We start from the raw sequence: 128,458 nt of genomic DNA, 5'->3' as shown, positions 1-128,458 counted from the left end.
TATAGATAAATAAATAAACAAAGTATTTTATGAAACATGAAACAATTTTTAATAAATATTAAATAAAATAAAAACCTAAAATATAAAACGCAAAAAAGAGGATTAATTCTATTTTATTGTAGTTAATCTTATATTATTATGAACAATTCAATTCAATATTCTATATTCCAATATTCGATTTATTTTATTTCAATTATATAAATGATAATGATAACTCTAAACAATGATGATGATAACCAATGAGTAGCCTTTACAATCTCAGGGGGCTCAAAAAATTTTAAATTATTTTTAAAATCTCCCCCCCCCCCCCTAATGCTAAATTATCCAAAATTACTTAATTTTTTAGTGGTATAAATTTAATTTTGAGGGGGTTCTTCAAATTTTTCAGGGGGCTCGAGTCCCTGCGCTTCCCCCCTAGTGACGCTATTGTCTGAGAGTAACAAACAAGCTATATTTTCAAATAATGTCGTTTTCAAAATAAATTATCATGAGCCGGGAAATTTGCTCAACTATGTTCATTCTATAAAAAAATTCCATCGGTTCAAGAATAAATTTATGTTGTTTTCAAAATTAAAATATTACAAGCCGGGAAATTTGTTAAAATCAGTATGTTTTCTATAAAAAATTTCCGTCGGTTTGGATTAACCTGTGGCGACTTCTAATAAGTATAAGTTATATTGTTAAATAGCTCAGGCGAGTCGGCTTAGTCGGAACTCAAGTCAAGTTTTGGGACTAGTCGACTCAATTTTAATACTCAAGTCGTGACACGACTTCTGAACTTGAGTCTTGGACTCACGTTTTATTATTGTTTTTTATGGCTCACTCATTTATATATTATTTAAAATTATTAAACAAATTTTTTACTAGTTTTGTATTCAACTTTTTTTTAAAAAATATAGAATTTCTAAATCTCATACAAAAATTATAAAAGATATTTCTTATTATATAGGTTTATGACATAATATAATTGTATCCAAATTTTTCTTAAGTGGCGAAGTGTTTTATAAGCAAAATTGATTACAGGACTTTTTCACTTTTTATAAACCTTTGACCAGGTTATATTTGAAAAAATTATTATATTACGTGCATTCATTTTTGGGAAGAAAGGAGCGGGGATTCAGGAATTTCAGTTTTATTTGCGAATTTTCAAGTAATACGAAATGATTATAGATAAAACCAATTTACGTTTTGCCCATTTCGTTAAAAAAATAAGTCAATAATTACTTAAAATAAAACTACTAGTAAGACTAAAATTAATTTTGCACACAAAAATAAAAATGTATTTTTATAACTTTTAACAACGAAGATATTTTTTTATAAAAAAATTAACATAAATAAAATTGAAATATCAATATGGTAATTTAAAAAATAAATTTTAAATTTCAATATCTATATCTATATTAAAATTTTTTGCATATATCATGTCATTGCTATGCCATATATTCCCTATGTGGTGTCATCGGTACATATTTATTTAGGTAATAGGGAAAAAAACCCCGGAAAATAAACCCCCGGAAAAAACCCCCTGGAAAATTCCCATTCAAAAAAGGGAAATCGTTATTTTTAAAAAAAATTTTCTTGTCAATTTTTCTTAATTTTTTTCTCAATTTATATTGTTCTTCCTATTTTTGCTTTAAGTCATTTTAAATCTTTATTTTTATTTAATATCAAATACAACAGCATGGTATATGGATGGAAATTTTGCCATGTCCCCCAAATATTTTCTACAATTATATATCATAGTATCAATAAACAATATTTTTATCACCGCTGTTTATTGTGTACTCAAAAAAAAACAATATACTTATGAAAAAATATTCGAAATATTACTGTCTAAATGTCAAGAAAGGGATTTATTTCCTGATCCATTATATATATATACATGGATTTCGAATAGTCTGCTATGAGCGCGGTTAAAACCGTCATTGGTGATGTGTATTAAATTGTTGTTTTTTGTAATTTTTTGTAAAATGTTTATTTTATTATTATTATATATTTGGAGATTAATTTGAATAATAAAAGATGAATTCGAAAATAAAAGAATAAGAAAAATACATTACAAATGGCGCAGTCTATAAAAAGTCGAACGGATTCAAATCTGTGTTACAAAGATTGTTGCAACTTATTTCAAGAATTTAAAAACACACAACCTAGTTTAACATCATCACAAGAAAAATCTCTGTTATTAACAACAATAGGGTGTGATACTTACAAAATACTGGTAAATTTATGTGCACCTGATAGTCCAGGAAACAAAGAGGTATTAGAAATACATAATATTTTAATCAAGCATTTTCATTCTAAACCTAATATAATAGTAGAGAGATATAATTTTTATCAATATAATCAACAAAATGATGAAAAACTAATAGACTATATACAAAATCTACGAAAACTAGCAACGACTTGTGATTTTGGGGAATATTTAAATACTGCATTAAGAGATAAATTTATATTCGGAATAAAAAATCCAAATATTTTGCAAAGATTACTATCCGAAGACGATATAGACATAAATAAAGCTATTCAGATAGCTACTGCAGTAGAAACAGCAATAAAAAATACAAAATTAATACAAAATGATGAAACTTAAATCGATCATTGAAGAGGAACCTAATGATAATATAAATAAAATTAAAAAAGTTAATAATGATAATGATAAACAATCAAAATCATATAATAATTATAATTCGAGCTACAAAAAACCAAATCCATGCCACTCCTGCGGCGGAAACCACAGAAGGAAAAATTGTCTTTTCAAGAATGCCACTTGTTATAAATACAACAAAATTGGGCACATTGCTCGAGTCTGTAGAAAAGAAATAGTAAATTTTATTAATAATAAAACAAACGAATATAATCCAGAATTTTGGGTGGATGTCAAAATAAACAACAGCGATATAAGAATGGAATTGAATACTGGAGATGGGGTCAGTATAATTAACGAAATAGATTGGAAAAATAAACTTAATCATCCTGATTAACAAATTGCATGTTAAAACTTAAAAGTTATACAGGAACCAATATACCACTATTAGGTCAGACTGTAGTAAAAGTACAATATAAAGGGCGAACATTAGAACTACCTCTCATAATTACAAAAGGATATACCAAAAATCTAATGGGAAGAAATTGGATAATTAAATTTCCAAAAATGACTGAATTACCTGAAAGGACCATACAAATAAATAATATTAATATACAAAATGAATTTCCTCAATTATTTACCAAAGAATTAGGCTGCTTGAAAGATTATAAGGCACAAATATATATATGAAAAACGAGAAACCAATTTTCTGTAAATCACGTCCCGTACCATACGCATTAAAAGATAAAGTTGAAGAAGATTTAGTAGATTACAAAAAATAGGAGTACTAGAAAAAATTAATCATTCACTTTATGCATCACCCATAGTAATTGTTCAAAAGAAAGATAAAACATTAAGAATTTGCGGGTATTTTAAAAGAACTATAAATCAAAATATCAATATTTATTCATATCCAATACCAAGAATCCAAGATTTATTAGTCAATTTGGGAAAAGGAGAGGAATTTTCAATATTGGATCTCTCAGATGCCTATTTTCATATTAAAGTGGGGAAGAGTCTCAAAAATATCTTGTAATCAATATGCATAGAGGATTATTTAAATATACAAGACTACCTTTTGGTATATCGTCCTCTCCAGCAATATTTCAAAGAGCCATCGAGAATTTATTAAAAGGTTTTGAAGGAGTAGCTTGTTATTTAGATGATATTATATTAACCGGGAAAAATAGAGAGAAACACGAAACAAATTTAAAAAAGGTACTAAAATGTCTAGATGAAAATGGAATCAAGCTAAAAATAGAAAAATGTAAATTTTTTAAACAAAATGGCGAATACTTAGGACACAATATTTCAAGAAACGGAATTACAACTACCGAAAAAAATACTGAGGCAGTAAAAAATGCACCAGAACCAACAAATTTGAAACAATTACAGTCATTTCTAGGGTCAGGAACATACTATTCAAAATTTATTTCGAATTTTGCAGCCAAAGCCAAACCATTATACAAATTATTAGGAAAAGCAGTTGTTTTTTGCAGCCAAAGCCAAACCATTATACAAATTATTAGGAAAAGCAGTTGTTTGGAAATGGACTAATGAATGCAAAGACACGTATATAAAAATAAAGCAAGAAATAAGTAGTACTCCCTACAACATTATGATCCAAAATTACCCATTATATTAGCAACAGATGCGTCACCCATAGGAATTGGGGCAGTAATATCACATATAGAAGGGGGTAAGGAGAAAACACTAAATGCAGCTGAAAAAAATTATAGCCAAATTGAAAGAGAAGCACTTGCCATCATATTCGGGGTTACAAAATTCAAAGAATTTATATATGGAAAAAAGTTCACATTACAAACAGATCACAATCCATTAATGAGTTTATTTCATCTAAGAAAAGATATACCAACAACATCTAGTGCCAGAATACAAAGATGGGCTTTATTATTAGCAGGTTACCAATATGAAATAGATTTCAAAAGTAGTCGACAACTAGCAAATGTTGACATGCTATCTAGATTACATATAAAGGGAACCCCAATACGCTAGATCAAATATAGGTGGGAGAAACACCTTTAAATGCAAGCGAAATTGAAAGAAAAACAATGCGAGATGATATAATTTCTAAAGTATACAGATATACAATAGATGGATGGCCAATAAGCTATGATGCATGTTTAAAGGAGTATAGCCAAAGGAGAGAGGAAATTACAACAGAGAGAGGTTGTTTATTATGGAGAACTAAAATGATAATACCACAACAAAACCGAAACAACGTGTTGGACTTGATACATCAAGGACATATCGAAATGGTAAAAATGAAGATGAGAACACTACAATACGCGTGGTAGCCTAATATAAACCAAGACATAGAAACATAGGTCGAAAATGTAGAGAATGCCAGGAACAACACGATATGCCTCAAAAGACAGCAATTCAAAATTGGCCAAAACCACCAAAAGCATGGCACCGAGTACATATTGATCATGCTGGACCATTTCAAAATCATTATTAGTTGGTAGTGATAGATGCTAGCAGTCGCTGGCCAAAAATAATTCCCATGACTAGCACAGCACGATAAAAATATTAAGAAATATTTTTGCAAGATTCGGATTTCCCAAAATAATCGTTTCAGAACGGATCCCAATTCAGCAGCATAGATTTAAAAAGGATTCAATTAGTGCACGGAAGTCCTTACCATCCTCAGACAAACGGTATGACCGAACGTTTAGTTCGAACTTTTAAACAGAGTATGAAAATAAAAGAAACGAGATGGATTTAGAAACCAGCCTAGCTATTTTTCTCTACAATTACAGAAATACACCAGGGACTTAAACTGAACAAAGTCTCGCTAAAATACCACTAAAATTTAAACCTAGATGATTGCTAGATCAAATTTTTGAACGGGGAAACAAAAAGAAAAAGTATGAATACCACAATCAAAAATTCCAGATAAATGAAAAAGTTTGGTCGCGCCTTTACAATAATAAAGAAAAAAAATGGGAAGAAGCTATTATTAAAGGCATACTCGGATCACAACGTTATGAAGTAAGTATAGCCGGTAATACGATTATACGTCATACGGACCATTTAAGGAAAAGAATTGAAAATGTATTAATTGAAGAATACGAATTAGAAGAGAGTACTGAAGTAGAAGAGAAAACCGAAGAGATAGCAAACAAAGAGATAGTAAACAAAGAGGATGTAATAAAAAATAACGATGAAATGAATTAAAAGGAGAGGGAGGAAGAAACAAGTCAAGATCGATATCCCAAAAGGATACGATCGAAACCAGATCGACTGGGGATAAATGATGTGTATTAAATTGTTGTTTTTTGTTATTTTTTGTAAAATGTTATTTTATTATTATTATATATTTAGAGATTAATTTGAATAATAAAAGATGAATTCGAAAATAAAAGAATAAGAAAAATACATTACAATTGGTATGATTATATGTTAAATTATTTATATCTATTTTTTCAATTACATAGGAAAATACAAAAGCTAGGTCTGGAAAGTTAATACAGAACCGATGAAGCCCTAAGCTTCTTTTGTGACATGATGGACGGCTTAGCTTTTGTTCCTTTATGTGGTATGGGCAATGCAATGGCATTCCTGAGATCAGTTACTCCGACCAATGGTAAAGATATTCTTGAATATTTCGATAAAAATTACATCAATAGAGTATCAAGAAATTCTCAATACCAGACACGTCGAACTGGGCCTCGATTTACTTCAGAAACTTGGAATGTGAATGAGAGCACTCTATCCGACGAAGAACGCACAAATAATCAATGCGAAGGTTGGAATCATCGATTTTCTAATCTGGTTGGGAACAAACACCAATCAATCTGGTATTGATTAAAAAAATGAAAGGCTAGGTGGCTGCCGATTAAACCAAACTTGAACGATGGCGTGTAGGTAGTTGTACACCGAAAACAAAATCGCAGAGTTACAATACACAGATTCGGTTAAAGAAAATTTGCTAGGAATACCGTGATGGGGTGCTTAGTCTTCCAGATTTTATGATGGCGATTTCCTTCAATATTCGATGTCAACTGATATAATTATTATTTTAAATTATTAAATTTGTATATACATAATAATGATATTTTAATAAAATAAACAGATCGTATTGCAAATTTTGTCAAATTCAGTCTACTCAATATAGTAATTAAGGATGGATATTGTATTTATTACTATAGCAAATAATTTTTACGAAAATAAGTAATTCATGGGTTATTTTCGTATTTTTTTGTCCCAGTACCAATTTGAACATCGGCATTTTTTATGGAGGGTATATGAGTAATCTTTAAGTAATGAATTGGGGCCTAAAAAAATTTATTATTAAATTATATTTCTATAATATTTTTTTCTAAAACACTAATTTGTCTACACCTTATTAAATCCAAATAAAAATATACCGATATTATTAGATCTTAAGTGTATTCGAAAAAAAAAATTCGGGGTTTTTTTCCTGGGGGTTTTTTTTCCTGGGGGTTTTTTTCCGGGATTTATTTTTTCTTTATTATATTTTTTTACATTTTAGATGACATTTTTATAGATTGCCAATATTTGATGATAGCCCTATTAGATATTAACTCCTTGGCAGATTCAGTGCATTATTATTTTATTTTAGGCGCCATGTCTTCACCCCCTCTTAATGATTTTGCATAAATATTTATCCAACTAATAATTTCCTTAAAATATTTTTTCGTTCCTATAAGTTGTTTCAAGGTATTTTTTTTTATCACTTTTTTTTCAATGTTGTTTTCGAGATCTTGTTTTTATATATCGCCTTTTTTATAAAACGAATTGTTTACATGTTTTTTTTTATCTTGTGAAAGATGTATTGTTTATTACATCATTTTATTTTTCTCACGACATTTATCATTTACAGTGTTGTGATGATTTGAAACACATTGACGATTAAATTCAAACCCATTCATATAAAATTATAATATTTGCAAAAATAATTAGAAATTTCTTTTATTATTCCTTTAGTTATTTTAATTATTTTTGCAAATATTATAATTTTATATGAATGGGTTTGAACCAGTGTTGTTAAAATAGCGCGCTACTTTTTTTAAAAAATAGCGATAGCGGTAGCTCGCTACTAATTTAGAAAGTAGCGAAGTAGCTTTCAATTTTACATAATAAATACATCTAAAAATTATTAAAATATATTTTTTATAAAATCTAAAATTATAATCCTTTTATTTAATTTAATTTTGAAATTTAAATTTATATTTATATTTAAAAATATACATTATTGTTATATATTAGATATAAACAGTTGTTAAATAGCAATCTGTATTTAATTTATATTTCGCGCATTCATTAAATTATATATTTTTGAAATTTCGTTATTGGTATGTCCTTGCTTTTATCTTATTTTATATTTCATTACATTTTATATTAAGCCTGATAAATCTTGTTATGTGTGAGATTGTTGAAGATATTGAAATTTCTTTGGAAAATGAGCAAAATATAGATGATCCTTTCCCAAAATTCAAGAAATACTTTAACCTTGAAGAAAAATTAATACTGGATATCGGTTTCGGTGCAAGATGTGCCGCAAAATTATCTCTTCAAATCATACGAGCAGCTTTAATTTGAAAAAACATTTAAAGGTAATATATTAAACAAATTTAATATCAATGTATAGGCTAATCTTTAATTTTTAAAATAAATTAAAATCAAAAACCAATCATTTTTTTTATATATTCATAAATTTTATCTAAATTATTTAAAACATTTTAAAATAGTTATTTCAATCATTTTTATGTACTTATCTCCTACATAATTTTTATTCTAAGTATTTTATAATTTTAGACTGTGCACACTTCAAATTATAAAGAGATTGAAAACTATCTCAAAAGTTTTGGGGTAATGGAAGAAGATAAACCCACTTCCAAATCAAATTTAATACAAACAAAATTAACCAATTTGGATTCATCAACACCTGGTGTATCCCAAAAATTGGCTGACAACGTCATTATGAACTTTATAATAGATAGAGTTCAACCATTATCCTTGGTGGATAATGATTCTTTTATAAAGATGATAAACACTTTTTATCCACGGACCAAGATATTTTGCCGGCAGACATTGATGGCAAGAATTTTGGAGAGCTTTAAGGAAATTAAAGAATCTTTGATATTAAATCTATCAGATGTCTCCTACGTCTGTACAACGGCAGATTGCTGGACTCACAATAGAAGGTAAAAATGTTTATTTTCTGATTTATAATATGTCATATTTTTAGAGCTTATTTAGGAGTAACTGCACATTGGATTGATCCTAAAAATCTTAAACGAAAATCTGTATATCTCTAAAGAGAATAATTGGCTGTCAGACTTATGACATTCTAGCCAATATTATTGCAGAAATCCATAGGTCTTACAAAATTCAAAACAAGGTTTGTAAGATGATTACGGATAATGGGTCTAATTTCCTGAAGGCCTTCAGGTTTTAAATTTAATATAATTTTTTTATAATATGATATAAATAATATAGAATATTTGGGGAAGATAATAATAATAACAATACTAGTAATATTCCTGACAAAAATATTGAAGATGGAGAACAGGAAGAGGATGATATAAATTAGATTTCCAGATCTGTATGATGATGATAATGTAATAGCTGCTATCGTTCATCCTAGTTTCAAGTTAAATTGGCCATACATTAATTTGACTGAATCTAAAGGGCAACTTGATAGGCTGATGGTAACGTTAAAAAATGGCATGCCTAACCACGATACTATAGCAAGATCGAAACCGCAGCCTTCCATAGGCGATTTTTTTGAAATAAATAATAATAATATTATTGAACCTCTAGATGTTTTTTTTAAATCTAAAAATACTAATTTAAATATTTTTGATGATTTTTTTCATATAAAAAGTTTGTTTATTAAATTTAATACTGCCTCAAGTGCTAGTGCTGAACGATTATTTAGTATGGCAAAGCTTATACTTTCTGATCGTCGCTCTAGACTTGGGGATGACAGTACCGAAATGTTATTATTATTAAAGTGCAATAATAAATAAATTAGCTAATAGCGCGCTACTCATTTGAAAACGATAGCGGTAGCGATAGCGCGCTACTTTTTTTATAAAATAGCGGTAGCGATAGCGCGCTACTTTTAAAAGTAGCGTTTAACAACACTGGTTTGAATTTAATCGTCAATATGTTTCATTAAATCATCCCAACACTGTAAATGGTTTATAATGCATTTTATATTATTTTTCTCAAGAAAATAGCCTTTATAAACTGGTCCTAACCAGATTAGAAATTGTGTAAAAGTTGTTTTCGACCAAAATATGTATAAATACAAGGATAAAATATTGTATATTTCTTTTTTTGGATTTTACGGAAGATGTTTTTAATTTTACTTAATTCTGATATCTTTTTTGTGATTGCGATTTTTTTCATGCTGAAAATTTAATAAATACGAATTTGATTAATAGAAAGAAATTTATTTTGATAATTAAAAAATAATCTATATATCCTTTGCTAAAATAACGAAAAACCACCAGTTCCTCCGTGGTGCAGCTCAGGCCACTCTTTGCAACTAACCTTTGAATTCCCCTTTGATTAATCCCCTTTTAATTTTCATATAATGTTTAATTCTGGAAAAACCACGGGTTGCTTTGTGGTGCTGAGAATTATTTTAGTAATTATTGTACAAGCTTAACATTTTGATCCGAGTTCAATCCTGGTTTATTACAAAGTTTTTTAGTTAAGAACTGATGTGGGCTCAGTTTAATTCTAATTGCATGAATTTTTTTTAGTAATTATTGCAGCAAGCTAGCAAATTTAACCTGAGAAGTATGTGGATTGTAATAGCAGTTGTGATTAATATTAGATTACAATATTTTAATAGTCACTAAACCTATTACATTTGGTAACATAGTTAGCGGTTAGTTTAGGTCCATGCTATAAAGATAAGAGTTAAGGTTTATATAATATTATAAGAAATTTAATAATTTATTAGATACTAAACCCAATATATTCGGTAAAACCTAAAAGGAATTTATTACTGAGTAGCATGTAGTAGCCATTAAGTATCTTTTAGTTTTTATCGAACTACGCGTTTCAGTTTAAGTCCTAATATACCAAGCTCGTGAACTTATATTTGTTAGCTTATAAATATGCTGCAAAGATAATGGCTAGGGTTTATATTAGATTATGAGAAATATATTGGATACCAAACCCATTATATTCGGTAAAATTTAAAAGACACTTAGAGCTACTGAGCATCGAGGTAGCCAATATGAATCTTTTCGTTTTTACCGAACTACGCTGTGAGTTACGCTGTAAAACCAAGCTTGTGAATCGTGTTAGCTTATAGTCATGCTACAAGGATAAGGGTTAGAGTTTATATTAGGTTATGAGAAATACTGCATTTTATTAGAAACCAAACCTACTATATTTGACAATCTAAAAGACTTTAAAAAAAATTTCAATATGCATGATATTACTCGTAAATCAATTTAGGCTTTGAAATGATTTTAACCGATAGCCTTTTATTGCATTGAAATGTTTATATAGAGTGTCACACTTTTTATATATTATTAGCAATAATTTATAAAATAATTACCCAATAAATTATTTAAAAAAATAGTAAATGAATAAAACAAAAAAAAATTTGAAAAAAAAATAAAGTTTATGAATACTTCGAAATTTAATTTTAAATTTTTTAATATTTAAAAAAAAATTTAATATTGATGATTTCCCACTAAATATCATTAATTAATTTAGTTATTAATATTAGATTCATATTCAAAATAATATAGTTTTTAATATATAACTATTTAACATCAGTAAAAGTTTAAAATAAGCTTCGTACCTATAATTCTCATTATCTCAGATAATATAATTGCTAATAAGCTATAATTTCTTTTCAGCTATTACTAGAACATATATAACGTACTGGGATTTAAATCTGCGTGCCTCATTTTTTTGTTTCAATCAACAATAGAACGGAGTCCATCAACAAAAAATTAAAAATGGTTTTTTTAAATTCTCTATACTTAGTAGTTTTTCTATCGATGTAACTGCTATGGCGTTCAAAAGAAATTTTAAAACAATGAATTAAAAATATCATTATTTTCATATGTGAAAGTATCATGCAAACTCACAAGTATTTCTGGCTCATAAGGCTCCTGTTAATATCAGTCATAACCTAAGATCCTAATACATTCGTTTCCTAACGCCAAAAGAGTTAGAAAATGACTTACATTATATAAAAAAACGCAATATACGAATACATTCTTTTTTTAAAGCTAGACCGGCACTATCTGGCTCAATGTAAAATATTATAATATATATTTCGATTATTTATGTAAAACTTAGTTGTCCTTAGAATTAAAAACATAATTTAACTTTAATTTAAAAAATAATATCTTAACTTCTGTCATATAATTTTTATTTAAATTAAACGATTAATCTAAACAATCAAATGTTAAAGATCATTATATTTGTTTTAATTTTTACCAAACATTGAAACTTATAAAGATTTATGGGAATTTTTTTTAAGTTTCTTTTATTAATATATGATATTTACTATGTAAATATGTTACACAAGCATTGTGATAAAACACCTCCAAGAAACGGTGCACTTATATGCGATTTCCAATATCATGGTTTAAAAATTTAAAATTTAAATTATATATTATTTTAAAGGTCAATTTTGCATGGCAATGTGTAATTCCAACTATGATTTTGAATGGGCTCCAAAAGTTTCATTGTACATATGCATATTCGATACTGGTAAATGGGTGACTGATCCTAGAGACGAGGAATTGCAAAATTTAAACAAATCTGTAATATGGCCTGACTGTTCGGAAAAAAGTAATACTCTTATTTTTGTTAACTAAAAATAAATTTTTTATACAAGTCACCGCAGAGACACGCAAAGGAACGGTATTTCAATATTTTGAGGGAGAATGCTTAAAAGCCCGTGTTAGAAGTGAAATGCATTCTAACTTTCTGGAACAATTTCAAACAGCGGCTTTAGGTAGATACATAGGTTGCAATCCACATACTCCTGAAAGATGTACTCCTAAAAATGTGTCAATAATTTGTTATTCTAATGATGATACCGCGTTTAATGAAAGCAGTAATGAATTTAACAAAATTCGTAATACAATAACGCCATGCACTGTTGGCACAATGTGGTATGCATTAGCAGATAATTCCGGGTACTCGATTTCAATGAGTGATAAGGTTATGTTAATGAAAATGAAAGAAGAGATATATGATCCACAAGAACAAAACAACCAAAATTTCTCAAATAATTTATGCAAAAGATGCGTTTGCACAAATAACGGCAAACCTATGTGTTCGACATGTAAAAATGAATATTTTGAATGTAATGACGTGATAAGGAGTCAATGCTACCCTGGTGTTTCTTTGCAAATAGGTGTCCAAACTTCTGAACAGTTATATCAATCGAAAGAAGTTATTAGTAAATTATGTGAATGCGCATTTTGTAAATCGGACATGGTATCAAAAGATTTCATAGATTCAAATCCTGAATCTTCTGCCAATTTGAATTTCGGATTTTCTTGGGAACTTTATAGCAAATATGTCGAACTTACTTGTTCTAATGAACGTGCAAGAAATATCGCACTTTATCATCAGCATGAAGCAAATCATGTATTTCCAAATAATTTAATAAAGTCATTCAATAGCAATCAATCAGCATCTGAAAAATTAGATCAATACCAATATTTAAAACCTAATATATTGGCTTTGTGGAATATAATTTTAAAGCATCCTTCCCATTTTGCCAATGCTCACTATCCTAAATATGTTGAATCACCGAATATTGTTAAAGTTGATTTATCTTCTAATAACAATGATTCATCACTCCAAACGATATAATAACGAAATAAAAATTGTATATTGTAGTATAGTTTAAAATGATCAATTAATAGATAATAAAGAATGTTTCCACAATAATATAAAATCTTTATTAAAGTAAATTAGTTATTCTCCCATAAACTTTATGTATACTATTTTAACTTTTATTAATAAATGTAGCCTATTATGATAATTTCGTTTCTAACAAGAATTTATAACGATTAACATTTTTCATAAAAATGTTTAACCCAATCTATATTAAAAAATTTAATAAATTTAAACTATCTATACTATATTTTATATTGAAATAATTACATTATATATTTCAAGAAAAAATTTTAAATTTTATATAAAAAATCAGCATTTATGATTTGATTCGTACGAAAAGCCATCTATTCTGTCAAATCGATTAAAATAATAAAAAAAATTATTACAAATAACTCCGTCATTTAATCAAACAATTCCTAGTTTTACTAATCAAATAAATTTTTTAATAATTTTGAATTTCCCCCAAGAATTTAAATTAATTGAGAATATCATCGTCCTCAAATAACAGAAGATGAAAAAATCATTTAAGGATAATTATCATACTAAACTTTACTCATGAATCCACAATCCACCAAGATAATGGCGATTAGGGATTTTTTTTATAGAAAAATCAAAATTATAAATCGCTATTCCTAGTGGAATACTATATTTTACATAGCATTATTTTGTGTAAATATGAACTAAGAGCGTGGTAGTTTTACTTGAATTTTATTATTTTTTATATAAATAGTGGAAATTATATTTTACAATTATTTTTGTTCAATTGAATCTGCATAATTATCTGAATTATTTTTGGCTAATCAATTTATCACATTATATAAGAAAAAAATTATAAATAACCTTATGGCAAATTATAAATATGAATAAAAAAACATTATAGCCATAAATAAGAATATATACGTAAATAGATCATTCCTGGAACAATTAAATTTGCCCATTTAGAACAAATTATACTCTGTATCCGTTTTTAGCCACTTTTCTACTATTATTCATTAGGCTGCACAAATACATTTATTTTATTTTATAAATTTTAATAACTTATTTTTTATAGGACGATACGGTTACTTTCGGAAAATTTTATTTTGCCTATTACGGAAAGGTTATGAAGTATAGGAAGAGGAATAACAGAATTTGGATTAAATCTATATGATCTGGATGTGTTATAATTTGAGTGGTTCTTTATATTGTTATCATGGTTGAATAGTAATAGATTATCGACATAAGCTAAATTAGATGCGTCATCAGTTATTTTGGATGTTGGATCCACTCCTCTGGGCCATATCATCATTGAGGATAACATAAAAACTTATATCTATAGAATTGCAGTCTATAAAAAAATAGATACGATTGCAATTTAACAATATTTATTAGTGACATGGGCAGTCTCGAAACTGTGCAGCCATTTTTAAGGAAAAAGTGGGAAGATACTAAATCTGATTACCGGTTATAACAAGATGTAAACTCCTTTTATAACTCCGTGACTTGCAGCCATCTTTAAGAAAAAATGCGAAGATAAGCCGGTTATAACAGGATAGAACTCTTTTTATAACTCAGTGAAATTAATAGTCTTATTAAGGAGAATAACAAATTTGATGAATCTTGTGATAAATCTGAATTGCAGAGATTTTCAGATAATGAGAAGTCGTTCATATATACTTTGTATGGTTAGTGTTAATTATAAAAAATATATATAATTTAATGTTCCGCGATAATGACTTCGGGCAGATACATTCGCGACAAAAAGCTCGCAAATGGTTCGCCATTAAAGTTTCGCTAAAGTGTTCCGCGCTTCAGATTTCGCAGAAATAAATTCACGATTTTGTCTTCGCTATAAATGTTTCATGAAAAAAAAATATGCGGAATTGGTTTCGCGATATCACCTTAAAATTCTTTCGCGATAAACGTTTCGCTAAAAAGTGTTTCGCGATAAAAGTTTCCCTGAATCGATTTGATATGGTAAATTATCGTATAAATTTAGATTGGGCTTATATCAATAAAATTTAATCATCAAATGATGGTATTATATATGAAATAAATTGTAAGAAAAACCAAATTTACAAAAATGTTCCATAAGTTAAATTATCAATACGATATTAATTTCGCGTAAATTTTTTAAAATGTAATTAATTTTGCAATATATAACTAATATGTGAATTCAGATGAATTACATTTTACACAATTAAAATTTCATGTAATATTTAAAAAAGTGTTTTTTCTGACAATGTGATATTTTTCCAACTAATCATTTTTTGAGCACCTTTTTTTTAAATTTAAAAATCTGATCTTAATACCTACCCAAATGAATTTCAGACAATTTTGCCATGAACTTTTGAATTTAATATAATTTATATTATTTTTCCATATATTTTTTATATAAATTATAAATGAGTCAAAGCTAAACGGGAAATTTGCCTATAATTTATAAGATAGATATTCTAATCATGCTGGAATACATTTCTGGTAAATTAGTAAATTTTAAAAAATCGAATTCAAAAAATGATTTAAAGTTAAAAAAAATAACACATTGCCGGAAAATTATTACTAAAATATATAATTTTAAAAATTTGATTTAATCGAAAATGTATTTGAGCTGGAATGAATACCTAATTTTGTCTTTCATTCATCAAGTATGGTTCTATACACAAGCTGAAATACATTTCCGGTTAAATTTAATTAAAAATTTTCAAATCGACCCCGGCAAATAATTTAAAATTGAGATATTCTAACTCCCCATGAATTACATATACCAATGCGATATATAATAAAAATAATGAGCCATTATAACTTACACGGACCCCAAAAATACACAACTAACTTCAGATGATATTTTTCAATTTAATCCAAGAATTAATAATTATTTTATAAAAAAAATAAATTAAAAATAATACAAAAAATGTATTGATTGACTACACTAAAAAAGAAATATTATTCTTTGCAGCATTTTATTGAACTGTGACACGCCCACCACACATAAGCCGGGTGTCCATCTACTCTATGAAGTTCGATCTTCATATTCATCCATTATTGGTCATTTATCGAATCGCACCTTTGAATTGTATCGACCTTTGAATTGTTCTATCGAATTGAACATAGGTACGCAAAATAAATACATAATTTCACATTTTAAATAAACCTATTTAAAATTTAAACAATTAATGACAAAATAATTAAAATTTTGTTCTTATAAAAAACAATGATTCACTCTATTGCATCTTTATATTTTTCTTTTTAAAAAAATATTTTCATCAATAATGCAATTAATATGTAGAAGTGAATATCTATATTATTTAAGCAAAGACATCTTATATGTATCGTATAAAGCCAGGTTATTTAACATACAGTTAAATTTTCTGTTGTTAGAATATAATTTTTAAAATGATTTTGTGGTAAATTGGTGAATGATCAATAATAATGTCCATTCAAAGAAAGTAAACATATATAAACGAAATTCTATAAACTGAATTTGGATTTTAAAAAAATTGAAATAAATTGTACCAGGCTAAGTTAATTTTACATTAACCAATTAAGAACCAAGTCACAGTCAGGCCTGGTAAACTGCTTAATTTTGGTGAATTTCATAAATATGATATTCATGACCCGATAAGCGTTTCTTTTTTTATTTTAATTGAAGAGGTCAATACAATAAAAATATACATATTAAGCAAAATAATATAAGTAAGAGAAAAAAATATTTTCATTCAATTATCTATTTAAAAATATAAGTAATATAAAGAATATAGTCCAATTCCATACCGAACATGTGCATTCCCTTATTCAATTATTCCTCCTCCCGAGAATAAATTAAATAATAAACACCTAACGATACTTTCGTTTTCTTTTCTTTTTTTCTTCTGCTGCGGTTTAATTTACAATTTTTTAAAAAAAATTACATGAGGAAAAAAAAAAGACGGGGAGGGGAGGGAAAAAAAATAAATTTTCAGCTCAATGTATACTTTGTTAAAAATAAATAAATACATGTCACTAAACTCTTTTACTCCTGACCTCTTTAATTAAAATATGTAGTTAACAGATACTTAAAATGAAATCCTGCCGAAATTGGACAGATTGTAAATAAAATTTATATATGTGGTTAACACAAAACCTGCCGAAATTAGACAGAAATATTTAATGCATTGTAAAAAAATTTAATATATTACAATAAAAACCTGCCAAAATAAGATAGAAATATTTAATGAATTGTAAAAGAAAAAAAAACCCTCCCCACATTCCATAATATCGCACAAATTATCCGACACCACAGTGTCTTCTTTCCAATTACTATATACCTTGGTCACTACCTCGGTACATTTCTTTATCAGAATTTTACATATAATGAATAACCCATATATTACTCCAAATAATATCGTAAGTACACAATCAATTATATCCCAAACTTATGACCAAAAACTCTTTATAAATCAAAAGTATTATGTTCATTTCCAAATTAACATAAAAGACCCTTTCTCTTAACCTTCTAAGTTACCAAATTGATATATATCATATAAATCTAACTCGCTCTTTAAATTTAAATTTCTTTATTTTTAGTTCATTTGTAAGATATTAAAATTCACTAAAATAAGTTTAAAATTCAATTGATAAATTCATGAATCAAACTCGCTTAAATTTCTTTATTTTATTTCATTTGTAAGATACTAAAATTCACTTACCTACAACCTCACTTAAAATTCATATTACAATAATAATTGTGTTTTAGATTAATTTAATAATATATATACCCACATTCTTAATTCCTTTATATTACCTCAATAACCGGTAAAAAAAAATATTAGCATATATTACAATAATTGTATTTTAGATTAATTTAATAATAAATATATATACCCACATTCTTAATTGCTTTATGTTACCTCAATAACCGGTAAAAAAAATATTATCATTTCCAAATTGCCACCAAATTATTCCTTTTAAGGTTAAAAAGTAACAATAAAAAAAATGTTCCCTTTTAAATAGGGTATAAAAATTTATTTACTAACTTTATCATTACTTTAAAAATAGTAATAATTAATATAAAATCATACAAAAGTTCTTATTTTAAAAATAAAATCCTAGCTTCAACCAGTACATTGCGTTATAATTTACTATTAATTTTAATTCAAAAAAATTAAATTAATATGTATGTAAAATATTTATGTTAAGTAAATCAATATCTACCAGAATTCAACATCCCAGGTCACGTGCAAAACCAGGCGTGTAATTGGAGGGGAAATTTCACCCCCCCCTCCCCCATCGCAAATTTGACTGTTTTCTTAAATATAAAAGCTAATAAAAATTTTACTCCCCATGTCCCGTCAAAATTTCTCAATATCAAGCAGTTTATCCTAACTGCTAGCTGCATTAATAAATTATTTTACTATAGCTCACTACTATGTAGAAATTTACAAAAACCAAATTTCGATTTGAAGGAAAATGTGAACAGGAAGAATGAATGTAGATGAATGTTTCATAATATTTATATAGACGTTGAATCAAAAACTAAATCTTATAGAATATTAATAATATCCAATTTCATCCCATTCTTAGATACTTTTTATCGCAAATTAAAGTACGGTTTTTAGATAAAAAACAAGTCTTTGGTAATCTTCAAATTTTATTACCTAAATACCCTTCGTTTTCTGATGCCATTATTGGTAAAATTAAATATTTAGCAAAATTTTATTCCTATGATAATACTGAAATCAATTTAATCAGTGAATTCGAATTGTGGTAAAAATATTTACTACGTGTATTATTTTACCTGAGCATGATATTTATGCGCTCAATCGGTATAAGGAAACCTTGGATTAATTTCCAAATATTTTGAAGGTATTTAATATTCTTGCATGTTTACCTATTATAACATTTACGGATGAAAGGACCTTTTTCAAATTGAGAAGGTTGAAAACTTATTTACAAAATACTACTTCCGAATCTAGACTTGGGTTAGCTCTGTTAAATATTCACAGAGATTTGATTCCAACGACAAACAAAATTCTTGATGAATTGGCAAATTTCCCATGAAAATTAAAAATCTCATTATAATTCTAGTATTTAATAAATTTTTTGTATAATATTGTATTTGATAATAAGTTATAAAAACTTGTTCTTTAAAAAATGTTCTAGTCAATATTACACACTACAATTAGCATTTTTAATAAAATTTTTTTTATTCTATTTATATTATATGAGAATTTAAGTTGAAACTAGTTTTTAAGCCAATTTTATAAAAAAAAAATTGACACTAAACTTTATTTCAATTTTATATTTTTTAAAAAAACTTATTTATAATATACCTAAATTAAAATAAAAATTAGGTTATAACCTTTATTTCTTCTTTAAATATTCATAAGCGCGAATTAGTAAATAAAAGCTAAAAATATTATTATAAGTATTAATGAATTATGAATAATTTAAAAGAATAGCTCAAAGATTGACCAGGCTGAAGGTGGGGAAAAAGCTGGCTGAAGGCCAGCATTAGTTTTTTTCCCCCTATAGGAAAATCCTGTATACGCCACTGTGCAAAACTTATACGGACCCCCAAAATACACAACTAACTTCAGATGATATTTTTATTTTTCAATTCCAAGAATAATATAATATATTTATTTTATAAAAAAATAGATTAAAAATAATACAAAAAATGTATTGATTGACGTTTATTAAAAAAGAAATATTATTCTTCGCAGTATTTTATTGTATAACTGCGACAATAACTAAGTTAAAAATTTTTTAAATACTAAATAGAACTATAAAGTCGATTGGATCCACATATTTCTATCCTTATGCTTAGTTTCAAATATAAATATTCCTTTAGGTCACCAGAAAATTTGTAAACGAATATAATAATTTTTTAAAAGATTGTATTATTTCCTTTGCGAGATCTTACCCTGAACGCTAGTGAATAAATCGAGGTTTTCGATAATTAAAAACTAACATTATTTATACTGGTAAATTAAATAATGACAATTTTGCTATTATAGAGAAATAAATATGAACCAAAATATAATAGCTTTTTTAAAATAATTTTTTTATGCAAAAAGTATGTGAAATAAAATGAGATATTATTTATTTAGATTTATCGAGTAGTTTATGATTTAATGTTGTTTCCATTGAGCGGATCCCAGGTCTTCTTTATATAATTAAATAAAATAATAATCTTATCTTGATAAGTTATCGATATATATGAATATATATCCTCTAAAAATATATTTTGAATTTATTCTATCATGATAAAACTATAATACAAAAATAAGGTAAAACACACATAAACAAATATGTGAATATTGGAAATAATTAACATCATATGCTAATGCTAGCATATCAATCCTCCTCTTATTCTTCTGGATGCAGCTTGTTTGTCTTGAAGGCAGTTGAATTTGTTAACGAACTATAACCAAAATTTTTGAAATAATTATTTAAAAAAATATGCTACCTGATTTATAGTATCACATGTTTTAGTCATTTCTCCAAGATAAGTTAACAAGGCCACATCGTTATTTTCCTTAAAATAATATTTAACTATATATATATTATAAAGTTTTAAATAAATAAAATTAGTTATAATTTAAACGAGAAGATATAACCAAAAAATTCAACTCTCTCTCTTTCTCTTTTTGATTAGGAATCTTTTTCTTATTTTATGAAACTTTTTGCTTACTCACAGATCAAATAATTCTATCGATCATTAAATTATTCAATTCTCATATCAAATATACCTTAAAAAATGAAATATTACATTAAGGTATTCCTTATCATAATTTGGATCTTTATATATAGGTAACCGATTCAATAAGCTGCTAGCTTCCCGTAGTAATTCATATTTTTTTGGAAACTTGTCTAGAGCAAAATATATAATTTAAACTATAGCATTCAAACCATTTTGCACATCTTTCAAATAATTGATGACCACAAGTAATCTGGAATTAAGCATTTTAATCGCGTTTTGCTGCGCAATCAACTGATTGTTTACTATATATAGAAGATAAGTGTTAATTAATTAAATTAAAACAATCGGAATTAGGAAAATAGTCAGATTCAATGAATATAAAAGAGAAAAAAAAATAATGATGTAAAATCACTGCTAAAGAAAATTAAAACGTTATAGTAACACAGACAGAACTTGATTGCATTTCTTAACATAATATAAAGTTTATAATAATTTTATATAAAAATGTCTTATGATATTATATAATTTACATCAAAAGAGTAAAACTTTTTTATTTTTCAAAAATAAAAAAAATTATAATAAAGTAGGGGAGACCGGGGATATAATGAACCCGGGGTTTAGCGAGACGTGACTTTATTTTCTAGAGTATTAACCTCTAAGGGATAATTTTTTAATTAAAACTATATAATTATATACATATGCGGCTATAATTTTTAATTCTATCAGAGAGCTTGATGAATTTTTATAATGCATTATATGATTAGTACCTGTAAAAGTAATTTTTTAAACCTTTACTATTTTTCAAAAATAAAGATTAACCCTTCACTACAAAGGTGGGGAAATAATACCCCACGGTTTTATAATCATGGTAATTAAAAATCCTGAAGATAATATGACCTGGTTTTTATAGTAGTTTAATATTTTGTTATAAGGAACATATCTACCAAATTTCAAGATAATTGATATGATATTTTTTAAAATATTTGCAATTTGTTGAGCTTGGGGTAGTATAGGTCCCACCTTTGTACTTACGAATTTTTTTTAAAATTTTTCATTGTTATATTGTGACCCAAAATTTTAAATTTTATACTATTTTTTTTTCTTGTGGAGCTAAATACTATAAAACGAGCATATGGATAATTTAATATCATCAAGTTCTGGAAGTATTTTCTATTTAATATTTATATCATTTTATATAGGTGAAGTAGATTCTGAGTCAAGTGATGATTATTTATATAACAGCAATCACAACTCAGACACAGAGGAAGATGATATAGATAGTGATGAGTGTGAAGATAATTATAAACATTGTTACAGTAAAATATGCTATCTTTTAATATGTTATATAAAAAAATTAAGGTAAAGATGGCAAAATCAAGTGGAATAAAGAATGCCTGCCTCAAAAAAGAACTAGATCCCATAATATAATTTCTTGTTTGCCATGGGTTAAATCACATGCAATAAATGCAAAATCCCCCCTAGAAAGCTTTAAACTATTCATTTCAACAATTATTACAGATTTAATTTTAAAATACACAAATCAAAAGTTGAGTCTCTTCAAAAAAATGACTCTATTTATCAAACTAAAATGAATGAAAATGAATTTAATGCTCTGGTTGGTTTACTAATAATCAAACCATCTTTATGGAATAAGGATGGATTTGGTGTAAATATATTTAGATATACAATGAATATAAATAGATTCCAATTTCTATTGAAAGTTCTAAGATTTGATGATATGAATACAAGGGATATGATAAAGCAACACATATTAGAGAAATTTTTAATATTTTTAATGATAATTGCAATAATTCTTATTCTTTTGGACAATATGTTACTATTGATAAATTCCTGCATTTAAAGGCAAGTGTCCATTCAGGCAATATATGCCAAATAAACTATCAAAATATGGTCTTAAAATCTATGCTCTAGTGGGTTCCAGGACTTTTTATACATTAAAAACAGAATTATATACTGGTAATCAGCCAGAAGGACCTTACAAATTTTCAAATAAACCATTTGATGTAGTTGAAAGACTTATTCAACCAATTTCAAGGACTAATAGAAATATTACAACTGACAATTGGTTTACAAGCTATGAATTAGCTAATCATTTGTTAAATTCTCATTCTTTAACCTTAGTTGGAACTATAAAAAAAAATTAAACAGATACCTGCTTTATTTTTTGATAAAAAAAGAAATATAAACTCAAGTTTATTTGTATTTAGAGAAAATACAACTCTAATTTCATATATAACTAAAAGGTATAAAAATGTAGTGCTGCTTTCTACACTACATTATGATAAAAAAATTGATTCATCAACTGGTGATATGAAAAAAAGAAATTATAACATTTTATAATTTAACAAAAACTGGAGTTGATGTAGTTGATCAACTATACTCCATATATTCTATATCAAGAAAATCGAATAGATGGCCCTTGAGCATTTTTTATACAATGGTAAATATATACATAATTTATACTCATCGTTTATAAAGCTAATAATAAATTGAACATAAAAAGATCTAAATTTATAAAATTATTAGCAATGGAGCTCATTACTCTATATATGATCAAAAGATATGAGAACATGTAGATTATTACATAATAACATTGGGGATGTTCTCAATATTATTGATGAAAAACCTACTTCTTCAAAAAAAAGGAAGATGCTATGATTGCCCAGACAAAAAAACAACCATTATTTGTTTAAATTGTTCTAAATTTATATGTAAAGATCATATGAATACTTTTTGTGGTGAATGTTTTTATAAAAATTTACATGATGTTTGATGATTAATATTTTTTTTTATATTTGATATTTTTTTATAAAATTTATGAAATTATCATTATTCAACATTGAATAAATAAAATATATAATAAAATTTGCATTTTTTGAATTTTTTTTGGTGATAATACTATGAATAAAGGAAAGTCTCAAAAAAAAACAGCAACTTTAGGAAAATTTGCAAAACTTTTTTTTAGAAGTAACTATTAATCTAAGATTTTTTATTTATTATCTCCAATAATTTCTTAATATATATTCAAAATTTTAGATCTCAAACTTTAATATGTTCTGAGATATAGCTCAAAATCTAGGGTAAAATAGACCCCACCTTTGTAGTTAAGGGAGTTTTTTCCACCTCTGTAGTAAAGGGTTAATATACATTTTTACCACCCAAAAATCATATTTTATAAAAGAAAAAACAATTTTATAGAATATCAATTTACCCGAACAAAATTGATATTAGAAATACTTCAAAATATGATCTAATCAAAATAGTGGCATTGAGGCTATTTTTATGAGGTTAGAACGAGCTTTTCTCCCCATTTTTTTTAAATTTAACATGGGGGCATGGAGAGAGGTAATAAAAGAAAAAATTATAAAATGTTAAAGTTGATATAGTAAAAGCAAAACATTTAACCATATGTTTTTTTATTTTTGCATAATACTCAAAAAATAAATGACGATCAAAAATATAATATATAATATGTATTAATTGTGTTACTAGGTAAAATTTGTCGTATATTAAACAGTTGAAAAAAATATTATAGTACGCACAAATTGAGCGTTGCAACGCTCCGTTTTAAAAGAATGCATTTTAAATGGCATTGTGCAAATTGGATTTTTTTACGGCAAGCGTTAAAAAAAGCAAACTGGTTTAATTTTTTTAAGCTTTTTTAATTTTGAGCTAAAATTTGAAAATGGATACAAAATTGTAAGTATAATTTATCTCATATATTAATTGATATTTATATAATTTTAGAATATATTAATTGATATTATTATTAGAATAAGTTTTAGATGGTTTATCAACCATTAGTTTAAGGTAAATATATATAAACAGTGATAAATTATATTTTTATTAGCATGGAGATGGAGTTTCCACAGCATGATACAACTGTATCATGCTTAAAGAAGAAGTTGAATATGAATATATAAAATTCATGAAGCCAATGATAAAGGACAGAAAAACTACTGATAATTTTAGTCCTAAAGAAACTACACCAAAGGCTACTGATTCAAAAATAAATGCACTCATGGGTGAAAGACTTTTGGCTCTTTTGGAAAGGGTGCCACCTGAAAGCCGGTAAAATATATATTTTTATCTATAAATTTAATATTATTTTAGATTGTATCTACAATCAATGGCAGAAGGCTTGGAAAGTATGAGCCATTCAAATAAATACTTTTTAAATGTGAAGTATCAAGATTGTATCATACTTTGATGGAGCAATCAAAGGATCAAAATACTATTGAATTATCACTAACAAGTTCAACAGAAACAACTTTAAATCAAACATTAAATAAATTTTATCTTAGTGTGTTTATTTTGTAAATATGTTTATTTATATATATAATAAAGTAATATTCCATATTATAGTGTCCATTTTTAAAAAATATATATAAATAAGCAAACTATTCAAAATTTATTTAGCATCTTTATTAAAATATATAGATTATTATAAATATATTAAGGTAGGATAAACAAATCAATATTATAATAATCAAATTATGAAAGAATAAGATTGAGTAAACAGTTATGAAAATCCAATAAATAAAAATATCAGGAGTAACATGATTGGAAGAAGTTACAATTAAGATCTAATAGTGTATATATATTATAAATTTTGACACAATAATTAATTATTGAGATCAAAATTTGAAGCCTTTCTAGGATTTTAATTCATTGACATATAATTTAGTCAATATTATCATAAGAAATAAAATAAAGTATTATGTATATAAAAAGAATAATAGTGTTTGATTTTTTAAGATATTGACTATTTATATAGAAAACTTACTATGTTTTATTGAGCTAACAATATTTTATTTTGACATCACCTTATGTGAAAAAAAATTCAAAGACCAATTAAATAAAATTGGGTAAGATGGTATGATTATATTATTTTAATAAGATATTTAATATTCCTTACATGTTCTAGTGTACATTTTTATTATTAAAGAATTGAAAATGTAATTAAATTATTATTTGCATTATTTGTAAATTATAATGTTCACCTCATACTTGTATAATTAAAATAAGCAATTGGTTGTTTATCTTAAATAGTTGTTTATCTTGTAAACTAAGGAAATCCATATTGTTTAATAAAAATTAAATCACGTTCAATTTTAAATAAAGGAAAAATCGTACTGCTTTCAATTTAAACAAAGATGCGTTGCATTAAAAAAAATACTGCAAACGCAAATGCTCAATTTGTGCGCACTATTATACCGGTTTTAGTTCTAGTGCAGGAAATATATTTAGCTATTTTCAAATCAGGAAATATATATTTAAAATGTTTGCAGCTATAATCTGTTGATTTAAAATTGAAATGGTGGTTGTAATAATTAGAATGTTATTTGTATTTGCAATTAATTAAATAGTGGTTTATATAAATTTGAATCGTTATGGAAAATAGTTTTTTTTATATATAGTTAAATATTAAAATTTGAATATGAATATGACGAGTTATATGATGTAAATTTTAGTAGTATAAATATAGCGATAAAAAAATGTAATATTGAGAAATTTTTTTTATAAATTTTAGTAGACTTTAATTTTTATTTTGCTTTTTAATTTATAATTTATTTATTTACAATTAATATTATTTAATAAAGTAATTAGTATTTAATTTTATTTATTCTATTTTATTTGTATCCTCTAAATTAACATTTCAAACATTGGTGCCGAAACCCATATGTACTATGATGCGCCTAAACCTTCAGTCTAATGAACTCTGAAAAGAAATTCTAAATAAAGGGGGAAGGGGATGTATGAAATGACCATCTACACGAAAGAATGAGAGCAAAGAAACAATGGTATCAATAACCAGGCAAATGGTCGTAGTTCGAAAAAGTATAGAAGTAATGGTTTTAGTCTCAAGAGATCGTGATAATTAAAAGGAATTCGTCACAGGAGATCGTTATATGTACAAGTGATCGTTTTAGCTAAAAAAAATTCGTTATTTTTATTAAAGATATACGTTTAACGGTGAATTAAGTTGATAATATTCAGCAAAATATTAGTTGATTAACCAAAATCTTCATAAAGAGAAACGGCTTTCATCATTAGAAAATTCATGCTGCAATCGAGCTCATTTAGAGATCGGATTTTTATTTGGGATCATTTAAGATACAAGAAATCGTTATTGTATAAGATATATTTATTACAAGAAATGGTTATTGTTATAAGAGATTGGTATCGGTAGGATCATGACAAGAGGCACTATCGTTACAAAAGATCGTTATAAGCAATCTTTATCATAGACATTATGAGACAAAAGAGATGCCCACGAAAGATGGGAATAACTCAATGTTCAAGCTGTAATCGGACACGAACGGTTGTTAGAAACTAAGAATACTAGGCAAAGGACAGCTGTAGTTATAAATTAGAATACATTAAAGATTAAGAAGAATAGATTTGGTGGAGATACAAGGCTAAGTCGAAATCGAAAGAAAGTTGTTCATTGACAGAATGGTGGATCCAACGTAAGTGGAAAGGTGTTGTAATAATTAGAATGTTATTATTTGTATTTTAATTTAATTAAATAGTGGTTTATATAAATTTGAATAGTTAAGGAAAATAGTTTTTTTTTATATATAAAGTTAAATATTAAAATTTGAATATGACGAAATTATATGATGTAAATTTTAGTAGTATAAATATAGCGATAAAAAAATGTAATATTAAGAAGAAATTTTTATAAATTTTTGTAGACTTTAATTTATGTTATGTTAATTTATAATTTATTTAATTACAATTAATATTATTTAATAAAGTAATATTAGTATTTAATTTCATTTATTCTATTTTATTCGTATTTTCTAAATTAACATTTCAAACAATTAAAAATGTGAAAAAAAATATAAACAAAAAGACTTATTATGATGTAATTATAAAAATATTTTCCCCATATGTAAAAAATCTTATATATTTTTGAAAAGGACAAATTAATAGAAAATAAAAATAGATACCAAAATATCCTCTTAAAATAAATAGGGTGTCTGGTAACCCTAAACCTGGTCTTAGCTAAATGCAAAATAAATATTATTTGTCTGCCTGGCCGAAATTTATTTAAATATAGAATTTAATATTTTTTAATTGTAAAAAAATATTCCAACAAATTAAAAATATTGGTGCCTTGTTACTTGCAAGAATTTTAAATATATCAATTTATTTAAAAAATTGAATATCATATATTAAGATTATGCCCTACACAGTCTAGACCAATATTATTTATAGGCTAGGATTTGCATATCCTTAACTGATACCATATTGGTATCACTATTGGCAAAAAAAATGGTAATAGCGTTCTGAACTAAGGATAAGGTTTAACTCTCAAGGATATTAAAATAAAATGTAAAATATTTATAGGAAGGAGGCCAAAGCATATTTTAAATTAAATTATAATGAAATATTACACAATTTACATATAATGATTTAGTGATCAGTAAAGGCCCATGATAGGTTATAGATTTTTAATATTGTTTACATTACATTTTATAATTAACCATATATATATATATAATACCTAGTGAATCTTGTGAAATTTCTCCAAAACATAAATTTGTATTTGCAATATGTTCAAGACCAACTCTTTCAGCTTCTTCAGTGGCTAATGAATATGATAACTCTCTAAAAATCATTTGTGCCTATTTCACATGTTAAAATTATTGTAAAAAAAATTACCTTGCCATTTTCAAAATCAATTATTGATTCATACATAGTTATTGGTAGCTATAAATTATGTAATATTTTTGAATAAAATTATACATATATACATCATTAATTTTTGTATCAATAATCATTTTCATCATTATAGGGTTTTCATATAAATCACATATCTAAAATATTTAATAACAATATTATTACATCTTAATCCTACTTGTCTATGAATTGAAATATCAGTTATTAATGTCTCATTTCCCACAGTATACCATCCTAAAAATTCTAATTCAGAAAAAACTTCTTTAACTATTAAATCATATAATAATAATAAGCAAAAGAAAATACAATGAGATTCTTTAAATTTTAGATAATCTTTATCAACCACAATACCATTAATCAAATCATATCTAATTTCGAAGGAATTAAGTATGCAAATATTTCTTTCGATTTGTTTGCCAATTATTGCACCAATGACTATTTTAAATTATATTGTAAGGTAAAAATAATATTACCTTGTAAAGGATTATTTTCTTGCGCTTTAATTCGTGTCCAATGTTCTGATATGTTCATTATTACTAACGGGTGCAAGGCTATTATAAGCCCGGTGCTGGGATTTACATGATTTATTTTGATCTCCAGCCGTGAATTCATTCTACTTTGATAATAAAATATACTGAAAATTTGCTTTTTAATCAAAAGATTGACAACTATAATTATTCACGTGCTGACATGGGCATTTATTACTTATTGAATGATCAATATATTCCTTTCATGTAAAGTATAAAAAAAATCAAAATCAGGGATGATTTTCAAAGACGCTAATTCTTTTGGGATAAGCTAGTGCCTTCAATACCGAAAGAGAGAGGGGGGGGGGCAAATACCTTCAACATATATTGAGATAGATATTGATTTTTTTTGGGGGGGGGGATGTAGTAGGCATTTCTTTTTTTGTATGTTATAGAATATTATTTCTGCCACATTTGCTATACACCATCATTTTTAATTTGTTTGTAACTCAGTAACGTTTGATTTCGTTTGCATAGCTTATAAAAATATTTATAAATCGGTTAACCAAGTCAACATCGGAATTTAAATTAACTATTTAATTACTAAATCATGGTAAAAATAGGATGTTTGTCGCTGCTCTAGTTTTGTTTTTTGTGTGCGGCCATTTTTTTGTTCATTTCGTTAATACTTTTTTAATTTCGTCTATTAAACTGATTAAGGACAAACCTCTACTAACGGAGCACTAAAGAATGATATAAGTTTCATTTCATCGTTAGTGAATCATTTCTCTAGTCAAAATTGACCTCACAACATTTCCTTAGAGTATAATTATTTTTTCATATAGCGGTTATTAACCAAAGTAATTATGGAATTTGAATTTACAAACCAGATGTTAAGTCATAGACGTAGCCAGTATTTTCATAAGGGGGGGGGAATTAAAAAATTACTGGGTTCTTCGCCCCCAGAACCCCTTTTGGGAGGTCTTCGGCGCTTTTCCCCGGCCTTCGGCCGGGTTACTTTTGTCTATATATAGTCATAAAATATTTTTACAAATTTTAATAAAAAAAATAAGCCTAAAACAAATATGAAATATATTTTTATTAGTTTATATAAAATAAAAATATAATAAATTACTTGTATTGTATATACCTTAATATAAAAGTATGGTAATAATTTATTCCAAACAATTATAAGAAATTTATTTATAAAAAGTAAGTAGACATATAGTTGATTTTACTCTATTTTATAGAATTAGTTATAAAATACTAGGTAAAATTCCACTTTTACAGACATATTTGACAGTTAGAGAATATATTACAGTTAAAAATTTAACAAATTTTATTAATCAATGCTCTTGATATTAAATATAGCAATAATTTGCATTCAATTATTTAATGCCATCTATTTATTTTAAGTAAAAATGATATTTAAATTTAATCTTCATATTATTCATCCCACAATGTCTTTAAAAGATATTTTCTGATGTCCTTATCAATATTTTATAATTTTCTGTAAAATATATAATTCGCTTTGATTGTTATTTGATATTTAGATATACTGTAAATTACGACATATAATATTCCACTGTTTGTATCGTGCTTTAATATTTTTTTAATTTATGATTTGATTTTATCAATAGTTTTATAATTATATTTTACTTTTATTAAGATAAATAAATTAAAATTACTCACTTTATAAAAAATTATATTTGATATATTATATTATTTAGTAATTTTATGGATCTATTATTAATAATTATAATACATTTCACTTCTGTCTTAAGACTTATCTTAGGCTTATATTCCATTTATTAAAAAGCATTTTTGATTCATTTTATATATTTATAAATTTATTTTCCCAAAAATCTATAAATTATGATGAATAGTTTTATAAAAAAATATCAACTTTTACATTCTTTCTTTTAAAAAATTATTATTTAAGATATATGCATACATATTTGAGGGTCAGGGAGTGGGGGGAGGATTAAGGGGGATATTTTTTATTAGCCAAAAATGATATTTACAAAAAGTGATAAATTTCTGAGAGGGGAGGGAATTTTCCCTTGTCCCCCCTTCTGGCTACGTCTACGTGTTTAGTACAATGACATATAATAATACCTAGACTGACGATTCATTCATTAAAATGCATTTTTAAGCGTCGTTAAAAGCAAATCAGCTGGACCCGCCATTTTGGTAAAAGAAATTATTATTAAAATTTTAAACGAGAGCCTAATTTATTACTATATCTGAAATTTTTCCTATGATACTTAACAAAGAATTTAAATCCACATCCATCTGCATTAATGGTACCATCAAGGATCCTATTCCACAATATTCCAAGGCTATTCTTCCAAGAAGATATATATTTAGCAGACCAAATTCAAATAATTTAAAATTATATGACTAAATTATTAAAATTTATATTTTAAACATTTTTTTATACATAGAATATAAAGTATCTAATAAAGTTCCCTTACTTATCATTTGTTTTTCTTAAGACACAATATAATTGTTTTTAGTTTCTATTCTATTCTTAAAATATCTAATAAGGTAGATATATTTAAATCATTGCTTAAATTTATGTTTATCTTAATATGAGACTTTACTTGCCCTTTTAATATTTCGAATCATACAAGGTGATAAACTGAATCATCAGGATTTTTATTATAAATATTCATATTGTTTGGCTTAAACATCTAAACATAAGTTAATTTTTAAAGAATTCTAGCTAAAAATTTACATTATAATATTAATAAAAAAGTAAAATATAACTTAGAAATCCAGAATATTAGGCATCCTCTTCAATATTTTTCTTAAATAATAAATGTAAAGTTCTCTCAATTTTAAAGTTGTGATCCTGAATCTTAAAAATAGAGGTATTTCTTTTTTTTAAATATAAAGTAAATGTTTAATCTTCAGATTCTCAATAATATATATATTATAAAAAATATGTTATATTATTAAATAAATATAATATGAATTTAATATTTAATCAGTTGTGCTAATTGGATCATATTGATTTAATAGATATATCTTAGGATAAATTATGTATTGCAAATAAAAAATTATTTTTCCTTATATTATATTATCCAGTTTATTTTATCAATAAAAAAAATATAGATTATATAAATTAAAACATTTCTAAGACTTCAGATAAATTTAGCTTACTCTTACCTTTTTATTTTTTGAAGTTCATAACTTAATATTATGAGATTATTAATCTTATGATGAAAATCAATAATTGTTTATTATAATAGAAATAATATTCATGAATTACAAAAAGGATTTATAGATATTATTTATAATTAAAAATATATAGTTACAATATATATCTAATATCATTTAAAGATTATATAGATATATTTATTGTCCTTTAAATTTATCTGCAAAATGATAAAATCTTATGTTTATGTAACGTTCAACTATTAATCTAATTAATTTTTGATAATGGCTGATGTTTCTTCTTGATCTAGCATGTGATCAACCAGATTATCAAAAATATTTGTTTCTACTTTTGAAATCACAAAAGATACTATTCGTTTAAATATACAAGGCCTTTTAATTTGATTATTATGTTCAAATGTACGGAAACCACTTTCAGCATATTGGCATAATCTAGATACATCTCTGGAAGGAATTATTAATCCCTGATTGTTTTTAATTTTAATTAAATTATAGCTCTCTTGATCTTTACAATTTTTAACAATCATTGCAGAAATACATATATAACACTTTACCTTATTTTCAGATATAAGTTTACGTGTTATATATCCTGATATATAAATTGCGATGTTATCAACGAATGGTGATAATTTTTGGATATCTGGAACATCTATAAAAGAAAAATCTATAGCTTGTATATTGTCATCATCATTATCTTGATAATCTCCACAAAAAAGATTTGTATTATCGAGTGGAATACAATTACCTGTGCATAAGGCTCCCATCTTTGCTATCATAATGCCTCTTATAGCTGATCGTAATTGATAGGCAGAAGGGTTATTATTAAAACCTCCTCTGCTTCGTAAACAGCTAAAGAAGAGCTCTAGATGATCTTGAGATGTTTTGTAGGTTAAAAGATATCTAAAATATGAAAAGCAATAAATATACAAAATATATATAATGCTAAATAAAATACTTGAGTTTGGGGTTAGGTCCTAATAATAATTCCCTCCCAATTCCCAAAATGCTTTTCATTGACAAGATTAAGCCTATAATGCAGACTTTTTTTTTGATCTATAAACGTATTTTCCACTTTCAAACTTTAAGGATTTTAAAGTTGTAATGCACATCTCAAAAAAAATTTCATAATAAGAAAGTGAATTTGTAGTTAGTGGTTTTTTAAACCCTTTAGCAACTATGTTCCGTGTATTTAAAAAGTCAAACATTCTTATAAAAATATGTTTTATAATATTAATATTGTAATAAATATTAAAATATAGACAAATAATAAATCTCACAAGAATTTTAATGAATAGGGCTTACATGACTAGCAGGTTTCTCCAAATCTACATCTTCAAGAATATTAATAGTGTCAATTGTTTTTGAAACATTCTTATAAAAATATGTTTTATAATATAAATATTGTAATAAATATTAAAATATAGACAAATAATAAATCTCACAAGAATTTTAATAAATAGGGCTTACATGACTAGCAGGTTTCTCCAAATCTACATCTTCAAGAATATTAATAGTGTCAATTGTTTTTGAAACATTCTTATAAAAATATGTTTTATAATATAAATATTGTAATAAATATTAAAATATAGACAAATAATAAATCTCACAAGAATTTTAATAAATAGGGCTTACATGACTAGCAGGTTTCTCCAAATCTATATCTTCAAGAATATTTAAAGTGTCAATTGTTTTTGAAACATCTTTTTAAAATAACATATTTACAAATAACATCAATCTTAATCATAAAATTAGGATAATATATATTTGTTTTTTTAATTCCATTAGAAAATATATAGCAGCTTTTTACATGAGAATAATTACTTTAAAGGTTACCAAAATGGCGTCCCCAGCTGATTTGTATTGACGTACACTTTTAATGAATGAATCGTCAGTTCAGGTATTATTATATGTCATTGGTTTAGTATAGTACTACTATAGTTTTGGTTGGCCGCCATTATGTTTATTTTATTTGTAAATAACTTTCTATTCTTAATTTCGGATACAAAAGTGATTGAAGCACTAACTTTTACTGACACAAACCACCAAAGAATTATATAAGTTTCATCATTAGTGCTACTTCTAAGCGTGAAGTTGAACAAAGTTTATATTTTTGCTTATAATATTTTCTCTAATTTCGACTACTACACGGATTGAAGCACTAACGAAGCATTAAAAAAATGGCATATCATTCATTGTCAGTGCTTTCAATAGTTCGACCAATTTTAAGGAGCTTTTGATATGATCTTTTTATTTTTGATTTTGGCAAGAGCCAAAACTATTTTATTTTATTTATAACTTATTAATGGTAAATTCTGCCGGTGATTTGTATGAAAATCAATTAGAATTAGTGCTGTAAATATTACTACAAAAAAGAAACGCGTTACCGTTACTCGTTACATCTGAAAAATGGAACGCGTTACCGTTACTCGTTACCATTTTACAAAAGGAACGCGCGTTACAGACTTTTCAAAAAAGTAACGGGCTATTCGTTACTTAAAAAAAAAATTAAGTGTTATATATAATGCAAAAAAATATTTATTTTTTTCCGACAATATATAATAAAATAAAACTATACAAAAAGAACATATAAGATAATCTTTTTATAATAAAATTTTCATATATAATTATAATATAAATAAAATTATACAAAAATAATATATCATAAGATAACATCTTTATGTAACAATTTTTTATTTATTTTTAACAACAATTGATTTTCAAAATTTGGATCAGATAAACATGAGCGCTTAGTACTCAACACAGCTTTCGCCGTGCTAAACACACGTTTAATTGGCGCAGAGGATGGGAGAGTGGTGTTATATTTAATAAACAAAAATTTCAATTAGGGGAATTTATTAAAAATATTTAAGGAAATATCTTTATTTTGAAAAAAACTTGAAAGATCATCTTTACAGAGATCTTCATTCATTTCCTTATCAAAAAAAATTTTATCTTTGAAAATATTCTAGTGTGTGTGTTGGATAAAGGAATCAAGCTTGTTCTTTCTTTATCAATATCTTTTCTCAAACTGGAAATAAGTTCCAGCATTCTTCCTTTATTGACCTCTAATTTTATCCAGGGCCAATCCGATTTAAATAGTGGGTGAATTATTGCCGATAGTATATATTCATCATCATAGATGTGTTTGAATCTATTGAAAAATGATAGTCAAAAAATAAATTATAAGCAATATTTGAACTGTATACCTTTTATCTATGGCTTCCAGGATTGAATCAATAAACAGCTTACAAAACTTAAAATTATTTAAAGCCAATTTTATAAGTTTTGATATTATAATGATTATAGTGGGAGTGAGATATCCCAAATGCATATTTTCTTCGCTCTCTAAAATTGAAAGAGCCGTAGCTATTGAATACATGGTTAAATAATAAGATGCTATATATATAGTATTTAATAATAAAATCTATAATGAAATTTTAATAAATTTTTTTAAAATCATTTCATGATTACATTTTTATATGTTTAAAATAATTATATATTAATTCATTCTTTACCTTCAAATGTTTTTTTAAGTTTGAGCTACTTGACACTGACGTTGAAATATTTGCGTTGGGACGTAATTTACATTTTCAAAGTGTAGACTTGGTACAATTGGTTTAAAATATAATTCAAATTGTGGCCAGGGAAGGGTTAAATCTTCTTCAACTGAAGAAGTAAGTACTATGGACATAATATTCTTTTAAAATAAATTATAAATTAATTAATAATATCATTTTATTTACTTTGAATTTTGATTGAATATTAATTTCGACTGATAACTTAACAACGAAAATTTAAAAAAAAATGTTGGAAGTGGTTGATATGAATTAAAACTCGGCTTAAATATTAAGAATTCAAAAATAAATAGTAATTTTATAATACAATAAAATATGTTTTTCTTTTTATTGATATTTTTTAAGAAAAAATATAGTAATGAGTAAAGTAACGTTTTGCGTTACCGTTACTCAAAAAAAGAAACGCATTGCCGTTACTCGTTACCTTTAGATGAAGGTAACAAATGGCGTTCCTTTTTTGACGTTACTTCGCAGCACTAATTAGGATCAATTAAAGGGCTACACAATGGAATGGGTTTCAGTAATTGATTCTCAAGTCGCTCGGCTATATTAAAAATTTATGATTTATTTATATTGTTGATAACTCACTTCCATTAATTTTTTGACATTCCGTTTGAAGAATACGGAGGATCAATTAAAGCACAAATATTGGCCTTAACTAAGAAAGAATCTTATAATTTTAGAATTTGGCAAAATGCGAAAACTTTTCTATTTTGTCTATAACTCATGAGGAATTCATTCCGCTGGTATATGGTTTAAAATTCTGGAGGATCAATTAACGTATTGATATAAGTTTCGGTAATTGATCCTCACTTTCTGTAAATAATTCGGCCAACTTTACTCTTTTAAATTCATATAACGGCTATGGTTAATTATACGGATATCCGGTTCAAAGAATATTAAAGCACAAATTAAATATTTGCCAAATTTCAGGACATGATCTTTCTTATTTTCGATTTTGGCAAAGTGACAACACTTTCTTATTTTGCGTATAACCCAGTAACGTTTGATTCCGTTGTTGTCAGGATTGAAGATCAATTAGGATCAATTAACTGGCTACACAATGTTATAAGTTTTGGTAATTATCGTCAACAAAATTACACAATTTCCTTAATTTGCTTATAACTCATTAAGATTTGATTCCGCCGGTGTCTGGTCTAAAGATTAATTAAGATCAATTGAGACTCTAAATATTGGCATAGATTTTGTTAAGAACAATTAAACTATATCAGCGTTATTATATAATATTTGTAAAATAATAAAATCAACTTATTTCTTTCCAGCTATAAGTCAATTCTTATCCCTAATTCCAACTAATATTATAAACATGTTTGATTCTTGATATTTTTATATGATCAATTTTGTGTTCAAATAAATTAGATATTCGCTCTATGGTGGTGAAATTTTTTTTAAACTTCCTCCAAAACATTTGTCTGCCCCCCCCCACCCTAAACGGATGCTGCTAGAATCGTGCCTGATTAATATTACATTACTAATCAATTGTTCAAACTTAGCACTTATGGTTGTGGGCAATCTACCTATTATTGAAGATACCCGAAAATATTTTTATGTAAACGGAAATACCATTCAGTAGAGTTAATTAAAAAAGGCCCTGAGAAAAGTGTTGATCAGATGTATAAACCAGTTTTACCAAAAGATTTAAAAAAAATAAGTATCTTAAAATGGATACTCAATATTTCTATCCTAGACTAGACGGATTGGTTAAATTAACAAAGAAGGCATAACTAAAAAGGCTTAGAATATCTTCTATAATAAAAGTCAATACTAGAAACTACGAAAAGAACTAATTTTATTTTCGAGAATATATGGCAATTCACTTGCTATTCATAGTAATGGTGCATATTAGAAATGAGTGAAAATAATAGAAATTCATGGGATATATGAAAGAAAGTTGAAGTGGAGTATCGTTAGTTAAAAACAAAATGTAAGAATACATACATTCCACAAACCATATTGTATAAGAATATTTTCTTACATTATCTTTTACACAAGTGAGTTGTGAACGAAATTTTTAAAACAAACTAAAAGACAGCTAGCCAATATAAGCCAAATAATCTAGGTAGGTGGCTTATTGATGGCAGTTGAACTTGAAGGTGAATTAGTAGAGCAGATTGAATTTAGTGAAATTCTTGATTATTTGTGCAAAATCTCATTATTAATGTGGTGATTAGTAAGCTGAGACAATCGAAAATATGGATCAAATTAGTAAATTTTTTGTTAGATTTAACATTATTGTAAAAAAATATATAAATTAAAACAAAAGAAATTTGAATACATTGTAAGATTCAAACTTAATTTCAATGGTTTGCCTGTATTATTTTTTTATATTCAAAATTTATTTAAAACTTTATTAATTCTACCTTTTTCTATTGATTGATTGCAATATAAATTTATATAATGACAAAACGTTTAATTATATGCAATGTTATATATAAATCAAAGACCTGCAGAGGTACCATTTACACGGTCCGGCACGGATTTTTTTAAGATATATAATCTTTATTTTTGATTTTTATGGCTAATGGCTATTTCAAATTTTGGTTTTAAAATATACGGCACAGCCCTGATATCTTTTCTAAAAATATTTTCAGGCCCGGCGCCCGGCCCGGGTATTTTTTAAAAAAAATTGGCCCGGCTCGGGTATATTTAAAGAATTAAAATACGGGGCTTGCAGGTCTCTGATATAAATATATTGATTTGAACTTATTTTGTCAATTAATTAGATTTAATATTTTTTAAATAAATATAAATAATCTTAATTTGTTCAAATTATTTTAAAACAGGAGTTAAGCAAAAAATAATGAAAGCCTAGTAAAATAACGATAGCAAAAAATTTCAAATGATAATTAGCAAAATATTTCAATGGCTACATATGATAATAATCAGCTTCACAAATAAGATATTACCGAGTGATAATCGATAATCAAAAAGTGTTGTGATTGTATCAGTGCCTCGTTCTGACTTGCTTTGAACACTGTATATTTTTTTAGCCCTATTAAAATAAACATGAACCCTGTAAGATCCCTAAGTCATTTCTGCCCTTATAGGTTGACATAATTGAACAATTATTAAATTATCGATAACAATAGCACCAAATTAAAGCCACCCTTGGGACGTCAGCTTACATCAAAGCCTAAACTCCTTCTATCCTTCTACTCATATTTAAGACACTATCATAGCTTCGGCCAACTAGAATTTTAGTAGTAAATTTATTGAATTAATTTTGTAAATGTTTTTTTAATATATCAACAGTTGTGTAACCAATGCAATATATATCTATGAGTCTTTGAAACGGCTTTTGTTTTTCACCATATTTTTCATAAAAGAATATTGCAAAAATTTTTCAAAAAATTTAAATTAGATGTTTTTAAATAAAAATACCCCCATCATGGTGTACAAAATTCCTATTAAAGAAATAACTTTAAAGGTTTGATCACCATCTAAATTTTATGAAGTCGTTGCTTCGTATTCCCGCCGTTGTAGGAGCCACTGGCAGTTCAGCAGTAGTGCCAAGATAGACATCGGGCTAGAAGGAAAATTACAGAAAGACTGAACATATTTGTGAGAAAATATGTAATGCCTGTTTGTTACTATTCTTCAATCAGTTTTTTTCAGTCAATAAATAAAAACGTGTTATAAGCGAAATAAGATTCAAAAATAGGTTTATTTTTCTCTAATATTTCAAAATATTTTTATATATTATGTTCTATGATCTATATAAATATTAATTGTTCTATGAAGTTTGCCATAATTCTAAAGGCACTACTAATTAAATAAGGGGTTTTAATTCATATTAATTTTTTTCTAATTTGAGCTGCTATATTATGATAGTTTTCGATGACTTTTTAACTGACAAAAAATAACTTAAAAGGCTAAATAAGTAGTATTACTTAACTTTAGCAATAAGCAGGACTCAGCATGCATATTTAAGAAAAATTGCCAGCATATCAGTGTATAATTATTGGTGGTGATATCTAATGACATTTTTAAATTCTAATACTATAATTATTTTTGGACCTATGGTTATTTTAAAATTGCATCGATTACCCCGGACTTCTTCATGCTACTAGAATTATCTCTTTTTATTTGATTATCACATGAGATATTTAAAATGCATAAAAAATGTAAATTTTTTTTTATTCACTAAGAATTATTTATACATGGACCACTCACTTCAAGATGCCCAGGTAATAATAAACCTCCAGCCTGCCAGTTTGAACCTTCATCACTTAGCATCTCACTAGATATTACACCCCCACCTTTAATCTCCAAAATGACTATCAATTATTTTATCCACCAAATGAAAATCCAACACAGGAAAAGACCTTTATAAAAAATTATCCAATTCCTGATTTGGAAACCCAAAATTTTTAACAAGCTATTTTAGCCCTACCATATCACGAACCCCAAAAGCAGCCCTTAAATTAATTTATACTTTTTATATCAAAATCATTAATAATATTTTACAAAACCCAGAAGATCTAAATTGGAGAAAATTGATATATTTCCCAACATTAATATTAAATCCACCAAAAGATAATCTAACCCCACTATGCCAAACCATCAAAGAAAGAATTGAAAATTTCTATTTTAATTTTGAAAAATTAACACCAAATATCAACAATCCTGCTAAAAAGACTTTAAGTAACACCTCATACAAACTAATATATAATAAGATTAATATTTTCAATCTAAAAGAATCTCTCCGAGCTCTTTCTAACGCAAACACTTTGGCACCCGATAATATCACCACAAGAAATCAACTTTTTAAAAAACATCCGAGCCCCAAATACATTCCTCAAATATTGCCTATAATAAATTCAAAGATAAATATCATTCCCGGAGAAGCCTTAACCGCTATTAAATCTTTTCCAAACGATTCTGCTCCAGGACTGGATTACCTTCGACCCTCATTTATTATCGACCTCTTGGGTTTATACATTCCGAATTTCTACTTAATTCTTTAACTAAAATTCGGGAAATTACCACATAAACTAACACCAATAATCTTTGGTGCTCGACTAATTGCGCTTGAAAAAGCTGAAAATCAAGTGAGCCCAATAGCTATTGGAATTTTCTACCGACGAACCATTTCAAAAATTATTTGTAATCGACTCAAATCTACAATAACCTTAAGCTTAGCTCCTTATCAAGTGGGATTTGGAGAAAAGGAGGCTGTAAAGCCGCAATCTATTGCAGTCAACTAGTTTTATCCAACTTCAAACCTGAAGATTATATAGCAGAACCATATCCTAGCCATTAATTCAATTAATAGGAATAAATTGATCGATACTTTTTTGGAAACTTTCCCTGACTACCATAATTACATCCATCTTAGCTATGGCATTCCTTCCTTACTCAAATTTACTGATTATATTATTAATTCTGCAGAAGGCCTCCAACAGAGTGACCCATTAGGACCACTACTTTTTTCCTATACCTTAAAACACCTAATAAGTGATATTGCTCTCTCATGCAAACTCAATCTACAGTAGAGGTCTGCATTGGGCGGGTTTCGGCCCGTCCGCCGGCCCGCCGTCCATCTAAGTGGGCGTTTCGAGAATGGGCAGGCGGGCGGGTTAAAAAATTTTGAAACAATGGGCGGGCGGGTGGGTGGGTTAAGAAATTTAAACAATGGGCGGGAGGGTTAAGGAAATTTAAAATTTTTGTTCAAAAACAAACTAAAGAAAAATCATAATTAATTAAATGATCAATAATAATATTTCTTTTTTTATAGTACCAATCGAACACTTTACTAGTTTTTCTACATCTTTATCTAATTGTTCCCACCATATATAATGTCTCGTAATGGATTTCATTGATGTAATACCCGGATGTCCCGTATGCAATATATGTAAAACTCTTTTTTGAAGTGAGTACGGAATGATTAATCTGCCATTCCAAAATAAAATACAGTCATCATTTTCTATTTCATCTATTCTTGTTCTAAAAGCTTGTAATTCTGGTGCTTGATTTTGTATATTTGTAACATTTATTAATCTTTTTACTTTCTTAAAATTGGATCTTTTGCGGTTTCCTCTCTAAGTTCTTTTCTTGATAGAGTTAATGTGTCATAAATAAGATTTCTAATATATTTCACTGTTTTATTTTCGCTTGTTAATTCTTGAGGTGTAAGCTATTGGAAATTCGTTACCATTATCATATCTTTGCATGAGTACAGCTCCAAATCCTTAGTTAGATGCATCTGTTTCTAATATTAACTCGAGGTCCGGTTTATAAAACTGTATAGTTTTTGTTCTGTTACTATTCCGAATAGCATGAAAACGATTACAAAAATAGCATGGTATTTTATTTTGGAATGGCAGATTAATCATTCCGTACTCACTTCAAAAAAGAGTTTTACATATATTGCATACGGGACATCCGGATCTCACTTGAGGAAGAAAATATACTTTAAACGGATATCCTACTTTGGTGGAAACGAAATGAGATTTGCCAAAGCTATCAAGATTAGGAAGAAAAATATTGGCGATTCCTGCAACTAGTGCTTCTTCTGAACAAGGATTTAGCATTGCTGGAAGGTTTTCAAAACAAAGAAGAACGTGTTTGAATCCAGAAAATGTCGATTCATTATTATTTTTGCATTATAATTACATATAATATCAATTTTATATTTATATTTTTTTCATAAATATTCTATTTGATCAAATAAATTGTCCATAATTTAAATTGATTATTTTCTTTATTAAATTTATTTTCTAAATTATAAATAATGCTGAAATATTTTTATTAAATGCTTAAAAAATTGAAAGAATGGCCATAATTAAATTTTATAATCGGGCTTGGGTTAAATTTTTTATAAATAATGGGCGGGCGGGTAAAAAGTTTTAGACCAATGGGCGGGTAAGAAATTTTAGATAAATGGGCGGGGCGGGCGGGTATATATTTTTTTTAAAACTATGGGCGGGCTGGGCGAGCGGGTTATTTTATTTTAAACATTGGGTGGGTGGGCTTTTGGTCCAAAAACCCGCCCAATGCAGACCTCTAATCTACACGTTTGGCACCTTGACGATTGTACTATATCGGGGATCATTTTTTCAATCCAGAATTGTCTAGATATAATCAACAAACACTTTGATGAACTTAATTTACCTTAAATATAAATAAATGTGAAATTTACCCTTCTCCGCCTCCAACATACACCATGTTAGATAATTTTAGACGGACACCCTTACAAGATTTCAATATATTAGGAGCCCCATTGGGAGGTGCAGAGGGAGTTTTTAATTTTTTAAATAATCACCTTCAATCACGATACCCCAAACTATCAATCTTTAAAAAATACCCATCTATCAAGCATAAATCCAGTATTGTTTAAAAACTTCTGGTGTCTTCTCTTTTGAAATTCTTTTAAAAGAATACGAACAAAAGATACTAATGATTACAGGTGATCATATTGCTTTTTAACATAAAAAATAAAAATTTAATAACCATCCATGGACCACTCACTTCAAGATGCCCCGGTAGTAATAAGTCTATAGCCTCCAAGCTTGAACCTTCATCACTTAGCATCTCACCAGATATTCCACCACCACCTTTAATCTCAACCCCAAATGATTATCAATTATTTAATCCACCATAGCTAAGATTTATTATTATTTATATCCTTTTTTAAAATATCTATAATCACATTATAAACACGTGAAGGTGCGTTTTCTCCCCAGATAAAGTCTAAATGGTTATACGAAGGATAGTTATATTGTTTGAAATTTTTTAATTTTGCTTTCATAATATTGACGTCTATCATAGTTGATAACCAATCTTCCGAGCCTGTAAATAGATGAACGGGTACTTCACTCATTTTGGATATATCATATTGAGGTGGCTTGAACTATGATTAATTTACAAAAATATAAATAATATTTGACTAATATTATTTCTCTAGAATAAAACTGGATCAGAATTTTATTCCTTAATTGCAAATTACTTAAGCTAAGAATTTTTACTGAATTATTTATCTTAAAATTTAAGCCGATTCGGGATAAGTAAAATTTGATTTTCACAGAATTTGTTTATTGAATTGCTTTGAAAATACATTAAATCGCTCTGAAATTATTTCAATTTTAAATTTTTTTATTGACATATTATTTAGCACAGAATAAAAACTGAAACCCTATAAAAAATAATTAATGCTAAGGATTTATAGTGAATTTCACAGATATTTAAAATCTATGACAATTTTGCAAAGTAAAATTATGATTTTCTCAGAATTTCTCTATTGAATTTCTCAGAAAAAATACTAAATCGCTCAAAAATTTTTGCTATTATAGTATTTTATTTTCAAATTAAATTTAATCAAATAAATTGAGTTTTATTAATCTATGCATTGGTGGGGGGTTACTTTCTTTTAATAACATGAGTATCAAATGAAAGCTAATAAAAAGATAAATTGATTACATGATGCTCAACCCTATGAGGGTAGATGTTGAGGGGGGGGGTGGTAGAAAATGTCCACATAATATGTCAATGGGTAGCAAATGAAAGCTAATACAAAAATAGATTTATTATATTGATGATAATTAATCTATGTGTTCATAAGCATTAAGGGGGGGGGGTGTAAAAGGTGCATAGTAAAGTATCTCAACATGGGTATCAAATGAAATCTAATAAGATTAATTGATTACATAATATTCATCCTTACAGAGTGGATTGAGGGGAGGGGTTATTTTTCTAACACTATATCGAGATGGGTATGAAATGACTAATAAGGAAATTAATTGATTCTCATCACTCTATGTCTTCAAAGTAGGTAAAGAGGGGTGGGGGATAAAAAAGCTTTTAGTGTAATATCTCAACATGGGTAACAAGTAAAACCTAATAAAAAGATCAATTTATTACTTTCTCTTAGATGGGTAAATCACTCTAGGTCTTCGAAGTAGATTAGTCTGCGGGAGAGATGAGGGACTTCTTCACTCATTAGGTCAATGCCAATATTACCCCTACAAAAATTCGAGACCCCTATTCCTTTATATGTTTGCCCCTTATTTCCTCTAAAAATCACCGCCTTTAAATTTACTTTCCCACTCCCTCCATTAGCAAAAACGGAAATTTAAATCAAAACTATTCTTCTACCCTCCCTCCTCCTTCAATTTTATTTAATAACGATACTGCCATAAATCCCAACCCCTCTCCCCTTCAATTTTATTCACATTAACAATACTGCCATATCTTCCTACCCCCCTCCAATTTCAATAACGTTTTTATCATACTCTCCCTCCCCATAATAAAGCTCCTGAGTGTGAGAAGGGGGGGGGGTGTTATAATATAATATCCTGAGATGGGTTTAATTTCACTAATATAAAAAAAATAGCCCCAAAAAAATATATATAAATTCTATATCTAGATTTTGAATTCATTTATCTTTTATATGAATAATGAGCATATATATCTAGAAATTAATAATAAAATTAGAGAAAAAAATGATGGATTTATTTGATTTAAAATTTTTTTTTATAACATTAAATAAAACCGAAACGAAGATTATGTATAAGATTCATATATCTCAAAACGTTTTTCAAATGTTTAATTGTTTTCCAAATTTCATCTATCCATTACCATGTTTATAAAACAAATAATTCAGTTTTGAAAATAGGTTCTTGTAGCCAGTATTTACTACTTAGGGGACTTGAAGGGGCCACTATTTTTTGAAAATTTATAAACATATACATATTCCGAAAATCAATAGTTTAACTAAGGAAAAATATTTCTTAGCAATTAAGCGACTAATTCTAAGCAATTCATTTTTTAATCTGAACATTTCAGTTTTCTATAGGAGCAATTATTATTTTTTCTAGGCAATTCCCTTTTTTATCTGAGCCTATTAGGAAATAATTTTAAGAACTTGGTATTTTTTCTGAGCGTTACGCATTAATCTGGGCGAAATATTTTTTGTTTTAATACTGAGCGATTAAATATGAACTATAATAATTTCTATAATGGCAAGACAATATAATTTTAATTCATAATTTTTTAATATTATTTAAAATCTCAGTTTTTTTAATAATAATTGTTGCTTATTTATTTTCATCATTTTTAAAACGATAATTTAATGTGAATTGGTTATTGTGATTATGAATCAAATTTATGTGAGGTCAAATGGCCCCTTCCAATGTTATAAATATCGAATGTAATGAATTATAGATTATAGTGATTAGTGAACATAATAGTCATATTATCCTTATTGTTAAAGTGTGTTTCATTTACACTATCTTTTTTTAAATGTTTAAACATTTTCAAAATACATAAAATTTTCAAAAAATATCTCAAATATAAAATCGAAGGCTCGGGTTTACAACTATGGCACTAACAATAAGGATGCTTTGTTAATTTTAGGCACGTCAGGCTTACAAATTGAAAATTGTATGGATAAAAAAAGATGAGTTTAAGGTGGCAAAATATGGCATGTTTTCGTTAAAATTTATATCCAACTTTTTGTTAGGTTATTGAGGTCCATGCTAGTTTCCGATTTAAAAAGAGACTATATTTTTGAATAAATGAGATATTATGAATATATATTGGACCAAATTTTATTTTATATACACATTCATTAATTTAATATCAATTTAAGGGTAATTTTTATAAATAATATAATACTGTAAATGTGCAATTAGAATCAGAGACCTTCATGGGCCGGGTATGGGCCTAATATTATTTTTGTTAATGGGCTTGGGTCTAAAATTATTAAATTTAAATTTAGATTATTTAAAACAGTTGCTAATTTAATGAAATATTGCCTTTTTTTCTTCTAATAATAATAAATTTCAGTATTGTAAACAAAATGATTGCCTAAATATATTTAAATATTGTTAATTTTCATTAAATTAAAAAAATTAAATTTTTGTATATGAGCTTGGGCCGGACTTGGGAATTTTTTTAACATTAAATATGGGCCGGGCTTGGGCCAAAATTTTTTTTACTGCGGGCCTGGGCCGGGCTTGGTCAAAAATTAAGGCCCAGTTGGTCTCTGATTAGAATGTTATTACAATAATGTTTTATTTTTAAACATGGTTATAAAATTATAGAATTTAAGGCCTTGTGTATTTGTCCAAGATTTGTAAATATAATTCAATGATTTAAGGGTATGAGAAAATTAAACAGATAAAAATTTTGACATAACCTTTGTTTTCGATCATAGTCAATTCTTTTGTGCTAGATAACATATTTTGGGTGTTGAGAATAAATGATGCTTCATGTAAATGGCAAGGTTAGCTGCATAAAGATTATATATATGCAGGATACTTTAAAATTTTCAAAAATATCTTGTTTAAAGCCAATTCTTAGTCCAAAATTGATATGGCGACTTTTTCCATAATCATTTTTCTTCATATTGAAATTAATGGGAGAAGAGAATTATAATTTGAGTTGGGTATAGAGAGATAATTAGTGTTATTAAAATAACTAGTGGTATGTAAAATTCTTTGCCAAAAACGGTAACTGGTAATTTTAGAGGAATGTGAAGACAAATTAACTAGTTACTTTTTAAAATATCTTAAATATCTCAATATATGTTTCATTCATTATTTTTATATGATGATTTCGCAAATTACTGTTGATTATAATGTCTCACTTACACCAATGGCTCCTGTAAATCGTTTGTTTTTCTAGGAAATCTTAAAAGTCTATTGTCAAAGCCAAATAAAAATTTATTAAATTTTTGAAATAAATATTATATTGTGTTATTTATATATTTTTCGATGCAAATAAACATTATATTGTCATATCTTTTTTTTCTGTGCAAATAAATATCACATTATCGTCAGTAAAATTATTTCTTTATTTAATTGCATCTTTTTAAAATCCTTTGTAAAATTGGTGAATCACAAAATTAGCTATAGCTCACTTATAGTGATCGGAAGTAAGCTCTCTTAGCCATACATTGGCGTATATCCAGGATTTTCCTATAGGGGGGAAATTTACACCATTTGGCTGGCCTTCGGCCAGCTTTTCCTTCACCTTCGGCCGGGTCATATCTTTGAGCTATTCTTTTAAATTATTCATAATTCAATAATAATTATATTAATATTTTTAGCTTTTATTTACTAATTCGCGCTTATGAATATTTAAAGAAGAAATAAAGGTTATAACCCAATTTTTATTTTAAGTTAGGTATATTATAAATAATTTTTTTTTAAAAATATAAAATTGAAATAAAGTTTAGTGTCAATTTTTTTTATAAAATTGGCTTAAAAACTAGTTTCAACTTAAATTCTCATATATAAATAGAATAAAAATTTTTTTATTGAAAATACTAATTGAGTGTGTATAAAATATTGACTAGAAAATTTTTTAAAGAACAAGTTTTTATAACTTATTATCAAATACAATATTATACAAAAAATTTATTAATTAATAGAATTATAATACGATTTTAACTTTCGTAAGAAATTTGCCAATTCATCAAGAATTTCGTTTGTCGTTGAAATCAAATCTCTGTGGATATTTAACAGAGCTACCCCATTTAGCCGAGATTCGGAAGTAGTATTTTGTAAATAAGTTTTCAACCTTCTCAATTTGAAAAAGGTCCTTTCTTCGTATATGGTAATAGGCAAACATGCAAGAATATTAAATACCTTCAAAATATTTGGAAATTAAGCCAAGGTTTCCTTATACCGATTGAGCGCATCAATAGCATGCTCAGGTAAAATAATAAACGTAGTAAATATTTATCCCACAATTCGAATTCACTAATTAAATTGATTTCAGTATCAATATCATAGAAATGAAATTTTGCTAGATATTTAAATTTACCAATAATAGCTTCAGAAAACGAAGAAGGGTCTTTAGGTAATAAAATTTGAAGATTACCAAAGACTTGTTTTTCATCTAAAAACCGTACTTTAATTTGCGATAAAAAGTATCTAAGAATGGGATAAAATTGGATATTCTATAATATTCTATAAGATTTCGTTTTTGCTTCAACGTCTATATAAATATTAGAAATATTCATCTACATTCATTCTTCCTGTTCACATTTTCCTACAATAACTTGAACCAAATCGAAATTTGGTTTTTGTAAATTTCTACATAGTAATGAGCTATAGGAAAATAATTTATTAATGCAACTAGCAGTAAGGATAAACTCTCTTGATATTGAAGAATTTTGACGGGGCAGGAGGGGGGTAGGGGGGGGGGGGTAAAATTTTTATTAGCATAAAATAATATTTAGGAAAATAGTCAAATTTGCTATGGGGGGTAAAATTTCCCCCCCTTCATTGGTTACGTACCTGTAGCCATATAACTATCTAAAGGTTTTTTCAGGTCAGCACTTTGTTTCAGGTTAATGATAATTACTACCAAAGGCATTTTTGTACCAATCGGTATTTTATTAATTTTTTATTTGGATCGAGACTGCCACATTTGGTTATTATATTATGTATTCAAAAAATCGTGATTTTTGGAGAACGTCTGTGGCTTGCCAATCTTATCAATTTGTAGTTCCGTCCTAAGGGGATGATATATTGAATGCGTATAAAACCTTCCATCAGCCGTATTAATAGCCCGGGGCATAATCTCCTTCATTATCGTAAAAGCAGATTTTCTAAAACACTTTGTCATTAATTCAATAATATTAGAACCTTGAGGGCCAAATATTTTATCCACTTTTGAATCCTCTGACTTTAGCCCCACTAACCAAACTAGACCAGATGGAATTACTCTCATCCTGAAAAAAGTATACCCCTTTATTGGGACAGGCGGATAACCAATGAGGGGGAGGGTTTAACGCACCATCGCAAATTTGATTGGTTTCTTAAATATCATTTTAAGCTAATAAAAATTTTATTCCCCCCTTACCCCGTCAAAATTTTGCAGTATCAATCATAGTTTATCCTTGCTGCTAGTTGCATTAATAAATTATTTTCCTATAGCTCACTACTTTGTAGAAATTTACAAAAACTAAATTTAGATTTGGTATTGATTTGGAGGAAAATGTATATGAACAGGTAAATAAGAGTGAATGTAGATGAATATTTTCATAATATTTATACAGACGTTGAATCGAAAGCTAAATCTTATGATATAACACTAATTAAACCTCGTCTAGCACCTAGGCAATTGATGTAATATAAATGTTGACTCAACTGAAGAATAAAAATATCCAATTTCATTCAATTCTTAAATACTTTTTTTATCGCAAATTAAAGTACTGTTTTATTATATTTGATAAGAAGTTATTTTTTAAAAATTTTTTTAGTCAATATTTTATACCCACTAAAATTAGTATTTTCAATAAAAAATTTTTATTCTAGTATGAGAATTTAAGCTGAGGCTAGTTTTTAAGCCAATTTTATACTAAACTTTATTTCAATTTTATATTTAAAAAAAATTTATTTAATATAATATACCTTAAAATAATAAAAAAATTGGGTTATAACCATTATTTAATTTAAAAGAATAGCTCAAATATGACCCGGCTGAACGTCGGGAGGCTAGTAAAATCGCCGAGAAGGAATTCTAGCTGATTTTAAGGCACAATATATAGTGTCATTGAATTTGGTATGTCTTAGAAATCTGTCTATACATTTTTTGCAATGCAGGGAGTGGCAACCTTTCTAGTCAACGAGTTTGATATATAGTGCCCATGAGCATGGTATACCATATCGCAATTAAATCTGAGTCTAAAGGCTTGAAGTAGCTCATTATTTGTAATAAATAATCGTCAAGATTACTAGAAAGAATGGCTTCTAGGAACTCATAAATATTTTCAGAGGTGAAAAGAGAAGAGAATGCTCCCCAGATTGGCTTCCCGGTTTAAGAAATGCGACGGAGTTGCCAATCAAGGGCAAATCCCTATCACTTTACAATGAAGTTGAATTAAGGTCGACTTAGAAAGAGAATTATCAAAGGTCAATGACCGGATGAAGTAAAGAATTTGGGCGTATCGGGTTGGGCCAAAAAACTAAAAATCTTCACAGGCCAAACTTATCTAATATGCCTAGTACATTGCAAAAAAATAACAGTTGGTAAAGAAAATAATGGTTCAATTTTTTATCTGATATTTAGATTTGCACAATTTAGGAGCTAATCACCCATTTAATCGATGAAAATTTTAATAATGCAATATTTAAAAAAGTGTCAATATATTTATGAATTATTTTATAATATTTAAAAACGAATTATTTGAATAATTAGAATTGAATATGAATAGTAAAATTTATTGCCCGTATCAATAAGAATATAATTATTCGAATACGAACAATGTAATAATCAATTCATATATGCAGCCCTGTAGCCATGGGGGAAATTTTTCTCGCCTCAAAACCTGATTTTCAAAAAGGATTGTAATTGTGTATTAAAAAAACCAAAATATTGACCTTCAAATAAACTTTTAGCCACCCACCACCCCTCAGCTGTAGCTTCATGACAGACCTGCATATTTATTTTTGAATAGGCCTTGTAGAACAACATATAAAAACAAACATTTATTTAAAAACAACAAGAATATTTTTTAGATAGTTGATTGTTTCTTTATACTTAATTAAAGAGTAATAAATATAGATATTCTTACTATTTGGGTAAATACATTAAAAGTATGATTAAAATTTAAAAAGTGTCTTAAAAAATCTCGGATATCATATTAATTGAAATCAAAATTTCTAATTATTTTACCATATTACAATTAGCAAAATTGTTTTAATTAAAAAAAAATTGATTCAACTAGTTAATAAAAAATATAAATTACTAACCTGATTATATATTTCTTTGTTTTTAAATATGCCATAATCGAATTTTTGATACTTTTTACTTTTAACAGCTTGAATATAATGTATCATATTTTGTACTGATGTCCCAGCAGGGTAATGAGCAAAATACACAGGTATTCTTGACTAAAATAGAGATTTTATTTTAAAATTAATCTAACATAAATGTCTCTACATAAACTCAATTTATTCTCTATTGTTTATAATAATAATATGTTATCAATAGATCAAAATTCTGTATTGATTTAAAAAATATTATATGCGGCTATCAATCAAGGGTGGTCTTAATGTACTTGTCTTAATATTTAGGTAGGCAAGAGAAACTGGAAATATCATCCCTCGATAATTTTGCAATTAAAAAAAAAAATTATTTTAAACAAATAATAAGAAATTATGGAGGATAATTTTTATATTTAATAAATATTTATAGGGGTAAGATATTTTGGAATAACTACTAGACTTATCCGGAAACTCATATGAGGATTAGTAATTTCCTACTTTTAAACCAACTGTAAGGGTAATTTAAATTTAAAAGATTGGATTTTATCAAAAATGTATTCAACATGTAGAGAGTAATCACCCTAATAATTTCAGTTGCCGTGAATTGATTACTATTAATGTTACATTATGACATTTTTTATTTTGATAATTGATTCATTCTAAAAATTATAATTAAGATAGAAATATTTTTGTATTATTAAATGATTATATTTTTTCTGAATAATAAAGATAAATTGAAAACACCTTAGTAATTAGTTAAAATAATTAATAAATATTAAGAAAGTAAAAGTACAGTTAGGAAAATTATAACATATATAAGGATAAAATTAATTTAGAGGGAACTGTAGTAGATTTATTCACCAATATATATTGCATCAGATGTGAAGCCCATACTCTCCATTAGCTATTAATGATATCCTTAAAAATAATGGCGTTAAAACTATTATTTTCTTTATATTTCGACCCTCGTTATCTATGTTGAATGAGCAAAAACAGATGGCTAAAAACCATCTTAAAGAATTTTGAGATAAACAACATTAATTCTTCATAAAATATAGGAGACTACCGCATCTTCTTATTCGATAACTGGTTGTGATAATATTGATAAAGATACAGTTGATATTGAAAATTTACATTTAGAAAGAGAAAATAAATAAAAATTATCAGAAAATAAAAATGGGGAGAACAAATTTATATCGCATCTTTGATTGAAAGTTCCCACCAGATAAATAGAGAAGTATTTTAAAATTCTGGGAATAAAATTCTTCCATGTATACAGAATTAGATACCCAATCTATGGTTTTGGGTGCCACAACGACTAATTTCTAAAGAAGAACATGAACTTGGAAGAGCTAATAAGATATTTGCTACTTCCCTTAAAGGGCAAGGTTGACAAAGTCCCTTCCACCAGCTTGATATAAAATTTGATTGATTATGGTTACTACCGTATTCCAGATATTTTGTTTGTCAAAGATACCACTTTTACAGCGAAAATTTATTATATCATCTAAGATGGCTTGATTATCATCACCTTTCAGAATTCCTAGTTCTTTTTACCATTAGAAGATTCATTGAATTCAATATGAGATGGTGTCCTTGATATTGGGGATCTATAAATAGGCAACATTTTGAGGTTGTATTTAGATTATTTTTTATTATTTCAAACATATCTATAAAAAATATTTCTTCTAATGGAGAAAATACTTGGTCTTGGCATGATTGAATAATATGCCATTCTAAAGATAACATCTCATTTTTAAAATAGGGCAGAGATATTTAAAAACTTAAAATTTTTTTATCCAAAATTGTTCCTCTAATATATGATCACTTAAATCTCTTGGGTTTAAACTAATTGTAATGTTGATTTCTGTAGAGGGAAAATACTGGACTTGGTGTGTTTATTTTTTAAAAAAAATTAAACAATTGTTGTCATAATGGATACATGTGAATTAAATAACAATACTCGTTTGAAATTCCAAAAAAAAAACAATATGTGTGGCAAATCCATAAAATTGAATATGGCTAAGAGTTGATTTGGATTTTAAAATTTTCGAAACTGCTTTCATATTAGCGGCATTATCCGTAACAAGAATGTACTTATATTTATTATGCAATTAAATTGATAGGTTCATTTAAAAAGTATATAATAATTTATAATATATTTAATCAAAAATATTAAAAATAACATTTTAGAATATTTGACCATATTTGACCATATTTGACCGGTCAAATATACTTTCGGTCAATTGCCCGGCTTGCTAACCATGGTTACAGTACTAAAAAATATACTTGTGATGTCTCCCCCAAAATTTCGGCGATGCACTGTCATAAACACTAGTGTGTCCATACAGCTATAAGTATAACATATTTTTAAAATTATTTTTATACATATTTGAGCTAATTTAGAAAGACATATAATTTTAAATTAACTTACAATAAAATAGATCATTAAAAATAATTATACTTTTAATAAATTGAATAGTCCCCATTTCGAAGATATATTTTATTTTTACAAAAATGAAAAATTGTGGTGCCGGAAGCGGGTGATAAGTATTTCCAAAATTTATATAATAGTTTTAAATATAAACTCTTTAAAAAACTTACAAATGTACTGTAAACCTAAAAATATGTCTAATTACGGACATTTGGACAGGAATAAATTCATTGTCTCTTTGTTATAACAATTCATTACCTTTGTTCGTTAACAATTAATTACATAGATAAGGGGTGGAAAATGATAAGTTCCGTCCTTGATTTAATAGAGCTACTCCATCCTTATATGGGGCAGAAAATTTCTGAAAATATCTTAGCCTCTCTTCAATCTTTCGAGATTCGAGATAAAAATATGATATCGGGATACAAAATTATGAATCAATTTCATATAGAATTAGCCTAATTAAATAAAAACTAAAAAAAATAATAAATGGTAAAGCTCAGCCCTAGCCAATCAAAAATAGTTAAGACTTAGCGAAAAAAAATAGCTATAATATCTAGCATCCAGCTATATAGTGGGCTTAAAAAATCAATTTAGCCAACTAAATGGGTAGGCTTAGTAGACTAAATGAATCAACTTAGCCGAATAGATGTATTTCGCATAATTAAAATTAACCTTGTTAAGATTGGTGATATCCGGTCCACATATCAGAAATAAAATATTAGAACACATAACTTCGAATCTTTTTTTGTCACAGAACATCTTGTTTAACCACTTTAGAATATTATTTTGAGGAAGAAAATCTTTGTCTTTACCTAAAAAAAATTCTAATATTTCTTGAGATACGGGTAACTTTGCGATAGCTTTTAAAGGGCCATGAATATGTCCTAAATATGCCACCGGTGATAGCGCTATAAAGAGTTTTATATTTTTGAATATTTTTAAATTTTTAAATTCCCTTGTATAGTTAGAACCATTATAGTAATTACGGGAGCTTAAAGCGGAGAAAGCAATCAAAGTTCCTTGAGAATGGCCGATATAATAGAGAGAAATTTGTTTGGTTACGGTTAATATGTATGATAAAACAGCCGGAAAGTCGTATTGGGCCATGTGATCCCAGCTATTATTATTTTTTGTATAAATTATATATTTAATAAACTATGTTTTCTTTTCATTTTAACTACATCAAAGAATAACTGGTTAAAAAAAATCTAGCAACTCCACTAGAAACAGTATTAAAAATAAAAGCTCCCATCTTTTACCAAGACGACCCATAGAGAGATATTGTGTATACAACTCAATAAAAAATTTGCTAAAAATATTGTAGATTAAATATTATCAAGAATGAGTATCATATCAATATACCAACCATGCATAGCAGACCTGGAAAAATCAATTGTTAAGATAACCGTAAATAATTTTAATAAAAAAGAAATTTCAATGGGATAAAGTCTTTAAAATATAAATATTATAAAAAATATATATCCTTATATCAAAAAAGAAAGGAGTTCGATTAAAAAGGAAAAGTGTCAATCAAAAAAGGAAAAAGTCCCGATCAAAAAAGAAAATGAACAGATCAAAAAAGGAAAGTGTCAATCAAATTAATCAAAAAAGAAAAAAATCGGATCAAAAAAAAATATTTATTATATTTTTTGCATATTTAAAAAAAAACATTTTTGTTGTCTTTTTAATAATCCTAAAATGTCATTTTTTTTTAATTTTTGGTTATTTTTAATTATATTTCTCAGTTTTTTCTAATTTTTTAAGATCTCACTTTTATTTTATGTCATTTTCAATCTTTTTTTGTCATCTTTTTTCAATTTTATTTATTTTTTTTCTTCTCACTTTTTTATTATTTATATTTTGTCTTTTTAAAAATTATTTATTTTCCCCGTTATCTCTCTTAAATTATCTATTTTTTGTATTATCTTTCCCTTTTATTTAAATAACTTTTATCTTATTACTATTAAAGGAAATAAAATATTTGTTTAATAATATGTTGCACCATTTTTAAATTAAATAAGTTTTAACTGCAATACCAAACAATAAGTGAATTATTATCAGAACTGGCCAAATTTTTAAAAAATACGGGTTTAATTTAAAAATACTCATTTTTACAACATGAGCAATTAAGTCTAGAAAAATGACGAAAGTGTAAATAAAAAAATTGTTTAAAAAAATATGACAAGAAAGAGAAATCAAAAATGAAAAAAAATAAGCAAATTGAGAAAAAGTGACAAAAATAGATTAAAGATGACGTCAAATTAAATATAGATCGGAAAAAGTCATTAAAACTAAGAAAGATAAAAACGACAGAAAATATAATAAAACGATTTTTGAATGAGAATTTTCCAAATTTGATTAAACCTTTCCCTGTTTTCATTGGATTTTTATTATTTCAACAGGACTTTTCCAAAGTCATTGGTACTTATCCTTTTTTTTTATCAGACTTTTCATAATTTGATCGGAATATTTTCCATTTGGATCAAGACTTTTCCTCTTTTAAATGGGAAACCTTGTATCTTAGTTAGTTTTCAGAATTAAACTAAACGAAACCAATTTTATTTTGTTCACTTTTTTCTTATAAATAAAAGCAGTGGCGTAGCTACGGGGGTGGTTTTCGGGTTTGGACCCCTCCCAGAGCAAATTTTTTTTTGAGATTATACGTTCAAAAGACTTAAAAGTGATTTTATATGAATTATATTTTTCTGGTTTTGATGTTTGTGGAAGGATATTATATTACTATTGAAATTATTCTGGATCGTATTATTATAAAGTCATTGAGAATAATCTACTAAATTATAATAACATATTATTGATGCATTTAAAAAATATATTTATTATATATTATCGAAGATATGGTTATGATTTATAAGATAAACCCGGCCAAAGGCCGGGCAAAAGGGCCGAAGGCCCGTTAAAAAGGGTCTGGGGGGGGGCGAAGCCCCCCAGCTTTTAATGTATGGACCCCCTCTAAGGAAAATTCCTAGCTACGCCACTGAATAAAAGTATTATTTTTTACTTTGATAAGAGATTCAACGTAAGTGGGTACAGAATCTACATGATAGAAAATTTATTAGATGCATACCTTATTGGTGCCGACCTAGTGGGAGCAGCGGAACTTTAGCCCCCAAAAAATTTCTATGGGGACTGTGCCCTCATAAAACAATATTAATTAATCAAAGAATATTACTTAAAAATTTTTTAACAGCAAAAAATGTAAAGTTCAATGTTATTTATGATGGTGCCGTTAGAAGATATCTGGTTTAGAAATGTGGTACATTTTGCAGATCATACATTAAATCTTGTGGTACAAGATACATTTACTATTGCGAAATTCACGATTTTATAATATATTTATGAAAAATTTATTATTATGAGATTCTCACAAATAATGGAGATATTTGTATAAGGCTTTTTGAAAATTTTTATTTCTTAAAATGATGATAATATATTTGAGAGAGTAGAGTTTTAAAGAAGAAATCCAAAGTTTTTCATTACATTTGCAAAATGTTAAATATAAAAGAAATCCTGATCAAAATTTAGCGATACGACAAGATGAGAGTTTCGAAAAGTTTAGAGAGAAATTAATTTAAAGGCAAACGAAATAAATTTATAGGACCCTTCTAAAGCATGATAAAAAAAGAAGCCTTTTCGATTCGAAGAAGGCTCGAATTTATCATACCATCATTTTGGGTGAGTTAATTAATAATAAATAATATAGACAAATTTATTATGAAAAAATCATTTCGACAAACCAATAATGTGTTATTTAATTAAGATAGAGTAATTTGCGATTCAAAAACTTTATCAAAATCATGTTTCAATTCCATGGAGATGATTTTGAAATAGATCGTTTAATTCTATACATTAAACAAGGCGTGTACGCAGGAATTTGGTCTGGGAGGGGGGGGGGGATAAAATTTTTTAAGAAATATTATTATTAATTAAAAATACTAAGCATAAATTTATTAGGACTAATAACTTTTCTAATACCCAATTTTTAACTAATGTAAATTACAAAAAGATTATATATATAAACCGACATTGAAAAACTATAAAATAAATGTGAATTATAAAATATAAAGTAATTATAACCACGATATGAATCACTTAAATGACCCAAAATTGAAATTGAAATTTTTTGAGCCTTTAAAATATATAAAGTATAAAAAATTTAAATGTTGAAATATAAATTAATACACAAAAAGTTTCTTAGGAATAATTGTATTTTGTATGTTTTGAGCTAATTTTTCAATTATCTATCCTTGCTTGGCGTTAAATGCCTATGAATATTCAAAAGATCCAAATCATTCAATCTACTTTCAGAAGTTGTATTTCATAGGTATATATTTCAGAGACTTGCAGACTCGGCCCCCGAGCCGGACCGTATTTAATTTTTTTTTTAACATACCCGGGCTGGGCCTGAAAATTTTTTTAAAAAAATATCCGGGCCAAGCTGTATTTAACCAAATATTTGAAATCGCCATTATTAGCTATAAAAATCAAAAATAAATATAATTTATTTTCAAAAAATGCGGGCTGGGACTAAAAATTTTATTTTCAAAAAAGCCGGGCCGGGCCGAAAATTTTTTTTCAAAAAAGCCGGGCCGGGCCGATAATTTTTTTTCAAAAAAGCCGGGCCGGGCCGATAATTTTTTTTCAAAAAAGCCGGGCCGGGCCGATAATTTTTTTTCAAAAAAGCCGGGCCGGGCCGAAAATTTTTTTTCAAAAAATCTGGGCCATGCCTAGCAAATGGTACCTCTGCAGGGCTCTGTTATTCTTCTTAAAAAAGAGAATGTTCTCTCATTAGTTTACTAATGGGAAGAGTTGCTTATATATATAACCATTTTAATACATTGGGAATATAATCTAAAATGTGTTTGAAATAATGCAAAGCATTCATAGCATTTTTTGGGACTAACCATAGTTAATCTTTTAATCATATTTATTCAGCTAATAAGGCATCATAAGATATTTTAACATCTTCATGATAAAAATCTAACAAATATTTTTTTTTTCTCTCACCATCTGAAAAAGTTGGAAAGGCTTTTGTGGAAGTAATACCTGTGGATTTGTAGGTGCTGCATGATGAATTAAAAACCATTCATTTATTGTTATAAATGTATCTAAGAGAGGGGACATTTGTTTAATAATACTCTTCTACTAATCCTATATTGATGTTTTGACGATGAGCTTGCTTCCTGCAAGTCGATTAAACACGTATAGCTCTGCTTTTGACTCAACAATATAAAATATGAAATTCTTCATCAACATTAGCTCTAATTTCCTTGAGTTCTAATAAAATGCACTCCGCTATTCTCATCTTCTTAATCAAGTCAATGTCATGGTTTTGAAAAGTATTACATAAAATAGTTGTATAATTAAATAACACATTCTAATGAGAAAAAAAATTTGGAATAAGTATTGAATCCAATAATTTTCTTGCTTCTGAGGAAATATTTCTTTCAAGCCATTGTGATATTTCAGTAATATCATTAATAATCGGCTCTTCTAACTCCATAAAAGCTGTTACTGCTTGATGGCGGAGACTCGATATCGTTGGACAAACTTGCAATTTCTTTCTCCCTGTTGGACAAGGAGTTTCAGAGATAATTATTATTTGACTAGATAGATAAATATTACGCCACTAAAATTTGAAAATAATAGGTAAATTACGCCAAGGAAAACTTGAAATCGAAATTAATTGATAAAATAACTTAGTAGCTGAATGTGATAAATAAATGTAATTAAATATATACATGAGATAGGAATAAATATTAACAAATATAAATTAATATTAACAATAATATTTTTGTAAAATATAATCCGGCCTGCATTTTTTGGCTTTGGGGGAGGATTTGTCCCCCTGTCAACCCCCTCTCCCCCCTTACCGCTGCGTACGCGCCTGCATTAAACTCTTTAGAAGATGTCATAAAATGATAACCATATTAAAAGAACAAAGTAAGAAAATATTTTCAATTTTTTCAGAGTATGAAAAATATTAAAATACTATTGACGATTCCCGTAAGTGCTTGTTCTGCAGAACGATCGTTTTCAGACCAACCTGCCTTATCTAATTTACATTCTACGATGAAACAGAAATGATGAAATCATACCGCAATCTTAATTGTTAATAAAGAGGAAGCAAAAAAAAACTTCAATTGCAATGACATCATATTGCGCGCTCTCAAATCCGCAGGCATTCCATCAAGACTTGAACCGACCGGCATTTTTAGATCCGACGGAAAACGTCCTGATGGAATGTCCTTGATTCCTTGGTCAAGGGGCCAGCTACTAGTCTGGGACTTCACCTGCATTGACCCAAATGCACCATCCAACCACAACGTCGATGCCCTCGCTCTAGCAGAAACTCGTAAAACTATCAAATATAGTTCCATAGACCTCTCTTTCTTATTCATACCTATCGCCTGCTCTACTCTTACCACCTTCGGTAGCAAAGTTCTAAGTTTTTTTAAAGAATTAGGCAAACGGATTCGGGAAAAAACCGATCAGCCTAAAGAGTCCCTTTTCTTACGACAAAGACTTGCTACCGCCATCATTCGCTCTAACTACCTAAGTTTCATCTCTTCCATTGAATAATCTCCTATGTCTATACTCTCTCTCACCCTTCTCTTTCCTAGTTTCCATTCTTTTATCCCTTACCCTCTTTCGCAAATTATATTTTTATATTTTTTTTACCTTTATTAATTTTACCATATAAAAAAATTTATTATTTGCTATAAACTTTTGATAACATATTATATTTAAATGTGATAATGAATATTTTTTTAGAATAAATTGAACTAAGAAGAAACACATTTTACCTTAGGAAATATTAACATTTATATTATATCATTCACAAAATAAAAAAATGTTATTATTTAGTCATTTATATTATAAAAAACTTTAAGAGAAATAAACATAATATTTTCTATACAAAATAAAATTACTAGCTTTTTTTGCTATTTTTTTTTACAATTAATTAAAATTTGATTAAATTTTCAAGTGTTAAATATATCTTTAAAAAATTTCAGATCCCATAGACATTTTTAGCTCCCTTTATTTCTTATATTTTAGGAATAATATGTTTATTAATACTCTACTACAAACTATCAAAAAATTGTGAATGTTAAATAATTATTATTTTTTAATATGAATTAAACTAGAAACAATCCCTTTTATTCATTCACGATGAATGTATTATTGATTGGTTGTCTTAAATTTATAATAAACACCTTATAAATTACATTAAAAATATAGGAGAAAATTGTCAGAAACAAGTATTTTGTAAAATTACTAGATAAATATGATTGTATTTAATGCAATATATACATTGTTGTCCCAATTGAATTGATACCATTTTTGTTTGGCAATAAATCTTCAATTCTAAGTGCAAATCAATAAAATCTATTAATTGAGGGAGAGATAATAAAAATGTTTTCTACAAATTTTATCAAATTCTATCAACAGGGTCCAAAGTTATTCACAAGCTGGACAAACAAAATTCGAACTTTCCAACATATAAAGATAAAAATTATTTTTTTGCAAACTATACCTTACTTGCTATAAAATATGACGTCATAATAATGTCATTTCCATTTAAGCAAACGGTAATAGAACAAAATAGTTTTCAGTAAAAAGACTTGAGTTTATTTAAAATTTTAAGACAAGAAAAGCATAAAGGAGCCAAAAGGTTTTAAAAAAAATTCCCAACAGAAACTGGTTTATTGCTGACTTGAATTGATTGCAAAGATTGATACCAGATCAGCAGAAAAACAATATAGTAGTGGTAGACCACGCACAACTCGTACCATGGAAAATGTTGATTCTGTTGAAACACTCGTATTGAGCCAAGAAGACCGATCTGGAGACCATAGGACAATTTGTCAAGTATCCAGAGAAACTGATAATTCGCGAACTTCATTAAAGCGTATTATCCATAAAGAGCTGCAATTGAAATGTTTAAAGAAGAAACAAGTCCAGGACCTACCGATGTGAATAGGATTTACCGTTTGGTACGTATCAAACAACTTCTACAAAAATACCCTCAAAGGTTAGTTCATTTCATGTGGCTCAATGGTGAAAAGATGTTTATGGTAACTCCACCGGTAAATCTAAAAATTGGTAGGATGTACGTTGCAATTCCAATAAGAAAAAAAGGTTGCCGTCAATTGATTTCTTCGCACTCGTTTAAATTTCTCTAGATTCGTGATGGTTTCAGTGGCCCCTACTTTTGAGCGAATGAAGCAGAATACCCCCATGAAAAGTACCCCCTTGAAAAGTATCCCCCCCCCTTCGAAAAAATGATAATTATGACACCCATAAATTTCAAAAATAATTTTTATTGCATCAATTTTTAATATATAATATAAATAAAATGCAAAAAATATAACTTTATAAATATTATTTTTAAAATTAATAATTTAGATAAATTAGGGGAAGAGAAAGCGAAAGAATTTATAATTTCATCAGTATTTAATTGTTTAAATAAAATTTTTTCCATTGATAATATGGTTAAATTATTGAGAAAAGAATCTTTCATGGTACTGCGCAGTCTTGTTTTAATTAATTTAATTTTACTCATGACTCTTTCAGCAGTACATGAGGTTGTGGGAATGGTTAATAGATATTTATATAAAATTCTTAAATTAGGGAAAGCAGAAAAATTTAGAAGTAAACGATAAGGTAAAATAAATGAATAGTTTTTCCAATCTGAATCGTAAGTCCCTGAATTATCATCATCAGAAGAAGCTAAATAATGTATTGGTAAAAATATTTTAATTAAATAAATTTACAATTCTCAGAATCTGACAAATCTTTAGATTCTTGAACCTCTAGGTCATGAGTATTACTTACATTCCCCATTTTGGCCATCTTATAAATATTTCTAAACTTCAACATTTCTTCGAAAATTTGACTTGAATTTAAATTGTAAAATTCACAGATATCCTCGATATCTTCTTTAATAATTGATTTTTCTGTCATTCCCTTTGGCGTAAAAAATGATGTTTGATGTAAATATTTCATGGAATCATCATTAAATCTTTCGTTAAACTGCATAATAATTAAATCGAGTGCAGCATAAAACACACCTATTTTAAAGCTAAAAAAAATTCCTATATTTAATGATGAAAGTATATATACCTCTCCTTTTTGGATTGTAATGTTTGAAGTCTAGAACTTTCAAAATCAAAATGTAGATTTCTCTCCTTCATAAAATCTTGCGCCTTTGAAAAAACATCCAAAAATTCAGTGTTATTATCTATTAGATTAAAAAATAATTAAGACAATAATTTATATTATACTTCTCAAATTAATCAAGCAATCTTTTGTCAATTGAATTTGATTTATTGCATACCCTATATCCTTCGAAATGGTTTGCAATTTTGTACAAGCCAAACTTGTTATCAACAATATTTTATCCAAAACACAAAGTGATAAGATAAAATCAAATTTTTATATTCTAAAGACTATAGCACTAGCCATAGTGGAAGTGGCAGGATCTTCAGAATCCTTTAAATTTGTCAAAGCTGCCCTAAAGGCATCATAAAGTTGAAAAAAATTTACAATAGCTTTATATGACGATAGCCAGCTTCTAATTAAAAAAACATTTAAAATTTAAATAAATAAGGAACTATTACCGAGTTGTATTCTTGACGCGTAAAAATCGTTGCGATTTTTTCAGATCATTACACTGAAATTTTTTGAGTACCTTATATCTTTTTGCACCATTAAAATAGACATAAATCTCATCTAGTATTCCTAGAACATTTCGAAGTTCTTTAATTGATTGACATAATTGAACAACGATTAAATTTAATCGATGACAATAACACCAAATAAAAGCTGCTTTTGGCGCCTCTGCTCTAAACAAGGCTTGCACACCATTGATTCTTCCACTCATGTTTGAGGCGCCATCATAACTTTGCCCAACTAGATATTCAAGGGGTAAATTCATCGAGCCAAGTTTGGATATTATATTATGCTTTATATCGAGACCTGTGGTATTTCCCGTACAATATATGTCAATCAGTCTTTCAACAGGCTTCGGCGTCTCACTATTTTCAACATATCTTACTATCAAAGCTATTGCTTCTGATTTCGAAACATCGTATGTGCCATCAACTATGATTGAAAAGCACCTGTTAAATGTAATCTCATTTTGAATTTTTTTATAACCATATTTTTCATGGTAATATAATTTCGTTTTTAATCCCTTATTTTTTTTTATCCTTTTTTCTTTCTTCATTTTGCTGTATATACATTTTTAGTAAAGGTTCAGAATCGCAATAAGCTTAATAAGGGCCATCATATTGCCTTCTTGTTGCCTGTTCCCCCAGTGGGCTTGGTTTCGAGATATTAAATAATCTAAACATCTTATTATAATTCTTATAATAGAACGGTTATTATCTACACATTCATTCTGAGGTGTTATAAATTTTAATATCGAATTTTTATTATGAGAAAGCCTTCCATAATAGGCCATCATATGTGCCTGTGAAGATTCATGCAGAATAATATCACGATTAATATTTTGTCATTTATCTAGACCTTCACATGTCCATTTTGAATTTGCGTGTGGACCACCAAATAAGAGACATGTTAAGCAAAAAACTTTATACATTTTAATACTATAAGTAATCCAATTTCTAGGAATTTTGCTATTGTCAATATTGGTTAATATTTTTAGGCATATTTTAAAATTGGAAAAATAATTTATAACAAGAAATTTCGGATAAAAAATTTACTAAACATCGACCAAAATTTCAGTCAATATATTAAATTAAATATCAAGTGGGGGGGGGGTCTTATTGTTACATTTATAAACCAGAAATCACATGATCCCATTCAAATTTACTGAAGCAGTTGCTTCGGACCCCCCCCCCCCCGTTGTAGGGGCCCCTGGATGGTTTTAGTCGGGATATCAAGTCTTGGCCGTACAGAATCTTTATTTATCCATAAGTCAAAATTAATGATGCACACTATCGTGACGTTTTACTCGGCAGCACTTCCTGCTATCAAAGAATTGTTGGGCAGTGAATTTTTTATGTTCAAGAAGGACAGTGCTCTAGCACACCTGGCCAAAGAAACTGTGGATCTATTTTTAAGAGAAACTCAAGATTTTATATCTCCCACTCTTTGCCTCACACCCCTTCCCAATAGCCATGATCTCCATCCAGTCGTCTACTATATATAAAGCGTCCTTCAGGAATGTGTTTGTCAATCCCATATACGTGATATTGGCATTCTCACTTGTGGAGAAATGGAATCGTTTTGATCAAGGAAATCTTGGGCGTAATCAATGAATCGCGAGATCGCCTTAGAACCTATTCGAGATAATGTAGAAAATTTTGAACATCAGCTTTGAAGAACAAAATCAAATTAATTTTAAATGCTGATGCTTTCATGTTCTTGTCGAATTGTAAAGTTTAATAATAAAAAAAAATGAAATTTTACATTCGGAAAGTTCGAATTTTGTTTGTCCAACTTTGAATGTGCATAACTTTGGAACCTCTTGATAGAATTTGATGTAAATTACAGAAAACATTGATAATTTAGCCCTCTCTCAATCTTACAATTTATATTGAATTATAATTAAAATTGAAAGATTTACTACTAAACAAAAAGGGTATCGGTTCACAGTGTAGATTTGGTTGATGTTTAACAATCTATGTATGTATATTAAATAGGACTATAATATATATTAAATAAATTTTTACCGCAATATATTTTGCCTTATTTCATCTGAAAATACTACTATCTCCTTCAAAAAATTTGGAAGCAAACTGCTCATGCTCCCCCTCCCCCACTCATGTGGACGCTAAGTTGGTAGCAAGAAGGGCTTAAAATTTTGTGAGTTAGAAATGCAGGCAGAGAAAGTATGACGCAAAATCGTCATTGAAATTGGAGGGAGTAGAAGTTATAGCATTATCGTTATTAAATAAAATTGAATGGGGAACGGGGGATAGGAGAGTAGTTTTCCTTCAAATTCCTCTATTTACTAAGTGGAGTGGGGGGAGAGGGGTGTAAAAATTAAGAAAGAATAAGGGTAAAATATTTTGGGGTAATATCGGGTTGGCCTAAAGGGTGTAGAAGTCTCTCACCCCATCCCCAGACAAATCTTTTTTTAAAACCTAGAGTGATTTTTAACAATTAGTTTGATAAATCTCACTTGAAATTCATATATAAAATAAAAAGGTTTTCACACCCCACCCCGTTCTTGTATAACTTAGATCTGAAGATTAAAAATGACGATTACAATAGTAATAAAAAGAATTTTTATTTTAAGTTAAGATGCATACCAAGATATTTTGTTTAAAATGTATTTAAAAATCTTAACCCTCTCCCATCCCTCGTGATTTATTATAGCGATGCGGATGATAAACAAAAGAGTAAAAAGATCTTTTTATTTTGAGAACCATATAGAGATATTATGTTAGAATTTCTATCCTCACCTTTTCCCCATACCTACCCTTAAAACATAGAGATAAGTAACATTGTAAATAGATCCCTTTGTTAGTTTTTTCATTTGATATCCCTATCAAAATATTCAGTTAAAATACCCCTCCCACTCCCCTTGGTAAGATTTACTATTGGGACATGAGTGATGGCAACGATGAATGCAATATTTTTCAAATATACTATTACCTATATTATAAAAAGAATATAAATGTATCTGATCGCCAATTAAATTCAGAATTTAAATCTTGGTATGAAAGATTCACCATGAAACGAAATGGAAGCATTGCTTGCTTTAAAATATATTGATAGTTTTATGAAAAAATATTAAAATTGCTAAATATTTTGGCAACAATACCAATTAGTACAAGCACAGATGAGGGGATCTTTAATTCACCCGGACAATAAGAACTTATCTCAAAAGTGCTACATCTTAAAATCGAGTGAATAGACTAGCTTTACTTAATATCCCTCTAGATTTAATCTGCATTCTGAACAAATTATTCAAAAATTGACGCATTCGTAAAGATGATTAAATTATTTATGAACGATATTTTGATTAACTTGAAATCATCAAATAATGTTTAATTATATTTTACTGTGATTTACATACCGGTTATAACTATAATATTTTTTAGCAATTTATATTCGCTCTTAAAGTTTTGTATTTTCAAATATTTCTATTATTTTTGTTCGAAATTGTCATTTTTAATAAGAATTAGTTCTAGTATGTTTTTAATGTTCCAAAAAAAATTATTTTAACATAAAAAAATTATCTCCACCTATAGAAAATTCCTGGCTACGTGCCTGATTGAGATAAATATTTAATATATAAAAATATATTTAAATAAGTATGTCTATAAAAATGGTATACTTTTCATAAAAATAAAAAGTAGCTGCCTGTAATTTTTAGCTGAGTATAAGCTAAAGCTATTAAAATAAGTAATTAAGCTAAAGCTAACTAATTTTAGAAAAATGTGGTTAAGCTGCATCTATATCTAAGAAGAAGCTGTAGCTTAGCTACATTTCTCCTTAGCTATTGCCTAATCTGAATTGAGAAGAGCTAACAAATAATATTATTTTTGTATGATATCACTAATCTCTATACAAGGCATTTAATATTGTATTCTATATAAACGCATATATTTATACAGGGCCGTAGCCAGAAATTTTCAGAGAGGGGGGCAGCTGCTTACTAGAGGGTGCCACTATTTTTTTAAAATAAAACAAATAATTATGCATTCAATGAAATTTTTTGCTATTTTTATTAAAAATTTATTAATGTAATATGAATTTGAATACAAAATAATACTATAATATTAATATACAAAATAATGCTATAATATAATACGACGATCTTTATTTTTAAATTTTAACATAAATGAATTAAAGGATAAATTTTATGTTAATTTTTTTTCATAAGCCATCAATACTAAATTTTGCTTACGTTGATCTTTCATCGGCACTTTAGTGCTCGATAGAACTCTCTTTATTGTAGAGAAAGAGGTCACACAAGAAGCCGTTGGTACCTTAGTGATGATAGCTACTGAGTTTTATACAATTCTTTAAATGCATGATGATAGTTTTTTATACATAATATATAGGATATTTTCAAAATTATGTGTTTCTTTAACTTTTGCAGCTAATAATTCTTTAGCTAATTTCATTTCATGATGTAATGTTTCCATATTTAAGTTTAATAATGATTCTAATCGGGACATTTTATCCGATATAAAATAATCAGGGTCAAAGGGGGACAATATATTAAAACATGATAGAAGATTATAGTCATCTTGTGTAAATCTATCTAAAAAATGATGATAAACACAAAGTAATCATTAATTTAATAATAGTTCCTTTTTAAAGAACTCCAAAATTTGGTCTTGACTAAAAAATCTCGAAAATTTATAGGCGTTTTACGTACCCTTGATGATTTGTGGGGAGTGAGATTAAATTTTGCTAAAAGTTTTTCAGCCTTAATTCTAATCAAATCAAAAGAATTATCGCTTCTTTTATTTTTTAATATATTGATAGTGGAATCAATACAATTTTTGGCATCCAATAGATTAGTACCAACTGACTGTAGATAAGATACTTATTTTAGTGGATCTATTGTTATTATATCTCATAAATTATAATGGCTAATATAACATAATTTATATTAACGCATTGAGATAAAAGACCAGAGGCTTCGACTGAATCATGAATGGAAACCTCTGAATTAAGAGTTCTATTAGAAAAGTAAAATAATACTTCACCAAAAGCCTCAAAATTCTCATAAATGATGCGAGATGTTTCTAAATGACCAGTCTACCTATGGTCTAAATTCTCTTAAGAGTATGGTCTGCATATTTACAGAACACGTTAAAATGCCTGAAAAATTATAAAACTCATTGGTTACATTAAAAAAATTTAGAAATGATAACAACATTATTATACCAATTTTGAACCAGAGATGCAACATATGGTTGTAGGAATGTATAAAAGGAACATTAATTTTTTTGAAGTGTTTGCACTCCTTCATTTTGGCCAGAATTAACGTTTGCCCCATCATATGCCTGGCTTATTATATTCGCTGAATTAATATTTAACTCATTAAGTTGCTTTAAAATTCAATTAGTAATCTTTCAGCAGAAAGACAGTGTAAATAATTCCTATTAAATTTTCATGGACTTCTTCAGAAATAATATAGCGAAATTATGCTCAGGTTTTCACAACCTTATGCATCTTTTGTCTCATCAGCCTTAAGACAAGTAAAAGACATCTCACTTTTGTTATAATTACCTGAAATATATTCAAGCACCATATCTGCCAGTAATAGATATTACTTCGTTTTGAATCTAGGGTTATATTGGGGATTTTTGAGTATAAATTTCATAATATATTTAATTCAGGATCTTTTTGGATAGTGTATGGAAGCATTGCTATAAATAGTCCAGAAGAATAAATTATGTTTTCATCAGTTGCATCATCCCTAATTTTTGTTGTACCAATCCCACGAAAAGGTAGCTCCTGTATGCTAAGAAATAGCATCAAATCAAATATTGTTTTTAAGATAGTAAAGATTATATTATCACTTTTATTTTTAAAAAACTTCAATGCACAGTTATAAAAATAAAACAAAACTGATGAAAATAATATTTAAAATATGTTAAAAATATAATTGACATACTATATCTATATTCTATATAAAAAACATATAATTTAAAGAAAAGAAATTAAAAGAAATAATTTTAAATAATATATTTAGGTATGTTCGGTGGGCTTAATGACCCATGTATGGATATGCAGTTGGATCGACAAATTTCAATTGATATTCTTTGTCAAAGATAAAAGCCTACTTTTGGATCACCTGTGATTAAACGTAACCTTATTAGATTAATTTGTTGGCTTACCATAAATTGTTGTTATCTCAGTATTTTCTTCATAATTCTAAATTATTCACAGCTGTTTTAAATAACTGGTTATATTATAATAATAATATTGTGATTAAATCATAATAAATAAAAATAATTATCATTGGTACAATTTGAACGTGATTAAGCGCCTATATACTAATGTTATACTTAAACACAAATGAAATGATAAAATATGAATGAATGATGATTTATTATTGGATAAAAATAAAACAGGATAGAAAGAAATTTACAAACTAGACATGTTTTTTGAACGAAAAAATTTATGGGGGCCAAAGATGGAGGCCAGGTTTGGGGGCCAAAAAATTTCCGTGGCTACGGCTCTGGATATATATATTCATATTTTAAATTAAGTTTTAAAAAATAAAAGTTAACATGGTATATGGCCTGGCCACTCATAGGTTCAAAAAAAACTGTCTTAAAAATTATTATTATTTCAATTCTTTATAAACATATGATTTTTTATTATCATTTTTGTAAACCGTTATAATAAAAGGAATATCTTATAAGTTATAACATCTTTATCTTCATATTTAGAAAGCATATTTAATTAATAAATAACTAAATGAAATGGTATTTAGCAAGGTAATGAAATTTATTTCGAATTTTAACCTCCAATCCCAGAATTTAGACTGATTTGGAAAATATTTGGCATGCTTCATTGAATATGTACTTCCTCTTGAATTTCCAAGCCATACGTCAAATCCCATATCAGCTAATATAAATCCTTTTTATTTTTCATAATTCATGTGGGTTAAAGATTATTATGAAGCGATCGGTAAATGTGATATCAATTTTATACTTATAGACATGGGCAGTGGTAAAATATGTTAAATTATATCGTTAAGTTAGAATAATTAATTTAACTAATATATTTTAAATTAAACTAATATTTGAAAAATATTTCAGAGGCATTAATGAAATATAATTTTTGGAGTAACGCTTGTATTTTAAATTCAAAAAATATATTTTAAATTTATTTTTTGAACAATAAAAGTGGGGAAAATTATGAATAAAAAAATTATATATTTAAATATGGATAAATTTATTAATTTGTAATTTTATTATTCATTTCATTTTCTACAATTGTGTAAATTTTCTAAATCTGCCCTAATATGACTAAATCTTGATGATTTTCTTAATGAATATGAAAATTCGATAGATTAATTAGTTGAAATGGTAACTGATTCATAATGTCAATTTTAATAAGTGATTCAAAGATTCGGGAATTAATTACAGGATTTGATCAGGTGATTGAAGACGATTTCTATTAATTTGTGATAATAAAAGTTATTTGTATATTATGATAAAAACAAAAATTATGCACCTTATAAAATAAAGAAGTTGTAAAATATACACAAATTTATCTTGGGTGTAACATAAGGAAAATTTCCAGAAAATTTCTCCAATAGTTTCACCAATTTTCATAATGTGTTTTTAAATCAAATAATCACAATTTTTATCATATTTTACTAAAATATTTTCCCTCGTGGTTCATAAATCATTGTGTCTAATGCATACCTTTATTTTCAATCATTCTCGATAATATAATAATAGCTGAACTCAAATAATGTGTCTGATCCGAAGGAAATTTTTTAATTAGCAGAACTATCTAAAGTTAAAATATTTAATAACTGAGGTTATGATAAAGATTAGGATTAAAGGTTAGAGATGGGATAGGGTTAGTAGTTAATTAAACATTTGAGAGATATGGATTAGGTATAGTTAATTCCTTTTTTTGATAAAAAATCTGACAGGTCATGTGATTATAGATATACTAATATAAATTCTAATGAGATGACGGTAATTTCCTTGAGCTCAACCTAGATATTTTAATTTTTATTATAAAATTTTACAATACTCGTCTAAATTAATTATTACTCTATCTTATTTGCAATTTTAAATATTAAAATTTTCTAATTAATTGTATTTTTAGAAAGTATATTTATAAAAATACAAATGAAATTTATATATAGTATAAGAAATCTTAGATCATTTTTAGTATAAGATATATTAAACTAATTGATTATTTCTAAAAAGAAATACAATTCAAACAAAACCATTTACAGATATTGAATTCGCAGCAGCCAGTCTTATGCCAAATTGTCCATTTCCCATAATGTGGGTATTGGAAGAAATTATTTCAATCTTTATAACTTGCATTTAAAATGCCTTCAAAATATTTAGTAAAAAGTTAAACAGTAAATATGAAAAAATTAAGGAAATCGAAAGATTAGATAAAAACAGACCCTGATGGGTGGACAAATATAAGAGGGGAATGCCTCATAAACTTTATTATAGCAATACCAAGCCCCATGTTCTATAAATCAATTGAAACAGAGATCAATATGCATAAGGGAATATATATATAATATCTAATAAATTTATTAAAGTAATTAAAGAAATAGGGACACAAAAATTAACACCAGCCATAATAACTGACAATGAAAGTAATATGTAAAACGTATGGATTGTAAAAAATTAATAACCAATATCGAATACATCGGGCTTGAAATTCGTGGACTTAATTTGCTTTTAAAAGATATAGCAAATTGAATATTGCCAATTAAAAAATAATAGCGGAGGCCAAAAGTATTAGAAATATGTAAAATTTAATATATTAGTCAATCTTCTCGAAATAAGATTTTTAAAAAGTGATAAGGTTAAGAAACTGGTTTTATAAGAGCAAATCTCCAGTTTATAGAAAATTAACTTCTGCAAATGATAAATTGCTCGGTTCAAGATGTGCAAGCTCCGATCTGGAATCGTTTTCAAATTAATTGGAACTGTATTTTACTTGGTTAAATAATATGTTAATAGTTATGTTTTGAAGAAAACATTTCAAAAAATATATATTGACCTGTAAAATATTTTTTAAATGGAAATTTCCCGATTTTCCCCAAATATCCACCCTAATTATAGTTTCCTGTAATTTTTACATGAGCGATTTCTTTTAATATTAGATGTAAACTTATATAATAATTATTAATAAATCTTTATACATATCGTATTGGGATCGGAATCATGTGGGATTCAGAATCCCAACGTGGGGATTCGAGATCTTGAATCCCCACGTTTTATTCGGATTTTTTTTTAAAAATATTTTTAAAAAATATATTTAAAAAATATTCCGAATCCCCATGTATATTTTTTTTAAATTTTTAAATTATATTTTTTTTCTTCCTTTTTTTGCCGTCTGGCTGGCACCAGAAAATTTTATTTTTTAGAGATATTTTATTTTCTGTTTTTGTAAATTTATATAAAATAAAATCATAAATATTTTCACCTGAATATATATTTTTAAAAATCCGAATTATAAAAAATTATTTATTGCAACTCATTTTGCAAATTGCATAATAATGCTTTCCAGTGGCCCCTACACTTTTTGAGCGAATGAAGCAGAATACCCCCATGAAAAGTACCCCCATGAAAAGTACCCCCTTGAAAAGTATCCCCCCCCCTTCGAAAAAATGATAATTATGACACCCATAAATTTCAAAAATAATTTTTATTGCATCAATTTTTAATATATAATATAAATAAAATGCAAAAAATATAACTTTATAAATATTATTTTTAAATTAATAATTTAGATAAATTAGGGGAAGAGAAAGCGAAAGAATTTATAATTTCATCAGTATTTAATTGTTTAAATAAATTTTTTCCATTGATAATATGGTTAAATTATTGAGAAAAGAATCTTTCATGGTACTGCGCAGTCTTGTTTTAATTAATTTAATTTTACTCATGACTCTTTCAGCAGTACATGAGGTTGTGGGAATGGTTAATAGATATTTATATAAAATTCTTAAATTAGGGAAAGCAGAAAAATTTAGAAGTAAACGATAAGGTAAAATAAATGAATAGTTTTTCCAATCTGAATCGTAAGTCCCTGAATTATCATCATCAGAAGAAGCTAAATAATGTATTGGTAAAAATATTTTAATTAAATAAATTTACAATTCTCAGAATCTGACAAATCTTTAGATTCTTGAACCTCTAGGTCATGAGTATTACTTACATTCCCCATTTTGGCCATCTTATAAATATTTCTAAACTTCAACATTTCTTCGAAAATTTGACTTGAATTTAAATTGTAAAATTCACAGATATCCTCGATATCTTCTTTAATAATTGATTTTTCTGTCATTCCCTTTGGCGTAAAAAATGATGTTTGATGTAAATATTTCATGGAATCATCATTAAATCTTTCGTTAAACTGCATAATAATTAAATCGAGTGCAGCATAAAACACACCTATTTTAAAGCTAAAAAAAATTCCTATATTTAATGATGAAAGTATATATACCTCTCCTTTTTGGATTGTAATGTTTGAAGTCTAGAACTTTCAAAATCAAAATGTAGATTTCTCTCCTTCATAAAATCTTGCGCCTTTGAAAAAACATCCAAAAATTCAGTGTTATTATCTATTAGATTAAAAAATAATTAAGACAATAATTTATATTATACTTCTCAAATTAATCAAGCAATCTTTTGTCAATTGAATTTGATTTATTGCATACCCTATATCCTTCGAAATGGTTTGCAATTTTGTACAAGCCAAACTTGTTATCAACAATATTTTATCCAAAACACAAAGTGATAAGATAAAATCAAATTTTTATATTCTAAAGACTATAGCACTAGCCATAGTGGAAGTGGCAGGATCTTCAGAATCCTTTAAATTTGTCAAAGCTGCCCTAAAGGCATCATAAAGTTGAAAAAAATTTACAATAGCTTTATATGACGATAGCCAGCTTCTAATTAAAAAAACATTTAAAATTTAAATAAATAAGGAACTATTACCGAGTTGTATTCTTGACGCGTAAAAATCGTTGCGATTTTTTCAGATCATTACACTGAAATTTTTTGAGTACCTTATATCTTTTTGCACCATTAAAATAGACATAAATCTCATCTAGTATTCCTAGAACATTTCGAAGTTCTTTAATTGATTGACATAATTGAACAACGATTAAATTTAATCGATGACAATAACACCAAATAAAAGCTGCTTTTGGCGCCTCTGCTCTAAACAAGGCTTGCACACCATTGATTCTTCCACTCATGTTTGAGGCGCCATCATAACTTTGCCCAACTAGATATTCAAGGGGTAAATTCATCGAGCCAAGTTTGGATATTATATTATGCTTTATATCGAGACCTGTGGTATTTCCCGTACAATATATGTCAATCAGTCTTTCAACAGGCTTCGGCGTCTCACTATTTTCAACATATCTTACTATCAAAGCTATTGCTTCTGATTTCGAAACATCGTATGTGCCATCAACTATGATTGAAAAGCACCTGTTAAATGTAATCTCATTTTGAATTTTTTTATAACCATATTTTTCATGGTTTCAATGAGATGATATTAGGTTTGAATATAATTTCGTTTTTAATCCCTTATTTTTTTTTATCCTTTTTCTTTCTTCATTTTGCTGTATATACATTTTTAGTAAAGGTTCAGAATCGCAATAAGCTTAATAAGGGCCATCATATTGCCTTCTTGTTGCCTGTTCCCCCAGTGGGCTTGGTTTCGAGATATTAAATAATCTAAACATCTTATTATAATTCTTATAATAGAACGGTTATTATCTACACATTCATTCTGAGGTGTTATAAATTTTAATATCGAATTTTTATTATGAGAAAGCCTTCCATAATAGGCCATCATATGTGCCTGTGAAGATTCATGCAGAATAATATCACGATTAATATTTTGTCATTTATCTAGACCTTCACATGTCCATTTTGAATTTGCGTGTGGACCACCAAATAAGAGACATGTTAAGCAAAAAACTTTATACATTTTAATACTATAAGTAATCCAATTTCTAGGAATTTTGCTATTGTCAATATTGGTTAATATTTTTAGGCATATTTTAAAATTGGAAAAATAATTTATAACAAGAAATTTCGGATAAAAAATTTACTAAACATCGACCAAAATTTCAGTCAATATATTAAATTAAATATCAAGTGGGGGGGGGGGGGTCTTATTGTTACATTTATAAACCAGAAATCACATGATAATGATGGATGTAAAAAAAAGTTCCCCATTCAAATTTACTGAAGCAGTTGCTTCGGACCCCCCCCCCCGTTGTAGGGGCCCCTGATGCTTTCCCATAGTTTGTGACAGGGATGCTCCTAAATATTTTTAGCAGCTTAAATAAAAAAATTAATATATTATATGTACATCAATTAATTTGAGGAATATATGTGGTTACTATAAAAATAACTTAAATTATCTATGATTGATACATCTTTGTTGGGAACTTAAAAAATTAGAGGCAATAAATGGTGATGAAATTCTTCCAGCACACGTTCCTACCCATATTTTATTATTTTCAATTTTTAGTACATTCCCTTCTAAATTTACAGATATTGTTCTATCTGTCCTATGGATAGATAATAACACGTGATCACCTAATAAAGTTATTTTGTCCAATTATTTGTGAATAAATTAAGTTTTAACGCCCACGATCATTTAAATATGAATATTAGAAATACTATTCCCATATTATTGGTAGCATAACTATTTTTCCATGTATTAATTATCAATAAATTTATTTTTAATATGAATTAAGAATCGTATTGGGCGGGATTTTTTATTCATAAAATTTTTAAATTATTACATTTTGAAAATTTATTTTTGTCTTTGTGAATTTATATTAATACAATTATTTTATTTTTAATTTTAGTTTAAAATTTTTTTTAATGCCTCAATTTTTTTTACCCAAAACAGATACAGAATATAATTTATTAATCACATTAAAAACACCCAAATACAAATTTATTCAAAATATACCGTCAAAATTAAAATTTAAAGTATTTTTATATTTATATATTTAGAAAACGAATCTTTATTTTGTAAAAAAAAACAGTTATTATAATATCCAATATTCATTCAATATTAAAGGTTAATCATAACTACAATAATCATCCTAGTGTTAATACAACAATTAAAAATATTGAAACAATATACGCATGATAGAATATATCCAAAAATGTTCAATATTCACGATTTAAAAAAAATCTTCCAGGCTGAGTCGAGGGCTATCTTTTTTTATTTAAAAAATCAGTAAAGCTAAATAATTTTAATATAAATAAATATCGATAGCGATTTTCCTTGATAATAAGGAAATGTAGATTATATTTTTTAACCATTAGGGAAAGAGGGATATTAAATAAAAATATTTATTTATATATTCACAGATAAGCCGTCACTTTTTTTATTGTTTAGCAATGAGGAAAATTATGTGAACGCTATATGCATTGCTACTAAAATAGCAAAGGTTTCAAACAAAGATTCGTGCTTTCAAATTTACTAATAGTCCTTGTTCAAAAAATGTTGGCTATAAAATTACATAGAAAAATAGTAGTGCGACCAATAATATTGGGAATAGTATTTCTAATATTTTAATAAGGACCCATTATTTTATCTCATATTAATGATCGTGGGCGTCAAAACTTAATTTATTCTCAAATAATTGGAGAAAATAACTTTATATTAGGTGATCACATGTTATTACATATTCACAGGACAGATTGAACTAATATCTGTCCTAAAAATTTAGAAGGTGAACAAAATAATATATGGGTAGGAACGTGTGCTAGAATTTCAACAAAATTTATTGCCTCTAGTTTATATAAAACTTTAAAATTAAATTATTTTTAAATCCCAACAAAGTATATCAATTATAGGTAATTTAATTTATTTTTATAGTAACCACATATAATCCTCAAATTAATTGACATACATAAAATATATTAATTTTTTATTTAAACTGCTAAAAATATTTAGGAGCTTCCCTGTTTCAAACTATGGGAAAATATTATTGTGCAATTGCAAAATGAGTTGCAATAAATAATTTTTTATAATTCGGATTTTTTAAAAATATATATTCAGGTGAAAATATTTATTTACAAAAACAGAAAATAAAATATCTCTAAAAAATGTAATTTTCTGGTGCCAGCCAGATGGCAAAAAAATGGAAGAAAAAGTTTAAAAAAAATATACATGGGGATTTGGAATATTTTTTAAAAATATTTTTAAAAAAGATTCCGAATAAAATGCGAATTCAAAATCTCGAATCCCCACTTAGGGATTCCGAATCCCACATTATTCCGTATTCCAATACGACATATATATATATACGTAATTACGCCTTACCTAAAAAAAATAAAAATACTGGGAAGAGGAGCATCTCACTAGTAGTGAATTCAATGAAGTATATGATATAATTCAAGAATTAGCCATTTTACAAGGTTGTGATGACCAAAATATTTTAAGTGATATAATTAATTTCAGAAGCAAAATCAGCATGTTTAATAGCAAATTATGTGGAAAACAGTAATTTCCATAAGAAACAATCAATTCCGACCTCAAGTTAATAGATTAAACTTTGCCATCATGCCCATTAAGAGACTAACAATTCCTAGTTCTTCTAAAGAAATAGATCGATTTGGATTAAAATTCTTTTGAAAATAGAAATCGAAAGATCTCGACATCAGGAAAATTGATTAAAAAATATTAAAGAAAATGATAATATTGAATATGAGTCAGAACAAGACTCTGCTACAGAGAGCTAAAAGTTAGTAATTGAATGACAATGAATTTAAAAAATTAATTTTATAGATTCATTTTATTAATATATTTAAAATAAAGTTAATATTGACTTAAAAAAACATATATTTGAATTTGACCATATTTGACCTGTCAAATATCGGTCAATTGATCGAAACGTATTTGACCAGTCAAATGCACGACCCTGCGTAATTGTGGATGAATAGAATATTATTTTGAAAAAAATAATTATATGAAATCATTTGTATTAAAATAAAAAATACAGTGTTTTTTTCAAGTGGTTTTTTTCCTGGAGTTCAGTTTCCAACGTGGAGTTTTTCCAGGAGGTTTTTCCATAGATATTTTTCCGCCTAGTAACGTTTTATCACATGACACATTATCACATTTTCATGAGACACTATCACAAACGACACTTTATCACAACGATACTTTATCATTCAGTCATTTATTAACTCGACACATTACCACTCGAATTTTTTGACTTATTTATCTTTTTTCAATTTTTTTTCAGTTTTTTCTAATTTTTTCTATAATTTTTTTTTAAAATTAAAAACAAATAAATAAAAGGTATAATTATTTAAATAAGAAAAATATAAATAAAAATCTATTAAATATAAAAAAAATAAAGATATTATAGAGGCATAAATCGTGGATTGATTTGCAATTTGATCTTTCCCTAAAGGTTTTAGGAAAAGTGATGCTTCGATGCTAGTTACTTAGAATATAAATGACAAAATGTAAAACTCGAAGTTTAAGCGGTAATGTTTTATAAGATGTGTGATTTGATCTACCTAATGAGTCAAATGCCAGGATGATATGTAGACATATTAGATATTTTATTAGACAAGAGCTAAAACAATTATACCAGCCACACTACTGAGGAAGATATTGATGGATTTTAAACAGGCATCGATAAATGCTATTTGCATCTAAAATAGAGCATGAATATAAAAATAAGATTTGGACCAAAAGAAGTCTGTGAGTCTAATGATGACCTACGATTATAGCAAGTATTTATCGGCCCTTGGATATGTTCCAGAATCTGAAATTAAAACCTTGGCAGAAATATCTTGAGAAATTAATGGCTTATCTGTTTCTATTGAGAAGACCTATATCCGAAAACAAAAAATCCTAGTAAATATTATATTTTTTGTTATAAATTTTAGGGCAATTAAATAATATTTAGCAGCTCCTCTATATCTAAAATTGTGGAACAAACATAATTATACGTTAAATTGTGTCGCTCGAACAACAAAATGTGTTAAAGGCTGGCATTATGGTATTAAATCCCGTTCTCACCTAATATTTTGGAAGTTTTAAAGAGGGTCATATGAATGAACAAACATAAGGCCCTATATCTTCAAGTAGTAATGGGGAAAACAACGCAACTCTAAGAAAAATATGAAGATATTAAAAAACGAGTCATTGATGTGTTTTAAATTATGGAATATCGGATTTTTTACAATTTAAAAGCGATTGCCCATATTCTGCAATTAAATTTTTAATTTATATTTTATAATTGTGATATATTGATTCATGATTTTATACTAATAAAGAGTAAAAATTAAATTGGCTTATTATATAAGAAAGATATCAAATGACTGAGTGAAGTGTCATTGTAATAAAGTGTCATCTTGATAAATGGCGCCGTGATAATGTGTCATATGATAAAGTGTAGCTTGATAAAGTGTCCCTTGATAAAGTGCTGCGTGATAAAGTGTTTCCAAACCGTATTAATAGATTAAATGAAATATAATTATTAATTTATTACTTTATTATTAAATATATGTAGTAATTTAATTTTTAAAACTTTTTTATAGCATAAGAAAATGTCATATCAATTCATAGAATATATAAAAAATATTTTTAACTAAGCATTTGCAGTATACCTTGACATTTGTAGGTTAGTACTCATAAATAAATATATAAACACTTTTAAATTATTTTAATAACTTCTTTCATTTCTTGTAGCTAGTGTTGTTAAAATAGCGCGCTACTTCAGTAGCGGTAGCTATAGCGCGCTACTTTTAAAAAAAAGCGATAGCGGTAGCTCGCTACTTTCAATTTTACATAATAAATACATCTAAAAATTATGAAAATATATATTTTATAAAATCTAAAATTATAATCCTTTTATTTAATTTAATTTTGAAATTTATATTTATATTTAAAAATATACATTATTGTTATATATATTAGATATAAACAGTTGTTAAATAGCAATCTGTATTTAATTTATATTTCGCGCATTCATTAAATTATATATTTTTGAAATTCCGTTATTGGTATGTCCTTGCTTTTATCTTATTTTATATTTCATTACATTTTATATTAAGCATTATAAATCTTGTTATGTGTGAGATTGTTGAAGATATTGAAATTTCTTTGGAAAATGAGCAAAATATAGATGATCCTTTCCCAAAATTCAAGAAATACTTTAACCTTGAAGAAAAAATTAATACTGGATATCGGTTTCGGTGCAAGATGTGCCGCAAAATTATCTCTTCAAATCATACGAGCAGCTTTAATTTGAAAAAAACATTTAAAGGTAATATATTAAACAAATTTAATATCAATGTATAGGCTAATCTTTAATTTTTAAAATAAATTAAAATCAAAAACCAATCATTTTTTTTATATATTCATAAATTTTATCTAAATTATTTAAAACATTTTAAAATAGTTATTTCAATCATTTTTATGTACTTATCTCCTACATAATTTTTATTCTAAGTATTTTATAATTTTAGACTGTGCACACTTCAAATTATAAAGAGATTGAAAACTATCTCAAAAGTTTTGGGGTAATGGAAGAAGATAAACCCACTTCCAAATCAAATTTAATTCAAACAAAATTAAGCGATTTGGATTCATCAACACCAGGTGTATCTCAAAAATTGACTGACAAAGTCATAATGAACTTTATAATAGATACAGTTCAACCATTATCCTTGGTGGAAAATGATTCTTTTATAAAGATGATAAACACTTTTTCTCCACGGACCAAGATATTTTGCCGGCAGACATTGATGGCAAGAATTTTGGAGAGCTTTAAGGAAATGAAAGAATCTTTGATATTAAATCTATCAGATGTCTCCTACGTCTGTACAACGGCAGATTGCTGGACTCACAATAGAAGGTAAAAATGTTTATTTTCTGATTTATAATATGTCATATTTTTAGAGCTTATTTAGGAGTAACTGCACATTGAATTGATCCTAAAAATCTTAAACGAAAATTTGTAAGCTCTAAAGAGAATAATTGGCTGTCAGACTTATGACATTCTAGTCAATATTATTGCAGAAATCCATAGGTCTTACAAAATTCAAAACAAGGTTTGTAAGATGATTACGGATAAGGGGTCTAATTTCCTGAAGGCCTTCAGGTTTTAAATTTATTATAATTTTTTTATAATATGATATAAATAATATAGAATATTTGGAGAGGATAATAATAATAACAATACTAGTAATATTCCTGACAAAAATATTGAAGATGGAGAACAAGAAGAGGATGATGAAATGGAGTTTGAGATAATTGATGTTCATGACATCCTTGGTTTTAAATTATTTTATATTTAATTTTTCACCAATATAAAACAAAATTTATAATATTTAGGATCTTCAATAAAGTCTTCTATGTTACCTAGCCATCATCGTTGTTCCTGCCACAACCTAAATTTAGTTGCGACAGTGGATGCTGAAGAAGCATTATTACATGAGGATTTTAAAAGAGTATCAAGATCTACATTTTCTAAATGCCAAGCTCTTTGGAATAAACAAAATAAGTCATCAAAGACGTCTGATATTTTCAAAAAAAAATTAGGACGTTATTTATTGACACCAAACACTACAAGATGCAATGCTATGAAACTTTTAGCATTGTTTTTAGATGAGAAAAAAATGGAAATGAATTATATATTGGATCAAATGGGAATACAGTATTTTAATGTGGAGTAGCATACCTTTATTAAAGAATATACTGAAAATTAACCTCTAGATGCTTTTTTTAAATCTAAAAATACTAATCTAAATATTTTTGATGATTTTTTTCATATAAAAAGTTTGTTTATTAAATTTAATACTGCGTTGCCCTCAAGTGCTAGTGCTGAACGATTATTTAGTATGGCAAAGCTTATACTTTCTAATCGTCGATCTAGACTTGGGGATGACAGTACCGAAATGTTATTATTATTAAAGTGCAATAATAAATAAATTATATATATGTAACAAATTATAGTCATGTTTTTATATCAATATTTTATTTGTGGAAATAAAGTTACGTAAAAAAAATATTTAAAAAAAAATCAAAGTAGGGTAAAAAGTAGCTAATAGCACGCTACTCATTTGAAAACGATAGCGGTAGCGATAGCGCGCTACTTTTTTTATAAAATAGCGGTAGCGATAGCGCGCTACTTTTAAAAGTAGCGTTTAACAACACTGCTTGTAGCCCCTCAATTTATTATGGATAATATAACCCAGGTCTCACCTAATAAATATTTTTTAAATGATGAGTTTAATCGAGATCTGCAAAGATTAAAATTTTATTCTCGGCCCGGATTCGGATTTAAATTTTATTTATTTTCATTCATACACCAGCCAGGATTTTTTAAAAAATTTATCTTTAAACCCGGCCAGGAATTTTTTTTATAAATTTTTGACCAGACCGAATTTTTATTTTTGATTATTTTATGACCCGGAATTAATTTTAAAATTACTTTGTCTTCTTAATTTTGGCCATATTTTGCAAATTGTTTTATAGGAAAATAGGAAATAAGATGAATATTGAACACTCCATTATAAGATTTTCCCCATTGATTAATTTAATATATTTATTTTAAAAAATAATTAAAAATTATCTTTTTAATTTTTTAAATTTTTTTAATCCGGCCCAATTTTTAATATTTTTAAGACAAATCCAAATTTTTAAATATATTGGCGGGTGCAAGGCCTGCAGGTCAATAACCATAAATTAAATATTTGGGCAAAAAATGCATTCAGGCTGGCCTTCAAAAATGGGGTCTAAAACTATCCAATAAAATTTATGGTGATAAAATCCACCCAATAATCTTCCCCTATTTTTTTACAATTCACAACATTCTATTATTTCCTGGGGGGGGGGGTATATTTTTAAGGTTTTCTTCCGTTTTCAGTGTGGTTTCTTTCGATATTTTATTCCATGAGGGTTTTTTTTCGTTCAGGGTTTTGTCCAGGAGTCGTTAATAGTTACAAAAATCTGTATGATTCGAAATCAATCAAAATATTAATTTTTTATTTTTTACAAAATACAAATATACCATACATGTTTAAAGCAAAAATATTAATATTTTTATCATTTTTTCTGAATAACACATTATTATTTGGTGGGGATTTACTATGTTATTTTATGAAATTGAAGGCCATTTTTTGATTTACCTGTCATTCTTTGACAGACTATTTTCTATTCAAATCTCATTTTCAAACAATAAGAGCATTTAATTAATGACTTCTTTGCCATAAATTAATATAATCCTCATTTATGACATCCATTTTACAGAGTTACAAAAAACAATCGATCAGTTTAAAATTTATAAAGTTTGAATTTCTATTAAATATAATATATTATAATGTTATATTTTGCAGTTTTATTATAGATAAGGATAATACCGAGACTTTGATTGCGCATGTTCATCACCCAACTCGTGGAGGAGCATAATAATCCATGCTGTAAAAATACCACCAGCGGATTTTTTCTTGATGAATTAAAAATATTTCCACCAGGAATTCTTTGTAAGCTTAATATAAAACCATCTTCCGTTGTTACCGTATGATCTTGACACGGGTAACCATAGTATTTGATAATTTCACTCTACAATAATGTTAATTAAGTTTAAATTTGGATTTGGTGACACTTTATTATGCGACACTTTATCACTCACCCTTTATCATCCGACACTTTATCATGCAACACTTCATCAAGCGACACTTTATAACGACGTCATATCATGATTTATTTTAACATTGAATTTTATTTATTTGAAATTTAAGCTTTATATGTGATAATTTTTACTTTTCCGTTTTAATTTCGATGTTTGAAAATATTTTTTTTGCCAAATTTATTTTTAAAAAATATGTATTTATTTATTAAAAAAATTGTACACTGTGCTTTTTTAGCAATAAATCTGTCAATTCTATAAATAATTTAATAAAATTTTATATATTGAGAGAAGGATTTATTTGAGATTACATCAAATTCTATTAATAAGGTTCAAAGTTAGGCACAGAACTTTTCATGGTGTAAAAATTTATTTTTTACTTTAAACTTAAGGAGTTGATAATAAAAAAAATTGTTTTTTTAGTAAAATTGATTTAAATTTTATTAAATTTCAAAACAATAAAAACATTAAGGACCAAAAGGTTTTGATGGAATTTCCTAATAGTAATGGTCCATCACAGCATAAAATCGATTGATTGCAAAGAATGATGCTATCGGATCAGCAGAAAAACGGATGTTGATTTTGAAACATTCGTATTGAGTCAAGAAGACCGCCCTGACACCCATAGAACGATTCGTCAAGTATCCCAATAAGCTGGTAATTCGTAAACTTCAGAGCATCAGATTATCACACAAAGCTGCAGCTGAAATGTTTAAAAAATAAACAAGCCCTGGACCAACCCGATGCAAATAGGATTGCCCGTCTGGCACGTATCAAACAACTTCTAAAATACTCTCAGAGATTAGTTCATTTTATATGGCTCACGGATGAAGCTGTTTACAGTAACTCCACCCAGTATATCTGCAAAATGATATGGTTTGCAACTTCAATGAGAAAAAACAAGTTGTAGCTGATCGATTGCTTGCTACTCGTTCAAATTCTAAATCCGTCATGGTTTCAGTCGGGTTATCAAGTCTTGGTGGCACAGAGCTTTTAATCTATCCAGGAGTCAAAATTGTATACTATCGTGACGCTTCTCTGTGAGCGCTTATTGCCTTTTATTAAGAATTGTCGGACAATTGTTTTTCATTTTCAGCAGGACATCTAGCTCACCAAGCCAAAAAAACTGTAGATCTGTTTTCAAGAGAAACTCCAGATTTTATTTCACTCACTCTTTGACCCCATAATAGCCTTGATCCGAATCCGGTCGGTCCTTCAAGAACGTGTTTATCAAACCCGCATACGCAATATTAACCATATCAAACAGCAACTTGGAGAGTAATGGAATCGTTTAACCAAGAAACTGTTGATTGTGCAATCAATTAATGACGAGATAGCTTTAGAGTATTTATTCGAGTTAATGAGGGGCATTTTGTACATCACCTTTAAAGTACAACATTTGACTAAAATTAATTTTAAATGTTCATGTTTTCATGTTTTTGTCTTATTGTAAAATTTAATTAAAGATTTTTAAAAAATAGTTATAATTTTGTTAATCCAACTTAGAATGTGCATAATATTGGACCCTATTAATTGAATTTAGTAGAATTTGCAGAAAACATTGATGAAATATTCTTCTCAATCTATAAATAAATTGAATTATTATTAAAATTGATAAATTTATTGATAAAACAAAAAGGATATTAGTTCAATTGAAACACAAAGTGTTATAGAGTATAAAATAGTAAAATATAAAAATCTACATGACAAAAATTTAAAAAAATATGAATAAAAATCTATAAAATATAAATATAAAGAATTAAAAATATTCTAGAGGCATAGATGTGTGAACGGATATGCAATCGGATCTACATATTTCAAAAGATATTCTCTACCTGAGATAAAGATTTTCCTTGGCGAAGACATAAGAGTTTTATTTCCTAGAGTAGTGTTGCTTTAATGCCAAAGTTGCCTAGGGTGGTAGTGACAAAAGTAAAATATGACATTTTCTAAAAAAGAATGTTTGAAGCGTTTCAAAATTTTGAAGTCCGTGATTGAAGTGATGTGTTGATTTGAGTTAGCGAGTATATACAGGTATAGCCCCAAACTAAAGATAGTCCTCTAATCCAAGGAGTGGAAATTATACCATCTGAACGTTTGTTTTCTAAGGTATTGAGTCCTACACGTTCTAGCGTTGATTGAATGAGCGTAATAGATAGGATCTTTTGTATGAGAACATTTATTGAAAGATGACACGAATGTCTGACTTTTTAATATCTGTAATATAATGAATGGATCAACTTGGATCTTGTGTTGAGATGGAGGCCAATTGAGATCTGTAGTTCTTCTGTGGATAGATAAGTGTCAAGATTTTTACTTAATTGTCATTTTGTCTTATAACATAAGCAATAAGATGATTTAATTTTTACCCTTTATTAATATGTAATCACAAATCAATATATCACAAATATAAAATATAAATGCAAGAAATATGGGCATTCGCTTTAAAAATAGAAAGAATCCGAAATTCCATATTTTAAACACATCAATGAACTCGTTTTTTTAATATCTTCATTTATCTTTGAGAGGTACGGTGTTTCCCCATTACGCCTTGAAAATATAGGACCTTATGTTTGTGCATATTATCTATGACCCCCTTTAAAAATTTTCAAAACTTCCTGAGTAAACATTGGCATAGGGATTCCAAATGCAGCCTTCAACACAATTTGTTGTTCAGACGACACCATCTAACGTATAATTAATTTTGTTGTTCTACAATTTTTCATTAGAGAGAAGGAGCTGCAAAATTATTTTGTTGTTCTATAATTTATAACAAAATTTTTACTAGGATTTCTTCGAATATGGGTCTTCTCAATAGGAAATATGCTGAGTCTTTAATTTCTTCCAATATTTCTGCTAAAATTTCAAGTGCATTTCCAAGATCAACTTTAAGACACAAGGGTTAATCTAAAGTCATCATTAGACTCATAGACTTCTTTTAGTCCCAAATTTATTTTTCTATTCACTTTATAGATGGAAATAACATTTATCGGTGCCTGTTCAAAATCTACCAATTTCTTTCCCGAAAGTGCAGCAGGTAATAATTGTTTTAACTCCTAAAATTTAAATTATATTATATTATAATATGTTTACGTCTATTATCCTTGCATACTCATTCGCCAAATCAAATCAACACATCTTATTAATCATGGCCGCCGAAACTTCAAGTTTTACGTTTTGTCGCTTATATTCTAGGTAACTTTAGCAATGAAGCATCACTTTTCCTGAAACTTTAGAAAATTCTTGTATATCTTCGGCGATCCCTGGAAATATCTTTATCTTTAGATCTAATTGCATATCGATTCACGGATTTATGCCTCTATAAAATTTTTAACTTTTTATAATTCTTTATATTTACATTTTAAAGATTTTTAATCATTTTTTTTTTAATTTTAATATTTTTTCAATTTTCGTCTTTATATATTGCTATTTTAATTAATTTACTTTATATATTTTTTTAATTTAAAAATCTTTTAGAATAATAAAAAAAATATAAATTTTTTTAGTTTAATAAATAAATTAAATCGCGTGATTAAAGTGTAGGATGAGAAAATGTTGCGTGATAAATCGCTTGATAAAGTATCGCTTGATAAAATGTTGCGTGACAAAGTTTGGCGTTATCAAATGACTGAATGATAAAGTGTCGTTGTGATAAAATGTCGCCATGATAAAGTGTCGCTAGACAAAAAATCTGATAGGAAATTTGTGTATTTAATTTTTTTATAAAAGTATGAGAAAAACTAAAGCAAAAACAAGTTCCCTAAAAATCATTTATTTATTTTGGATTTAAATTAAAAATTGTAAAAAAAGGTTTTCTTTTGAAAATGTTTGGCAACGATTCATATCTTATCACCAATAGTTCCTTAACTATGGACTATATGCGGCTTGGGGCCTAGATTAAATTTGCCTTCGATTAAATTCTAAAAAAATTGGTAAATTTAAAACATATTATTTAATTTCATCGTCTTCCCTTTATGTCATCTAACTAAGCAGAGGTAGTAAAATATAATAAGGCATTATGATGGCTAAAAAGATTACACTTACCTTTGCCTTGTCTACCCTATTGGGTTAAGGCACTTCATCGGTATTAATAAAGCACGAAATATTGGCAACAATTATAGAAAACTCTTTTGCACACGCAGAGATGCCTAAACGAGTTTATGATTTTGGTTTCGATTTTTTATTATTTTAAAAGCAGATACGTTATGAGAGGTAAAAAATTTTTTTAATATTTTTATTGCTCTCGTGAAATTAAAGATTTATAGTATTCTCTTTAATTTATTTATAGGGAGGAAAGTGGGAGGGGGGGGGGGTTTAATGACATTCTTGCGATCACTTTTTATCTCCTAAGCTTTATCTTGATTGATGTTTCTTTACAATTTTCTCTACTTTTTTTGAAGTAATTTCTTTAAAACTTAATAGCCAGCCCATAAGAGGTCAAAATTGTATCTTTTATTGCTCTGATTCCATCTTTATTTATTTAGGGTTTCAACCAGGCTGCTCAAACAGATGTGTATCACGATTCAGTTCCATTCCGATTCTTAGTTCAACATTTTTAAACCATTTCGGTTATTTTGAACTAATTTATGCCTTTCATTTAATTTTAGAAATTCTCAAATCTTTTCGATTCGTTTTACATAATTTTTGAAATTTTTAAGATTACTCATAATATTATTTAATTGACCCTTATTAATCTAAAAAAAATAGTTCAAAAACTTTTAATTTAAGTTGAATTTCCTTATTTTATTATAAAACAGGCATAGGAAATAACAAATTAAATATAACACAGTCACATATAAATTTGTCAAATTTTTTTATAATATTTTAAAATAACTAATCATTTTTTTTAAATATTTTAATTTATATTAGAGATCTGCAAAAGTAGGTACAGCCCGAACTGGCATCACGCCGGGCCGGGTCTATTTTTTAATAAACAATCGGGTTTGGGCTGGGCCGGTCTTAATATTTTTAAAGAAAATTCAGGCCGGGTCGTGTCGGGCCTTAGAAATTTTTAGAATATATCTAACTAAATTCATCAATTTTATGTTGTATTATTTATGTAAAATAAAAATATTTGATTTTATTTATAGAAACTAGATGCCATATAACATATATCGTTTATTTTGATTAATTATAAAAATTAATTTCTATATTTAAATAAATTCTAAAAAATTTTGGGTTCGGGCCGGGCTTGAAAAATTAGGTCCGATGCAGATCACTAATTTATATATTAATTAACCATTATAGCAAATTATGATAATGAGAACAAAATCCTTATAAAATAATCTCAATAAAAAATTCTTGTAAAAAAACCCCGGAGGCAAAAAAAAACCTCGGAAAACCCATGGAAACCTTACCCCCGGAAAAAACCCCTGGGGTTTGAATATAAAAGTGTTCAAACCGGTTTTTAGAGGTTCAAACAGAACCGATATTTTAATTTTTACGAACTGAACCTGAACCTTGAACCGTTTTTTATCCGAACCTGAACCCGAACCGAACTGATTATTTCTTATGATTATTTTTTTCAATATATTTATTAAGTAAACTAAATTTGACTAAATTTTATAATAAGATATTTTTATATTATTAGATAAGGCATAATTTCTTTAATTATGTATAAAATATTTTTAATATTAATTATTATATAGGTTAACTCTAATATTAAAAGCAATCGCTCTAATAAAATCTGGCAGGTCACGCACTCCATCAAAGTATTCCTCGCAAAATCGTTTTAGCCGAAATTGGGTATTATAGCTTTGCAATTTTTTAATCAGTGTCAATCTAACAACGCGTCATCGTTCGAGTTTGATCTCATCGGACGCTCCCTCGCATTTCATCTTTTTAATCAATCAATAGATTGTGGATGTTATTTCTACCTAAGTTAGGAAACCGATTGTTCTATCCCTCACATGATTGTTAGTGCTTTTTTGTCATATAGGGTACTCTGATTCACGTTCCACCGGTGGAGAATCGAGGCTCATTCGACTGTCAAAATAATAGAGAATATCTTTCTATGGTTAGAATAACAGCTCAAATATCATTGCATCGGCTTTATCACATTAGAAAATAAAAGCTAGGCCGTCCATCATGCTACAAAAGAAGCTTAGAGTCATAGGTCCTGCATTAGATTTTCAAACCAGGCTTATAGATTTTTCTATTTGTACTTTGACAGAAATAGTAAAAGCACCCTCTGATTAAGATATGATCACTTAATTAGCGCTCATATTATATTTATTTGAAATCCATCTATATATATATAATGGATCTGGGAATAATTCGCTTTCCTGACAATTAGTGATAATTATTTCGAATATTTTTTCTTACGTATTTTACGTTTATTTTTGGAGTATACACAATAAACAACTGTGGTAAAAAATAATATTTATTGAAATGACATATAATTTAATAAATAATTGGAGGCATAGCAAAATTCCCATCCATATACCCTGGCGTCATATTGGTTAATAATTTGAATGATTCATCTGTTGCAAACATTATTATCTTTTCTTCAGCATGTGGGCCATTATAAAATGATTAAAATCTGTTAGAGTGGGGAGCACAATTTTCCTAATCACCTATAATAGGTAAATATCCAAACTAATATCTTCAATAACTAGGCCTTCTAAATTCTCACGATATGAAGGGGTGTGATTTGTCTTATGATTTCTTAAAGTTCTCTTTATTAACTCTTCTGATAATAGTATGACTGAATCCTTAATTTTACAAGTTCCTCTGCATATGAAGAGGTTTTCCTAAAGAGTTTGCATATTACTTCTTTGTGTTAGAAACGGTTCATTGTCAATCAATATTTTATGAATGAGTATGAGTTTTTTCAAGTACCGGATCTTGCTTTTGGAATGTTGAAGATAATATATCTAAAAAGGAATAATTTAAGAAGCGTCATTTGGTAATTTTAAGCTAGGTAAATCATCTTATCACACATATGTACTCATCAATCATCAAAGAAAACCTTGGAAATTCTACAGTCAGCTTCAATTTGAATCTCTAATTTTCGTTTAATATGCCTACCTCGTCGCACTAGGTCAACCGGCACACAGCATTGACATAAATAAACGGCAGGTATCGGCAATTAAAAAATAAAGTAAACCAAGGATAGCAGAGATGAGGAAATTTATTAGGAATGTTCTTTGATAAAGGAATCCCCCAAAAAGGGAAAATATACAGCTTCATAGCACAAACAACTAACCTACATCTGAAACATGGCCAAGTAAAGAATTAGATGAGAGAAGTTAAGAGAATGTTGATAAATATTAGAGATAGCAAAAAAGAATAAGCTACGAAAATTACGAAATACAAATATATTATGAAATATAATGGTAGTACCTATTAAACAAAGGTCATGGTGAACAGACTTAGGTAGTATGGACATACGATGAAATGACCTAAAAACTACATAGGATACAAGAATAAGAGTCTGAAAGTAATGGGTAAACGAAAGTGAATAAGACTAAAACTCCAATGGGCCCACAAAGTTAAATTCAATATCATAAAGTTTAAATTGAATAAAATGGATTGTATGAAAAATAAAATGGAAAGAAATATTGAAGGAGCTTGCCACCTGAAAAGGTTAAAAAGAAGAAAAGAATTATTTTCAAATGATATTTTTTTAACTTAAATATAATATTTGTTGTAAATTGTAATATTATAATTAAAATGCTAATATATTATTTTTTTGTCTTTTATATACCTCACAATAAAGATTAGTATATCATTGCACAAATAATATGCCTTTATTCTTAAGTAAAAATTTTATAAAATGTTTTTTTTCTGGGAGATTTTCAGGTGGGAAGGGGGGGGGGGGGTCTGGAGATTTTTCCCAGGGTTTTTTAGGGAGAGTTTTCCTGGGGGTTTTGGGCGATTCCTCAAGTATTTATTGTATAATATACATTATTATAAAAATATTAAACAAGAGAAACAGTTCTAAATGAACATAAGGTAATTATATTAAAATTACAAATGTAACACAGCCAAAATGGGCAATTATATATACTGAAGAACAGATAATATTAATAAAATTCGATTATTAAGTATATTTTAATAAATTTAATAATTTTATAAAAACAAAATTGGGAGGGAGATTTTTAATCATTTAGGGCAATTGAATTAATAAACCCAAAGTTTGTCTAGATATTGATATCTTTTGTCTTAAATAGCAACCTTTGCGAGGCTCTACCAAATTTTTCTAATTTGATGACCGTCTTTGAAATTCTTCGCCAAGTTACCCTATGTTTTTAGGGTTGAACTTACTTGGTATGAAAATATAAATTATGAGTCAGCTGAATATTCAGCAATTTTTAAATTCTGGGTTTATTGTATCTTTTTCGATATTGGAAAGGAATTGGTGTCTATGCATGAAATCCCATATTATGTTTCCTTGTATCTATGGAATTCGTGTAGGGAATAGATTAATAGTTTCTAATGAAGTGATAAATTCTGCCAAACTCAATGCGAACGCTATTAATTATCGTATTTAACACATCTCGTTTGCACGAGGATTGCGATTACAATGTAAAGGATGCAATGCCAAACTGTCATCGCCAGTTCGGAATTTTCTGAATCTATATGATAACGTTCGTGTACCAGATACTTAATAAGTTCAATGAATGAGGATCTATGGTCAACGGTGTAAAACTCGAAATAAGGTAATCAACGGATTTTTTCACAAGTAAATGTCTTGTAGGATTCTGAAATTTTGCTGTATTTGCAACAGACTTGTTCCATTCCGTTCTGGCCATACTTGAGAAAGGATCGAGCTATAGGTGTTGGTTAATTCTGCACTTGTAGGTTTGTGTTAAAAGCACAGATTGAGATAGATAGTAAAGCTTAAACCGAGACCATCATGTTTGGAAGGCAGCGTGGCTTGATGCCGAACAATGTCTGTGAACTAAATGTTTATATAATCACTAAGAATATTCCAGCTTTTGCACTAGATGCGATTTCTCCAAATATATTGGGCTTGTTTAAATTTTGGAAAATATTATCCATATTGTCAAAGAAATTTGTTATACACTTCTCACCAATAGAATAATTTAAATGGGGTAAATTTTTTAGCTTTGTATGGTTGAACTTAGTTATGTCAAACTACTCATTTTCGCCATTTTACCCTGGGTACAGGGTAAAGTGGATAAGCACTGGGGTAAAGTGGTTAAAATTATTTGACATATATTTATCGTTTATTTAACAAAAATTACAAATTTAAGATATATTTATGATTTTTATTTACAAACTAATCAATACAATAAGGACATGTAAAGTAATTATCATATCAAGGCACATTGTACATTTTAACCAATCATCGCCTTCGCCACTATTTTTATAGTTTTTATTGCAATAACACATAAACAATTTCATATCTTTTTTCTTCTCTGAAGAAATAATTTCAATATTGATTTGGTAACTTTATTAGTAATGCTCAATTGAAATATATAATATATTTATTAATTAATACTCAATTCAAATAAAACAATATAATTTAATTACTTGTTTAGGCGTTAATCCCATAAATGACCTACTTGCTTCTAATATGGTAATCACAAAATCTAGATTTTTCTTCATTTGTAAATATTTGTTTATGATCTGAACTTTTAATACCAATTTTATATCTTCTTCTCAATGTTGTATAAGGTATTTTATATCTTTTAGCAGACAAATTCAATGAAGTGTTACTGTTATTTTATATTTTATGACTTCATCTATTATACTTACATCTCTGAATATGGTTTTTTTTTCTTTTATAATTTCTCATTATTTGATTGATACAAAAAAAATTATAATAAATGAATGAATGAAAAATTTAATGTGAATAATTATATATTTTAACCGTTTTACCCATAACAGCTTTACCCCAAGGTGACTTATATTATAAATATCGTTATTGCGTGACTTTTAATATAGCTATAAATGTCAAATAAATTTTATTTTATAGTTAATACATTAAGGAACATGTGTGCCCCAAATTTTAAATCCTGAGGATATGTATATTTTAAAAGCAAAATATACTAGAGAATGATTTTTATACTTTTTGGGTAAAAAACAGTTTTTTGACAAAATATAAAAAACCAGGTAAGTTTTTTAATAGGTAAGAAATTAGATATAAAAATACATCTTCACACCAAATTTAAAATCTTTGTGCTCAAGGGTTAAAAAGTTATTCGCGTTAACATTGTTACCCCGTCAATCGCTTTACCCCGGTCTCCCCTACCATAAATCCAGAAACATTTTTGATGTTGTTTATCAGCTCATGTATTCCCACCCAAATATGGAACCCTGCTAAATGTCTTCACTAGTGGATTATATATGTCGACCAAATATTAAATGGGATAGTTTTTTTTTTATAAGAGGAAAGAATATAGTTGGTAAAGATTGGTAAATACTTTATCAATTGTTAAATGAATACATTTATATTATATGTATTGCTGAAATCAATTTTAACTAAATATTGAGCTATCGTAACATTTTGAACAAAAATATATATAATTATAAAACAGTTATAAATCGAAAAGTCTCGGTTCTCTCCTTTCCAAATTTTATATTAACCGTTCAGTTCCGGTTCGAAAAATTATAACAATTTATTTCGACTTTGCGGTTCGGTTCGACACCATGGCTTCAACTCTATTCTTTTGCCTACTTCTCATTTCCTAAGCTTAATTTTGATTTTTTTTAACAATATTTCACGGCCATAGTTCGTTAACTCTTAGTAGTTAGCATAAGAGATCAGAAAAAATTATCTTAAATTTTATTGCTTAATAGATTCTAGATTTACATTCTTTCTTGGGGTTTCTAACTCCATTCTTTCATCCATTTCTCATCTACTAAGATTAATTGCTATAACATGATATGATATAATTTTAATAAATAATTGAGTTATAAATTGTGTTAAAATAAAAATAATCTAATAGATTTTAAAAATTTGATAACAGATTATTTGGGATTTTTATATTATGTCGTATTGGGGTATGGAATCCGTGGGGATTCGGAATCTCTCGACTTTAAATCCTCTACCGAAGGAGATTTAAAAAATTTTTAAATCCTATTTAACTGGAAACAGACATTTTAGCATGTCTAGATTATTTACTCTATAAATTTCAGTCAATTTCCGCAGTAGTCATTTTAGTTTTTTAATCTATATGAAAAATTAATATAAATTAGGAATGAAAAAATTGTTTGAAATTTAGAGTTTGGCTACTCTATACATGCTGAAATAAAATTCCTGTGAAATCAGATTTTTAAAATTTTAAAATCGCCCTTAGTAAATGATTTAAAATCGAGTTTCTGAATCCTCATGGATTCCATATCCCAATACGACATATACATACAAATTATCAATAAAAAGTGTTTCGCTTCATTTGGATATGAGTAAACCCGGCATCGGGTTGTCTCATAGGCGTAGTTGCTCATCAGAAGTTTCCTAGGAGAGATTTATGATGACTTTGCCCCATATGCTTTTGTTAATTTTTGGTTCAAAGCTTTCCCCTGCCTTCATCAAGTCAGGAGCGTAGTCAGGAATTTTTTAAGGGACTTTTATATATTATAATGATTATTTATGGAATATTAGAAAAGAACTGATCATCATACATTTATTATAACTAATCATATTTTAAAAAATGGCACTTAATAGAATATCGAAAAATTCAAAATTTTTAAGAGCAAATATAATAATGTTAAAAAATATTATAATAAGATATATTTTTTATTCTCAAGAGTGGTTTATTTATTTATTACTATACTAAGTAGGCTTCTGGACTTGGAAATAGAGTAGGAAATGTCTATCTTATATGGAAGAAGAAATTTTTATGATTTATTCAAGCTTGTAGAAACAAGTTAGTCTAGTGATTCTATAAAAAATAGTTACATCCAGGAACTTCTACACCTTCCTTAGTCAATAACGACGTTAACGCTTAGAAATTTCACCCCCTGGGCCTTCTCACTCTAAAATTTACTTCCCTTTAACATTTTACCTTCCCTCCTCCTACCAAATTAAAATTAGCAAGAAGAAGAAAAAATGAACGATAACGTCTTTATAGATACCTAACCCCCTCCAATAACTTTAATGACGATTTTGCGTTATAATCCTACCAGTTATAAATTTATACCCTTATAAAATGTAACTTACAACATTCATTGTAACTTCTGGATCTAATTTTTGAATTTCTAGGATATGATGAGAATGATTTTTAGGAATACTTATATTCGATATTAAGATTACTTGACAATGACATGGTTATGGAATATAGTATTTGAGTTAAAATAATCATGATTGTTGTTAAATTCATTTCAAAAATATGATGGTGAGAAATTTATTATAATTTTAACAAATAAAATAACATGTGTTTGTATTGTTTCAAATGAGTTATTTACATTAAATATTTTTGTATTTAGAGATATTTATTTATTAATCATTACTATCCTTCATTTTAGTGTTGTTAAATAGTCGAGTTTTTTCGACTTTGAACTCGAGCCGGAGTCGTAAAATACGGCTTAGACTCGAGCGGCTCACCGTTTGAGCCGAATCCTGAGCCGACTCCCGAGCCGATATCTGAGCCGACCCTCGAGCCGATTTTATATTTAAAAAAATATTATATATAAAAAAAAGAAATCAACAAATTATTATTTTATATATATAATCACCAGAGTTGTTAAAAGAGACTTTTAAATGGATCTAGATACAGATACTTCAAAAAATTAATCTTTGGACCTTTAATATTCGGTTACATTTAAATTCGGTGGCAAATATTTTTTCTTAATCCTAGGAGGATCACATATACATGTGATTTTATTTATAGAAAGTAGACGCTAAATAACATATATCGTTTATTTTGAGTACTTATAAAAATTAATTTCCATATTTAAATAAAAATTAATTTAAATTCAATCATTTAAAGAAATGCATCGAATTCCATCTTCAATGAACTTTGTGGTGTAAGATAAAAATTTGAAAAATTGTATCCAGGGACCCGGAGTGAACCGTAACGAACCGTTAAACCATTATAAACCGTTATAATTATCTGAACCATAACCGAACCGATATAATTATTTTTTGAAGGAGTAAAAAGAACCTTTATAAAAAAATGTTAAACCGGTTCAGTTTTTATATTTTAGAAATGGAGATTATTTGAATATCCAGATTTATATAAACTTGCTCTTATAGTACTGGCGTTTCCCGCAACACAAGTTTCTGTAGAAAGAGCCTTTTCGGGGCTAAAATTTATGTTATCGTCACAACGAACAAAAAGTAGATCCATTTATATTAGAAAATATATAACTTATACGTTCAAATAATATATTTAAAAATGAGTTATTTTGAATCATATATATTTTTTTTATATATAATTCATAGATGCTTATAATAAATAAATTAGATGATGGTGTTGTTGCTTCAATAAAAAAAAATTTCTAACCGTTATGAACCTTTATAAATAGCTGAACCGAACCTTTACAAATTTTTTCTTAAAAACCGTAACCAAAACGTAACCATTATAATTTTTTACATACTGAACCGTAACCAAACTGAATCGTTATAAATAACGGTTCGGATCCCTGGTGAAATAACTCCTCAAATGGGGGGGGGGTCAAGTCCTATAAAAGTTTTGGAGCCCCTTTACCCCCTTTTAATTGGATTAATTTTTTTCTTCTAATTTTAGATGAATTTTTGCTACTATACCAATTTTAATAAATTTGAAAATCTAGCAGCGTCATTGATATTCAGAAACCGGAATTGCTAAAAGTCGATTTTATATTCATGTTTTATGTTATCCATAAATTTGTGGAAAAGTCATACATATTAATGAATAATTTCTTAGAGAATCGAGCTATGTTGGCACACTTCTTTAAACATTTATAAATTTACATATTAGGTTTCTTATAATTTCTATAAAGCGACCACATTTGTAAGTCACGAATTGAATTGTGGCAAATAGGTGGTAAATTTCAAGTTTTTAAAAGTTTTTTAAAAAATTATCAACAAGTACAATAATTATGAATGTTTTTTTTCACATTACGAAAATGTGTTACAACAAAACAAATCATATTATGGATGGGTTTTTTTTAATTTAATCTTCAACATGTTTGATTAGTAACTTAACTTATTAATTTTTATATTTTTTAGATAACTTATTATTTACTTTTTATATTATTTTTTGTTTTTGTACATCTTATTACATTACATTTTATATTATTATTTATTATTTTTCACTTGATTTATTTTAACATCTATTGTTATTTGATTTGAACATATTGTTTGATATCTCATGTTTTTTTTAACATTTCATTTATGTAAAAATATTCAAAAGAGAAATTTTATAATATTTTGAATGATTAGTGTTAGCTTAAGGAAACCATAAGCACAATTATGTGCCATAAAGAATGGATATTGCTAAGAACATTTTTTTAGATATCAGTTCAAAATTGTAAGGATATTTTTATCATGTAAAGGAATATATAAATCCTTGCTTAGCCATGAGGCCCATTATTTATTAAAAACAATACAATTGAAGCACACAAATATTTTAAGAAAATAAATTTATTCGCTAACTTTTAATGAATAAATAAGTTTAATCTTAAAAATTTTTTTTAAGATAAATATTCATTTTAAAAGAGAATTTGCTCAAAGAACGATAAAATAAGAGTTTCTATTCGAGAACAGCGAACTCTGTATATATAAGTATGAAAAAATTGTATCTGTAAGTCGGCTCATTGAGCCGCTAGAGACAGCCGTTTTTTACGACTAATAACTCGAGTCGCGGCTTAGCCGTTTAACAGCACTACTTCATTTATTCTCTTAACTCTTAGGAAGAATCAGAAATGTTTAGGTATGGAAACATAAAATTATTTTTTTCTTCTGATATTATAATTTGAAGCATAAGGCTCGTATCCAGAATTTACTTTAAATATTGAAGCAATTTTTGTTAAACGTTAATAATTTATTAGAACTTCATCTTACAAAATTTATTAGAATTGATTATATTTAAAGATCGAACATAAATAATAAAGTGGTTGATCACCAATTCAGAGTGTTGTAATAAATATTCGATAAATTTATATTTAAAGATTTCGAACACAAATAATAAAATGGTTGATCACAGTGTTGTGATAAATAATAGATTAATTTGAATATTTATATTTATGATTATTATAATTTATATTTAGGGAGTTCATAAAATGTAGACCTAATATATTATTCAAAATTATCATTCATAGACTATTATGTAAAATAATGTGTTAGAATTATTAATTTTTTAAAGGAATTTTATAGTTTTTTTTAATTCTTTTTAACTATTTGATTAAATATGGTTGATAACTTAAGTAAATTTATAGTATCTTTAAATATTTTTATTATTATATTAATTTAAAAAAATAAACAAATACAAAATATTGGATAACTTCATTTTTACTCCAATCGCCATTTTCACCAGTAGATATTTTTCTTCTAAGACTTTCGATTTTTAAGGGCCCATAAAATATTTATTCACACAGGTGGCCAAAGAATTCCATTTCTTAAGACAAAAAACGTGTTGCCCCAAAATTCTTAAAATGTTAATATAATATAGAAAATATTTCGTCAAAATCACGAAAATGTAAAAAAAAATATAGAAAATATTTGGCCAAAATCACGAAAATGTAAAATATTTGGACAAAAACACGAAAATGAAAAAAATCACGAAAATGTAAAAAAAATAAGAAAATATATGGCCAAAATCACGAAAAAAAATAAATATTGTTGATAACTTTTAGTTTCTGAGCAGATATAATTAGATTGAGCATCTTTAATTAATAAATATATATATATACTTACACATTTAGAATCCTCATTTAAATTTTAAATTTGCAATTTAATGATATAATATATATCAATATATATTATTTACTTTAAAAAAAATTACTTTTTTAATTAACATAAATATTTTTGTATACATTAAAAATATAAAAATTTATATATATTCGGAATCACCATCAAATTTGTAGTATCGATATATAATATAGTGATCTGCATAGAGCCTAATCGAATAAAAATTAATTGTTCACCCGGTCTGGCCCTAATTTATTTAAATATAGAAAAATTTAGTGCAGTAAACATTTTACTTGTTCGCGTTCAACGTTTATTGACAAAAATCGAACGCATTCACGTTCGTTCAAATTTTATGATAAATTTTTTTTTATATTTAATTTAATATAAATAAATGTCTTATAAATTTTAACACAATATATTAACCATGTTAAAAAATAATATAGTTTTATTTGGAAATATAATTATAACTGCAATATAATATAGTGAATAAAAAGATAATTTTATTTATAAAATTCTTCTTATTAATTCTGAATAACAATTGTTCTTCAAAATTTTCGTCTGATGGAACCTTGGCAGTTAATATGGCATTAGCTGTACTAAAAACGCGCTCTACAGGCCACACTCTGACAGCGTTTTGCATAGATTTTCATGATTTAACATTATCAATAGCTCTACCAAAATGCACGAATGTGAAGTAGGAGGGTATTTTGTATTTATAACATTTTTGCATAATTATTTTCAGGGCTAATATTGGCTCTAGTATGTTTTTATTTGGTCTGTACGACATATGTATTGGGCAAAAGATGAAGTGTAGATGATATGATTTTATTTTTTAAGAGGACCATAAAAATCTTTGAGACACAGGATGTGAGAGCTACGGCTCGGTAATAAGTAAATTATTGTAGGTCATTGATTTTAGGGAATACATAAGAAGGATTTGTTCCATTCCACTGGAGTATTTCCGTTCTCCCATATTTTATTGAAGAGGGCTAATAGGTAGGAAGATATTGTCATAGGTGTTATTTTAGGAATTCAGCTGTGATATTATCCAGCCCCGGAGATTTTTTTTCCGTAGTTTTACTACATTTTATATTTTATTTATGGAGAAACCAGACTGGGTTGTGACAAGGTTTGTATTATGTTTGTTGGTAGAATTGTTTTCCTTGAGTCGAGGACCATCATGTAATGATCAAGTCATAATGCTATTATTTCGTCCTGGTCAATGATCACTTTTCCTGTTTCCTAAAACTATAAGGTTTACAGAAATATTTTAATTTTTCATAGGCATCATCAATTTTCTTTCATATCTTTATGGACATCAAAAGCTTTTTTTACTATGTATACTCCTCTATCACTCACCAGTAATCTCTATATGGTTTTCCATAAGTCGTTATTCTAGCCATTCTTCATTTTTAATTTATTTTTTTCTAATGTCATACTAGACACCCATTCTTTCCTTGAAAAAAGATTTACATTTGGCAAACCATCATATGATTCTGCAAGATCATTTTTAGATAGTTTCCAGCATTCTAAGTTTCCGTGCAAAGTTATGTTAGAAGTTAGCGCTTTTCCTAATTAATGCTTGATCAAAAATTATTACATCTTCCTGCGTTTGTAATTTATTGAGTTTACGTATAAAGTTTGTTTTCAAATGATTTGTAAGGTACAGTCGAGTTTTGTCTAATTCTGTTATAATAGCCCCATATTTTTTTTACGGTAATATTAGCTATAAGCTTTCTATGATCCGACAGGTTTATATTAATGATGCCTTAACGCCGCTAAACCACTGTGAATATTAGAGATGAAGAAATCAATTTGGGATTTTTACCGAGCCCTCACGAAGGTTTATGTATTTATTTCTCCGTGGCAAAAAAAGGTATTTTCGATTTTATAATTCTTGTTCCTGCAAAAATCAAGAAGTTTCTTGCTATCCTCGCTATAGGTTTTGTATGGTAGCATACCCGGTGACATTACTGCTAACATATTCTGCTTCTTTACCAATTTATCTGCACGGTAGGGAGTGGATTGTATTTATCATTATATCGATTATTCCTAATCTTTCATTTCTATTTGGTGGAGCATAGATATTTGCTATTATTGTGGGCCTAAAATTTGTGTTTAAATGGAGAAGATCACATCTTTTACGAATTTGATGTTGAATTTATATATTCGTTTATTTATTAGGAATGCTCTCCCAGACCAGCTTTTGGAAGTGGTACCCGAGCAAAATATTTTATAAACATTAAGGTTTGCAGTGTTATTCCTTGGACAGTGGGTTTTTTGAATACTTATAATGTCTACTTTCGCTACTTCTAATCTTAAGAGATAAGTTTGTTTTTTATTCCATTTATATTAAGGAACGCAATTTGTAACTTGCCTGTGAATTTGTTATCCATTTGGTTATACTAACTTTAATCCAAGAAAATTTAATAAAAATCCAGGTGGCGTTAAAGGATTCAGCCCTTATCAGTTAAAAAAATTGAAATATGGAAAAGGAAAAACAGCTGATTAAAAAATTATCAAACCTTTTTCTTAACAAATCTGAATAATATTAAATTTTTCAAATAAATAAAAATAAAGTGTTTTTGAACGAACGTTAAAACGCGTTCGTTAAAAAAGATAAACGCGTTCACGTTCAAAGTTCGTTAAAAATAAAAGGAACGCTATTCGTCATTTTTTATCAAAAAAAACGAACTTCGTTCACGAACGCGTTCACACTAGAAAAATTAAATAATTTTTTTTATTGTTTGCAAGAATTTTATAATGTAATGATATCATATTTAAAATTTTAAGCCCGACCCGGCCCGAAATTTTTAAAAAATATTAGGCCGACCCAGCCCTAACCGAAATTATTTTTTAAAAAACTAGACCCGGCCTGTCCCGTAAAATCTCAAATATAATATTTAGTTTTAAAAAAAGATTATTTAAATTAATATTATATGTCGCTATATATGATTAAATGAGGATTTTAAATATGTAAATTTACATATATATTTATTAATTAAAGATGCACTATCTAATTACAACCTTTGCATTAAAACTGGAAGGTTTAATCAAAACCAAATTTTTTTCATTTTCGTGATTTTGGCCTAATATTTTCTATATTTTATTTTAGATAGAAAACGTTTCCTATATTTCTCTATTTTGGGGTATAACCTAAAAACTTCCAGTTTCTGAGCAAAGATTGTAATTAGATAATTGAACATCTTTAATAATAAATATATATTACGATTCAAAATTTTATTTTATTTTATACCTAACGGCAAAAAAACAGATTTTATATCGTTACATTACAATTTACAATTTTTTATTATTTTATCACTTAAGTTAAAATTTTAGATAATTGAACATCTTTAATAATAAATATATATTATCGATTCAAAATTTTATTTTATTTTATACCTAACGGCAAAAAAAAAGATTTTATATCGTTATTACATTACAATTTACAATTTTTTATTATTTTATCACTTAAGTTAAAATTCAAATTCAAACGAAGAACATTTTTATTTTCGTTTCGCGATCGCGATTGATTATTTTTTTATGATTTATTTTTCAATGGATATAAAAAAAACATTTTTTTGTTAAAACTAGAGTGATTATTTATATTGATGTTCAATGTTTCGCAATGAATAAAAATAGAGAAAAATATTATAGACTACAAATTTAATATTAAACCAACATTGATATTTGACAACCACAAATATATCACCAATTCAGCATTTACATATTTTAAGAATCCTCATTAATGTGTTAATAATATATATATTGATATATAACATTTACTTAAAAAAATTATTTTTAAAATTAATTAAAAATATTTTTGTAAAATTTAAAAAAAAATATAAACAAATTTATATATATTCGGAATCACCATCAAATTTTGAGCATCTTTAATTAATAAATAAATATATATTTGCATATTTAGAATCCTAATTAAAATTTGAAATTTAATATTATATATAGTGTTGTTAAAAGTCGAGTTCACCCGACTCCGACACAAAGTCTCGAGTCATTATTCGAATTAGTCGATTAACTCAAGTTGTGAACTCGAGTCGTGAACTCAAGTCGACTAGAGGACGAATAGTTATATGAACTTCAATCGTCAACTTGAGTCGACTAGAGGACGAATATTTATATGAACTTGAGTCGTCAACTTGAGGACGAATATTTCAAATTAGTTATTATTAATTAAGATATTTGTTCTGTCATTTACATTTTTTTAATTTAGATTTCCAAATTGAATCGTAATACGAATTATATAGTTGAATCGACTAGAGGACGAAAGTTCTATGAAGGACGAATAGTTCTATGAACTTGAGTCATCAATTTGAGTCGACTAGAGGACGAATATTTCAAATTAGTTATTATTAATTCAGATATTTGTAATGTTTTTTTACATTTTTTTACTTAAGTTTAGACTTCCAACCATAGAAGAGTCGACTAGAGGACGAATAGTTCTATGATGAGTCTATAATTTGAGTCAACTAGAGGACGAATATTTTTATGAACTTGAGTCAATCGTCAATTTGAGTCGACTATAGGGACGAATATTTCAAATTTATTATTATTAATTAAAGATATTTGTTCTGTTTTTAGGGATTACCTATATTTTATATCGGATCGGATCGGGCCGATATTTCACCCATTTTAAAATATCGGTTATCGGAGAAAGTAAAATTAGATTTTATTTAATACCCATATCGATATTTTGTGTTGATAAAAATATTTCTGACCCCCCAAGACCTAGACCCGCCTTCTATGAGTGATTATTATTATTACAATAAAAAAATATTTTAATTACCTTTTATTTAATACCTCTATTAAACAATATCATTTTTCGCCCCACTCACCATCCACCCTCTAGAAGTCGTATCCCCCAAGACAAAAAAATGAATACTTTCAATCGAAAGATATTTACTCATATCGATATTTTGTGTTGATAAAAATATTCCCGACCCCCAAGACCTAAATCCCCCCGGTTTGAGGGATTATTATTACAATAAAAAATAGATTTAAATACCCATATCAAAAAAATTATTTTTTGCCTCCCCCCCTTCCATCCACCCTCCAGACCAAGTCACACCCATAATTACCAAAAATGAATACTTTCAATCTAAAGATATTTAAATTAGCTTTTATTTGATACCCATATCGATATTTTGTGTTGATAAAAAATATTCCTGACCCCTCTATGAGTGATCATTATTATTACAATAAAAAAATATTTTAAATTCCGAATCCCCATGAAAAAAAAATAATATAATATAATTACTTTTTCTTATCTTTTTTTGCGGCTGGCACCATATAATTAAAAGGCCAAAATGAGGGAATTAATAAGAGAATTTAAAAAAAGGTAAATAGTATAAAATTAAGGCATATAATGAATGAAAAGGGATGAGGTTAAGACATTTTTGTTTTAAAAAATATTAAAATATATTTATAAAAAATCCGATATAAAAAAATTATTTATTGCAAACATTATTCTATGCAATATGACAGGTTGTTCTTGAATTTCGTTGAACATTTAAGGTTGTTCTTGAAACACTCGCAATGCGACCCATTTTGTATTTGCATAACGATATTTTCCCATAGTTTGTGAGATTCCGGGAAGCTCCTAAATATTTTTAGCACTTTAAATGAAAAATTAATATATTTTATGTACATGAATTAATTTGATGAGTATATGTGGTTATTATAATAATAAATTTTTTTAAAAAAATTTTAAGGGGATTCGGAATCTTTTTTTAAAAAAAACAAGTAAATTATATTTTTTTGCCGCCTGGCTGGCACAAGAAAATTTTAGAGATATTTAATATGTATTACTTTTATGCTTTAAATCATTAAATGCTCGAAAAAATGGTTTTAATATAAATTAAATGTAAAAAAATAAATATTATTTAATTTAGACATATTAGAGGAAGAGAAAGCGAAAAAAATTATAATATCATCATTATTTAATTGTTTAAATAAATTTTTTTTCATTGATAAAATAATTAAATTATTAAGAAATGGATCTTTCATGGTATTAAGAAGTCTGGTAGTAAGAATCTATCATCTCTTATATTATGCCATGTGCAATTATTAAATAAGCATTTGTATTTTTTTTAATTAATATTTTACACATATTTTGAAATTGGAAAAATAATTTTATGACAAGAAATCAACCTAATTTGCTAAACATCGACCAAAATTTATTAAAATGTAATAAGACCCCCCATTTATTATTTAATTTAATATGTATACGGAATCACGAGGACGAGTCCTATATCATAAACCAGAAATCACTTGGTTATGGATGGGTATAGTAAAACAATAATAGAATTAAATAAAAAAAAATTTTAAGTACCTCCATTCAAATTTTTAGAAGCAGTTGCTTCGGAACCCCACCGTTGTAGGGGCTTGGTCCCCGGGTAGGGTTCACTCGTTCCCAAAAAAAATTCCAGAAAAAATAACATTTTGAAAAAAGTATTAAATATATATTTTTGAAATTTAAAACTACTATAAAACTAATAGAGCTTAACAGACTGAGAAATTTTTTATTAATGATTAAGTACTTTTTATTTTAATAAGTTTGCTTTTTAGGGCTCGACAAGACCCAGGTCTCCCCTAATGAATGAAAAGAGATAAGGATAAGAAGACACTTTTATTTTAATAAATTTATATAAAATCATATATATTTTTACATGAATATATATTTATAAAAAATTAGAATTAAAAAAAATTATTTATTGCTACAATTATGCAATTCAATATGGCATTTTGTTGAACATTTAAGATTGTTCTTGAAACATTCGCGCAACCCATTTTGCAATTGCATAGCGATGTTTTTCCATAGTTTGTGACATATCGTGTGGCTCCTAAATTTTTTAGCAGTTGAAATAAAAAGTTAATATATTTTATTAATGAATTTTAGGAGTATATGTGGTTACTATAAAAATAGCTTAAATTACCTATGATTGATATATCTTTGTTGGGAACTTCAAAATCATTTAATTTTATAGTTTTATATAGACTAGAGGCAATAAATGGTATTGAAATTCTCCCAGAACACGTTCCTACCCATATTTTATTTTGTTCAATTTTTAATACAATATTAATTTTATCTGTCCTATGGATAGGTAATAATACGGATTACCTATGATAAACAGGGTTGCCAGGTCAAAATTTTCAAATTGTGGGAGAAATTCGGTATTTTGTGGGAGTAATATAAAAATTGTGAGAGAAATGTGTAAATTGCTAAAAAAAAATTTTTGCCCGCAAAGGCCCGGCCTGCGGCCGGGATTTAGAATTGACTTAGTTATCCGCTTATTATTTTTTATAAATATAAAATCGAATCTATTTTCCAAAATAAAATAGGTAATTATTTTTCAAAATAAAATAGCTAACTATTTTTCAAAATAAAATAGCCAACTATTTAAAATAAAATAGCCAACTATTTTTCAAAATAAAATAGCCAACTATTTAAAATAAAATAGCCAACTATTTAAAATAAAATAGCCAACTATTTTTCAAAATAAAATAGCCAACTATTTTTCAAAATAAAATATCCAACTCTTTTTCAAAATAAAATAGGTAACTATTTTACAAAATAAAATACGCAACTATTTTTCAAAATAGGTAATTTACGACACAAAATTTCTTAAATACTATCTTTATTATTAAAATAACATATTGATTTATTATAATATATTAATTTTGTTTAAAAATAATAACCAACGATCTTTTTTAAATACAAAAGAATGTAAAGAAGATAAAATTTTATAAAAAAATTGTAATTTTACAATGTAAAAAACTATATTTTATGCTATTGTATAAATAAGATTTTATAAAAAAACAAACAATTTTAAATTTACAATGTAAAAAATAATTATAATCAGTGCGGGGAAGTTGTTCTACAGTATTTAGTTAATACAATGGGGGAAGGTAATATGATATTTTGAGGCATCAAAAATCTTCAAAGCATAAATCAGTACAGGGCAGTCTATCAACATCTATTGCAAAATAAAAATATTCTTCAAAAATAAGAAATAATACAGATGCAACTACAGTTGCGGAAATGGTAAATACCTATCATGCAGTACAACATTCAGAGAGCTACTTAACATCACAATGTTGGTAGAATCTTTCCCCATAATATTTAACGACTAATATAAATGAAAAGTATACTTTGTAGAACATAAATGAGCAAGGCTATCATCAATGTTTTAGGATATAAATCCAGAAGGTCAATTCTTGACTTGAAAGATGTGCAAACATATGCAATTCTAACAGATGCATCTAATAAGGAGATATCAAAACATTTCCCTTGATCCTCCCCTATTTCAACAAAATTAAGGTCATTTCAATAAAACTATTAAAAAATTTTTCTCCAGATATGAAATATCCAAAGACATAGCTAACCATATATAATGGTAAATATGACAGATTTGGCATTACCAATGAATTGCATGACAGCTTTCTGATCTGATAATTCCTCAGTGAATTTGGCAAAAACCAGAGTGTATTTACAGAATTGAGTCAGCAAAATGTTGGTTGACAGGTTCCTCCTAATACGCGCCATCGTAGAATTTTAAAATTTTACAAACCTTTAAAAATAAATAGATTATAAAAGCTGTCCTAATATTTTAAAAAAAAATTTTCAAAAATAAATGGCAGAAGTATATTTAGGAATTTTACATATAGGAAATCTACTATATGCTGTTAATATGCAGTTGCAATCAGAAGAATATAATTTAATAAAGGTTCACTAAATTATTCTGCAGAAATGCCAAAGTAAGAATATTATTACTATTATCGGATAATTATTAATAAGATTTAATATGATGTCATGTTTGAGGAGATTGTAATGCTTCTTTATTTTTATGATTTGCCAAAATATTCAAAATATTAATTTTACAATGTAAAAAATAAATTTATTTGATTTTATGCAAATGTATAAATAAGATTTTATAAAATATAGAAAGTCAAATAGTTATAGTTAATTATATTTTATTTGAGATTTAAATAATGGAACTAAACGTTTACCGTCGTTATTAAGATATTTATAAAATTCCTGGCATGACATTTTATAATTTTGTTTAACCATTAACTCGGCCTCTAATGTTGTTAAAGCAATTCAATTTCTTTCCTTTCTCCAGGCAGTCCTCATCAGGCTAAAAATGCGCTTCGACGAGGCATTAGAATGAGATAAGGAGAAAACATACACGCAAATTTTTTCCAAGCATGGGGATTTATCGTTATTACGAAAAAATTCCACCCATTTCTCCTCTGCTTTTAGACCATCCAGCGTCTACATGAGCGGGAGGGGTAGGAACAGTTTGCATCATATTTTTTTGAGAGGGGTAGGGGATAGGCTGCTTTAATGGGGGTAGGATAAATTTTTTGGGGGGTTATCTATTAAATTTTGAGATGAAATAGGACAAAATTTATTGCTGTAAAAATTAATACTTTTATTATAGAATTATTATAATACAATTCATCGACCAAATCTATATATTGCAAACAATCATACACATTGTTTTCTAAATAAAACTTTCTGCTATCCTTTTAAATGTAATTTAAAAGGTTTAGATATTTCAGCAAGCTCATAATGCTATAATAATTAATTCATTGTAAATAATGGAGGTTTTAATTGAATTTATTATCTAAAAAATAAATTCAGTATATACACAAAATATCGATAGTTGGTAGTAGAGATAGATTAATTTAAGTTATCCAAGATAAATTCTCTGAAAAGAGTATCAATAAATTAAAAAGGTGAAAATAATAATAGACAGACACAGCCGCCGAAGGCGACGAAATTTTTTAGGGGGTAGGCAAAGGTTTTTGAAGGGGGTGAAAATCCTGTCATGTAGACGCTGAGACCATCTAACTTTAAGTATTCTGGCGAATCATAAAAAATGGAAAAAATTACAATCTCTTCAAATAAGGCTTCAATGTCTATCGGTAATTTAAATATATTTATTAAATTACAAAAACCATCAAATGATGTTTTCTGTTCCAAGGTCATAATATTTATACACTTGTAAATAGAGATATTAAAATCAAATCTTGATTGTAAATATTCCAAAATTGTCTTAATAAAAATATTTGCTTCATTTAAAAATACGTTGATTATAGTAATATTTGAACATTTTAATATGATATTTTTAGCAATAGCGCCATAAAATTTATTATCTATTTTTAACTGTAGAGATGAACAGATCTGTAGCATGATTTTGTGAATCTTTATCAATAAAGAATCTTCTGATTGCAACTGAATATTAACTACATGAAGTAGATTTCCTACATGTGAAACTAATCCCAAATATGCTTCTGACATTTCATCCTCGAAAAAATTTTTCAAAATTTTAGGACAGCTTTTAAAATCTTTATTTAAGAAGTATTTCTTTAAGGGTTCGTTTAATTTTAAAATTCTCTCGATGGCAGGTATTAATGATAACCACCTGATAGGTACATATCGCAACAACTCACACCATTCCAAATCAGACCACTCCACCAATTCTTTTAATTCAGTGACTCTTTTAGTTGATGAACTAAATTCGTTAAAACATTTCATCACAATTACTTCGACATCTACAGATAGTACATTCATTGCCTTCTTGCAAGAATTATGCAGTATATGGCATATACAGCCAATTGGTATTAATTCATTATTGTGCTGCCTCAATTCGGTAAATACACTTTGATTTTTGCCAAAATTAACAGAGGCATTATCAGCGCAGATATATAGAAATGCCCTTATTCTTGATAAAATAGCGAAGAATCAGGGGAAATGTTTTAATGTTTCCCTTATTTGATGCATCTGTTAAAACAGCATATGGATGTCCTTCTTTCAAATCGTCTAGAATTGACCTCTTGGATTCAGGTCCTAACACATTTGTGATATCCTTGCTCATTTTTGTCCTACCACAAGTAAAGTTAGCACTTATTTTGGAGTCGTTAAATATTATGGGGAAAAGATTCGACCCACATTGTGATAAAAAATAGCTCTGTGAATGTTGAACTACATGATAGATGTATACGATTTCCGCAAATGTAGTTGCATCTGTATTATTTATTATTTTTGAGAATATTTTTGTATTGCAATCGATGTTAATATAATTCCCTGTACTGACTTATATGTATGAATGAAATGATGTTGATTTATTATTGAATAAAAATAAAACAGGATAGAAAGAAATTTACAACTAGACAGTTTTTCGAATAAATATTTAAAATTTATTTTAAAAATATAAAAATAATCAAATACTGTCTCTCAAAATTATTATTTATATATTAAAAACATTAAAATGCTAAAAAAAAAATTGTGGGAGAAATTAAAAAATTGTGGGAGCTTTTTGTGGGAGATTTCTAATTGTGGGAGTTTTGTGGGAGTGAGATGTATGTGGGTAAACTAAAAAATTGTGGGAGACTCCCACTGATGGGGGGAGACATGGCAACCCTGATGATAAAGTTATTTTGTCCAATCATTTGTGAATAAATTATGTTTTGACGTCCACGATCATTTAAATAGGAAATAAAAGAAGGGGCCCTTTTTAAAATATTAGAAATACTATTCCCAATATTATTGGTAGCACAACTATTTTTCCATATAATTTTATGGCCAACATTTCTTGAACATTCAATTCAAATCCACATTCAAATTTTTTTTTCCTTCCTTTTTTTGCCGCCTTACTGGCACCAGAAAATTTTATTTTTTTAGAGACATTTTGTTATAATAAATAAATTATATAAATTATCAAAAAGGATACGAGAATGTTTAAAAATTAAATTATTACATTTTAAAATTTTTTTATATTTTTGTAAATTTATATTAATACAATTATTTTATTTTAACTTTAGTTTAAAATTTTTCCAATGCCTTAAATTTTTTTTTACCCAAAACAGATACAGAATATAATTTATTTAAAAGTTAAAACCATATTAAAAACACCTAAATACAAATCTATTGAAAATATATTGTCAAAATTAAAATTCAAAGTATTTCCTCATATTATAGAGAATTATTTTATAATGAATGTATTTTATAGAATTATTTTATAAATAATGTATTTTATAGGGAATTATTTTATAGAGAATTATTTTATAATGAATGTATTTTATAGAATTACTTTATAAAGAATATTATTTTATAGAGAATTATTTTATAAAGAATTTTATTTAAGAATATGATAATTTTATAAAAAATGTTATATATAGTCATAGGAAAAAAAAATTACAGTATTTGACATAATATTATATATTAGAATTACCTTATATAAGCGAATAATTGGGTAGTTTTTGAATTATTACAATCGGTTCAGAAAATTATTTGTTTATCTTTGCACAAGGTTTTTCGATTATTAGATGAATTAATGGTAGAATAAAATTTTGACATGATTTGTAAGGGATTTTACGAAATTTATTTTTAAAGATAGGCACAAAATAAAATAGATAGTGTTGTTAAAAGTTACTTTGGCAATGTAATGCAACTAGTTAAGTTAGTAGTTAAATTTGGGAAAATATAACAAGTTATAGTTAATAGGTTTCTTTTTTTACAATTATCTTTAGTGGATAGTATATTCAGGGTTAGCCTGATCGATTAAATTACCTTAAATCGAATATATTTATATAAATTCATTAGCTAAGATTTAAATCATATAGTAAAAGAATATAAAAAATTTTACATTTAAATTTATTATTTAATTATATTTATTTAAATTAAGTAACTAGTTACTTTTGACTGTTACTTTCTAAAAAATGTAGCCAGCTACCCTTACGATTTTGTAAATGTTACTAGTAATAAATATTTTTTAGCAATGTAGCTAGTTAATGGTAACCACTTAATTTGACAAAATTAATGTAGAGATTTTCATTTATAAGCTTTTTTTATCTTCAGCAAAATTTATTTACTTCTTATATTATTATTCTTCCTAAAAATTTTCAATTATAGATAGGACACACCGATAATCCATTCTTAAGTTAAAAGTTATTTGTCACTAAGAGATGAACCAAATTTTGACATGATTTGTATGGAATTTTACGAAATTTACTTTTAAAGATAAGAATACTAAATAAAATATATAGTGTTGTTAAAAGTTACTTTGACAATGTGACTTAAAGAATATGTTTAATACTATTTGTATATGAAGTTTTTATAAGATAAACCTTGATAATATACTGAGCTTAGCAATATTCATTTCGAAATATTAAATAAGTTTTTATTCATAAAAAATCCAAATAAACATAGTATAAATAATATGCCAATATAAAAAATACAATTATATTATTAAATTAAACATTTAAATTTAAATTAAACATTTAAATTTAAATTAAACATTTAAATTTAAATTAAACATTTAAATTTAAATTATGGGATAAAGCCCTTAAATAATCCAGTTCTTGAAGGAAAATCTTCAACAATTAGAAAAATCCTTTTGGATCTTTCGCGATATTCTTTCTTTGACAGTGGAGCCAACACCCAATAGTCCTAAATAATATTGTTCCAATTTGTAACAATTCGGGCTATCTTCGTCTTTGAGAGCTAAAAAATAAAATATTAAAATTTATAATATAATATAATTACTAACTCTTTATAAATTTCCAGATCGTTGGATGATGGGAACTTATACGAGACGAAAAACTTGGTTGCCAGCCCTCTACTGAATTATTTGTATTCGGTTCACGAGATAGTGTCGATTAGTAGCAATTCCATTAAATATTAGCGATTTCCTCTCCATCGCTATCATTTTTCCAATCCACGTCTCTTTAAAGTATTCTATCAAAGGGGAGAGAATATCCCTATTTTCTTGATAAAATTCAGAGGCACATAATTCCTCGAATCGAGAATATCCCTATTTTCTTGATAAAATTCAGAGGCACATAATTCCTCGAACCCATGAATTGAATTACATCCTCAAATGGTACATATGCCAGTGACATTAACATTTTTATGTACATAGCAAAATTTGTTTCGGTTTTGTTTGCATTGCAAATTAGCGGATATTTTTGAACCGTGCGCCATATGCATTGAGACATATGAAATAGGCATCCACGCATTGTAGTCAGTGGAAACGACTGTTTAAAAGCAGATAACGCTCCTAATTCAAAGTCGATCATGATGAATTTAGGATTTAAAAAAATTTGGAAATTTTTTATTTGGTTGAAAATATTAACATAATCTTGTTGACGACGTGATGCCATCAGAACATAAATAGCGGGGATAATGGTTTTATGTTTCATTCCATGGATGGTGTATATTTGCTGGAAATGTCTTGAATGTGCCATCTGCATACCATTTATCGTATGTTGATAAAAATTGTAAATTTTTGATGGTTGAAAATATGATACAGCGGTGATCATTATGACCACTATCATATAATAAAAATTGTTCATTATTATTAGATAATTGTTATTCAATTGGTATGATTAAGTCAAACAGACTTATGGGAACGGCAGGTGCTTTTCCTACTTGGCGTTTTTTCCTTTGAATTCCCTTTTTAATTAAGGAGGAACTGGGCATTCTTCCAATGGCGGCTATGGATATATTGCTAGATATACCGGCCAATATATTATTGGGCAGAGATTAGGAACTAGATGCCTTTTGTTTAATTCTATTTATTCGATATCTGCAATGTCTGGTACACGGTTATGTTTTTGATTGTGGAATATAGGTATTCCGTTCTTAGTTCTGGCTCGCCCACTGCATTCATCCACATGGAATTGAGCATATCTCCAATAGGTTGTTTGGTTAGATGTTTTCTCTTTTTGAAATAGGTAAAAATCAAGAAGTAGTAACTGATTATTTCGACTACTTAAAATAAATTCAGCCATAATTTTAAAAAAAAATTTATGAAAATTTAAAAAAATAATTATTAAATAAAAATTCAATTTTTTATTAAAATTCATATACAAATATGATAAAATATTATTATTTAAAAATTAACATTATAATATAGAGAATATAATAAAATATGTCATATATCAGTTTAAGTTAAAAAAAAAGATTGATACAAATGTATATTTTTTTAGAAAAAAAACATTTTAAAAAAAATATCAAATGGCGAGGACGGGCCATGATGTATTAAATATTTGATAATTAGATCTAATTATAGATACGCCGATTTTCTGCTTGAGTTTGTAAAATGGAGAAAGGTATGATTTTTTTATAGATTTGGATATTATTTTGAGTAGATCTAAAGGCGCTTGTCCAAAAGAGCAGGTTGATGTAGCTGGGATAGGAACAAAGAGATTATTACACATTAGGTGTGAGTATTTTATATTTTTTAGAGATTCGGCTATGTTAAGGGGATCATGGGAATTATTAGATGGAGCCATGTGATCAATGCAGGTAAAATCCCACATTACAGGCTTTCCCATGAAAAAAAGTACGACGGTTTTGCCGTCAGGACGTTTTTTATCTAAATAGGATGTAGGTTCTAAAATACAGGGAAAATTGGCTTTATTTAAAAAAGAAGCTATTATTGAATTTATTTTATCATGTAGGCTGATTTTTTATATAAATTTAGAGTGGAGAGCGTGCCTCCCATACGCGTCTGCCGATTGATCGCATTTAATGCAAATATAATGGTTTAGGAAAGGTAAGCCCAAGCGTAAATTGATCGCATAACGAAAAGCGTCGTTATCTATTAGCTGGTTATTTAAAATGCTGGGATATGAATCTAACCATTCATGGCCAGAGTTGTTGAAATTAAGAGATCTTAGGAGGAATTTATATTGGTGATCATCGCTCAAGTTGAGGTAAGCTAAGGAACGAGATACCAATCCTTGATCCCAATCTTTTTGTTTCGTTGAATCTGGTGGGGTTGTGTTTGGTAAGACATTAATATTCCAACAACGTAAGGCTTCATCTAATAAATTATCTTTATCGATTGTAATAATTTTTCGAGGTAATATTATTTACTGATAAGGTTGATGAGATTGAAGGAAACAAGGGCTATACTTAATGCCGATCTTAGGCCTAGTCCTCCGGATTTACAAGGGAGAAAACATTCTAAAATGGTCTTTAGTGACAAACATTGAAAAACAATTATAGAGATTGAAAAACAATTATAGAGATTTATAGAGAAAACAAAGATAGAGAATGTCGTTTATATAGAATAACATAGTTACATTACATTGTTAACTTTTAACAACACTATCTATTTTATTTTGTACTTATCTTTACCTTACAAATCATGTCAAAATTTTATTCTACCATTAATTCATCTAATAATCGAAAAACCTCGCTTATATAAGGTTATTCTAATATTTAAAATTATGTAAAATACTCTAACTTTTTTCCCTATAACTATATATAACATTTTTTTATAAAATAATCATATTCTTTAAGTAAAATTCTTTATAAAATAATTCTCGATAAATACATTCTTTAGAAAATTAATCTCTATAAAATTATTCTCTATAAAATAATTCTCTGTAAAATAATTCTATATATACGACATTCTCTATAAATGACATTCTCTATAATTGTTTTCTCTATAAAAAATTCTATGTAAAATACATTCTCTATAAAATAATTCTCTATAATGGACATTCTCTATAATTGTTTGCTCTGCAAAAGTTTCTCTATAATTGTTTTCTCTGTATTGGTTTCTCTGTAATGACGCGATATCATTTTTTACATGTAAAAATAAAATCGTTTGTTTTTTTTATAAAATTTTATTATAATCTTTTATTTTTGAAAAAGATCTATGGTTTTTTTTTATAAAATTAATATATTTTAATAAATAAAGATATTATTTTAATAAATAAAGATATTATTTTAAAAATAAAGATATTATTTTAAAAATAATGAAATTATTTTAAAAAAATTTGTCTCGTTTGATCAAATTATTTTATTTTATAATATAATATAAATTAAGTAACTCCACTATACTATGAAACAGTGGTCCCTACAACAAGAGGGGGAGTCCGAAGCAACTGCTTCTAAAAATTTGAGTGGGGGTTCTTTTTTTAATTTTTATTTTTAAAAATTTAATTCTTTTATTGTTTTAATATACCAATCCATAACTAAGTGATTTCTGGTTTATAATATAGGACTCGACCTCGTGATTCCGTATACATATTAAATTAAATAATAAATGGGGAGTCTGATTACATTTTAATAAATTTTGGTCGATGTTTAGCAAATTAGGTTGATTTCTTGTTATAAAATTATTTTTCCAATTTCAAAATATGTGTAAAATATTAACCAAAAAAAATACAAATGCTTATTTAATAATTGCACATGGCATAATATAAGAGATGATAAATTCTTACTACCAGACTTCTTAATACCATGAAAGATCCATTTCTTAATAATTTAACCATTTTATCAATGAAAATTTTTTTTATCTAAACAATTAAATAATGATGATATTATAATTTTTTTCGCTTTCTCTTCCTCTAATTTGTCTAAATTATTAATTTAAAAATAATATTTATTTTTTTACATTTAATTTATATTAAAACCATTTTTTCGAGTATTTAATGATTTAAAGCATAAAAGTAATACATATTAAATATCTCTAAAAAATAAAATTTTCTTGTTTTTTAAAAAAAAGATTCCGAATCCCTTAAAATTTTTTTAAATAAATTTATTATTATAATAACCACATATACTCATCAAATTAATTCATGTGCATAAAGTGCTAAAAATATTTAGGAGCTTCCCGGAATGTCACAAAATATGGGAAAACATCGTTATGCAAATACAAAATGGGTCGCATGAATAAAAGTTGCGAGTGTTTCAAGAACAACCTTAAATGTTCAACGAAATTCAAGAACAACCTTAAATGTTCAACGAAAATGTCATATTGCATAGAATAATGTTTGCAATAAATAATTTTTTTTTTAATTCGGATTTTTTATAAATATATATTTTAATATTTTTTAAAACAAAAATGTCTTAACCTCATCCCTTTTCATTCATTATATGCCTTAATTTTATACTATTTACTTTTATTAAAATTCTCTTTTTAAATCCCTTATTTTGGCCTTTTAATTATATGGTGCCTGCCGCAAAAAAGAGAAGAAATAGTAATTATATTATTTTATTTTATTTTCATGGGAATTCGGAATATTTTTTAAATATTTTTTAAAAAAATATTTAAAAAAAAGATTCCGAATAAAACGTGGACGTTGGGATTCCGAATTCCACATGATTCCATATTCCAATACGACAAATTAATAAAAATATCAAATTTAGTCAAATATTAAATTTATGTAACTTAAATTTATTCAAGTAATCTTTTTATATTATATAGAACACGTTTAAAGTTCCCAGAGAATGTTTAACTATGGCGTAGGGTAAATATATTAATATTCGTAGGTCTGCGGAACCGGATAAGTTTAAATATTTAAGAAAAATTACTAAATTATTAAATCTATCAACCGAATAGAATGAGGTATGTAATTGTTTTATAAAAAAATAAGGCTAAAATACTATTTCTAAACTTTTTTTTATATAAAACTGTATTAATTTGATTACTGTTGTTCGATTATTTTTTACCAGTATATGATGTATATTTTCGAAACAATGAAATAAAATAATACTTTATTTTAATAATTAATATCTCAAATATATTTTGTAAAATATCAATATTAATTTTATATAGAAGAATTTTTATCGTCAACCAGAATTGGAGTGATACACTAGATATTTTTAAGATTTTTGAGTTAGTATTGGATTTTAGGCTATTAATTATATATAAGTATATTAAATCAACCAAAAATAGTCGATTGTCAACCCGACCCCATTCGATTTTTTTAAAAATTTGCATTTTGGTAGTATATATACTAACTAAAAAAATATAAAATTTTAATTCTCAATTCAGCTTACTTCATGAGATATGGCCATCTTTAGAAAGGCGGAAATTCCAAAATACACTATATTTAATTTTAAATATCTAAAAAGTAATTAAGCTAAAGACATGATTTTAATTTTATTAAATAGCTCTAAAATAGCTCTTTATTATGATATATAAAATTTACTTTATTGAAAAAAAGTCTATTACTAAAAACTGGAAATAGAAAACCGGAAATAGCTATAGAATAAAAATTGCTCTTTTTTTTCTTTTAAATTTTTTTAACAGATAGACATTATACATCTTAATATTTGTACAAAATCCTAGATTGGGACGAGTACTGGGCCAAAAGTTATTACACTTTAAATATAAGTAATATGGCTTAAATCCTATATTATACTAAATGTATAGTAATTTACGAAACAAATAAGAAGAAAATTCGTTTAGGATCGGGCAGGATATATTTTTTTATAAATCTTTCTGGCAGTGTTAGAAAAATTAGGCCCTATGTAGATCACTAGTAGACATTGTGTCATATTTAGCACATAAGTTTAGCTATTTTATTTTAGAAGGAAAATAATTGTAAAAATATTTATAACTTTATTTAGTTAATTAATGGGAAATTAATATTCTAATAAACATATTAACGTTTGGCCATTAAAAATCTATTTTCAAGATTGATTTCCATTCTTAAATATTCTACGTTGCTAACAAATATATAATTAATTCCCATGATATTGGTTCTCGCATAATTATATGATTTTCAAGGACGTTGCAGGCTTGCTCTAGCCGCCAACCACTTAGTAATTCCCCCTAAACTATCGCAAGGAGTTTTGCCATGTGCAGTTGCAAAAAAATGCCATGAATCAATTTTATTTGAAATAAATGAAAGGAACAAGTATTGTGTTTGAGACAATCTGATATAATCATGTAACTTAAATGTTTGATGATATCGCCTTCGCGGTAATAAATCATAAAAGGATAAAGTGTTACCTGATTATTAGTCCAATGGAAACCTTGAGTGTGATTTTGAACTAAAAAAAGCGTAGTTCTCTGCAAAATCGGATATTATTAGATATTCCCCATCCTTCAAATTCGATTTTAATGACTTAATCCGAAGAAATAAATGCATGAGGAATTAAAATATATAATTTTTCAATCAAATGCTCCACAAATTCGTTGGCGGACTTTGTTAAAGTTTTGAGTGTAGTACGGTCAGCTGCCAACCATTGTTTAAATTTTATATAATCTATGGCATTATTATCAAACAATAAGTGTAGTTTTTCTTTAAGTCCAAAGTGCCGGGACACATTTGGCATTTCCTAAAGTAACAGCAAGGCTGGGGTGGATTGCATAGACTTTGCACAATGTAATGTTTATAATCTTTTAAGGGAGGAAATGGAAAGTTATGCTGGTTTGCAGTTAACTTATCTAATTTACCCTCAATTATAATTAACTTAAAATTAATAGAAGGTAATGTGATAGGGATCGTAGAAGTAAAAGGTAAGATGGGATTTGTTGAATATTTTTTAAATTTTTTCCGGCAAGAACTACAAATTTTTGATTAATTGATAAGCTAGAATTCACTTGTATCATCCATTATAAAACACCTCTAAGATCGTAACGTACTGAATGAGATTTTATTCGAAATGGGTTGCAGCACTTTACAGGAATTGTAAACATTTAAAATATAATTTTTTTAAACTAATAAATAAATTTAATTTTTTAGAAAAATGGCTATGTAAAATTAATCAATAAAAATGACGACTGTTGCTGTTGGAATTAATTTTGAATATTGACTTTATGCCAAATATAATTATTTAATTTTAATTAATTATAATTAGATTAAAATAATCTTTAAAATAAAAATATATTTCTGACGATTACAATAATAATTAATTGCCTGGCAATGAAAAATAAACTTCATCATTCACTCACAGAGTTTCCAGGTCAAATCTCGAATTAAAGAATAAATTTGGGACGAATATAATCTTTAGGTTGGGGTGAAGAGATTATTGAGCTCACTTTTTATTATCATAGTTGTTACTTTATTACTTTTTACAAAATCTTATTATTTATTCCTTATAATGCCTCCAAATTAAGGCGTTTTGCGTTATATTTAAAATAATACAATACAATTTGGTAAATGTTGTTTTGAGTTTTTTAACATTTAAAAATTGCAAAATAATAAAATTTTTTAGGATTTTAGTTTTAATGCTATTATTCAAATATATTGCCAACTTTTTTAAAAAAATAATTACTCTATATTTGGTATAATATAGGATTTAAGCCATACTACTTATATTTAAAGTGTAATAACTATTTACCCAGTACTTGTCCCAATCTAGGATTTTGTACAAATATTAAGAAGTATAATGTCTATATGTAAAAAAAATTTAAAAGAAAAAAAAGAGCAATTTTTATTTTATAGCCATTTCCGGTTTTCTATTTATGGTTTTGATAATAGACTTTTTTTCAATAAAGTAAATTTTATATCATAATAAAGAGCTATTTTAGAGCTATTTAATAAAATTAAAATCATGTCTTTAGCTTAATTACTTTTTGAGATATTTAAAATTAAATATAGTGTATTTTGGAATTCCTGCATTTCTAAAGATGGCCATATCTCATGAAGTAAGCAGAGTTGAGAATTAAAATTTTATATTTTTACTAGTTAGTGTATATACTACCATTATACAAATTTAAAAAAAAATCGTAGGGGGTCGGGTTGAATCTTCAGTTGATTTGATATGGAATACAACATAAATAAAAATTAGATTTCGAAATATTATTTTTTGGTGAGGCTAGAGCAATGTTAATTTCGTGATATTTTTATAATTTTTGATAAATATGAGCCGCCTAACATATTAACATTTGCATAATGATATTTTATTATGTGTTGTGCGTTTTTCCAAAATTTTATATAAAGAATTTTGATAAGTAAAAAAAATAACAAATTAAATATTAGCATGATTTTTTCTTCAGACTGCGTCCAAAATGTTATAAAAAAATCCTTAAAATTTTATAATTTTCAAAAATTAATAACAAAACACTTTGGACACATTTATGTTTTAAAAAAATTAAAATAAAAATTAAAATATTCAAAATGCTTGATATGATTCAATTATTAGTTATTTATTAAAAGATATGTAAATATTTAATTGTATTTGTTATTTTATACCTTAGATGAATTTCGGAGCTTAGAGAAACGACAAGTTTGCCATTGTGCATCAAAACCTAAATATAAAATAGAAAACAATATATATATATAAAGGAAATTAATAATAATTAGGAATCACGAAATCATAAAATCAACTTTAAGTCTTTATTCAAAATTATAATAATAAAAATCATAAAAAAAGAACATAAAATAAAATAAAATAATTTAAAAAAATTAATAATTTAAAAAAAATCAAAGATTATTTGTATCGTAAAAATTTGCCTTTTTATACTCTTTTCAATCTTCTTATAATTAATCATAACTATTCAAATATCATCTTTTTATCACGCGTTATAACAATAAATCCACAAGAATTCTTTATGCAAATTACATATAAAGTACAACAAAATCCAAAAGAAATCTTTATGCAAATTAAATCTATAATTTACAACACCTCCCTACTTAAATTAGACCCAACATTCTGCGAATGATCAATCTTCTTTCGATCTCGACTTATTCTTCTTAATTTTTGCTGTCTTCTAAGTTCTAACGAAGGCTTTGTCGCTTGCAATTTTTGATTCTATCTGTCGCTTGTCACCCTGTGAAACGATCAGCTTTTTATCGCTGTAAGCCACTGACGAACTTGATACACGCCTGTTTTCCACTATCCACGATTGATAACGATTATCGATGACATCCAGTTTCTTTTCCTCTCTTGTTTTTTTGCTAGTCTGTCTTAATCTTTTTTACAATTTATCGTAGCTTGTTTCCTATCAAGACTAAAGTCTCGGTAATAATTGGCTATTATTGGTCAGCGATTAACGATTGCAGCATAACGTCTTGACCCTACTTTCTATCAATTTGATTGTTTTCCCCTTTCTCTTGTAATTGATTGGTTGTTGCCTCTAATTCTTGTAATCGTATCTATCTTTCAGACTTCCGGGTCTTCTACGACAGTCTACCCTTGCTGAGATCTCGGGTAATCACATCTAATCTACTTCTACCTAAAATAATCTATTTAAATAACTTCAAATATTTTATTACTTTCTTATATTTATTCTCAAATATAAACTACCTAATACAAATATACTAATAAAATATATAATCATACCAACCTTATCCTAATGTCTACATTTATCTCCTCTAAACTAATTCTGCCTTTAATAAATGGCGTAAATGATACTAAATCTTAAATTTATAATACGTAGCAAAATATAATAAATTATATAAATATATCAAATTCTATCACCCCGCTCCCCTTAATGAAGCCTATAGACCCATATTTTCATTGAAAAATTTACTTGTACTCATCCTTTAGCTATTGATCTTCATCTTCTTTTCAGCCATGTCTATACTAAATTTATATCTAAAAATCCTATTCTAAAATATATATCAAAACCTAAAACAATTATCATTGTATATTTATTTCCTCATGTACTCTTTGACACTCAAGTCTTTAAAAAAAACTGCTGAAATATATAAATCTCTTTTCATACATACGTTGTTGAGAAATCAATGACATCTAATCATAAAAGTTTTCATACTTACGTTTATGAACAACCTCTTAATTCTAATCACTATGGTTTTCACCCCACGTCTTTGAAGAACTTATGAAATCTAATCATTATAATTTTTCGCACAACCGTTGTTGAAAACTGATATGTATATTTCTAAAGCATGTTTTTCCTTGTGTATTATTAGAATAATATTGTATGATTCTTCTTAAATCTTATTCATGATTCAAAATAAAAATCCGATCTCAAATTGAGCTCGATTGCGGCATAAATTTTCTAATGACGAAAAGCCGATTCTCTCTATGAAGATTTTTTGGTTAATCTACAACCTAATATACTAATTCACATTAATCCTTGAGATGTTTTATCTCTCGCAGCCCTTAAAATAAAAGTTAAACGTAAATCTTCAATAAGAATTTAATCAACTATTTCCTAACAATAAAGTTATATTCTAATCTTATTCACCGAATTTTTTAATTATTATATCTCAGCAACCTATTAGTTAAATATTAACTTTCGCAATTTATGTTTCTATTTCTTTGTCAAAGTTATTTCTAGTGATCACTTGATAATAATTCTAAAATCTATAATATCATAGTCTTTATTAGTTTCAAAATTCCAATGGTTTTTAGTTTACCAGTAACTTCTAAATATAAAATTCCTAATTATCACCTTTAAATAACTAAACACAATTATATCTTTCTACTATGAATGTTACCTTTGTCTTTAATTTTAGATTTTATATTCCTACTAAACATAAGCTTAACAACATAATTTTTCCTTTTCATCTTTATTTACATATTTTTCTTACGTTCTTCTGGAATTTTTTTTTTGTATTAGAATACAGTTTGACACATCTCCTTGTTGTCCTACCGGTCACAATGCGTGATTTGCATTAGAATAAAAGTTGTAAAGGGCCGGTCTCCTCCGCTCTCCAACACCATTGTCACAACGACAAGTTTGTCATTGTGCATCAAAACCTAAATATAAAATAGAAAACAATATATATATAAAAAGGAAATTAATAATAATTAGGAATCACGAAATCATAAAATCAACTTTAAGTCTTTATTCAAAATTATAATAATAAAAATCATAAAAAAAGAACATAAAATAAAATAAAATATAATTAAAAAAAATTAATAATTTTAAAAAAATCAAAGATTATTTGTATCGTAAAAATTTGCCTTTTTATACTCTTTTCAATCTTCTTATAATTAATCATAACTATTCAAATATCATCTTTTTATCACGCGTTATAACAATAAATCCACAAGAATTCTTTATGCAAATTACATATAAAGTACAACAAAATCCAAAAGAAATCTTTATGCAAATTAAATCTATAATTTACAACAGAGATGACACCCCGGTCACCGACAGTCTTGGCCAGCCGGGTGCTAAGAATACTTGTCCAATAAACAAAAATGAAAGACACAAATGAAAATATGAATATGAAAGCTAGGGCGTTCCCTCCAAGCGACGCGCAGGGTTTAGACATCCCCTGTGGAAAGTAAAATAAAGGTCAAAGCAAAGAAGACAAGGTTATCAAGTTTAAATATTGGTACATTTAAAGGTAAGACGAAAGAATTGGCATCAATGTTGAACAATAGAAAAGTTGATATAGCGTGCATACAAGAGACGTAATAGAAAGGTCAGAAGACTTTAATCTTGACTGAGGATGATCTTGACACCGTTCCTATTGCTAACAATTCCATTATAGTACAATTTATACCCATCTCCAATCTCCTCAGTAGTAGAAGTCAACAGGATCTCTGATGGACTAATGAAGATAAAACTGTACATTTATCAATCAATACTACACATCCTTTCAGTATATGCTCCTCAAACGGGTTGCAAGGAAGAATAGAAAGAGGACTTTGGAGCTATCCTTGATGAAGCTGTAATGGAAATCCCTAAGGATAACCTAGTCATAATTGGTGGTGACTTAAATGCGCATGTGGGAAAAGCAAGAGATAGCTACAAAAGGCATCATGATGGTTTTGAATATGGAGAAAGAAATAATGAAGGAGGGCATGTACTGAAATTTGCGCAAGCCTTCGGCCTTGCCTAAACCAACACCTACTATAACCAACACCTACTATAAGAAAAAGAACAGTCATTTAATAACATATGAAAGTGGTACAAGGAAATCCAGATAGATTACATGCTTATCTCTCATTAAAAGATGTAATAGACTGCAAAGTCATCCCAGGAGAAGATATTGCCGCTCAATACAAGCTACTAGTCATGGATTTACACATCTTAAATAAATCCACTCAAAATAAGATAAAACATGAACCATGCATCAAATGGGGTAAATAAAAAACAATGACAAATGCCTTTGCAATCAATGCAAACATTTAAACAATAGATTCCTCAGAATTCAGTGAAAAAATGTGGACAAACCTTTCATCCAGATTAATAGACACTACCAAATCTACACTAGGCTTGACATGGGGAGGCAACAAATCATACAAAATACTATGGTGGTGGAATGAAGAGGTACAAACCACTATACAGGAGAAAAAGCCCTATATAAAATATGATACAAATCCAAAACCCCAAATGACAAGACAAATTACAAAAAATCCAAGAGAATAGCTACAAAGGCGGTGGCTAGGGCTAAAGCTACGGCATACGATGACATGTATGAAGAACTACATACCAAATTAGGGCAAAATAAAATATACAGATTAGCCAAACAGCGAGAAAAGAATTCTAGGGATATAAACGGAGCTCCGAAAGTAATCAAAAATAAAGATGGGAAATAGATAATAAAGGAAATTGAAATTATGAATAGATGGAAAGAATATTTTCAGGAGCTTCGAAACTTTATCCCCACATACTACACCTAGATGAACACTCCCCATAACAAAACCTTATTCAACCAATAACAGAACAAGAAATAATCAAATGCCTCAAGCCTATGAAAAACAACAAAGCTAGTAGTCCAGATGTTATTCCAATAGAAAGCCTAAAAGCACTAGGAGATGATGGAATACATTTCCTCCCAAATCTGTAAAATAAAATACTGGGAAATGAAGAGATCCCTCAAAAATGGAGGCAGAACTATATAGTTCCTATCTTCAAAAATAAAGGAGATCCACACAATTGTCGAAATTACAGGGGCATTAAACTAATGTCACACTGTACTAAACTCTACGAAAAAATAATGGAAAAAGGTTAAGAGACATAATCAAAATAGGAGAAACTCAGTTTGACTTTATACCTGGATGATCAACAACTGATGCAATCCACGCAATTAGGCAAATGAGTGAAAAATATAGGGAAAAGAACAAAAAGCTACACATGGTCTTCGATCTAGAAAAGGCCTTCGATAGAATCCCTAGAAAACTTATCTGGTGGGCGCTACGCCAGAAAAAGGTTCCCGAAAAATATATAAGAATAATACAGGATATGTATATAGGCCATATAACAATGGTCCATAGCACAACAGGTACTTCAGCAGGCTTCACAATAGCCGAGGGAGTTCATCAAGGGTCGGCTCTCAGCCCACTTCTCTTCATTACAATAATAGATGTATTATCACAGTCTATACCTCAAACAGTCCCATGGAATATATTATTTGCAGATGATATTGTGATACTTGCCTAATCCAAGGATGAAATGAAAGAAGTGAGTTGGATAAATATCCTAGAAAAGCACGGATTAAAGACGGAGTATATGGTGATAGGAGGAGATGAAACAGAGAGCATTTATATAAATGAATGGCAGATATCGGCAATTGAAAGCTGCAAATATTAAGGCTCCAAGATACAAACAAACGGCACCACAGAAAAAGAGATAAAGAGTAAAATTAATCAAGGGTAGTTAAAGTGGAGAAAAATTTACAGTTCCATTCCATAGTACAACCAACTATTCTATATAGTTCGGAAACATGGCCAACCAAAGAATCAGACGATAGAAGTCTACAAACTATGGAGATGAGAATGCTGAGGATGATTGCTGGGGTAACAAGAAAGGATAAGGTGCGAAGTACAAGAATACTAGGAAGTTTAAAGGTAGTGCCCATTAAGACTAAGATAATGGTAAACAGACTTAGGCGGTATGGGCATACAATGAGAAGGCCTATGAACTACATAGGAAATAAGGTTGAGAGTTTGGAAGTGATGGGTAAACGTAAAAGAGGAAGGCCAAAACTTCAATGGGGCCATATAGTTAGAGCCAATATGAAGAAGTATAAATTAGATAAACGAGATAGTGTGAATAACATAAAGTGGAGAGAGATATTGAAGGAACTCATCACCAGAAAAGGTGAAAGCTAAAGAGAGAGAAAAAAAATTTTTTTTATATTACCTTTCAGTTATTAAAATTAGTATGTGTTGCAACTGCTACACTGAGATTACAAAAAACTGATACTGAGGTAACAACTAACAAACGGTTGGGATTGCTATACTGAGATGACAATAACTGATACTGAGGTAAAAACTAACACACTGAGATAGATTTGTAAATTTCAATATATTTAAAATAAAATAACACGGTTAGCATACAACATTTTATTTATTAATAGAATTTGCAAAATATATT

At 27.2% G+C, this 128,458-nt stretch overlaps 2 protein-coding genes across 7 annotated transcripts; both read right to left on the bottom strand.

The window, feature by feature from the left end:
- Window positions 1-19,832: 19,832 nt before the first annotated feature.
- On the bottom strand, window positions 19,833-29,558 carry LOC135923230 (COP9 signalosome complex subunit 6-like). Of its 4 annotated transcripts, XM_065457874.1 has the most exons (11): window positions 29,327-29,554; window positions 29,160-29,288; window positions 29,032-29,120; window positions 28,928-28,990; window positions 28,836-28,883; window positions 28,678-28,798; window positions 21,350-21,442; window positions 21,210-21,310; window positions 20,907-20,975; window positions 20,773-20,861; window positions 19,833-20,603 (listed from the first exon to the last, which is right to left on the bottom strand). In XM_065457874.1, exons 1-10 carry the CDS (start codon window positions 29,463-29,465, stop codon window positions 20,787-20,789), a joined length of 927 nt encoding a protein of 308 aa, XP_065313946.1. In that variant the 5' UTR covers window positions 29,466-29,554; the 3' UTR covers window positions 19,833-20,603; window positions 20,773-20,786. The 4 variants fall into 4 exon arrangements, with proteins under 4 accessions (XP_065313946.1, XP_065313945.1, XP_065313944.1 ...); XM_065457873.1 differs by having other exon boundaries at window positions 19,833-20,600; window positions 29,032-29,288; window positions 29,327-29,556; XM_065457872.1 differs by having other exon boundaries at window positions 29,032-29,288; window positions 29,327-29,555.
- Window positions 29,559-43,702: 14,144 nt separating this feature from the next.
- On the bottom strand, window positions 43,703-100,092 carry LOC135923842 (lysosomal acid lipase/cholesteryl ester hydrolase-like). Of its 3 annotated transcripts, XM_065458816.1 has the most exons (7): window positions 96,861-96,948; window positions 96,768-96,805; window positions 84,366-84,567; window positions 70,743-70,857; window positions 54,928-55,372; window positions 51,804-51,944; window positions 43,703-43,951 (listed from the first exon to the last, which is right to left on the bottom strand). In XM_065458816.1, exons 1-7 carry the CDS (start codon window positions 96,925-96,927, stop codon window positions 43,703-43,705), a joined length of 1,257 nt encoding a protein of 418 aa, XP_065314888.1. In that variant the 5' UTR covers window positions 96,928-96,948. The 3 variants fall into 3 exon arrangements, with proteins under 3 accessions (XP_065314888.1, XP_065314889.1, XP_065314890.1); XM_065458817.1 differs by lacking the exons at window positions 96,768-96,805; window positions 96,861-96,948 and adding an exon at window positions 100,045-100,092; XM_065458818.1 differs by lacking the exon at window positions 51,804-51,944.
- Window positions 100,093-128,458: the final 28,366 nt, after the last annotated feature.

Source organism: Gordionus sp. m RMFG-2023, chromosome 2 (assembly GCF_954871325.1).
Source record: "Gordionus sp. m RMFG-2023 chromosome 2, tfGorSpeb1-WG-v2, whole genome shotgun sequence".
Classification (NCBI taxonomy): Eukaryota; Metazoa; Nematomorpha; class Gordioida; order Chordodea; family Parachordodidae; genus Gordionus; species Gordionus sp. m RMFG-2023.
This window is presented reverse-complemented; position numbering and strand designations above follow the sequence as displayed.

Bases quoted from the DNA above. Each gene is read 5' to 3' on its own strand.
- LOC135923230 (XM_065457873.1), bottom strand. From the start codon at position 29,465: ATGAATTCACGGCTGGAGATCAAAATAAATCATGTAAATCCCAGCACC. The intron at 29,289-29,326 runs GTAATATTATTT...AATTTAAAATAG, and splicing joins AGAAAATAATCCTTTACAAG to TCATTGGTGCAATAATTGGC. The intron at 20,862-20,906 runs GTAGCATATTTT...TTTTGGTTATAG, and splicing joins CATGTGATACTATAAATCAG to TTCGTTAACAAATTCAACTG.
- LOC135923842 (XM_065458816.1), bottom strand. From the start codon at position 96,927: ATGAATTTAACAACAATCATGATTATTTTAACTCAAATACTATATTCC. The intron at 84,568-96,767 runs GTAAGTTACATT...ACATTATTGTAG, and splicing joins CAGAAGTTACAATGAATGTT to AGTGAAATTATCAAATACTA. The intron at 55,373-70,742 runs GTTAAAATTCGA...AAATAATAATAG, and splicing joins TCTAAATTCTGGGATTGGAG to CTGGGATCACATGGCCCAAT.